The sequence below is a fragment of the Strix uralensis genome, chromosome 16 (genome assembly GCF_047716275.1).
Source record: "Strix uralensis isolate ZFMK-TIS-50842 chromosome 16, bStrUra1, whole genome shotgun sequence".
In the NCBI taxonomy this organism is placed as follows: domain Eukaryota; kingdom Metazoa; phylum Chordata; class Aves; order Strigiformes; family Strigidae; genus Strix; species Strix uralensis.
The window spans coordinates 9,573,579-9,710,000 of record NC_133987.1 but is presented as its reverse complement, the minus strand read 5'-3'; the positions used below and the strand labels follow the sequence as shown (position 1 = coordinate 9,710,000).

Genomic DNA, 136,422 nt, shown 5'->3' with positions numbered 1-136,422 from the left:
ATTTCTAAATCCTATTTGGATACTTTCAATAACTATCAATAATCTCATCTACTCAACAGCCTCCTGCCTCTCAGCTTTATCTGAAAGTTTACAGCATTTCAGGAGAATTTCATAATAAAAAACCCAGCGACGTAGGAAAGCGGTACCTGTCATTCATGTTCGGATTAAAAAAAAATATTAATATGAGAAAAAAGCCCATTGAAAGGTTTGCCGTTTAAGTGCCAGACTAGATGCAAGGGATAGATTGGTTTTGTATTTAAAATCTCACCTGAAGGTTATTTTTATCTATCTAAACAAATTATCCCTGTCTGTTTGTGCAGTAATTACATCAATGAATATTATGAATAAGGTATGCTCCAGCCAAATATTAATTAAAGGTTCAACACACCTCTCTCCCCTTTCTGCTGGGCTCTCTTCAGACCCACGAATTAATGCCAGGTCCTTTTTAATCCCTCACTTATTACAACTTTCTGTTAATTTTATACTGTTTAATATCATTCCAGGGGCTAATTTATTTTGTTTATGCGCGGGGTATCTTTGTAATTGTTACCAGACACCTTCCTGGCCGGAGCACCAGCTCTCCCGGACCCCGGTGCTTTCACTAATCGCTGCTAATTTTCTTCATTAACTTCATTTATTCTTTCCACGCGTTTTTGCGGGGTGAGGTGGGGAAAGGCCCGGGTGGGGATCGTGTTCTGTGATTTCTCCCTTAAAGCTCAATGCATGGGGCAAAGGGGGTGGGGGAGGTACCTCCTCTCCGAGCCCCCCAACTTGGGGCTAAACCGGTGGGGCTGCGCGCCCGCTCCGCGGGGCCCAGGAGGCAAAATTACACCAACTCGGGTGCTAAAAGCGATCAGCAGCGGGCTGAAAAACACAACCCTCTCTTGGGACTTTGCACAAGGCGGCTCCCCCACCCCTTTTCCTCCTCTTCTCCCTTTTTTTTTTTTTTTTTTTTAGCTCTTGCCTAACTCCCTGGACCCAGCCCTGATTTCATTCTGGTTATTAGACAGCTACCAGTGACTGTCTGCACTCCGCGTCTTTCCTGCTAATTATCACCTTATGAAAAGTGTTTCATTAAGAAACTCTGCTTTTGATTAATTATCGACAGAATGCTGACCAGAAAGAAATGAAATTAGTCGCTGACCCCGTCTGAGTAACACTGAAAATTCATCACCTATCCTTTTAATATTGAAACGCACCGTAGAATTTTAATAGAAAATATTGTTTTTTCCAAACCTTTCAGTCTTTATTAATGCCCCTGGGCAAGAAATGATATTGCTGGCAATATAGCAGCCTTTGTTCATTTTATATTTATTAAACATAATGCACTTCATTTTCAAATATTTTACTGTTTCTTTTTAATTTCGCTCACTGTAAGTACAGAATAAACCCTTTTTAAACATTTAAGATGCTGGGGGGGGGGTCCTCCGCCCTCCCCAGGAGGCCGTATGCCATAGAGGCAGGGCCGCCGAGCCCATGGGAAGAGAAGGGGCTGTGATTTCAGCTGGCAGCCCCCGGCCCCTGCGGACCCTCGGGCTGTCCCTGCGGGGCCCGGAGGAGGAGAAGGGGGGGACGGGGCAGCCCAGATCCTTGGGCACCAGGGGCTGAGCCACGTCGGGGCGGGGGGGGGATGCTTTCAGCTAGTCCGGGGGACCCCTCCGCCGTGTCTGCGCTCCCTCCCTGCCCCACATCCCCCCCCCTTCCCCGGGGTCACCTCGACAGCAGGGGCAGGGCCGTCACCCCGCGGCTTCGCGCACGGAGGAGCTCGGCCTCGGAGTGGGGGGTGTCGGAAGGTGCGGGCTCCCCTCCCGCGGGACCCCCGGGCCTCTCCCAGCAGCTGCCGTCCCACCCGGGCCGGCGGCCGGGGCCGCCCTCCCGCCTGTCCCCCTTTCCCAAGGAATCCGAGACCTGCGGTTAATGAGACGTGAAGTGTGAAAAACTTCCTGAGCGGGGCGGCCCTAACGACGTTCCCAGATGTGCGGCGGGGAAGGGGAGGCCCTGGCCGCCGGCCTCCCCCGGGAACGGTCACCCCAGCCCGGACGGGCCGGGGCGCCCCAGGGGGGCCGGGACCCGGCATCCCGCGGGACTCCCGGGCGGCTCCTCCTGTGGCCCTGCACGGGGGAGAGGATCCCCGCTCCCTGTGCACACCCCCCAGTTTCCCTGTGCGCACCCCCGGGGCTCCTGTGCACCCCCTTTGCTCACCCCCGGGACTTCCGAGCGCATCCCCCGGCTCCCCGGTGCGCATCCCCGGAGCGCTCCACCGTGACCCCTCAAACCGGGAGGGGAACCTCGGTCACTGTCGTCCTGACCTGAGCCGCAGAAGTTGCTCCAGAGGGGTCGGCTCCAGGGGATACCCGCCTCGGGGTGCGGGGGGTCCCCGGCCCACGGGCTGACTGCTCTCCCCTTCACTTTCCCCCCTCCCTCAGCAGCGAACACCCCTCCGTCAGCCCCCCTTCAAGCGAGCGACCGCACTCTTTCCCCTCGCATTTCTTCCCCCCAAAATGCAGCGCCACACGCGCAGCCCTATAGATGCTCGGGCAAATAAATAAATAAACGCCAGCCTCCTATTTTTATGAGCCATTTAACTCCAAAATAGACCTCCAGTATCTAGTCCCCGCGCTGGATTTCCATATCCAGTCACTCAGCCCTGCTTATCTTCATGTATGGCTGCCTCATGTTTAACACACAATTACATTTTCTCCCTCCAATTCCATTACAAATGGAATCGGGGAGGCATTGTTTGAAGAAATGTACTGCTTCAGTTCTAGTTATGTCGTACAATGCACGGAACAGTGGAAAAAATCTAGACACCAAAGAGTCAACACACACGCACAGACACAGACAGACGGAGCCCGGCTCGGAGCGGAGCCCGCACCCTTATTTACTGCAAACAAACTGCTGCCCTGCGGTGGGGCCGGCCGGGGAAAGGGGACCCGGGCAGAGATAACCAAGCGATGGGAAGTTAATTAATTGCATTAAACTATTGACTAACTACCTAGCTCGATCGTAATTCATTTAGAGAATATTAAAATCTGAGGAACAATAATAAAATTGATGCCGATTCCCAGCGGAAGGAGATGGCCAGCAAATTGGATACTTTTCTTAATCTGGCGTAAATAATAACATGTCTGTTCCCACTCCCTCTCAGGCCAATTCCCCTATCATTTATTCCAGGCTCAGAAGCCTGCTTCCATAATTGATATCAGTTACTCAATGAGTGCTTCTTGCATTTGTTCTCGTTATCCATTATAATTACAAAGTTCAGCCCGGGCGGCCTGGAGGGGGCCGACCCGGCCCGGGCGGTGCGGCCGGGAGCCCCGGGGGGGGATGCCGAGCCCCGGCCCCTCCCGGGGACACGATCCGGGAGGGGGTGGTGGGGGGAAGGACAGGACAGGACCGTGGCATTGCGCTGCCGGGGGAGAGGCTCCGGGAAGCAGCTCGGAGGAGTGGTTATGGGGCTGAGGATGTGGGGGGCTCCGGGGTGTCTCGCCTCGCCCCCCCCAGGCCCGGCTCCCCGCCGCTCCGCTTCCTCCGGCCGAGCCCCCGCGCCTGGCTCCGCTCGGCGCAGATATTACTATTTCGTTATTTATTCACTTATTTATTCATTTATAAAGTGTTTACTTAGCTCGGTGCAGATGTAACATCTCATTTACAGGTTGGCCCCGGGGCAGAGAAACAATTGGCAACAGAGGAGAGAAAAAAAAAAAAAGGAAAAAAAAAAAAAAAAAGAACTCGGGAGAATAAAGAGGGAGAGAGGAGGGAAGGGGAGCTGCCGTCTGCGGCTGAGGAGCCAGCCCGGCTCCCCCCGGCCCCGCGCTGGGGCGGGGACCGTCGGGGCAGCGCTCCCTCGGGGAAACTGAGGCAGGGGCTGCTTGGGGGTGCGAGGGGTGGCTGTGCCTCCCGGCAGGGCGCAGGGTGTCGGCGGGGGGAAGCCGTGACATCGCTGCCGGCGCCCGTCGAGGATGAGGATGGTCCCCCCCGGGAGGAGCAGCACCACAGCCCCTGCCTTCCTCCCTGTGGCGCGCACGGCCTTGCGGCCTGGGCACCGGCGGAGCGCACGGACGTTGGTTTTCTAGCGGCTTTTGGGGAGAAATTAATGCTCTCGAGGCAGCGGCGGGGGGGGGGTGGGGGGTGGGGGGGGGGGGGGGTGGGAACCACAACGTACCGGAGGCGGGGATCGAACCCTCCACCCCCGGAGGGTCCGTGCCCCCCGGGCGGGGCCCCTGGCAGCCCCGCGCATCCCTTCACACGGGCGCTGACGGGCGGCAGCTGCTGATTGTTTAAACGAGGAGGCAGTTGCTTAGCAACCCATAGGAGGCTCATTACCGAAGCCACAGTGATTAACAAAAAAGGGTATGAAAGTAAAATGGATTAATTATTTAATTAACTAATTGATGATCAACTTCTTTTTAATTATTCACTTAATTAAAGAAGTGTAACTACAACACTGCCCTTATCAAGTGTGTTGATATACTGACAAGATTTCAAAGACAAAAAGAAAAAGAAGAAGGGAAAAAAAAAAAATCTTCCCTGCTACGGGCACCGCAGATCTGAACACAACATCTCGGGACTCGCTGCCCTGGAGTTCAGACGCAACCCCGAAACTTTCCCGTAAGGGGCTGGGGCGAGAGCCTCCCTCACAGAAGGCGCAGCGCCATCGCTACGAGTTATATCTGTTTCCTGCTGCCACGCTGCAGAGCATAAATTCAGCCGGGCTGTGCTCTAAGGAAGAGTTATGGAGGCCTTGCTGCCTCTTAAATCCGGGTTGATCTTTTCCTCTTAACTAGACGATGGTTCAGCTGCATCTGGTCAGACCCAGCGAGAGAGTTATGGATGGCTGCAAACTTCTCTGTGCCTTTTTCCCAGGCCAAAGGGTTTGGCTAGGTCTGGAGTGAAGGATCCTTCCTAGGGGTGACGGAAGTACCCAAAGGGACTGGGGACATCCCAGCCTGGCATCTGTGGTCAGAGGAGAGGGGTGAGCATCAGGGTGTCGGAGCAACCCTGGTGCTTGTGCCTGTGACGGGTGAGAGCCCTGGCTTTCCCAGGCAGTATTTTCCCAGCAGCAGGGACCATGGGGCAGGAGTGGGGGGGAATCCTGCCCAGGGCAGCCCTGGCACCCCATGGAGCTCCCTGCCTGCTCAGGGACCCCTTTTCCCAAGTTGTGCTCGGAGTCAGCAATAACATGTAAGTGATTTTGCTTTCCGAAGGATTTGTCATCTTCTCCGCTCTGCCCAGCAAGTGTCTGGCTCTCCCTGTATTGCACTAATTTTGTTTCTGCTTTTTTCGAAGTAAACAGTGTGGCTTGTCGAAAACGTTCACCTCTCTTGATTAATTTACCCCTAATGACAAAGATGGTTCTGCAATCAGCAGGTAAATGCGGGGAGTGAAATCTGCCTGTTTTTCCCTGTTAGCATGGCTGATGAGGGAGAGGGGGCTGGTGCCGAGCCGAGGGGAGGACGGTGCTGCAGGGACTCAATCGATTCTATTTACCCATCCAAGGTGTGATTGGATTTATTGTCAGTGTGAAGAAGACAAACTGATCACTTCTGCTCGGTGCAGTATTGGCAGGTCCAAGATCTGCTGAAGGAAGGGAAACTTGGAAGAGTTCGGCTTGGGTTTTTAACCCTCTTCTGAAACGTTCCTCCTCTGAACACAGGGGCCCTGGCACTCATCCAAAGAAAACTCTTTCCCCACGGTCACCCACAGGTGATAAAGGCGTTGTCACTCCATGCTAGGAAGGGGGGCTGGAGGTAGTAGGGCACGGCGGGGCGGTACGACCGTGGGGAGCCCTGGGAGTCTCAGCAATGCAAACCAGGAGAGCTCTGTGATCACAAGGATGGGGCCACAGCACCTTCATGATGGCATCAGGCTGGGTGCTGAGGTGGTTTCCCCAGAAGGCACTGGGAAGTCACTGGAGATGTTGGAAGGTAGAAATAAGGAGGAAAAGAGGTCTCCTATCCTCATCAAAGCAGAAAAAGCTCCCTGTGCCAGGCAGGCAGGCAGAAAGGCAGGCAGGTCTGTTTGAGATGAGACAATATAAGGATGGACAAGGGGTCTAACTTCTCCCTCACCAGTTCTCTGTGCTTCCATCAGGTTTTTAAAAACATAAACCAAACCTTCTCCTCCATTTAAATCGTGTACCTAATCCCCTAACTCTCTTAATTAAGCAGAGGGAAGTTTAAATTGTTCTGAGCATCTTTGGGGGGATTATATATTTCAATCATCATTATGGTATGGCTATTTGTGATACCACAAGATAGATAGGTATATCCATTGTATAATCAGGCATACAAATTATAATCCCCCCAAAGACATTTAATAACAATTTAAAATACTGACTGCTGGACGTAGGGCATTGGCAGATTAGAAATTAATGTGAACGGGGGTTTCGTTCAAGGACTCCGGATGCTTTATGGTAGGAGCCTCTGTCCTGCAGTTCTCTCTCCTGCCATTAGGACCAGCACCGGTGAAGAGGAAGGGGCTCCCATCCCTGGGGTCCCTTCCACACGGCAGCATCTTGCGTGGATGCATTGCCCTGTCTGCAGACGGACAGGGTGAGCTGGACGTGCTGAGTCCCAGGAGCGTCTCCATCCTCCTGAACAGTTTCCATCCCTTGGGATGTCGTGAAGGTCTCATTACCTCCACTGGAAGCTGTGGATGCACATCCGAGGGCACGATATGGTCTGATGCTGTCTAATTTTCTTGGAGCTGTACACGGGGGTCCCCACTGACATTAGAGGGAGCTGCTGAAGCATATCGAGAGAAGAAGAGGTGCTGTGAGCGCTTGCTCTTGCAGCAAAACTGCTCAGGGGTGTCTCTGTAACTGTGAAATCAGGCCTTTTGAAAGCATGGATTATTGAGTGAGTAGATCTAGCCAGCTCCTTTAGGGCCCTTAGTCCTCGTATGCACTTGGTTATTTTACACTGAAAACATACAGGGGAGATTATATCATTTTTAGGGTAGGGGGGAGAAGAAGGAGCAATTTTTCTGTTTCTTAGGAGTAAGTGAAAATAACTGCTCGCAACCTACTAAAACAAAAAGAGACATGTCTAAGAAATAAAACCACATTCTGACTTGACAGCAACAGCATTGCAGGTTAAATTCTAACAGTGAATTTTTGTAGGCTGGGTTTGGATGGCAAAGGACTTAAACCCTTATGCCTTAAGTGGAAGTCAGGACACAAAAATCTTTAAATCTATGCCAGGGAAATGTTATGAGTCCAAATAAATGGTCTTGGCAGGCATCATCCTTCGCAGAAAGGCCGGTGCAGCTGAAAAACTGATTTCTTGTTCTGCTTTTAAACAACAACATGGAGATCATGTTTTCCGCATCATCAAAGAAGCAGAAACATTATTGTTATTTGCCTTGTGCCTTTAGTATAGACAGCAAATGCTGTGTGATAGCTGAGGAACCTCTCTTCCTCATTGTATGAGGGGGTGCAGGGCTTCCACCCCCCAGTTGCAACAGGGAGAACCCGGAGAATTTGGGTCTAAGTCAGAACACCTGAAGGTGGCAAAGGGAGCTGGGTGTGGGAAGGGCTGATAGCTTTGCTTGTTAGCAGCAGTACAGAAAACTTACATTCTTGTTCGATAATACTACAGTCAAGCAGAAAACAGCTAAACAGTTGTCTAACACAGCAAGGGATCTCGCTCACAATGAACGTTGCAGGAGAAATCGTTCCCTCAATGCGTCCCCAGTTCCTTATCTAGCTTTCAGAGTTGCAGTTTTTACAAGGTTTTGGTATGGTTTTTCTAACACCTTATTGCAGCGTGAGCCCCTCACCAGCTCCCGGTAGCCTCGTGCTGTTGGCTCCTAAATGCCCTTGACAGGGCAGATGCCCCTGGGGCTCCGGCTGATGGTAGGGCTGGGAGGCTGCTCTGTGTGGTCCTCAGCCCCGGAACGTGGGCTGCCACTGAGGGTTGAAGATGATTCAGTCCTGGGAAATGCTAAAAACAGCAAATAAAGGAGATGATGGCTAAACACACCCCTGGGGTGAATTCAGCAGGCACCTGCAGGTGGGGATTGATAATCTTTATCCAACGTGGCAGTTCAGAGTGTTTTTATAGGGGGTCACCCAGGCTTGGCTTTAATGGGAGGGAAAGGGCCCAGGCTCAGGCTCTTTATTGGGAAGGGAGACCAAATCCAGTCCCTACAGTCGTCCCAAGGATCCCACATTTGTCCTCTCCTTCATGATGATGACTGTGAGCCTGGTCTTTATTTTTCTGGAGGAGGACCTCATGCCAGATCTTTCTGTGAGCAGGATGTTGTGTTTGCCCTGGCGTTAGAGAAATTGCTGTTTTACAGCGCTCCTTGCCCTCAGAGAGAAAACGCCAGGAGTGGAAAAAACCAGGTCAGTGCTTACAAGGGATCAAACGCCCCAGTGATGGGCATGTTACATGCTGACCTTGCCCGCTTGGGAACAATTTGGGGCTTGTTGGTGTCAGCTAAGCTGGCTCAGACGCTGGGTCTCCACTGCAGCCGTGCCCTCTCGCTCTCTGGCTTTAAATCACCTTCAGCTTTCCTATTTCTGCGGGCTCATCTTCCCGCCTTAGGAACCTCTACATCAAAGCTGTGCCAGGGAAAATACACCGCTAACTTCTTTAAATGATCCTAGGCGTTGTGATTACAGGATCCTGCAACTACTTTTCCAGAGCTCGTGAACTTCTTGAAAAATCTCCAGGGAGTTTGTCTCTGGGGGAACTTTATATTTTCTTGCTGATTTTTAAAAGTCTGCTGTTAACACCGCGTGAGAGATTTTTTTTTTAAGCACCAAACTCTTGGTGGATGCTGGGTTTGTAGGAGCTGTAAATGTAAATTGTTTTTCCTCTGGCCACTTGTGTTTTATTTGAAACGTACAAAATCTGAGTGTGTAGTTCCTGAGAGCTGGCCTAGAGAACAGCAGCACTCCCAAGTAGTTTGTCTCCTATCAAATGGCATTAATAATTTAGTCTCTAATTAAAAGTGAGGTCAAACAATGAAAAATGACTGAGCTAAATGGTTACGCTGTGATGTATTAAAGTGACTGGTGGGTTTTAATGGATGGAAGGAGCATTGTTGTTTGTTTATGTACAAAACACTTTCAGTCAAAGGCTGTAGGAGTCCCAAGGAAATGTATTTAACTAAAATCTTTTACAGGTTGCTGAGTCAATCCTTGAACAGACAATTTTTACACACCTTTTATTTCCTTCAGACTGCTCAGCTACCTGTAAAACAGTTTCTCTTAATGACAAGGAGTGAAAAAAAAACCCGCTTTGATGCCTCTCAGGCTTGTTCATCAGTTAATGTTAACACTCAGAGATATCTAAGGGGGTCTGAGACATCATGGGAAAGGTATTTTGAAGGGAGTTTGGTTTATGTTCTGGAGGATGCTCTGGGTGTCTGTTCCCAGCATGCTTGGTGGCTGCTACCACCCTGAGAGATGTTGGGAAGCGCCTGTCGTTAGTGTGATTACTTTATTTGTCAGCAGCCTTTGCCCAGAAGCTAACCCTGTACTGAACACCACAGCGCTGCCCCAGCAGCTGAATTCCTAAAGAAAAATGGGAAAGAGAGCAAGATTGCAGCCCTTGATGTGCAGGGAGGGAACCCAAGAGAAGGAGGACTCTGACTCTTGTGGGAATGAGGTACGGGCAAGTAAGCCGGGATGTTGGACCCTCTGTCATGGCTCTTGCCAAAACCAGGGTGTCCAGAGTCTCCAGCAGGGGCCTCACCCAGCAGAGCAGCCTTCCCACCACACCAGTGGGCTGAACTTGGTGCTGCACTGTTCAAGGCAGATTGTGTCACATCGTGTTAGTGGGACAGACCTGACTTCATGGAAATGGGGGAAAGCGTATCATGAACGTATCCTTTAGTAGGTTCTCTGTGTCATTTAGGTGGAAGACTTGTATTTCCGACCCCTAAGCCAAGTCACTAAGGTCCTTGGATGGCAGGACCATAGCAACGTATGTGATTGTATGTCTGGGATGCTCCACTGAGGACCTGGGCTTCCATTTGCAGGGCTCCAGTGTTAAGGCATTGGCTCTCATATAGACCCACTCTTATGATTATACAGGCGCCTTTACGGGAGGCTTAAGTAGATGGTGACAATTTATCTTGATTATGATAGGCAAAACCAGGACCTTCCATCACAGACCTGGACCCAGAGGTGCTATGTGCTGTCAAGCACAACAGGAGAAAAGCTTCTGCTCATCGAGGTTATAACTGGAAGTAGGAATAAGTACAGACCCAGGAAGCCCACATTTCTTTATACTTCTCTATGCAACCAAAAAAAAGAAAATAGAAGTCCCTACTCCTAAATATTTAGCCTTTATTTATTTACATTTTTAGCTGGCAATCTTTATATAGAAAAGACACCAAGTTGGAGTTTTGCACCTATTTCGTTTAACACCACTTAACTCCTGGCACTGGCCCAATATGTCTCCATTAAGTGGAGACTTTGCAAAAATTGTCCCAATTAAGCAGCAGCATTGCGATTTGCTGTTGTTAGGCTAAACTGGTTCCCTGGGAGATGTCCTAATGAGGTATCCATCTTGATTAAGTGCAGACCCGTGAAGTGCTTCCCAATTAAAGGATAGAGTATGCATGTATATTATCCAAAATTTTTTTTAAAAAAGTAATTTCTGGTATCTCCTCTGGGGGTCAATCCCCTATGGACAATGGCAGTGCTTGCTCTGACATGGGAGGATGCTGACCGGACCCATCACAAGTGGTCATGGACAGCCAGCACCAGCTTTTGTATCTAGGTGTCCACATCCAGAGTAACTGAAGAGGAAGGTCCAGTGGGTGAGAGCCCAGCCAGATGCAGGTGTCATTCCTACATGGCCACACAGTTTTTTTGCTACAGGTTGGTTGTGGGCTTACACTGGGGTCTTGCCAAAACCCCTTGTTCTCTCTGTGTTTCAGGCCACATTTCTGAAACAGGGAGAGAAGCACTGGGGCTGAGGACATAAGTGTATTACTGGTAGGAAGGACTTGGATACCAGTTTTTTTGTATGGGCGAGCTGGGTGTGTGGCCATGGTGGCACATGGGGAGACAGACTGGAAGGGGGAAGATGCACCTTCCCTTCCGCCATCTCCCTGCTGCAGCTACAGACTGAGGTGCCCTCCTTTTGGGCAGGACGTGAGTTGCAGTGGGAGATCCCCACTGGTTTTAAGGAAAAAATGCAAACCCAACCCTTTCCCATGAGAGTGGTGCAGCCCTAAGACAGCATCCCAGAGGGGCTGTGGGGTGTCCATCCTTGTGATTTTGAGAAACCTGGCCTAGGTTTGAAGTTAACGTTGCTTGGGGCAGGAGGTTGGATCAAGGACCTTCCTGCCCACACAGGCCTCTTGGTGAAGCCATGCTTGCAGGGCTGGCATTAACATGGGCTGTGGGGCTCCACCACCAGCCCCAGCCTTCCGAGTCTGCACCAAGTCAGTGCAGAAAACACTGGGTCTGCCTGGGGCAGTCACAGGGCTTGGTGGGGTGTGAATTAGGTGAGGTGGGGGAAAGGGCATTTCTGTAAAACCCTGACTGGGGGTTGGAGAAGAGAGAAACCACATGAGAATGAGTTTCTTCTCTAAGAAATAAGAGCTTGCCTTCTTCCCTTTCAATAACTTTCACTTTAGTTTAAACCAACAAATGTCCATTTGTCAAGTGTTAATATTCACCCAATGTCCAGAGGACATACCTTGAAAGTTATTTATAACAGGATTTTTTTTTTCTTCCAAGGAAACAATGTTCTAATTCCATATTTCTTCTGTGCTACAGAATTACCAATCAACTGTTTTGTAGTAATTTTAAATACAATTATAAAGAATGTGATTAGGACAAATGCAAAAGAAGTTAAACATAATCAATTCCTCAGTGCTGCTTTGTGGTTTACATTTTAGTATCATTTAAGGGGATTTGCGCCAACCTTTTGTAGTAGATTAAAGGCAGATATTTTGTTTGTTACAATCAAACCTATGATTTCGGTTTTATAAATTTTTAAAATATTAATTATAGTTTGAAAAGTACACGGAGGTGAATACATTAACTAGTTTCCTGCTTAGATAGCAACTATTTGGTGTTTGGCATTAGATTAGCAAGGAGCAGGTTGGGAATTTTAATCCACCTTGTTAAGTTATTAAATTTTCTTTATTTACATACAGATCTCACTTTCATTAACATTGTAACAGGTGCTCATTAACAATTTATCATTTGCAAGGCAGAAACAAAAAGAGATTTTGCTACAAAGTTTTATCTTCTGAGTGTCTCAATTATACTATGTAGCAAGGCTCAAACAATTATAAATATTATTTTACAATAACACTCAAAACTTGGGCCCATGTGGAAAAATCAGTAATCTTTGAATATTTCACTGGTTGTAGTTTCACTCTGTGTAGTTACATAAATAAAGCTTCTTTTAATTTTAAAAAGGGGGATATTTTCACTCTAAAATTAAAAGTATTTGGGTTCATGAACGTATGGACCCGTTACTCCATCCCACTTATTCACAACTTAAGTGAAGACTAATAGAATTTTAATATGATCTGTAATCACACTAAAAACTGTAGTTCAAAATTCCTGAGCATCACTTCAGCGCTATTGAATAGCCCTGGATCTAATTAGCATAATCATTTGCAGAGCCCTTGGAGTCCTATTTTCACAACCTTTTTATATTCTGAAAACAGGGGGTTTATAGTTTCTTTTCATTTTTTGGCATAAGAGAAGGACACGGCACAATTTCCTTCTCCTTCCCGACTCCCCGCTCCCTCCTCCTTCCCCTCTGCTCCTCCCAGACTGCTTGTGCAGCACGTACCATCCCCAGCAGGTACCTGCGGACCCACGGTGCAAACCCTGGCTTGGCTGCAACGCCCCAAAGCCTTGGAGACAGCTGGAGGCACTGGAAGCTTTTTCCTTTCTCCTAAAAATAATATGTTTGATATGCCTATCACTTTTTAATGTCGCTTTTTCCTCTTGGAAGGAGGTAAGCCTCCAGCAGCTCGTTCAGCGCAGCCGCCTCTTCCCCATCCCTGTATCTCCAGGAACTGCTCTTCTCTTGGCAGCCAAGGGCTCACTCTCGCAAGGTGGTTTGTTCTGGCAAGGCGTCTGAATAGCTGTGGTCTTGGCACCACTCTATTTTGCAGGATAGAGCCCTCATTTGAGCCTCTGTTATTTTGCAAGACTTCCAGCAATGCTGGTACGTTTGTGATGATCCATAACACATGGGTGATTTAGAAACGTTCCTCAGGCTTCCAGCTCTTGCTACACCCAGGAATTAAAAACCCAGTTTGGGATTACTTTTCCCAGTGTTATTTGAATTGTTATTCGAGGTTGGTGCATAACTCCGGCTGCAAGAAGCTCCTGCAGGATCATATTTTATCCCATGTAAAATAGCTTTGATGTTCCTAGAGCACATAGTGCACTCCAGGATGGCTCTTGCCTTGACTGATGCTGACTCTGTGTGGTGAAACTAACCTTAATGCTCCACTGGATATATTTTTGATCAGTTTAGGTAAGAAAATATTATGGGGCCCTTCCTTACAAGTCTTAAGTAGATCCAGCTACTGATGTTCACTGTCCAGTTCATCACTGTTGCTTAGGCACTCTCCTAAGATGTGGTTAGGGGAGATGTTCCAATACAACTGGTACAGTTCATCTCAGGTTGACAAATCAGCACCTTAACCCCCTTCATTGTCATTTCTACTTCATTTCAAATAGTTTACACCTCAGTAGCCTCATTTTTCCTGCAAAGGCTCCCTTCATGAACCTTATCTGCAAGAACAAGAGGCAAGAAACATCACCCCTGGAAAATCCAGCACCACCACCTTGGTTTGTGAGCAGTCATGTCTAGCCACAAATATGATCGAACTCTTTGGCTTCTCCTTCAAAATACATTTTGTGCGTGTCCGGTGATCTTGGTTTTAATGTTCATTTTGCCACTGTCAGTTTGTCTTTGCTTCTCACTGAAGTCTGGTGACTGGTTTTCAGTGTATTTCTGGACTGTCAGTTTATTCCAAGCTGCAGAGTGATTCTCCCTCTGTAATTTGAGGACTTTGGATTGAACATCAAAGAAGTCTGTGAGTCTTGCTCTGTCTCTCAAGACTGATTCTTGCAATTAAAGTTTTCCTAAATCCTTTTTAATTTATCATTGCTTTCACAAATCCAAGCCACAAAGTGCTGGATTCCTGATCTGTTTTATTTCCTTGCTCTGCACGTCGTGACTGGTGTCAAGGGTTGGGACAGTTGTTTCTGGCTTTAGTGTGGGCTGATTGCTTTCTTCCACATCTGGATTAACATGGTAGTGATTAGAGGAACAAGGTGTGAGAGGTCAGTCTGGGTTAGGTATATCTTGAAGAATATTTGCTTTGAAAGACCTAAACCTGCACCCTGGTTCTGTTTGTCTTCAGGATGCTTATGGGGTAGGTAAGCATTTTAATGCTGCCTCAGCAAATCTTCATGCCTCATCTTCAAAAAAGACCGGACAAATGTGGAGAAAAGCCAAGTCCTGGTGGCTTTTCTTTGATTCCGAGTGGGACTATGTGTAGACAGTGTCCCCAGCCCTGATCTGTGGTGTACGTGAGGCATCCCAGAAGGATCCCCAGATAGCATTGGTGTATGGATGTCACTTGTGCTCTGGCTTGAGGGATTTGTCCTGCTGGCTTTGTTAAGTGTGGTAATGCCATGCTGCAGGCTTAGCCCTCTCCATGCTTCCTCCACACCTTCCTCACCCTCACCTGCCTGCACCTGCAGCACTGGCATCCCTTGCCTGCACATGGATCCTATGCCATGGGACAGTAAATCTGCAAGAGCATTTTGTTTTAATAAACATGGAAAATGAATGCCTAGAAATGACTGTAAAAAAGGATACAGGCAGAATACCTCTCTGCTTCTGCTGCTATTCTCTTCCTACCATCCATTTTGTAGAAGCTTTTGAATTGCTTCATTCTAACAAAAATCTTTCCACAGCAAAGATGTCCTTGATTGTGTTATTTTAAAAAGTAATTTTTCCCACCCCTGAAAGTTTTTATCTACAGCGTTTTATATTTTCTCACTGACTTAAATAGCCTGGTCTCTCTCTTTCTCAAAGTAAAATAGACAGTGCCTTTATTTATCCTGTTGGTGCTTTAAACTACAATAAGATAAATGGGCACAATTATAGATGTGTACCAGAATAGGAACATGTGTTCTAGCATATGTGATACTAACCTAAGCAGACATCTAAATGTACTTCTCAGATAACAAACATTACACACACACATATTTATTAAACTCAGCAACAGCCCTTGCCATCCTTTTTAGCTACTTTTAAACAGCTGGTGAACTGTCAAAACCACGTTAAATATTTTAACAAACAAGTTAAATATTTTTAGTTGTTTCTGTGATGGTAGTAAAAATTCAGGATGGAATAATCTAACTGCTTTTGTAAAATGCTCAAGGAAAAGCAGAGGGTGATTTTATTTGGCTATAAGTTTCAAGGCAACTTTTCTTTTAAAGGAGTAGGCTGAGCTCTGCACCTGGGACCCAGCGAGACACACCGTGCACTGCATCGCCTTCTCCGGCTTCGAGCCCCTGCGATTTGCAGCAGGGAAGACTGCTCAGACTCCCTCCCGCGGGATTTATCGCAGGTTAACACAGTGGATTAGATCATGGAAAGCTGGTAAATGTTTATTTATGGCACCTGGGTGTTTATGATGCTCTTCTGCTCTGCTCCTGTGTTCGCTCTCGATAGACCTGGTCCCGAAAGCCTGGAGAGCGTCACATGCGTGACTTCAGCTGCGCAGACGTGTGTGGCAGCAGGGCCTTTCAGTGCTTCAAGGCAGGCTGGAAGCTCCGAATAGCAATGATTTATATCACTAAAAGTCAGAAAGGATTTGCAAAGCATCCGTTCTATTGCTATTTAAGTGCAACAGAGAAAATCCACGCTGAAAAGGCACAGGGCAAGAGCCTTTTTATTTTTAATATACATAAAAAAGGTGAGTATTATAACATGTGAGCGGGAGATAATGACAGGTGAATAAAAAGAAAGACAGCGACATATCTAGCAAAGTGTCAGATTGATAAATAAATGAACAAAGACAGGAGAATAAAAGGCTGTTATGAAATATATCAAATCTGATGTGATATGGATCGTGTTGCGGGAAGTTCAGTCTTCCTTTGCCGAGACAGGAGTCAAGGACAAACAGTTTGTCTGCGATTACGAGCTGTCCAGGCTAGTGAAATAAATACACCTGGAAGACTGCTCCGTCCTTCCCTCCACCTGGCTTTCAGCACAGCGAGCACCCGGGAAGTTAACGTGACGCAATTTATTTTGGGTGGCATTTCCTATGCAGAATTATTACAAAATGCTTCTGAGTGGATTATAAGCTCTCATGCAAAACTAAGAAATAAAGAAAGCATGGTTCAGGCTGCATCCTCACATCTAGGGTGGGGGAAGTGGAGCTGAAAGCCAAACGAGTGGGATCGTATTTTGCTATATTGGAGGAATGACTGATTAAGCGGAAAGTGGGTGATTTGGGAAGGAGCATGTGGTGTCGGGCTGGAGAGAGAAGGAGAAACAAGCCGTGGAGATGTGATGGGTCTTGAAAATGTATCTCAGCATCACAGAGAAGCTCATTAGAGAGTGGTGGATGCCCAGGAGGTGTGGTCACTGCCAGACAGCAGCACCTGCTTTGTCACGCTGAGCGAAGCCAGCACAGAGACAGCAGGGGTAGGAGAGGGGCAACGGTGTGTTCCCTGGGCAGCAGTGACCCTTGGGGGAAAGCCGCTGATTTGGAGGATGGTGATGGAGGCTATTAACAGGTGAAACACTCCTGCTGCAAACTGGGGAACCAGTTTGGAGAGACCAGGCTCAAGTTCTGAGCTTCCTCCTACGGAGAAAGGAACCATCTCAGGAGGTTAACACGGGTCAGTCCAGGCAGTGGCCAGCTTGGGGCATCTGCTTCCCAGTTGGAACGTAAAACTGGTAGAACTCATCAGAGGGACAACAGCAGAGAAAAATCCAACTGGGGATGTGCAATACTGCAATATTGAAGTGATTGAGGGTTACAGAGCTACGTGGAGAAGCAGGAATGAAGGATATCAAGAGGGACAGGAGAAGAAACAGTCTTTGAGAGCGTCCTCAAGCCAGCCATGGCAGGGGCTGTGCTTGCAGACGAAGACAGGCAGCTGTCCTAGTGGGAATGTTGGTGAGAAAAGCCTCTCCCCAAGGCACTCAGAGGAGAATGGCTGAACAAACAGGAAAACACATTTTTGCTAGTGTGGTTTCTGATGTCAAGATGAATTTTCCCCCAACATTGGGAATAATGAATTTACAGGAAGTTGTCCAGGCAGAACTTGGTGCAAGACTTTTGAAGAACCACCCACAAGACAGCAGCACCCATCTCAGGAGTGATGGAAATGTATCCTAGAAAAACTCAGAAATGCTGTGAGCTTAAAAAGCTTGGCAGGAGCTGTGGGCAAGGAAGTTTTAAATGTTTCAAACCTGGTTTGAAGGAGGATTTTCCTGTGTTGAATCAGACCTGCAGTATCATAAACCAGCATAGCTGTATTAATTGCATTAGTGCTCTATTGATCAGCCTCACTAAAAACTTGACTCTCTTTTTTTTTTCTTTTTTTTTTTAAGGAAAAACTTAAAACAAATGCTGGCAGTGTTACAAACAAGGGTCTGATCTGCTGAGTGCTTCTGACACCAGGATTCCTGTTCACAGCTCACAGTCCCAGGTCCAAGGAGGAGGTTTCCTTAGGAGACCTGGTAGAAAAATGTTTCTTTGTCTCTGTCAGCTCTACTTGCCAGCAATCACCGGGCAAGCAGCCTTCCTTATTAGGATTGCTTTCTGTGTCAAACACCTCATCATTAGAAAGTGAGGCTTGAATGTTATTCTTTAAGCCTTAGATCAACTGTGGAAGCTGAGATGTAATGGAAAAACCTGGCGCTGGAAATTCTTGAGTCGTTATCACAATTTATACTTAAAAGAGCTCCAGTTTTATAGCAAAAAGAAAAAAAAATCCATTCATTTTAATCATTGCAAAGCTTATTAAAAGGTTTCAAATATTATTTATTGCAATTCTGTACCAGTTCTAATTCACTCATTAATTCTATTCATCTTGAAACTAATTTTAAAGTTTCAAAATTTACCATAGCATTTTGAAAAGTTAAAGTAACTTTCAAGATGAATAGAATTAATGTTTTCTTTCCCTCCTTACAAACTGGTTTCACCTTCAAATACAAACCATGACCATACCGTGCTAATAGCTGCAAATGTATTCCCTCTTTAAGGTTTCAAAACCATTACTTGACAGCTGATGTGGAACGTAATTTCACCGATACCAGTCTTGTTTTCCATGAGAGATGGTACAGTCTCCTCCAAGCAGCTGCAGACTTCAGCGCTTACTCCAAATACATTTCTACAGCTGGGGATGTGGAGTGAAGCTTTGTTTTCTTCTTCCTCCTGTGCATTTTCTATATTTGCTCTATTTTACCTCTGACCAAAGACCATTACAGCTCTGTAGATTCTGACATAGCTGTTACAAATTTTGAGCATTTTCTGTGTGTGAAACATCTGGTTCCTAAGAAAACGAAGTGTTATTTTTCTGATGGCTGCAGTAGAATGTCTGGGTTTAATCCACCTGTGAGGGCTGCTTATTTGTTAAACTCCATACCAACACACAGGAGGTGGGTAGTTCCTGGATCCCATGGCATAGCTGTGGCCTCAGCATTGCCAGAACTGGCCTTAATTTCCTTAATTTATAAAAAGTTTCTCTCTTCCTTGCTAAATTTCTACAGGACCTGAAGGAACAGGCATAGTTCTTCCTTTCATTGAGTGATCCCAAATTCCTTCCTGAAACAAGAAAACCTCGACCGAAAAAGAACCCACTGGAAACTTTGTGAACCGAGTGTTTTCGGTTTTGCGTCACTGGGCAGCCTGCTGGGGCAAACTGAGCTGGAGCAGTGCCGTGGTGAAGGTAAATACCTTCTCACTGAAGGCTTGCTGTTCTTTGTGGAGTGATTGCTTTCATCTGAAGATGCTAAAGGTCCTACATATGAACCCAGTTTTCTGATAAACATCACGCTGCCTTTCTTCTGGCAGTGAGATTATTTGCAATAAGAGTTTTTGGAGCTTTGGGTGCTTTATTTTTATGTTCTGAAGTGATGATGTGTCTGTAGCAAAAAGACAGCAAGAGCTTATTTCTGAGCAGCTTCAGGTGTGTACATGAGTGGTCTAAGATGTATCAGTTATTTGGAAAGGTCTGCTGGTGAAACATAACTGAGAAACTGTTCTCATTTTGGATTTTGTAAGGTCATCACTGTGTTCAAGCTTGGCTCTCATCCTTTGCTACAGCTACAGAGTGAAGAGGGGACATATATTGTGAACACAGAACTGGAGAAAGGTCCTTGTGGGTGCATTTATCATTTGAAATCCACCGAGCTGTTTTTTGTTTTTTTTTTTTTTTGAGAGAGAGTTTGAATTCACACAGAACACAGGTTGACAGATACTGCTGGGAAAGTAGTATCCATTCCTTTGGATGGTTTAGGCCAGTTGGAAATGCCAAGGACATCCCTTTGCCATCCATAAACCACAAGGGTCAAGCTAGATTTGGCCAAGCTTCCCCTCACATCCTAGGAAACACCTGTAGTCTTGGTGGGAAGCCAGGAAGAAAACCTGAGAGAAGCAGTGGATAAGAGCGCAACTAGAAAGTCCAGGGAAAACATGGATGGGATTCCCCAACACCCAAATCCTCCGGAAATTTGAGACACAGTGTACCTGCAACTGGAGAGCAAGGTGACCCATCCTGGGCAAGGGTCTGCAACTGGTGAACGAAGAGCTCTCCTGGAAGATCTGCCTCTGTGAAAGGTCCCCTGGGCTCCTTTCACTGTGTAGTAGCCACTTCTGCCATGGGTATAACGTGGGTAGTGTGCTGGTTGAAACCTCTTCCTGAAGGACACAGGGACAAACCCTGTTTCTCCTTGTGGTGCTGGCCTGTTGGAGTGCTTGAAATGCATCGCAGCAAAGCATAACTCTTTTTTATGTTTGTGGTCACCTGCCTTGATTTTCTATGTGGCAAGCCTGGCAGTGTGGGATATAGTGCAGGGGGCCCACGGTTGTGTCAGGGAAGGTGTCTGAGTGAAGCATTTTATGGCTTGGCTGGATTTATTTCCTGGCTGGAACATTTCCACCAACTTCCTTTGGCCGTGTCTGAGGCTCCAGCTTGTGGTTTCCTTATTTTTCTTCCCCTGGAGACTACCTTCTTCACTTGGAGAAAGGCAGGACCGCAGGGAAGGATACTGCTTTTGCACTTTCCGCACATTTGAGATGAAAGTTCCTGCTGTTCCTCTCTGCTCTGCATACGGACCTTTTCCAGGAGAGAACTGGATGGGGCAGATTGACTTTAACACCAAACTTAAGTGGATCCTGCTTGGCAGCTGCCACAAAATTTATTCCCAGGAAAGGAAATACAGGTCTAAAGCAAGCGAGCACACCTGAGCTAACTGAATCTCACTGGCACAGAGGCACGGGCTGGGAAAACGTGGCAGAAGGGCTTCAGCAGGATGGAGACACCAGGTCGGTATCTTGGTTCCCTGGTGGTTTTGCCTCCAGGTGCACCCCATGATCACGATCAGGAATTCAGGTGGAGAATGAACTCTCCATATCTCAGATGGAGCTCAGCCTCAAGTCTGAAAAAGCTGCAACCCAGCTAAGAGGATAAAGACTTATTCACTGTGCCAAAGATTTTTTGTAGCTGATGGTTATGCTGACCTGTCTGGTTTTTCCCTGCCTAGCTGCCTCACACAACACTGCAGCAGACACAGAGGCACAAGGAGGACTGATGTCACCTCTCCTGAATTTTGTAAGTCTAAATCTTGGTGCCATGATCAGAGGTCTGCTTCGACCCTAAAAGTTTTTGTTGCAAAAATGATTTTAAGTGGTGTTTGCAATGGGAGTGCAGGAGCTGGCAGCCTTGGTAGCAGAGACACTGCTGGACTGAGAAACGGGTCTCCAGCTTTATGCCTGATTGGGAACTTTGAAAAAAATATAAAAAGGGATTATGATGTTGTTTGTCAAGCCAAAAACGCAATCAGTAATTCAGACATGAAGAAAGCTGTCATCATGTGTGGCAGCATAAAGAAACTGGCCAGAGAAAGGAAGAGCTGTGTGTTCAAGGTAACCCTGGGAAGAGCCTTAGAGTGACTCTGGAGTATCTGCCAGGTCAAGAAGAGCCACCAACTGACTTCCAGAGGCCTTGGATGGCATCCAGAGTTAAATCAGTGTCTGGTCCCTAAGATGCTGGGTGACTGAGGTGGGCTTTATGGTTTGGGATGGCCTTTGCAGTTTAAAGTGTTGGCATTGAGTGGTAAATGTAGTTTAGCTGGATGATGCATTTCCTATTTCAGATTCTTATTTCAATTACAAACACTGGCTTAATACAACCATTGCCAAACTTAAGCTTTTAAAATTCAAGGGAAAAAAAGTTTCCAAAGGTGAATGAATTGATCTGTCACTCATACAGACTGACTGTCCAACATATCAGTCCTAAGCCAAAAGGGAGAATAACCTGAACCTCCAGATCTGTATCTCTAAATGCACGATAACAACTGTCTAATTCCCTTTAAACAGCAGCAATAGAAAATAAGACTTGACTTTTGATGAGAGGTCAATGGGAGTTACTTGGATTGTACTGCAGGAAAATGGGATTGAGAAGACAGAAACATAAGGTTTGGGAGACAGAGCTGGTAGATAAACTCATATTGGATTTGTGCTTCTTTCTGTTTAAGAAATGTGGCCCTTATCATGCCACTGGTTTTTAAGCAAAGCTCTCCATTGATTTCAGAGGGGTATCCTGCCCAAAAATCAATGGCAGGAGATGACCCCGTGTATTTACCTACTCTGATTTGGTTATTGATTATTAATAACTTTACAGATACTAACAAGGCAAAATGCCAGGACAGTGGTTCTGCAAATTTAAGTCAGGAATTCCCTGGGAAAGCTCACGTGGCACTGCCTAAATACCTCATTTTGCAGTAACCATCCCCCAAAATGCAAATGATTCTGCTCTCCAGGTGATCAGGTACACTTTTTTTTTCCCCCCGAGTGATCATCAGAAAATTGGGAGTGGGAGGGGTGCAGGGCTGCCTGATTCTGCAAAGCTGCCTGCTAAAGCCCCGATTACTGTTATCAAGCAAAGAAGCAGTCCAGTTTAAGCTGCTAAGGTTTCTGACGAGCAACAGGTTATAATGAAGGAAGGCAGAGGAATGTGTGAATGAGCAACTACAGACTCTGGTAAAGAGCGGATTACACTGAAGGTACGTTCCAGGGAAGAGACTGCATATTTCAGAGCAAGGCAGCAAATGGGCTTAAAAATAATCTGAATTTTTTTTTTCTTTTTTCCCTCTCCCTCCCAACCCAACAAAGATAGAGAGTGTAAGATGCTTGTGGATGCACATCAAACAGGCTCTGCTAGCACTGCTGGGAGCAATGAGGGAAGGATCCTTTCTGCTCATGGTGAGTTGGCAAGGCCAAAATATGTACTTTTATTAAGCTGGTCCTGGTGGCGTGAGGGTGTTTGGCTGAGTATCTGCCCAGCATTGCTTCCAGGCACATTGTAATTCACCTGTTCCTTGGCCTCACTGCATTTTCTGGTTGCAGTGGATGATGTCTTAGCAGCCCTCTGGTCATTGCAAGACTCTGAATAAGCCAAAGGAAGATGTTTTGGATACCCTTCTTCTTTTCAGGGTTTGCTGGAAACTTTCCGGGAGGTAAAGCTAAAGCTGAGATTTGTAACATGGTGGCTGCTTGGTGGTAACCACCCATGGGAGGGCTCTTTCCCTGGGGTAAGTGCACAGCTATTTCCCCTGTGGCAGTTGGGTAAGCCACCTTATATCTACAGCAAGGCAAAACTGGGTACATGAGTATGGGATGGGATTACCAAGATTGCAGTGCAAATCCCATTTTAGCTGGAGGTGTCTGTCCTAGCAGCTACAATCTAGGAATTGGTTTGGTTTATGGCACAGAGAAAAGCCTCTGAATGGGTCAAAATCCAGGAGGAAGGCTGATTTTTTTGCTCTTCTTTACACCGTGACAGTGATTGTAGCAATGTCAAGATACACCCTTTACTAGCCAGAGATAAGGCAGTGCCCTTCACTGTCTGAAGATTGTGCAGGACTTGTGTTCTTGTCAAACGGAGGAGGGATGTAGCATCCCTCTCTCTGCCGAGCCTTTGAGCAGGCACTGATACGTTTATAAATGGCATGTGATAAGCTCTAAAAATGCCACTTTGAAATTGAACCCAGAGAAGTGTGAACCATCTCAAACAAAAGAGATTCACCTTGGTCACTCGACAAGTGCTGAAGGAATTTCCGACAACAGGAGGAAAACCGAGGCAACGCCAGCCTGCTGGGCTCCCCAGAAGCTCTGGTGGGGAAGGAGCCCTCCTGGTCCCCTCTGTCGCTGCAGAGCCTCTGCTCCTGCCTTGGCTGTTCCCTTCACTAACAGGGAGGATGGCTCTGAGCAGGTAGCAGGGCTCAGGATGCATCAGAAGTGTCCAGGACAAGGCACAGGATCTGACAGCTGGCTCTGCAGCCACGACTTGCTCGGCTCTGCCGGGTATTGATCTCCCTGCGCCGGGCATCTCTGCTCTGCACACTCCTTGCTTGCTGCAGGTGAGAAGTGCCCTGCTACACAGTCAGAGGCACACTGAAAGAAGCTTCCTCATGAATTGGGCAGAAGTTTCATCTCTGCTGCAACTCCGGTTATCGCTTTATCGCTAGTATTGAGCACAGACTGTTGCAGCCCAGAGAACCGGGGTTTTAATACACTCTATGCATGGTGCTACCCTACTGGAAAGAGGCTCATCAGAACATGGCATGTCAGTTGTCACTTCACTGGGAACAGATGAAACCCTATTATCAGTACACTGTCTACAGGCTTCCGCTGCATCAGAAAACAGCTCGTTGGTGCAGTGTGTACAAAGATGTCACTGGTTTCTGTTGAACTACACACAAGCTGTTACTGCGGCAGGGAGCTGTGTGATTAGTACCAAACATAGGAGCAGAGGGTGAGGGAGCAGCCTGAGGCCAGGCTGGGGCTTTGCTGGGAGCATCTTATGTGCATGGGGGCAGGCAGCAAAAGGTGGAAGGGAACAGGACAATTTCCTAAAGACCAGAATCTGGTTCCCTCTTTAGTGCCAGATCAAGGCTGCTAAGCCCAGACAAACTTCACTGTGGAGGCTGAAGGAGGCCAGAGTCATCTCAATACACTGCTCTGTGGGGTTGTGGTGTTGCTATCAAGAACAGGATTTGGCTTGCGCCACGCAAGGAGGAGAAACATGGTCTGAGGTCCAAGATCTGCTGGGCCATCGCTCCTGCTAACCCCACCAGCAACAGCTCAGTCCAGTGCAGGTACCAAATTCCTTGTTCCAAGAGCAGCAGCCCGGAGTCTGCAGACAGCATCGCTCTGTGTAGTGAAGTCCACCTGATTTCTGCAGCCCACCCTCTGCAGACGTTCTCCTTCCTGTCTGTCCTGCTGCTCCCCCCAAACCACTCAGCTAATTTCTCGAGTGGAATATGCTAATCCTGTATTTGTCTGATAGTTACTTTCCCCAAAGCTGTCTCGGAAACCCAGGTGCCAGCCCCCCTTTTCTTCCCCCAGACCAGGGAAAAGAGATGGCGAACGGCTTTCTCTTGATTGTGTCGATGGGAGATGATTTTCAAGGTGAAATTTCTAGTTCAGTTGAGTCACTTTCATTCAAGGCGATGAGCAAAATGTCACCCCCACACTGAACCACACTCAATGCGCTGTTCTCCTATTGCATTTAAATTTACTCCACTTTTCCTTTCTGACACCTGTTTAAATCAATATCTTCCTCTCCAGGTCGTGGGCAGAATGTGCCTGGTCTCTCCGCACAGCGCTTCTCAAATCCACTAAAATCAACACAATAATTGAAATATTTTCAAGCTGATTACACCGCTGCCTGAGGCTAGGCTGGTTGCTAAGGGTAAGCTCCCTGGTTGCTAGGGGGAGTAAATCATCTTGCATTATTTGATTTTTGTTATAGATATGAAACCGCTACTCCCTCGATTAAATGTCTCTCAGTCTAACACCTATGGGACCTGGGGAAAGAGAAAAGAAAAGCAGCAACCTTGACCCTGTCAAATAAATATCTCTAACTTTTCCTGTCCTCCGGCTTCCAAACCAAACCTGTCTACTGATTTTTTTTTTTGATTTTTTTTTTTTTTAACCTGACTTTAAATAACAAAGCTGTGGGGACAAGCAGATGAAGAGAGGAAGAACTGTCTGTTCCATTAGAGGATCTCTCAGCTTGGCTAAACACTCTCTATTTACTCCAAACACAGCATGATGGGGAGCTACAAGGATCTAACAGCCTTGAAGATGTAGAATTGCACCAATTACAGTTCCTATTCAGCCCACGGCTCACGAGGCACCAGCTGAAATCGCAGGGCCAAATCCTGCTCCTAGGTCTGCAGAGTGTAAATCTGGAGCATCTTCATTGCAGAGAAGGATTTCTCCAAATTTCTCGTGGTTGCACAGGAGCAGAGTCCCATTGGACACCGCAGATGTGAAGTGTTCAGGAGCCTGAATGTGTGTGCAAGGAGCTTTGCTGGTGGAGCAGAAGCTCCTGATCCATTATTAATAGGAAAGCAGTATGTGGGGCAAATCCCTGTGCCATGGACATTTTATAAAACCTCAGCTCCTCCTGGGGTTTCATTATTCTCTTAGTGCAACCAGTTCCTGGGTGAAGGTATTATCACTGTAGAGTCCCCTCCAAAAATGCTTAGAAATTAATATGACCCAGTAAATCTGTTGCAATCCACTGCCAGGGCCAGAGGTACAAGAGCCTCTTCTGCCATTTGGGCTGGAAACAACCAGCCGCCCAGGGTGTATCTGAAGTGAAAGGTTATGGAGGGGAGCTAACTTGGTATGAAGTCTTTTTCCACCCCTAAAACCTCCTATTAATCCTCAGAACTGTGATTGACCTCCTCTGCGCTGCCCAAAATCCTCCCTCTGAGGTGAGAAAACTGAGGTACAAAAATGTAGTTCATCTATTTGCCTGAGGTTGTGCAACCAGTCTAGGTCCCATCCTGACACGTTTTCCCCCCAGAATGCCATGGCATTACCTGGGCAGGAACGTGCGGTAGAGCCCTGGCTCCTTGTTCATTGCAGCAGGCTGTGTTCCTTCCTCACTGAACCTATTTCTCAAAGGGCAGGTGTAATCCACAACAGACAGGAAAAATAGCTATGTAAATGTAAACACTTTAGAGGCAACTGTATGCAACAGCAGTATCTTGTCTGCCATGTTACCTGGTCCCTCAGCTGGAAGTAGGGATGGAAATGCTCTAAAGTAAGTGACGTCAAGAGCTTCAAAAGCTGTTGATGGAGTAGGTGCAAAGAGAGAGGTATTAAAGTCCTCCTTGCAAACCCTGGCAAATGAGAAGCTGGTGGTGAACAACACTGTTAGCACGAATGAGCCTGGCCAGGCTAGGCTCAGCCCAGAACCTGCTACAGAGAGCATCCCTGTGTTAAACAACACACTTGACTGCTGTTCCCTCTGAGCTATGCCAGTCGCAGTGGTACTTTCTGGGGTTATTGGTCAATGCATGTGGAAACATGCAGGGCACAGAGGAGCAGGGTCATCAGGAAAGCCTTGTAAGCCTGGAGGACATGCTTCTTCCAGCCTGGCTTTCTGTTCCTGTCCTTGTTTCCCAAAATTCGTAGGCAGGATTCCTCGGTGGGGCACCCGCACCTGTGCCACACATTTAGTGGGAAATGCCTGTAGCATTAAAAGCATTGCAATCTAAATGATTAATTGTTTAATATATTGCAAGCTGGTTACCCCTCCTGGATGTGCCATGTGACAAATGGAGTCGGCTGAGATCTCACAGTAGCAAGCTCCTCGTTTGATTTTTAGCCAGCGAGTGCTGTTGGTTTGAGCTTATAACTACAGCCTGGTGCTGCCACCACCTCCTCCGGCAGCTGCCTTGCTGGTCCTGCGCTTAATGTGAGACTTGGAAGTGCTGTTGAAGGATGGGAGCAAACTGGTCCTTTAGCCAACAAATGAGAGGAAGAGGTAGGTGCCAGGTGGGGCAGCTCCTACCCACAGCCCCAGGGAGCAGAGAGGGGCTGCCCGGGATACCCCAGGGCAGGGGAAATACAGGTGTGTAACAGGGATCAGGATAGTTACTTAATCAAAGCTGCTACATATTTTTATCAGATGTGCAAGGACTTGAATTAAAGCCAAAAGTATATAACTCAATGGAAATGTTCCATACCTGACATATAACGAACAAACTTAGGAGATACGATGTGGTGTTTCACTTACATGTTTAACTTACTTAAAAATCCATATTAAGTATAATTTCTATTTCAATATTGTACAGGTCACACTTTATGTTAAGGTTCCATTTATAAATAGTTTATAAAGATTAATAGATGTTTTAATCAATAGGTAATCAATAGTTTAGTGACAAGAAAGCCCAGCAGAGGGAATTGCCGCAAGCGTTGCAGGCATTTTGCTCTGGTTTGGTGATGTTTGACCCTTGTTCTGGACTGGGACCCATGACCGGTGCTGTTGATAGCGGTGGGATGCAGCACTTCTCCCATCACTGGTGGTAGGTACCCTATGGTGACAGAGGCTCTGGGCTGGGCTCTGAGTAACCCCCATTGCTACCAGAGGGGGCTCATTGGGGAAGACAGCCCCACTTCTCCCCTGCTAAACTCCTGAGAGGGAGGCAGCTGTCAAGAGCTCAGCAGTGGTATGGGGTCCAGAAACCCTGTGGGTCTGTGGGGCCAAGTGGTCCTTTCTGAGCCTCTCATCAGCCTCTGGAATTTCTGGGAGGGATATGTTTTCTGTACATGGGGAATACATTTTGTTGAAACCTAGTTATGAGTTTTTAAAAAATTCTTCTGAGAAATAATTCTGTATTTTTTTAATACATCTTTTTGTCATACACTTTAAAGACTCATGCCCACATGGGCACTAGAAGGAAAATCTAATTATATTTTAAAAGAATGCAGTCAATTTAAAGGAAGACAAATATTAATGTTATATAAATTGATTGGTCAGAGATTTCTAAAGCAGAGAGGTACGTGCCCACTCCCACTGAATTTCAGGAGCTGGGTGTCTAATTCCTTTACGAGTCAAACTCCTGTAAAAACCCTCCAGAACAGACCCTGTGATTGAATATTTAGTGACTTCATGAGTTCTTCTTTATGTATCATCATCCTGGTAATTCAACTGGTAATGCTCAAATGACAAAACAAACCCCTCAGCTCCTTGACCACCCTGGAAACTCAAGTGAAGCCATTTAGCAAAGCCTGGAGCCAACACTTCTGCTTCTAAAACCTTCTCTGCACATGAGTCTTTGAAGAACTTTTCCATTTTTAATGGCCAGAAATATCTGCCTGCTAAACTTTAACTACAACTGTACCCAAAGCCCGTCTGTCTAGCAGCAGGTGGGCTAGTGAGAGTCACAGTCCTGCTGGGATACAGCCAGCTGTTCCCAGGAATGAATCTCAAGTAAATTAACAAACACCACACAAACCTGTCAATTGAATCATTCTTGATTACTGTAAATGCTGGGCTACACGTTAAGGAGCTTCTCCCTCTGTGCAGAGGGAGTTTCTTTATGTATTGTGTGTGTAACTGGAGCAGTGACACCCCATCCTCTAGATGAAGGGTGCCTTGGTACCCATGGGGGTGGCCAGCTCAGACCAATGAGTTTGAAGTGGTGGAGAGGTCCAAGGTGGTTTCCTCACAATTCTGAAGGTTCTATGGACTTTCAAATGGCCTATGAGATATTTGGGGATAGGTCAGAACACCCATCATCCCATACCAGGCACATCTGCCTGTTTTTTCTTTTGGAGCTTTCTCCTTAGCACCAACATGGCCACCGAGTGGATCAAAATCCCTTAGACCTTCCAGGACATCCCTGCATGCACTAGCCATTTTCCACTTGGCAGGAGGACACTGAGGGGAGAACATCACCTCTGTGGAGATGAGAGCTGCAAACACCTTGTGTTGAAGGCAGAAGAGCTTCTCATACCAGATAACAGCAGTTTACAGAGACATGTAGACATCGTATAATAATCAGGGCACTGGGTGAGAAGCAGAAGGTCTCAACATCTGTCTGTCTGTCTGATGTTTGTTTTTGTGCTTGAGCTTTGATGGTACATCCAAGCCTACTGTGCAAAATTATGGATCTTCTCTCCTGGGTCTAACAACAGGCAAATCCCTGACTGCCAGCAAAGCGATGGCAAAATTCAGCTGGGGTTGTCTGCCTGCATTGCCTGTGGGTGATGGGTGTCCTGGAGTGAGGATGTGGGAGAGCTGGAAATGACCAAACTGTCTGAGCATCAAAGAAATGGGGGTTTAAGGGCCAGTTGAGTGAGAATGGGTGGTGGAGAAACACAGAGAGGAGAGACATGAGAGAACCGGAGGCTGCCGACTGCTGCCAATAACAATGACTTGGAAACAATAGAAGGGAAGACTAAAACACATTAAAGAAGGGAGAAAATGGACTGTCAAGAGATAAGAGACTGAGCAAAACAAGGCTGAGGTCTGGGAAAAGCTGGAGGGGACGTCGCAGGGAGGGAAGGGAATATCTGTGAGCTACTTGAGGGTAGAGGATGGAGGGGATATCAAAAAGACTGTTCTGGACCCAGAGCAAGAGCTGTGGGTCTCACTGTCACCTTCCCCTGGTCGAGCAGTGCCTGACCATCAGCTGATGCTCCCTCTTTGTGCTGTATGAAACATGGTCCATTGCCTGCAGCAATGGTGGGGGTACTGGGGGCAGCAGCTTGGACCTGTGGGGATAAGTATTGGGTGGCTGTGTAAGACATCACTCATACCTTCAGACAGATCTGACTGTTGGCAGTCTTCAAATGAGAAATGGACTTAAAACTGGTTGATCTGCCTTGCTTTGGTGGTGTTTGTTCAACGTCCCTGTTTGTTCTTGTCGTTGGTGATGGAAAAGAGCAAGGAGTAGTACAGCACCGCCTTGATCTCATGCAGCAGAGCCCCCTGGGATAAACCAAGGTCCTTCCCATGGAGGAAACATCCTGCTCTGTGCAGCAATGCAGAGGCCTGGGCAGAGCAGGGAGCCCATGCAGGGCTGGGGGCCACCCTCGCCTCCCCTCCAGAGGACCAGTTTTGCAGGAGGGTTGTTGCATTGTGCATTACAGTGGGGGGACTGGTGACAAAGAGTGACGGCATCGGTGGGACGTGTCTGTGACATGTGGAAAGCCCTTGGTGCCTGTTCCCAGATGGTCTCCAGGCCTGATCCTTTGCCAGGTCTCCGTAGGGAGTTTCGGTGCTGGTGCCGGTTCTTTCAGCTCTGGGTAGCCTGGGAATATGAGCTTGACACATCCCTAATTGACAATTGAACCTCGATTTAATTCAGCAGACTTAGCACTGGGTTTCTGCTTGCATGAGAACACAGTCTGAACCGCACCAGTGTCAAGGACTCGCAACCAGAACAGACCCTGCTGACTTCAGGGAGAGCAGGATTAGTCCCAGGATGGAGGATTTTGCTTGGGAGGGTGCGTGGGAGAGGGAGCGTGGCCGTAACCTTATCAGTGGTAAATCTCTGTCTATCTGGATATTAGCAATGTGTTTCCCCAGCTGCGTCAGTGTATGTGTTTGTGTATACAGACTCAATTTATGTCATTTTGTAAGCAGATAAGTGTTTGTGCCAGACTCTGTGCGATTTTGTGAAAGGCATGCTTACATGTTTGGATAGATTTAATAACAGCATGCATGTGCGTGTGTTTATATTTAGACGGGCTCATGGGAAAGGCTTAGCGTGCAGGGAGGGGCATCAGGATGGCCTGGCTGGGGAGGGTTTCTGGCAGCTTGCAGCTTGGTCTGCCTTTTGTGTGGGTGGCAACTGGGTCTGCCCATGCCCACGTGTGGGGCATTCCTGACCCTGTGTCCCAGCCTTCTTGTGTGGCCGCTGGTGCTCCCACATGGAGGGAGAGGATATATGTGTGTGCGTGGTTTCGGCATTGGATGTGTGACAAGTGCATATGTTGTTTAATTTTGGTGGATGCCTTGGGAAGATGTATTTGCAAGATTTCCAGTGGGCAGATATAGAAGGGTGATCCTTATGGACACATAACAGCATCCCTTCGTATCCTCCAGGATTCAGTATAGCGCGGATGGTGTTGGCATAAGTCCACAGATGAGTGTGTACTACTGATCTATACAGCACCAACATGTGTGTGATTTTTATGCCATTCCTGACTCAGTCCTGCAGCGTGCAGCATGTCCCAGGCACAGGGCACTTCCCAGCACATCCCGATATAGCTGAGGCACAGGATGCTTCCCCGCACATCCCAGCATAACTGAAGCACCACTTCACAGCCAAGCAAAACTCCGCCTCACCAGGAGGTTATCCACAGCAAGTCTGCTGTACACCGAGGCTCATTTGGGGCTCAAGACAGCAGAGGCACTGGCTGTTTAATGCCATGTGTGGTTTCACACACTGTGCCTTTCAGCGGGTAAGTTGCACTCACAGACACACATTTCCAAGAAATATCTTTCTGTGTTTGAAATACCTGCACTCACCTCATGGCTTTTTGCACGTGTTGGCCCAGTGGGGTCGCAAATAGGGTCTGCCATGGGATGGCCTCAGGGTGGGTTTTGCAGGTGGGGTGCTTTGGGGGGACAGGGGTCTTGGTCCCCATTGTGCAGCTGCCAGGGACACAGTCGTCGCGCTCCTGCGCCCAAGCCCTGCTGCCCGCTTTCTTGGCCACCGCCCCGACTTTTGTCCTGCAGTTTGACATCTGTGACTTTTAAGGCGACGCATCCCCAGTGCCGAGCCCTGCTCAGCCCCACCACCCCGGGCTGCCATCCAGCAGCATCTGCCAGCCCTGGCCCCCGTCACCACCACCACCATCACTGCCGGCACCCCCATCCTACCGGCTCCCTGCTGCCTGACGGTCCTCCGTGCTGGCGGGCAGCAAGCAGGATCAATAAGACACCTCCGACTCTTCTATTTACAAACTAGCTGCCTTCAGCAGCCAGGCTGTTTAAGCACTTCATTCCCATTCAGGAGGGCCATCTGCTGCCTTTTGCTGTAAGTCTCTCTGAAAACCTCAGCCTTGACAAGCTCGAGATATGTCAGCGCAGTTATCAGCGGAAAGCAACATCTGCCGTGCCTGACACCCACTATTGTAGGCCATTTAATCTGTCCCCCTCCTCCCTTTAACTGCAGACAACAGCTCCCTATATTATATTTTCCCACTCAATTAGCACTATCATCCTGCTGAAATAGAGGCCAATTTACCTTTAATGACATCATTGTTAGGAGAGTGGCAGCCCTGGCCGGTGGCTGGCGGGAGGCAGCCCGTCTCCCCGGCTCGGCGGGCGCGCGGGCAGCCTATCCGCGCTGCCTTCACCCCGACCGCAGACATTGTTTCCGACAGTTCGCAGAGGCAGTGTGGCGGAAAATTGAGTCCAGATTCATTAGTTTTTTTTTTTTTTTCCTCTCCCCCCCCTCCCCCCTTTTTTTTTTTCCGCTGTGCGCTGCTCAAGTCAGTTAAATTGATACATTTCCTAACAAAATTGAAGTGCTTTGTGCTGCCAGCGGAAAGCCTGGTGACCCTGCGCGGCCCACCGAGCAGCCAAAACGAGTTGATGGATCCATTAGGCCGCGCAGAATGCCTTCCCCCTCTGCCTCCGCTCCTGAGTGACACTGTAAATCTGAACCAATTTCAGTCCCTAATCATCATTACAAACCCCTCCACTGTTCATTTATTACTCTACAATTCTAATACAGCACACGACTGGGTCAGCGCACGGGGAGCCAGCGCAGCTGCGGAGACAGGCTTAAAGAGACCATAATCCTTCCCAGGTTTTATCGGGGAAGCAAACCTGATTTGGCCCTCCCTGATCCCTGCACGTTGCCCCCTGCCTCTTGTCCAGCGATCAGATGATGCCTGCCTGGCCCAGTGATGAGAACAACAGGCTCCAGAGCTGGGATGAGCTGGGGGAAAGAGGGGGAGCACACATCTGTCGGATTCAGCACTCAAAGCACACCATGTGAACCCCACAAGGGATGGGGTACTGCTGGAAGGCTGGCACAGGCACTCTGGCCACTTGGCTATGGGATGCACAGGTGCCTGATGGGTGCTGCAACCCTGCAGCCACACAACACAGCTGTGTAAAGAGGGTGTTTGGGTAGGCAAGGAGCTGGCATGTGCCTGGGAACGACCACGAGGCTGGGGAATGTTGCGAACTAGGGGATTATTGAGGTTCTCCATCAGTTTGGATTAAATAAGGGACATCTTTTTTGGAGTTGAAAAGCCTCAATGGACGTCCCTCCAGGGATGGCCTGCTAGATCAGTAGAGAGGCTGGTGGGACCCAGGCGATGCCAGCTCACAGCTGCTTCCCACCTGGACATCCCCGCTCCCAGAGCCCGGGAGGTGCCACCCCACTCCTGCCGGCTTGGCGAATCCTCACCCTGGCTGCTGGCTTCCAGCATGGAGAGCGGATGCTGATTGAATGCTTGACCTGTTAAGTGTGTTTGCGTGCCTGGATCGAACAATTTTCCAACAGGCTGCTGAAGAATTTATTTATTTGATTTGATGTGGCTGATTTTTTTTTTCCTCCCTTTTTAGCAACATGCCTATCAACATCTCTGTAGGTGCGGAAGCAATCAAAGAATTTAAAAACACACAGAGTAAATAATCAGATTAATGGCATGATCAGACATGACTTGCTGGCACCTGGGATTGCTCTGGGTGAAAACAGCAGTGGCTGGGACACTTGTTGCTGTAGCAGGACAGGTTGTGTGTGGGGACAGGATGCTCCTGTGTGGGAGATAGGCTGGAGGACCAGGGTAAAAGGGGATGAGTAGGGTGCAGGCCCCAAGAGTCCCAAGTCTAATCAGAGGCTGAGCAGGAGGGTACACAACTAAGAAATTTGTGGCTGAAGTGTCCACTCTCTTCCCAGGTGGGTTTTACCTGTGAGGGGGTTTCTAAGGAGGGTTATGTCCTTGTTTGATGGGACAAGGGGGAAAGAACAATAGTCTTGCAAAGGACTGTGATGATCATACCCCTGTTCACAACTTTCTGCTTCAACAAAAGCCTGGGTAGAAAATCTGGACCTCATAGGAAAGACCAGTGCCTTCATTGGAATTCCAGAACCTGAGCTCCTGACCATGGATCTGCCTGCACGATCCAGGAGGATGTCAGACTCCAGAAAGTGTCAGTTTTTCTGCCGGTGACAACCAAAGTGGGGCTTTTTCTACAGCTCATGTGCCAGACATGCATTTAGCTTCCTGCTACAGGGTCCCAGGCTCAAGGTCAGCCTCATCTGGCAGGGAGATGTGACAGCTGCCGAACCGCGCTGGGGCCAGCCGGCAACCCCTGTCAGCCCCGGCTGGCGCGGTCGCCTCAGCTGCCTCTCATGTTCACAGCAAAACTTCCCAAAGTTTTCTCTGCCCGAGGTCCTCATTAAGAGCAGTGGCAGAGTTCGTCATAAAAATGAAACAGCATTAAAAAATACATATTTGAAAGAGGAGCTCTGAAGCCAAGGGAGGTTGGTCGCGGCATTTCCTGGGGGGATTTGGCCAGGATGAACAACTCTGCTTCAGAAATGGTCTTGGTGGCCTCCATTTCCTGTCTTAGCCCCAGATCAGCTCTGGGGTAGGATCAGTTCATTTCCAAGACAGAGAGGAGAGCAGCACCTCAGCAACGATGGCACTGCTCCCTATGGGCAGTGGCCATGTATTTTTGGAAGGTCTCCATTCAAGTCCTTACTAGGTCAACCAGTGGTTGAATCGCCCTCTCCCCATCACCCCCACATACAGATATTTCTGTAGACCTGAACCAAGTGCTGGTTCTCTGACGCAGCTCCCGTACGTCAATGTATTGGCCCTTAGCGCTTCCCCTCTGTTTACAGCCCATCGGATGCCTCTCAATCCACACTGTTGTTAATGCTCATATCTAAGGCAGACTGGATTAGTTTCTCAAGTAGCATTTTGTGAGGATCAATATCAAACGCTTTGCTGAAGTCTAGATGCATTACATCTTCTGTAAGGCCTTTCATCCACTAATTTTGTAATTTGATCCAAAAAAAAAAGCTATCAAGTTGGTCTGGCATGACTTGTTCTTTATAAACCAATGTTGTTTATTGCTTGTGATGTGGTTATCCTCTAGGTGCTTTCAAACACGCGCCGAACAGCCTATTAATGCCTTCTGTGACACTCTGGGTTTGACGAAACCCAGCCGAACCTGCTGCTCACACAACTGGGTTCAAGCACAGCTCGCCGGCAGCTGCTGGGACATATGTTCACTGTGCACACCAAGGGCCTGATTCATCTCTCACACCGATGTAAAGCAGGAGTAAGTCAGCTCAGCAGTAGGCTCGAGCATCCAGAGGCAGGTTTGATGCAGCAGATGTTGTGTTGCTGTTGCAGGCAGTATTCCTGAGCTTGCTTTTACCTGCTGTTTCCCACCATGACCCACAGGATCAGATGTAAGGGTTTCTCTTGGGGCAGCGGGGTGGAAATTGCTGGCTACATAATCGGTGTTTTATGTCACTCAACTGGATGGTTCAAACCTTTGGGTGACTGATTCAAATTTTAGTGTAGAGGCATTCGGTCTGTGTCCAAATCAGTCCTGGTAGAGTGCCTGTTACAGAAAATGTGAGGATAAATACTTTGCTGGAGTGTGTTAGCTTTTTTGTCTGCTCTGATCACAAAAGCATAGCTCTGGTCCAGACCCCCTTCCTCTTCTGGGAGGGGACTCATTCACCTGATGATGATGATGATGATGATGCACTGTGCTGTGCTGTGCTGCTGTTATCTCAGGGACTCTCTGAACAGAGTCTTTGGATCATATTTTGGCATTGCCAAGACCAAGGGCACCCTTCCCTCCCTGATTTCAGCTGAGCAAAGATCACAGCCAAGATGCTGAAAGAGCCCAAGAGGTACTGCAACCTCTGTGTTGCATTAGCTACGTTTCCATTGCCTTCGGAGCTCTGCTGCTGTATAAATAATGGAGCTGACACAGCACCTTCTGGGATATGTTTTCTACAGTTTCATAAGACCTTCAGTAACTGCCCGATGGTGCCTCGGCACAGCCAGCCTCCCCGTGATCTATAACGCTGACAGCTCAGGAGGCTTTTGAGGGATACAGCATACAAGAGCGAATTTCCAAAGTATTGCATGGGCTTGGGGTTGTATTGCTCCCTGCTGACTCCCCAGGCTCGCACAGTGCTGCAATACTCTGAAAATTAACTCCTTTACGGCATGATGCTCAAATCACACAGCCCAGGGGAGCACGGGACGGATCCAGCCCAGTGGCATTGGTTGCAGCACACGCTGTTGGTATAGCCTGATGGCCAAGCAGCCTTGATCCGGCTGACGGTCCAGCTCTGGCACAGCTCTCCAAAGCCTGCTATGGCTCACAGTTAAGCCAAGGAAAAGATTAATGGGACTTGTGTAATCTCTTCCGGCATCCCAAGAGATTAAAATAGTTTGTTTCACTCCTGGAGCATAATCTTGAGAAGGGGAGAGTTAGCCTAAGGAGGATCACGGTGAAGGGTCCTTAACAGTGTGATTTAGAAAGTTCATCTGACCCAGAGTGCTGATGATCCTACTCTAGTTGAAAATACACTATGAACCAAACCACTTATTCCTCTTCCCCCCCTGCAGCTGGGACTTTGGATGGATTTCAAGGAAACAAAACCCATCCATGGGCATGAGGAGTCTGTAAAAATGGAGACACCTCTGCAAAGCTCAGAAACAGATGACTTTTCTATGCATTTTCCCTCAGACCTGCATTTTCTCCTTAGGAAGAAGGCTTCCCTGGGTTCAAGCCAAGCTCATCCAGAAAGACTGGGAGCCTTTCAGAGACCATGAATTTCTGGAAGGGAAAATCTTTTGCATTTATGGACACCAGGACATCCAAGTGTTGCATGACAATGGCAAGCAATAACCAGTGTTTCGCCCTATAAAACAGATGTGAGGGAATGATAATATGGCCTTCATTCATCGTTAACAGCATTTATCATGCGTTAACCCCAAAATGGTCTCTTAAGGTCATGATTTTCCCAGTGGAAGGTCTGGCTTGTTGTTTTAGGAAGCAATGTTTTGGGGTGGGCATGGAGCTTTGGTGTGGGCTGTTGCAACACCCTGATCTCAAAGCTGTTTGTGTGGATGGAGCTCTCAATGGGTGGTGGGAGAAATGCAGCAGGTGACGGAGGGTGCTTGCACAGCGATCACGGGGATCTCCCTCGGAGCAAGAGTGTGAGTGCGGAGCCCAGGAGGGAGCTGCAGAGCGTTTACACAACCAAATTAACCCCTGTGGACAGGCAAACACTTGTTTACAGAGCAGAGAAAATCAGAGATGGAAATTTATGGTGTCACTAAAAGAACTTCTCACCTGGAGTACAGAGAAGAGGAAAGAGATAGCAATATTTCCCACTGAAAGGAAGAAGAAAAGCTCTTAACAAATCAATACCCTCATTTAGTCAATAAACCCACAAAACAACCCCTCCATGGGATAAACATGGAGAAAATTCACAGCTTGCAAATAGGCAGGCTCCAATTCTGGTCTTTGACAAGACAGTCACGGTAAATGTGCTCCTGTCTCTTGGTTGCAGGGAGTTCAGCGTGGGGCTAGTCCTTTGGGAGTGTGTGGGGCTGGGGGAGGCTTCAGGCTGAAGCTGCACACCTGGGAGTGCAGGTGAAGAGGTGAAGGGTCTCCAGGGCACCCCGTGGTGAGGACGACTGAGTTAACTCGGGTTAACATCTCCTCTCTGCATGGTGCATCGAGCACCGCTGGCTTTGGTGCTGTGATGCTGGGGAATGGAAAGGAGGAGCCGGATCTGGACAAGGATGCTGCAGAGAGGCTGGGAGCATTCCTGGGGCAAACCTTGTCAAGAATGCATGAAGCTGCTCTCAGCAGTGGCTCAGCAATATCAGCAACATGTCCAGCAGAAATGCAGAGGCACCTTAGCTTATAGAGAAGTTTGCAGGCTGCAAAACTCCAGCAGACAACAGCTGGAGTCAGAAACTCATGACATGGCCCTATGATGTGTGAGATGTTAAGAAATTAATTTGAAATGTTTTCTTTTTTTTTTTTTCCCCCCCCCATAAATATATATATTTATTTTTGCTTAGCCTGCAGGCTTTATATCTTCAAGTTTTTCTCTGTAACCATGAACTAGAAATTTGCTTGGAAGAAATCCAAATTGTTCTCTTATTCACAAGATTTCAAGAGTCAGAGCTTCGGGAAAAACCATCTCTGTCATTACAGGGCTCATGATAGAGTCCCAGGAGTTGCAACACCAGAAACACAGTGGAGCAGCACCACGGCACGGACTCCCGGCACCTTGCAGAGGAATCCACCACTCTTCAGTATCATGAGCACTGGATATCGGTTATCCCAAAACAAGAAAATGAAGGCTTTGTAGCAGTTTTGTTCCATCAGAAATGAGCCTTTGGCCCTTTTGAATTCATTGTTTCTTTCTTTCCTTAGCCCAGGTCCCTGCAAACCCAGCTGTCAGTGGTAGACCTGGGGGAAGACACTGACCACAGGAGCCAGCAGGCACTTCCTGGTGAATCAGCAGGGAACAAACATAAGTAAGTCCTGTATATTTTGGGCTGTACATTAGACTGATATTGTCTGAGATACATAGACAGATGCGTTATTCCTTGATCAGACACCACAGACGCAGATCAGCATTAACCCTGCCTTGGTTAACTCACCTTTACCTTCTATAAGAGATGTCCCAACTATAGAGAAGAAGAGGGGATTGCAAACCACTGAGAAGGGGTAGCTCTGCTATCACATTGCACAGGCCCCTGTGGCTTAGAGATGACAAATTCTGTCTCTCAGCTGAGCTTTTCTGGGACCAGTAGCTGCGTGGAAGACAAACACTGTCCTGGCGCTGTACTCCTGAGATGCTCGGCCATGCTGACACCCGAGGGTGATGCCTCCATCCATTGAATGGATCAGACTGTGGGACTGCATGCTGGCTCTGCTGGCCATGCAGCGTCTTTCCTTTCTACCGAGAATGTGCAGGTGAAATAGAAACTTTGGGCCAGACTTTGCAGGCAGCATTTTGGGTGGAAAACTGGAGGAATACAAACAAAGCCAATGGCTTTCCATAGTGGTATCCAAGACCTCCATGACCTGATGGAGCAGAGAATTATTTCCTTCTGGGTCTATGATTTTCTCTACAACACGGTTGCAGACTGTAACGTGTATTAAAAGGGAGACATCCTCAGTCAGGGCTCACCAATGTCGCTCCACTGAACTGTGAGATACTCAGATTTATTCCAGCCAAGTCCTGGCCCAATATATATGTTTCATGTTATATTTCATTTTTTTCTTCTCTTTCCTCTGATGCTGTTCACTACCCAGAGCATCTGTCAAGAAATGAAGCACTTATTAGTATACAATAGCACCTGTCCTCTTGTGTTTTTGAGAAAGCTCATGCTTGAAATTCAACCAGAGGTTGAGTTATATGCAATACCTGACTGTTATAGTTCAAACTGGCTCCTAATTATGTTTTGGAGCTGGACATTCACAGTTGGAAAAGCTCCTGCCTAATCTTATTTATACTCTAATAAAATGCATGAGTCCCAGTATATATTAGTACTTTCTATTCTGGCTCCTTCCAGAGACTGGGAAGGTTTTGGACTCGGTTGGATAAAGTTCAACAGACCTATATCTAGTTTAGAAAGGGGGGGACACAGGCATGGAAAGTATGTGGGAGAATTTACATCTGAACCTGTCTGTCTGCTTTGGGTACCTGGGTTTGCATCATGAAGCTGCCAAGAAAAGTCACCAAGAACTGATGTAGGCTTTCTGCATTTGGAGAAGAGTTCAGAAATTCAGGCAGGGACAAGCAATTTAATAAGTATGTAACAGGCTGCTACTTTGGTGTAAAAGTGAGGAACACCTTCGTATCTGGGCTCTCTCAAGAAACCCAAATGTCTCCAAAATGAGTATCTGGTCCCAGTCATCTGGCTCCAAATCCCTGTCAGACCTTGGATATAGGGGCCAGACCCCAATCTCAGCTCTGATGGTAAATTCAGAGCATTTCTATCAAAATGCCAAGATTTACACCAGCATAACTAAGATTGCATCCAGGCCCCTACCGGCTAATGCTCTAGTAATTGGATACAAATGTGCTGGGGTAGGCAAGGTAAGGGGGGGGGTCAGGAAGATAAAGGCACCTCAAATATGCTATATAGACAATCTGTGTTTCCTGAGAGACATCTGTATCTCTAAATTTAGAAACGATACTTTCTTTCCAGTGGGTAATAAACCAGCAAGCGCGGTACATATTTTTTTCTATTTTGAATTCTGTTAACTGACAATTTAACCTAAAATCCCTCGTATTTTCTACTTGTTCAGCTGTAAATAGAGACTGACAGTTTATTTTCAAACAACCTGGTTAAAAAAAAAACAACCCACAACCCACCAACATTTGAAATAAATACTTATGGGTCCATGACAGACTACAGACGTGCAGTCAATGCTCCGCAGCAATCTCTTGGAGCTGTCACACTCCGTGATCGGTCTTTTACAAACACAAACACTGTTGATTTCTTATCAAATGTAAAACCTCCGCAGCTCTTTCGTAAATGGTTACCGTGAGCATGAAATCGACATTGTGAATCACATGTGACACTGCCTTGTCTGCTTGTAATTGAGCTGCGCGGGGAAGGCGCTGGCGCCACACCAGCCTCGCACACGCCCCACTCCCCGGCACCCTGTGAGGAGGGAGGATGAGCTTGGGCTGGCTGGGTCCTGGGGGGTTTGCTTCTTTATTTAGTGCAATAAATACTTCATCCTGCCTGGGTGGTGGTTTCAGTTTCTGTGGGGTTGTTGTGGATGGGGTGCAGTTGGCTGTGAGGGGGATGTGTTTCTTTACAAGGGAGGGTTTGGGATGGGCGACTGCGTGGAAAAGGGGTTTTGGGTGCTGCCTGTGCCATCCTGAGAGTAGAAGGAGGGAAAGTGAGACTGGCATGTCAGCAGGATCCCTTTCTGCCTGGGTACCCAAAAGGCCATCTGGAAACCAGGAGTCTGTTGGGGTGTTGCCAGCAAACACCCCAGCTGAAGCCTGTGGGTCCCAGTCCCAGGAGTAGACTTGCTGGTGAGTCAGGATCGCCTCTCCAACAACACCCAGGGTTTCTCTCTCAATTTCTGACCATGCAGTGGGGACCATGGCATGTCCCAGCTGCTCAGTGCCTGCTCAGCTTGGACAGACAGAAGCCCTCATCCTTTCCCTATTTTTCAGGTAGCCCAAGTAAGTAATTCCCTGGGTCTCCCTCCAAGATCCAGCTTTAGTCCTTACTCTCCTGCACCCACATGGGGTGGATCTGTTCTCTGAGCCTCCCCGACTTTGGGTCCTACTGGACAACCCCAAAATACTCTCCTCTTTGCACAGACATATTACCTATCTCGGATCAGTACAATTGGGTTGACCCATTAAAATAAAACAGAGACATACTACAGAGTTATGAAACATTTACATAGAAACATTTCTTGCATCTCTATCTATAAATAAAACTATGTCCTATTATCCAGGAGGTGGAAGATGAGTAGAAATAGAGTGGTCTATCTATTTATATAATGATATAATCTATCTAAATAAAACTAATCTATTTTTTCATGCCATCTATTTCTCTAATCTAAAATATACTCGTTACCATGGAGCAATGATGTCACTAAAATGAATGACACCCATAAATGCAGACGAGCTGTAGTTATTCTGATGATCCAGGACTTCTCTCTTTGCTCATTTGCTTAATTTTACACATGTGAGGAGTAGCTTGAAGCTAAATAGGATCACACCAGCAGCAAGCCGAGCAATGTTCCTGCTGACTGCAGACTCAGGGCCTTGCTCCACGATATATCACGCTCCGTGTGATTTTGTGTGCACGTGTGTGCCATGGAGGTGCCTGTGCACATCCACCAAGAGAAGTGCAAACTGACTGTCTTTCACAATTCATTGCCAGCATTTTCTCAGTTCTGGATAATTGCTGTTTTATTTATCAGTGTTCAGGAACAGCACAGGGTTGGGTGCTGTGTGTGTTCTCCACTGCGAGAAGTTTAACTTAATGCAATGTTGCATATAATTTATGGAATGCAGCCCGTTGCTATGGCATTGAGCACATAAAAAAACAATCAATAAATAAGTGAAATTGGTGTCAATGGGAATTTTGTACAAAGATGAGCAGTAGAGTATGACTCTTCATTTAGAAAGGCAAAGACACAATTTCTTTCACCCTTTCTGGATGTAGTTTAACCTCCCCCTCTTTGGAGAGGTGCATTTCCTGACCAAGAGTTATGTCTGTTTTGATTTTACTCAAGAATAATAAAAAATGTTTTCCTTTTGCTGGATTTATTGAGGCCTTTGGCATTCTAGGACAGGATTTTCATATTCAAGACTGGAACTTACAGTCTAGAGCATCCAAAGGAAATGAAGTTGTGTATCAGTGTGACATATGCATTTGTGGGAAAGTCCTTCGAAATGCAAATAGTGATTATTAGGTGAGTCAGGCAGGCTGAAGTAAATAGGAATTCTCCAGTATATAGGATCCACATACAGGATTGAAAAAACAATCCGTCATCTGATCAAAAATGCCAAGGTCTTGTGTCCTGTTGGTGTGGCTTGTCTACATGGGGTTGTCCTCAAGGTCACTTCTCCTACACAATGTCTTCTTAAAACAGATGCTAATTCAGCAACGTTGCATTGGGTTTTGTCTGTGTAAAAATCAGAGGAAAAATCTAAGTATGAAAAGAAAATATCTCCAAAAAACCTCTAAATCAATTTTTTTTTTCAATATCATCAGTCAGACAATTTAAACACAGGCTCAAGTTAAAAATGGTGTTCTGTAAATTGCGTTGGGAAGTGAATATACAGCTGTGGCCATATTAGCTGCCAAAGTGTTGCTGCATTTGGGTCTGGAGGGACACAATCCTATAGGAAGAGTGGATAAATGGGGAAGCAAGACCTTACGCTCAGACCTTTTAAATAGAACCAGAACTACAGAAATCCCCATAACTATCCAAGATCACCATTTCTTGCCTTCTGGCAGCAGCCTCACCAGCTTTTAATGAATTATCTAAGCGGGACAAACCTTTGCACTTCTCTTCCCTTTGCTATAGAGCTGCAGGAGAATTTGGGCAGGTGATTCCCAAGAGGTGGGTGAAGATGCAACGTCCCTGATGAGACTGGGAGGATGAAGCTGGGGGTGGAAGCAGCCCAAACCCAAGATATTAATCTATGTTGTGCTATCAAAATAACCCCTAGGCTCACCAGCCAGGCCCTAGCACCTGGAGGCCAACTAGAGAGGATTTGCCACTGAGCTCCATATTTAAGGTTTCCTGCATCCTTTATAGCTGCCATCCTTTTGGTTCTTCATCTTTCCTTTCCTCCCTCTGTGGAGGCTGAAGCTGTGACAGATGCATTTGTTGGCTTGATTCAGAGCCCACTGGTGCCAGCAGAAAACCTCCTCTAGACTTCAGCAGATTTTGGGATGGACTCCTGGCACTTGACTTGGATGTGGTCCCTAGGACAGCCTCCATTGTGCTGACCCACATTCAGTCCTATGCATTTCCCATCTGGGAAAGCCCTGGAAGCTCCCAGGGATGACTTATTTCAGAGGACTGGCTTCTTGAAAGCTGCTGAGGATGGCAGAGGGCTCAGATGCAGAGTTTCCCCATCCTCCGAGGGTCTCCTGGCTGCTCCCTGTGCCCAGGAACCTCTCTAGGGGTGAGGATGGAGGGAAGTAGCCCAGAATCACCCACCCTGTGGAAGAGTTGAGCTCACCAGAGACTGACAAGCCCCTGGCCAGCCCTGGCTCTCCCTGAATGAGAGGGGAGGGAAAAAAAAATCAAAACTTTAAGGTATATGAACTGTGAAATTAAATCGAAATACTCAAATAAAGAATCACATAACAACATAAGCAGAGATGTTTACCAGGGCTTGAAGTTAAATACAGATTTTTTCATAAACCCTAACACCAAATGCAGTACAGTTCTCTGGAATGTTAAATATAATTTACAAGGGAAAAAATGTGCCCTGCTGCCATAAACCGTCTTGTGCGATGTCCTTTTCCAGGGATCAGTCCAGGAGCAGAAGGAAACATGCACTGTGATACCTTGCTCAGGATTTCCCTATCCAAAGTAATCACTGCCACACTCGGTGAGCGAGCAGCCCTTTCTCAATCCGCTACGCAGCCAACAAACGGGAGCTAATTAATCTGCGTTGCAGCTCCAGCGAAGAGGCTGCCCGGAGTGGGAGCGTCGGGTCGGGCTGCTCACCGGTGTGGGGTCCCAGCTGCCCCGGTATGGGGTCCCAGGCAGGCAGGAGCACAGCCCAGCGCTTTTCATCACCCATCTGGATTTTGCAGTGCCTGCACTGAAGCTGGAGAGTTCGGTCCAGGGAAAATCACAGTCTCGCAGGACGCTTATTCCTTGACTATTGCCCTTCTCGCTCCCCTGGCGTATCTGACATTAACATCCCGAACTGACAGCACAAAGGCGGCATCTGGATAGCATAGCCTGTGGCTCTGGAGTCACGGCTGGTGGACTTGTGGTGTATCCAGATATATTCATTAAAACACTAATCAAGCAGAAGCTCATTTGTGGAATTGTCTTTGAATTTAAAAGGGAAAAAAGATGGTCGAACTACAAAGCCACTGCAGTCCAGAAGTGCTCTTCCCATAAAAGACATTCGACGGCCCAGGCCAGTTAATGCCAGACCCACTTCTGGATGGGTTTGCCTGGTCTTGTCGAAATGCCAGGGAATGACAAACTAGTCATGGTGGTAGCAAGCTGGGGATGAAGAGCTCCTCTGACATGTTGTGAGCCGCTCTCACGCATCTACACACAGAGGCAGGTCTGTGTGTATGTCTACATGTGTACACCTTCTCCTGAGGTCATACTGGCATGTGGCAATTATTGGAGGAAAAAATAGAAATATATAAAATAAAGAACACGCACACAGAGTATTTCACTGTCATCCCTCTCTCCTGTGATGGGGTGCAAGACTTTATCTCTTCCTTCTTACCATCAAAACTCCGAGGCTGTGAATTGCTCCCCAAAGTGAACCTCCTTCCCTGCCATGTGTAATCTTGATGGGACTTTTAAAATTTCTAGATGCAAGAAATAGTCCGTCTCATGTTCCCAGCGTCCACATCAGCTTTAGTAACAGTCACCATTTCCTGGGAGCAGAACCAGCACATACCAGTCTCTGTTCTCTTCATGATACAGGCAACAAAGAGGGAGGGATGATACTTGCATGGGACTCAGAACCCAGACTTGACATATTTTGTCCTGGACTAGTGGCAGTTTGGAGGTTTTGCACCTGGAGCTAGGATAGACCCTCCTCCAAGGGAGGGGAGGTAGACATGAATTGCTGGAAATGAACATTTATGCTCAAGGGAATTTTCCCCTCTAGAGACAGGTCAGTGGGTCTTGTTCCTACTGCAACTGGGGACAAAACTCCATCTTGACTCCAGGAGGGTCTGAGGTCTGTTTGGGAGCTGAGAGAGTAGAATAGGTACTCTGGCAGCTGGAGAGGATCAGTGGTGGGGTCCAGAGCTTTGGGACAACCAGACTTAACCAAGAAAACCCCAATCTCTGTAAAAAAACCCCAGAAGCCAAAACCCAAATCCCCCAAACTGAACAGGAGAGAAAGTGCTCTCAAGACTATCTCCCCACTAGCAACTTGGTTGGACAAGGAGATATATATGTGCTAAAACTAAACTAATTTTCAGCTTCTTGGAGGAAACAAAATGACTGTTGCTATCATGGTGTAGCATGAAAGCCTGGGTCACGGGGGGACGGGAGACAATCCTTTGTTCCAGGAGTCCCAGGTGCATCATGTACTGGGCAGAACTTTAGCTTACAATTTGGGATTAAAGTAAATCCTAGTATTTTTCTGCATGCCTGCCCGCTCCCTGGCTCCCAGAGACTGCTGGGTAACTGCCTATTATCCCGTGGTTCCACTTCAGTGCCCTCCCCAATAAAACTTTTCATATCCTTATAAACGAACTAGATTGCCGTGTTATAAACATTTACACTGTGCTAACAGATCATCTCCGCACATCAGAATTGGCTAAATTCCCTTTTCCAGATGAATATATTGAAGGAGATTAGAGATATGATAGCTTTTCAGATTGCTGAACCCAGAGAAATTAGTTTAGTGAGCATTTACAGAGGCTAAATTGGAACCATTAAATAGTGGATTAAATTGATGGTACTTTCATTGTCTGTCCTTCGGTACTGCTGTAAAATCAATTAGCCGTCACTATTCCATTCTCCATATAGTGAGATTGTCAGCCTGGCTAGGAGCTGCAGAGCCTCACAGCAGTAGCAAGCAGTGTGAAAATACACCTATTAGGTGATGTGGCATGAAATAACATCATAGGGCAGAATGTCCCAGTGAGATTTATCCCAGCCTTATCTCTACTTTAACAGAGAGGGGACAGACAATAGACTCTGGTGACACTCTTATCCTCCGAACATGTGCACCGGGATGCTCTCTGGACTGACAATTATTACATTGCCTCTCGACTGTCCTGAATTTTGCATCGGAAATCCCCGCTTTTCCCCCCTCTTAAACTGGCAGTGTCCCACATTAAGAGCAGAGGATTTGAGCAGAGTAGGTTTGCATCTGATTTGGGAAAAAAAAAAAGATACCAACTTTCTCCTGCTTGCTTTTGTTACAGCAGCTCTAAGTCCTGTTAGCTGGCTGATTTATTAGCACATCTCCAGCCCATTTCGGGGGCCAGCACATCTTTGCCATGGCCAAAGAAACTGAGGCACAGACATGAGTGTCCCAACACCTCCCTGAGACATCAGGCATGACACAGTCCAGAGTACTGCTGACGAGGACCATGCCAAGTACTTGCCAACCCTTTTCAGCTGCAGTTACTTGTTTTGCAATCTTTCTTACATGGGAGAAAAACCAGAAAAGGGTATATAACTTGCTCCCAGGTCATGGGGTGAGTTGGAACAGATGAGGTCTCTTCATCTCCAACCCACTGATTTCCCACCACCACTCTGCCGGGAAGAGAGAGAAACACTGGAGCACTGCTTGCACCCGCTGCATGCAACTACCTCCTAAGAGGGAAAATGGAAATATTCCCCAAATTTGTGCTATTAAACTCTTCTCTTAAAATGTGAAATTTAAAAGTAATGAAGAAAACAAGTCTCCTAAATTTAGTTTAACCTTTGACCTTGCTTCTGTCATTTTCCCTCCCAGGGGAGGTCTCAGCCCTGGTTTGAAAAGCTATCGTGCCCATTGTCAGCCGTGGGGTGAACTGGAGGAGATTTTCCATCCCCAGAGAGCTTTCCTTTCAATCTTTAAGTTTTCTATTGAACGCTGAAGTGAAAAAAAACCCCACATTTCCAATAAAACTGCATCCAGTTCCAATTTCTTGCATCGACATGGCAAAGTTTTTAAATCCCTTGTCAACGTCTTAGTTATGCTTCACGAAGGAACCATCTGGAGCTGCTGCCCTTCGTATTAAATGTTTGCTAGGCTTGTAGTATGGACACTCTGTCTTCTGTTCTCAATAATGTTTTTCTTTGCAGGGGTAAGATGGGACCCCAAGTGCTCCTCACTTAGTTTAGTGTCCTGAACTTGGAAGATGTTCAAACTTCCCCTTATCCTGAGCAGCATGTGGGGTGAAGTGGTGATTTCAGTGCAGTTGTGTTTTAAGCAGCGCTCTTCTGCCTGATCTAAGCTTTTCTCTTTTCTGGCTGAAGTGAATGGAGAGCTGTACTCCCACTGAGATCTGTAAAACACTGTGGACACTCACTGCACGTGCTTGTTCCCCAAATCTTCATCTCTTGAGTTGAAAAAGACGTCCCCTCTGTGGAGACCACACAGTGTCTATGGGCTAATGCTCTCACATGTTCTCAGCTCATGGAAGTAGGGAGAGATGTGGAGGGTGACAGGTAATGTCAACCCAACACTTTTGCCCCTGATTTGGCCATGTTTACAGAGACACCCTCCACTACTCCCCTAATCGGGTCTTGCTCTCCTCCATCTGAGGCAGCAATCAGTGCTTCGTTATCACTGGAATCTCATTGCTAATTGAGGTCTGAGAGCCTCTATTTCCTGGACATCTCATGCATGGTGAGGGCACCACCTTTCACAAATAAATCATGTCACCATCTGTTTGGGATGGCTCCCCTTTGCAGAGGGCTGGGGATCACAATAAAAATACTTGTTTCCTCAAAACCATCATTAGGGCTTTGCCCCCTCATACCACTTGGCCCTCTGCAACTACCCTGGAGTTTCCCGCACCTCCCTGTAGACAAACCCTCCACAGTGGATCTCCGTTGTCAGTCCCGGAGTGAGTTTGCTGTATCTGCGTACATGCAACAGCAATTTCCCTATCTAAATCCATTTATAGCCAGCAGCAATTTTTAATGCATGGCAGCTTCTGCTGTGCCTCCTTTTGTAATTTTTACAACTCTGTTTCTGCAGAAAACGCCTCTTCTAGAACTTTGCTTCTCCAACTTTTCAGGGGTGCCTGTCTGTAACTGCTGTAGGGACAGATTTAGTGAGTGTAGGTCAGCTTCAGAATGATGCAACACGTGCTGGTGCAAATCACAAGTTTTCATCTTTTTGTAGTCCACACTTCCCTTCCAGAGAAGGAAGAACTGATGTGACCTTGACAAAGTCATGCTGCTCAGCTGAGCCTCAGTGTCCCATCTACTGGGACTCAAACCAGCTACATCAGAGTAACCTCTCTCCTGCATGTAAACTTTCTTCTTCTCGTCTTCCTCTGAAGTTAAACCTTTGCTTCTCCTATATTTTTTATTGCATGTGACATCCTCTAAGACTCTCTGTCTTAGTTCACATTATTTCTTATCTACCTTAAAATTTCCACTCTGTGGCTTTGTCAGACCCTTTGTCCTCCCAGCCCAGCTGCATCACTGTCCTACTTCAGCCTTGCCCATGATGCTCACCCTAACATGCAAAGCAGGTGCAGCAGAGCAACAACTTTACCTTGGAAAAGTACAGTTTGGCAACATACTTTCTTAAAATTGCTCATCCTGGTGACCATAGTCCTTGATGGCTCGTTGTGGATCCCATAGCAGATTGTAGCAAGTCATACCTTCTGGCTCCTGAGTTCACCCCTTGTTGCTGATGGAGGGTGCAGCTCCTCAATCAACAGAGAGCTTCGGCAATCAGCCCTCAAGATAGATCTAACTGCTTCTGCCATTGTCCCATTTATCTTCATTTCCATTTTTGCGTTGATGGGTATCATACACCACAAAGAGCCAGCCCAGCCGTGAAATGACACCGGACTGGCAACCTCATAATTATCTGGACTCACGTATCAATTCTCTTCAATCCCTTCGTGACACTCCATTGCTTCCTCATAACTTCCTCATCTGACAGATCAGCACTGTGCACCCGAACCGCCTGAGAGCCCACGGGTAATAGCCTCAGGGACAAAGTTAGCCCTGGCAGAAGTGGGCAAAGATGCTTGTTGGCTTCAGTGGGAGTTTTGCTCACTTTGTGCCAAACCTGAATTTTGTCCAGCCTCTCTTCCATGCACACAAAATCCTCAGGTCCTTTAGCTGCTGTACGAATAAAGTCTTGGGGGGGGTACTGTAGTCTACAGGAACATCCCTGGCTCATGCAGAAACTTGGAGATGATTCTTCCTCCATGTTTACTGCGATGTAGCCTGTCTTAAAGTATTTCTGTCTCTAGGCACATTCACATTTTTCCTCCATATTTTGCACTAAGACAACATCAAAATGTCACCTGGGGCAAGATGGCGTTGGTGCTGGCACGGTGCATACCAGCTTATTGATTAAGTGGAGAAAGCCTGAGCTCCACTCTCTGCACCCACCTTCTCTGCATGAGGTCCTTAGCAGATCGTGAAAGCCATGGTAATGGAGAGGAGGGCTGTCAGCCTTGGAGAGCACAGGCCACCAACGCCCAGGCTGGAGCAGCACCTGGACCTTGGCCCAAGGCTCATCTGAGAGCTGCTGTGCATCCATGTGGTTTTCATACTGTTAATGCTCAGTGAGAAGCCAGCAACCAGTGGGTTTTATACCTGCCTGTGGTCCTCGTGGCTCTGTCTGGTCCTCACTGACTCAGACCTGGCATCAGGGGATGCTCCCCCAGGTTTGAGGTGCAGCACTGCAAGGATCCCCCCTGCTCCTGAGTTGTAAGAACCCCTGCTCACTCAGTGAGCCCCAGGGATGGTTCAGCCTGATCTTCTTCCTTTCCTTGGGATACACTTAAAACTCCTCTGGCCATTCAAAGTGATTGTACCATGGATTAGGATACGACATAAGGATGTCAGGGGAACAAGTGTGGGAAACACTGGTTTCAAGTTTCTTCCCTCACACAGCCTTGCTGTTTCTCCCAGAGCATCTCCCCTCTTTTGGGGAACAGCAGTTGCAGGATGATCCACAACCATGGGAACACTGGGATGAGCTCTGTGAGAGTGTGAGGGGACCTGCCCTGTCCTGTTCAAACTGTGATTCCCAGCAGAAAACCCTCAGCCCCAAAACCCCCTCAGACATGCTCCCTCTCCTCAGCACCCAGGCAAAATGCAACCCATGGGCAGGTACCTTCCACGAGCCGGAGGAGAAGGGATGCTGGACAGAAAGCTGGCAGCAAATCCTTGGAGAATGGGGGACTTTTATTCCTGCTGCTGCTTGCATCCTGGGAACAGGCAGGTGAGGAGTCCTCGCTGGCTTCCCCGGTGCTGGCAGAGCCACACAGGCAAGCTGGGCAGTGGGTGTTGGGCTGCCCGAGCCCCTGCTGCTCAAGGCAACTGCCTTCCTCATCCACGTCCTGGGCCCCTTCTGCCTGTCAGATAGGCACAGCGTGTGTCCCTGGCAAGGAGGGGGGAGGCTAAATCCTGCCGTTGGGGGAAGAGGGTGGCTCGTGTGAGGCTGTGCTCAGCCTGGTGCAGAGCTGCTGAAGTCAGGGAGAGACTCACCACTGGTTTTTAATTTGCTTTGGATTGTGGCCATTATCATTAGAATAATCTCAAGCAGGTGATAGGCAGGAGTAAATTAATTCTAAATAAAAGCATTCGGCGGTGGGTGCCAAGGAAAGGCAGGGGTGGACATTGGGTATTGCCTTCGTGGGTGTGTCAGAGAGGACGTTTGGTGACAGTGTGGACTTGGACTCCCCTTGGAAGGAGCATATTTCCCCTCAGATGTTACATTTGTTTCTGCTAAAGATCCCCAGATCCAAAATGCACAAGCCAGTGTTTAACAACAGATGCGGAGGGTGGTGGGAGAGGGGTTATTTATGCGATTTTATTTTTAATTCGCCTTGTCCACTGAAATCATGTGCATGAAAACAATTGAAAATAAATTATCTCCCATCTCCAGAAAGAACCTTTCACTGTTGTTCCTGGAAGCCACCCGGACACAAGAACAATTAATCCTCGACTCCAGACCCAAGTGACTCAACCAATAAAACAGCTGTCAGCTGCCGGTCCTGGGGAGGTGCTGCCTAATATCCCAGGAGAGGATAATTATTCTTATCTGATTTGGCTCTGGAATGAAATCATAAAAAGCCTCGTCCCATTCTGTAAATTCAGTTCTTCTTAGCAGGTTAAGCAGAGCCCAAATGACTAACATTTCTGTCAGCACCGACTCTGGCTAAGGGCTAATATACCATGAAGAATAACCCAATAATAAATCTTATTATAGGGAAGGAAGGGAAAAAAAAAGAGAAAGCATGCAAGAGTGTGAAACCTCAGAGATGACCTAGGAGGGTGCGAGGCAATTTCAGTGGCTGACAACAGTGGTTTCAGATTGCCATTCAGAGGGAAATTTATGAGTAATTTTATTAAAAATTCCCCAGAATATTGACCCAAACCTGAATGTTTTGGATGTTTCTCATTGTTACAAGCGATGCCTTTTGGTATGCTATGAGCAGATATTGTAAAGATATCCCCCCACCATGGAGAGAGACACTTCTCTGAAAACATGACAGTGATTTGGGAACACTGACACCCAACAAGCCTTCAGTGCTCTCTGGAATGAAAAATTCCCCTGGAGCCCAGAGGTGGAGAAAACTGATGCCGCATGCCACATTTCCCTGCCTTTGAGGTAGCAGGTAGACCCAGGTCCCTTGAGTTTTCCTGTGCCTAAGATGTGTCTAGCACACCCCATCCAAGCTTTTCAGACCCATTCCTGTGCCCTGCTGTACTGCGGGGACAGCCCTGTGCAGGGCCAGGTCTGGGTCACCCAACGTCTTGTAGTGGCAAAGAAGCTGGAGGTGGAGGCTGAGCTGGGTAGGAGCTTCAAAACCAAACATTTGGGTCTCTCCCTTGGATGAAAGCAGGCTCAGATGCTAAAGTCAATGTCTGGGAAGGATCTGCTCTTTGGAAATAGTAAGCTCTCCCTCATCGCGGCAAGATTTACTGCCTGGGTGGAAAGTGCTTTAGTGGGGGGATGGGGCACGGTGTTGAGTTTAAAGTTCAGGATGACCTTTGTTGTTGCCTTTCATACCACCAATCAAGAGGGTCCTGAAATAATGACCGTGCAACTCAAACTCATGTCCCTGTGTCTCTATTTCCACTGGTCACCCTGGCAGGCAGTTTCCCAGGCAAGCAAGTTGGATGCTGTCTGAAGCACTGTACGACGAGACCCCAGCAGGGCATGGGGACGACTGGGGAGAGAGCTCGAGGGTTGCGCAGGGGGTCTTGAGTTTGGGAAACTGCCGAGAGGTCTGGTGAGAAGGAGCTCTGCAGAAGATTGATGGCAGAGCTCTGGTGCCACCAAAGTGTTTCTCCAGCACCTGGGAAGGACGTTAAGGAAGACTGGGGATCTGGTGGCCAACACAGGCTGGAGCAGAGCCTCAGACCTCATCAAGGAAATCCCAGTCACAGCCATGCATATTGTGTGCACTTTCGCCTTTGGTTTGTTGCTCCATCCCAAGGAACCAGCATTGGGTGGACACCTGGATGACTGCAGGGACAGGGACAATGGATGGGGAGGGGGATAAGGAGATGCCCCAAGTGCTACTGGACTTGGGGCCCATCTCAGCTTCCCAGGGCTACCTGGGGTGGTTGCACCATGACATTGCCATTGCAAAGCATGCGATTCTCCCACGCTTTGCTGGAGGGGCAGCCAGATACAATTTCAAGGAGAGGCAAAACCAGGGCCGGGGGTACCAGCAGGTCAGCGATGCTGTCTCTGGGCCGAGGAGGAGGAGCGAGGAAGAGCACCAGGGTAAAACTGTGCTGGGGAGGGTGGTGCACACCCAAGGCAAGAGGGGCTGCAGCGAGGTTTCTCATGAACTGCCATGACCTGGGTGTCCCTTCAGCACAAGGTGTTTTGGCAAGGAGCAGGGCAGCTGTGCTGATGAACGGCAGGTATTTAGAGCAAGAGGGACAGAGTCCACAGCTGTCACCCAGATGCGAGGTCATCTTCCATCCCTCCTGGGCAGACACATCAGCTTTTATGGCTCTTTCCTCTTTGGAGCTGCCTATAACCATTGCACAGGGATCAAGGGCGCAGTGAAAGGCAATATAAATACCACACATCACCGCTTGCGTCCAGAGCGCCTCCGAGTCAGGCAAACCAAATCTCTAAAAAGGTGGATAAATATTTGCTGAGAAAGGCTCTTCCAGGTCTGGCTCGGGTTCAGGCTGATGGCTGCATTGTAATATAATCTGGAGAGGCAAGGCCTGAGATCTCGATTTTTTAAAAGAGAGATTTATCTGTTTATGGAAGAAATGATAGGAGTGATAGAAAGTGCTATAATCTCTCAGAAATTAAGATAAATCTAGGATGGAAACATAGTATATAAATTTCTATAAATCACATTTTTTACTACAATCTGGGTACAATTAGATAAAACTGCACTAATAAAGCTTTATACATTTCATTTTCATGCTTAAAGCCCTCTGAAATTCTGTTTCTGGAATAACTTTGTTTATGCCTCATTGTCCTTTTCAGTGATTGTATCTCCATCTGGTGGGAGTGAAGGACTGGTAAGACTGACCAGCACAGACCAGCTAAAAGCCACATGGGAACAACAGTTTCAGCTGGAGTTGAGCTTTACTGTTTACTATATGAAGATCTAAAGAGAGACAACTGGTGATACCACCCTGAGACAATAAATTAAGCCACCTCAGAGATGGAAAATAGAAAAAATTAAAAAAAAGAGTGACCACATCAGGGATCTGGTCCCTATCAGAGAGAAGCAGAGAGTGGTCCAGTAGTGCTGGTAAAATCAAAGATCCCTTGGAAACAGAAGCGTCTATGATGAGGAAGTTGCCATGGTTCAGGAACAGGCTCAGGTGGCCGAAAGGCGACTGTGGGTTGCTCTGGTCCAATGGACGGAGAGGGTGGCAAAGGATGGGAAAGGCTCAGTGAGCCCTGAAGAGATTGGAAGGGCCCGTCTGGATGTGCAGTTCAAGACAAAGAAATGAGGCCAGGGAAAGTGATGATCCAGTAGTCGCATGGGTAGCAGGACAGCAAAAATTGCCTCCACTGCGAGTTACAATGCAAGGCAAATACCTTTTTCAGCTGAATACCTAACTTGATGATCATGTGTAGCTGGTGTTTGGAATGATATTCCAACTTCTCCTTTCTGCAAAGGCAGACATTTGCATGTACATTGATTAAATTTACCCATGAGAGATCTTGGTCCTGTGTAGCTTTGAAAGTGTTCAGACCTGATTACCTTATTAAGTCCAATGCTCATTTTTAAGCCACTATCTGTAGAAGACATCATGCTCCAAATTGTACCTGGCTTAGCTTTTATCTCAGATGCCTGCTTACCATAAAAGCCTGGAAAGGCAGTACAGCAACTTCTTCCAATAAAAAAATTAAAAGCTGAGATTTCTCTGGCCAAGGGAAGCAATCAGTCAGTGATATTGAAAGATCCGTCATCAAAGTATAAGGCAAGGAATGAATAGACTTCTAAATCAGTCAAACATTTTAAACATCCCTTTTGTAATTGACAATTTTGTAATATTTATTCACAACAGATCTGATTGCTGGATTCCCACTGGCTCCCCTCAGGAGGGTTTGCGTGAAATCAGTTTGAAATGGTGTGTCAATTTTTTTCTGAAGTCACCATCTGGCTGATAGACTTGAGTCTGTTCTAATACACTGACCCAGTGAATCGCTGCTAAACAATTCCCAAGGGTCTCCACTCCTCTCGCAGGCAATCCGGGAGAACGCTGCCGGGAGAGAGCGGGTGAGACAGGCATATTTTAATGCGTTATGTTGAAGGATTGTAAAAGAATTTGATTTATGTAAAGAAACAGAAATCTTGGGAGGGTCTCATTCACTCTTGTGCCCTCGTGCTGGTTTCAAATGTGAGGGGAGGTTCAGGACCAGCATCAGTGATTTGAAACTACCTGAAATTGTGCTGGGGGGAAAAAACCCCAACAAATAAAAACACACAGAAAGCCCCCTTCCCTGATCAACATCATCAAGGAACAGAAACGTTTGATAGCAGCAACCCCCACAGCCCAGCTGGCAAAAATAAATATTGGATCAAATACATCGCACATCTATTTCAAATATGTGACAGTATATAGATGACACTGGAGTCCTGCAAAATCAGCCCCATTCCGTATCACCAGAAATCCCTGGGATGAAATATGGTCAAACTGCCCGTGCTTAAAAATAGATTGGTTTAACTTACAGTGTGAAATGAGGCCTCAGCATACGTGTTTTGTATGTTCTCCTACATACCACCAATGAGTTCATATGGCACATGTTGATAATTAAATGCTTCCTCTCATCATCCCTCTGCAAACTATTGCTGCCACCTTTGTGAATTATATTTTCTACCGTGCAAAACACTCTTTGTCATTGTGTTCCCCAGCCCCAGAGCATGTGCCGTCACAGATGCAACATTGCATATGTACCTATACACGTGTGTTTGTGTACATATCCACATATACACATAAGCTTGGCATAATTCTAGGATGACTAATTTTTTTTGACAGGCGAGTAAATCATCATTATAGCATTTGTTTTTTTCCATTACCATCAATCACTATTGTATGTGTGATCAAGTAGAATTTGTCTTTCGCTGCTTAAAATTTTCCTGATTGTTTTTCAAGGCTAAATATCATCTCTAGATAAATAACACTTGCTGTAATAATGTGCATGCTAAAGAGCTGATCCAAACCCCACTGAAATCACGTGAAGGGTATTGGCTCAATGGACATTGATTTAAGTCCTAAAGGATCATTTGTTTCTCAATAGAACCCCAGTAAGAGACTGAACGTGGAGAATGTTTTATAGGGTTTGATTAATTCCTTCTTCTACCAATGGAGTAAGGCTATAGCACGTAACTACTGATCAAGGCAGAAGAATAAGTGGATATCTAAAGCCTGTGAAAATATCCAGAATATCACAAGCTGGTGAAACATGTAGAAGAGTTTTCTCGTATCTAATAAATTTTTAAATTAATTTGCTTCTGGGGTCCATTCTGCAGGTCTGTCTGATGGGAACTTATAGAAAAGAAGTGTTTGGGAAGATGGGCAAGAAACAGTAGGAGCAAAGGTTAAATGGAGACCAGGAGAAAACTGAAGTGCTCATCCACACCCATAGACCAAGGAACCAAGAATAGGGAAACAAGTGTAAACTGGGTCGGGACACATCCAGGATATCTTGTCTTTTGCCATGTTTGAAGGACCTTTCCTGGGGGCATCCTGGGATGCTCTCAGACATCTTGGTATCTCTACACCCAGCACCCATCAGGGGCTTCTATCATCAGAGGGCATAAAGCTCCCCCTAAAATACATCAAAAAAACATGCAGGGAATCAGAGCTTGCCAGGAGTGGATGGAGAGTGCTCTCTGCAAGCATTGTAATTAACAGTAAGAGTAATTAAACTTTTAACACTGGCTAAGCTCAATATCTAAGATCCTGGGGTTAATGTAGCAGTTTTCAAAAGGACAGGAAAATAAAGTAGTAATAAAATAAAATGAATGTTGCAAGGACTCTGAGGCATGCTCATCCTCTGCACAATCCAGTGACGAACTTGTCCTGGGTTTTTTTGGTTGCAGGAAGCCCTCAGTGCTCCCTGCCTTCTGGTTAATTATTTTGTTACCATTGAGCTGTGCAAGTTTGGTCACTGTGTGGATCACAGACCACCAACAACTTGGAGGACAGGAAGACAAGCTCTGAAGCAGCTGCAGAAAAGTGTTTGAATCCCACTTTCTCTCCCCATTTCTGGGCTTGCAAATCAGGGAGAAACAGATGGGAGGGAAATAAAATTGACAGATGAACATTCAAAGTTTATCCTCATTTTTAGTGGGTCGTAGTAGAGACCATTGTGGCAATGCTGTGCAAGATGTTCTTGGGAATTTTTTTCTCCTTCTTCCAAGAAAGTTTGGTGGTTCTTGGGTTATAAAAAGGGATGAGAACAGAAGTAAAAATGTCCTGTGAGTCTTGGGCAGGTTTGGGGGTGATTGACCCTTGCCAAGCTTGTGAGACTGATATGGAGGAGCCCTGTGCAGGGATGCTGCTGGACAGGAGCAGGGACAGGAGCAACCAGCTGGGGTGCCTCCCTCTCGGCACTCCAAGTGTCAACAGGTTTAGGAGGTCATCCCTTCCTGGGCTTTCTCCTCCTGTCCCTGTGGTGAGCTGCCCTGGCCAGTGTTGGTAATTCTCAGTGCAAGCTCACATAGGTAAGGGACACGTGTCTGTCTAGTCTTTGTCATGGTCAGGTCACTTTGCCTGTTGTTTTTCCAGTTTTTCCTAGGTTGGATCTTAAGAGAAAAACATTTTTCTCAGGAATAGGCTTTTTGTCCTTGAAGGATTCTGCTGTTGTCTCCTTACTTCTCTTAATTGTATAACCCCAAGGTATGCCTCAGATTTACACAGCCTAAATCCAGCCTTATTTGACTATATTTGTCATTATTCCAATTAATTGTGCATCAACTAATTGTATAACATGGCTATTTGCATGTCAAACTGGAGTCCTCACGCTGTTCTTTGCAGTGTAATTGCTCTGGCTAAGTGAATACCAGGAATATTCCTGAGGTTTCATCCATTAATCAAGGTCTGTTGAAAGGAATATTAGCACCCCGGGAAATAAAAAAAGAAAAAAAAAAGATGCAAAATATCAATGAGATTTTTTTAAATTAAAAGGAAGCCTTAAATGCAACAACAAGATGAGTATAAAGGCCAAGGAAGGTCTGGCCAAATTTACAAAGGCCAAGTCCTCTTGAGGTCTGGAGGGTTGGGAGATGATTACTGACAAATGAAGGGGCAATGGTTGGGTCTTCTTTTCATGGTGCCCATTTTGGGGGTGTTTGGGCAATGCTGCTGAGCAATCAGTGATAGGACTCTAACCACATACAGGAGCAGGGAGCCCAGATGTCAGTGGGAGGGTCTTTTTAGAGTTGGATGTCTTGAGGAAGTAAAGTAGTAGGCTGTCTGGGACAATCTCATGAAAGCGGGGAAATAGTTGGCTCTTCTGGATGTGGAAAGATGAGGTACTGCTGCAGGGGAAGAGGCTGGGGTGGGGGGATGGACCCTGCCACTGCGGGGAGTGTGGTGGGGGTTGTTCACCATGTGACAGTGGCTGGTACCTGTGCAGGGACATCCTGGTGAGCAATTCCATCCTGGGCTGGAAAAGTTGCTCCCTGAACTCTTCACTCATTGCCCTGGCTGGAGAAGACCCCAGAGGGTTGGAGCTCCCACTAAAGCTCTCCAGGTAACCAGTGCTGAGACAAATCCAGGCCTGGGATGGCTCTCCTTAAAACATCCTCAGGAATATTTTGTAAGGAATGAGAGAGATCAACCATGGCCTGATTCCAACCACCCATGTGTGTCCCCAGAACAGCAGAGGCACCCAGTGATGAATGGTCCCTTCCCTTTGGAGAAGGATGGATTTTTATTGTCAACAGAGTTTGCCTTGGTGATGTATATAAGGTTGATGTGGGAGGAACCAACTGAAGGCTGCAATGATGGAAAAGACTATTAATATCCTTGATGAACTATTGTTAACTTAGTCAATGAGTTAGTGACAGATCTGGTGCTTAAACTCAACCACTCCTGGGTCCCAGTGGCAACTGGTCCATTGCATTTTGATGCCCTAAATTATATAGCTTAGGTGTTTCAGAAAAAAAATGTTTAGGAGAGCATCAAAGATGTAATAAAAGATTATCAAGGATAATCAGGAGCCTCAAGGATGTAATCAGGATTGTCTTGCCCATTCACAAGGAGGCTTGCAAGGTGTGGAGCTGCAGTGATGGCATGCTTTTGGCCATGTTTCAACACCTTTCCCAAGCTGGCGGGGATGCTTGCGAATGCCTGTGGGTCCCGCGCTCAGCTTATTTAACCTGGGCTCCTCGGGGGATCAGGTCTCTCCCAACTCAGCTGTTTCCCATCCCTCATGCTGCTGGATGGCCTGCGGCTCTAGTTTCTGAGGCTCTTCCCACTGCTGAGGATAAAGTGAAAGCAAAGCTGGCCCTGGGCTGCTGTTTGCAAATAGAGATGAAGACAAACAGATGAGTTCAAGCTGCTGGAAGGAAAACAACCCTGGCGGCTCCTCTGCTTAATGGTGGGAACCTGGAAGTGTAAACAAAACCCTGGGCAGGTCCTCTTCATTCCCACCGGCTCTTGGAGTCCATTGGTGTTTTTCAATCTTTACGTACTAGAACCAATCAATTTTGTGCCAGCCTGTAACTTTTTACTGATGTTGTGGCTGTTTCAGTTAAAGACAACCAGGTGCTGCATCCCTTCCCCCCTGCCCAGCACTGGGACCTCTCCTGCCCCCATTCTCTCAAACCCAGAGGGGTCCCCGACTGCTTTTTCATCACTGGGTCTGCAACTGTCCTGCAATCTCAGGTCTATGCCCCAGTGGATGTGGCCAAGAAAGATGCACGGGGAGAGTTTTATTATCCTCCTGTTTCAGCACTGAGTTCCTGACACCTTTTGTCTTCCACCATGAGATCATCCACTCCCTTTAAAACTCAGAGAAAGGCAACTTTACTTCAAAATCTTCCTAGGTTTCTGAGTAGCGAGCAACAGGGCAAGGAGGTGCGAGCCCCTCAAGGCATATGCTCCTCAAGCCCCAGCAGCACCTCCCCATTGGCAGCATTGCAGTTACAGGGACATTTTTTGTCTGAGTGTTCACTGTTCAGCCACAACCCCAGAGCCACATGTGGCAAAGCCCAGGGACAGGCAAACAGCAGGCAAATTAATTTGGGCAGAGAAATAGAGATGCATCTGGGCGCAGAGCAAAGTCCAATGGTGCTTTTGTGAAAAGCACCATCAGGAAGCGCTGTGGAGCAGACCCGATGTTCTTATCAGGAACAACTCCCCTGGAATTGTGGGAGGTTTGACTCGGCAGGCTGCTGCATTTTTCCTTGTGTGTCAAGTCAAAGAAGTGAATGCAGTATCTCAATTTTCTTGTTTCTGACAGTCCCTTAATTAGCATGAGATTTCACAAAATTCACCAAGGCAGTCATCCATCTGTTTTGCTGACTTTCAGTAACAATATTTATCATTGCAGAAGTGTCAAAACAATAAAACCAGATGACGTTTATGCAAAGGGCTCCTAACTACTTTAAGAAAGGCCCAAACCTTGAAAGCCTCCTGCAGTATTTTTCTGGGAAATGTTTGCAGACACAAAGCTGAGAGTAATTCCTTCTGTATCCGCATAAATATTTTAAATAAGCTGTAGAAGAATTTTTCAAGGGAGGTGCAAGGATGGCATATGTTTTTCTGTAGCAACTTTATTCCAAGTGAACAGACAAGAAAAAAAGAAATCTCTCACCCTACCTGATGCCTTTTCCTGGTTTCACCCCAAAAATATTAATTTTGGTGAATACTTTTCACATTTCAAAAGAGTGCTATATAAATTAGTTCATGCCAGTGACTCTTCTTAAGAATTTTAACCTGATCTGCCATGCAGTAAGAAGGGGGAATTAAAAAAAAAAAAATCTGCTTATTTGACTTTACGGTATTTAAACAAATATATAAATGAGAATTAATAAATCTGCATTTCCTATTGTCAGCACTAGTTGATTACAGCACTGTGGAGCCCTATCAAAGGGTGCATACGGCACACTAAGTTCTGCAGTGTATTTAAATTATCCATAATAAATTTACCTAACAAATTCAAGTGTAGCTGCATTTTCCCCTTGTCAGAGGTTCTCTGGCTGGGAGCACTCAGAGTTATACTCTGACTTAACGGATCCCCGTGCACATGAGAGAGGACGAGCCCCTGTAACCCTGGTTTTGATGGCTTTTTGCAGGGAATGTGGCTTTGTTCAGCTAAGCGATACCCTCAACTCAATCTCTGATTGAACACTGTTCCCCACTCTATCTGATCTCTGGCAATGTGAGGTTTTAAAGCCATTTTGTGCTTGCAGTGTAATTTCCTGAGATTTTTCTCCTGCAGCTCTTGGATGCTTGGCGTTAAGGGTTGTGGAAGGATTTGCAGGGGCCCACACCAAAATGGAGTGGGATGCTGGGGCAAGGCGCTGCAGCATGGATAGGTACCCCTACCCGATCTGGGTTTGTGCAAGAGCATCCCAGCGAAGGGTGAGCAAAGGCATGGGGTAGATCTGCTCCTGGAGGAACTTCCCAGGCACCGGGTCTGGAGCAAGTCAGTGCTTTCTTCCTCAAGCCAGGAACAGGGAGCGTGGACCCTGCAGAGCTGGGCTGAGCTCCACGCTGATTACACGCATCTGTCTTCTCCTGACAGCTCTGCCTGTTAGTGGAGTGAGTCTGCTGTTTAATTTACCTGACTTGTTAACAGCTCCCTGTTTTGAAGTTGTAGGAAGTAGCTGATTTCACGTTTACAGTCGAAGCATTGAATTCCCATTGGACGGCTAAAATTCACAAATAATCTGGTAATTTGTCCGTTGTCTTGGGAGCCCATGGGGATGCTGCTCAGTGTATATCACAGTGTATATCACCACGTTTTGGTGAAAAGATTGATGAGCAAAGAGGAGCATGGAGCTGACTGGCCATGTGCCAGGAGGAGCTATTGAAACCAAAAGGCTCAAGGAAATCTCTGCCAAAGAAAGCAGAGATGGGGGGTTGCACAGCCCCCCTTGCAGAGGGGCTGCAGAGGAGCACAGTGTGGGGGGGGCTTTAGGGACTCACTGCTTGCAAGGAGCCACATCCCGTTGTTGCTGGTGGTGTCCAGAGTGAACCAGAGCATGGAAATGGGGTGAGTGGGTTTGCCTTGGCATATTGCAGCCTTGGTTTCCCAAAATGTCTTGGGTATTGGCTCAGTCCATACAACATAGGGGCAAGAGAGAGCCAGCGCAGACCTGAGCTCAGCTGCAGATCATGCCTGATCTCCATGACACAGATCTCTTGGAGGGAGATTTGGCTCTCAGGAGCACCACTGCAGACACATATCACACCCGATAGCTGCAAGTGGAACAACAAATCTTTGGAGTCTCTCATCATTAATTGCTCACCCTCTCCATCATTCAACATATCAATAACTGGCAGCCCCAGGATCTGAAGGAGAGGAAAACACCACATGTGCAGCCTGGGGCATCTCAAGACCACATGAAGGTGGATTTTGACAGTCAAACCCTCACTGAGCATGTCACCATCCCTTGCACAATCCATTGAGAATCATGCAGGGAGCCCTGGGAAGGGGCAGACCCTCTGCTACACCCAAATCCTTTCCCCAGCTGCTATAACAAGTAGAGAGTGAGCAACCTTCAAACTCAGGCTCTGACTCTGTCTTCTCCTGGAGTGCAGACCACCGTGTGCCTGCACTAAGAAAAGTGCTGCAGGTCTCCCTGAAATCAGGCATGCTGGGTTTGTAAATGAGTTTGGAGTTAGGGAAGGCAGGCTGCAGACATCCCAGCAGAGCAGCAGGTAATCAGTAGGCTGTCCTCTATGGGGAAGGTGTTAAATCCTTCTTGGAGTGCTGACAAAAAGAGTTACAGCCCATATGCTTATTGCCAGAAAAATAATAGAAGAGTATTAGTTTAACCAAGTCTAATGGCCATCAGAAGGTTTAGACATGTGCTCTTGCCCTGGAGAGTCGATATGCAGAGGCAGAGGGAATGTTTTACCCCAACCTTGCCATCAAATGATCAAAGCCAAACCAACAACAGCCACCAGCCCAAACTCCCAGTGATCCCAACAGAAGGATGTGATGGTAAAACTGAACATGTGGAAATCCCCCCTTCAAACCCTGACAGCTCGTGAGCTCCCTCCCAGGAGGTAGCCGGCTCTGCCTTCCTCTGGTGGTGCTCCTGCTGGCACCTCTATCCCTGGCTGTCACCTGCTGCGGGCAAGTCCCTGCACTGAGATGCTGCTGTGGGGCTGGTGATGCTGCAAGGTTTCTGCCAGCTGGGCCCTGCATCATGTCATTTTGTTAAGTTCTCCTGGCGCTTTGGGGCAGCAGTTAGGTGCAAATGGGTGGAAAATTTTACTATTCAAGATGGCCACACTTGTCCCTTGAAGTCTGGGCATGATGAGATGGGAAGACCCATCTTAAAACTGAAGATTGTTAGACTTAAGAGAACTCTCTGACCAAAAGAATAGAAAGGACCTTGTCAAAAAGCCAATGAGTGCATGAAATCAGAGCAGAGGGGAGGAAAACCAAACTGAGAAGTGGCCCAGGTGATGCCGCTCAGCCAGGCTGGTGGCACGGGGCACCCAGTGCTGGGGCTTGGCTGTGGCATGTTCTCGTTTGCATTAACTAATGCTGCTCGGCATCATGTAATGTGTTATTGTTTTTATTGTTCTTGTTGTAAATACACCTAGAGGCATCTTATAAATAGAATTAATTATAGTTGTTTAATTCATTAGTTAAGTACATAGCACATTCTGCTCGCTGGAGAGGCATGGATGGCTGAAGTCAGGGCACACAACGTACAAATCAATGTATGGTCACGTTCATTGTGTCTGGGCCTGCAGCACCAGCTCTCCAGATCCACTGATCTCATGTTTCCTGCTTCACTCTCAATACTGCCCTTTTCTCAAACCTCATGCCAAAATTAAGTAGTTGCAAGGAAAGTCTGGAAAGATTCATCTACAGAGGACAGCACAAAGGGAGGAGCAGGACAGCAAATTTGGGTGAAAAGCAGTTGAAACCTTTTCAGGGTTGAAAGGTCCAGGGGTGAGACTCTGTCCATCCTGGGGATGAGTCTGGCTGGAGGCGAGAAATCAAGGATGCTCCTGAACAGGGTGGTAGCTGATGACAGGTGTCACACTGTCCTGTCTCTGTCTGAGTCCAGCAAGGCCAGTTTGACAAAGCAAATACTCTGTGCCAGGGCAGTCAGAGACTCTGGGAGGAGGAATCTGGGTGCTGAGGCTGTTTTCTGAGAGAAGGGAATGCATAGGGCTTCTCGTGGGAGAAAAGGGACATTCATGCACATGTGCACAGGAGGACTCATGGTTGATGTCTCACAGCTCCTATCTTTGAGCAGACAACTGCAGGGGAGGGAGCACACAGGGGGATGCCTGTGCATGTGCAGCAACCCTGTGAAAAGACACTTTGCAGGGAGCAGATGAGTTTCCCAGTGTAGGGGCAAGTCAGGCAGCAGTGTTTGAGTGAGGATATTCCCATCAGCCTCTGTCCTGCCTCTCCTCCAGCCCAGACTGGGGGCAAACCCACCCCTTGAGAAGCACTGGAGAGAGAAGGGGCTTGCAACCAGATCACCGGCTTCTCTGTGACTTGTGCCAGTTCAACCTGTCAGTGATGAAAACCAGCTCCACACTTCTCCTGCGCCATGGAGTCTTTCTCCCTCTCCTTCCACCTATCATGGCTCGCAGCAGAGTTTTACAAGCTCACCCTGCCTAGGCTACCCCAGTTCAGTGCTGCTTCACTCACAGGAACAGAGCTGTTTTTCTCCAAACCATAACACAACTGAAAAAACACAGTGAGTCAATACATCACAGGGCACACACTTGAAAGGGAAGAGGCATAAAACTCATGTCATTGATGCAGGGCAAACCCTGCTCCATTTCCCCTGATGCTTGGGACATCCCTAGGGCTGGGAACTTTCCTGACCTGAGGATGCTAATGGAAGCTCAAACACTTGTTAAAGCATGGAGAGAGCTGAAGGAAAAGCTGCTGAATAACCCTATGCAGAGCAATGATTATCACCACTGGACTCAGGAGGAGCTGGGGTCTGGTGTTGGCTCTGCCACTGATTCACCTCATGAATTACACTGCATGTGATGTCCCCATGGGCTGCAGCATCCCCATCATCCCCCCCAAGAGCAGAGATGTTGCTGTCAGGCCCAAAGCCCAAGCCAGGACCTGAGCACCTTGCAAACAGGCAAGGAGAAGTTTGTCTCTGGTAATATAGCAGTGTGGTGGAGATTCAATCTCCAGCAGGAAGAAGTTCAAGTCCATTTTTGGTCACCAGGCCTTGTTCTGCATTAATCTCATCTGAAGGGAGTGGAGATGCTGAAAACCTGGGTCATGTAACTCAGACAGCATTGACATGTCTGTGACCAGAGTAGTTGTTTAAAACATCCCACATTCCACCTGCACTGAGGCCATCATGAGCATCTTTGAAAGGTGTTGTTGTGTCCTTCTGCAGGCGACTGCCTTTGATTAGTGAAGAATTGGGAGACATTCACAACAAGATGGAGAAAAATAATAATCAAAGAAAACCCAGTGAAGCCCCATGTGATAATAAAGGCTGACTCTAACTAACAGTTGTTGTTCAGACATTGTTAATGATATTATAAGCACTACCATGTGCTAGGCAAGCTGTGACACGCACCCCAGTGGACATATGGATAATAAGATCGCATGTTTATTTCAATCAAATCCATAAGTACGAACTTGATCTGAATCGGAAGAAAGCCCAAGCTAGCTGTAGCTGGGGATGTGCTTTAGGAAAGCAAGCTCCCACAGTTAAGAAAATAAATAAAAGGGAGAATCATAGGCTGTGATGCCAGAGCACCCTTACTGTGTATGAGACAGCCCTGACCAAGTGCGTTCGGCACCTCTCAGCATCCCAGGGACAGAGCCTGGCCCCGAGCACCCACAGTGAGGGGCTTCCAGTTCCAGGGCATCGCTGCCCCCTCAAGAGCTAAATGCACCCAGAACCATCTCCAGCAGCATTTTTCCTCTATGCTGGCACTCTGGAGTGTTGGCCTAGCTCAGGGGCAAGACTTTTTACCAGAACTGCTAAGGATAGAGGTGCTTGAGATGTTTTACCTTGGTTCGCCTCCTCCATATAGCCAGTTACACACTGCAGTGCAGTGCAGAGATGCACACAGCTCCCCCCAGCCCACACCTGAGCACAGCCAGTCAAGTCACAGGCAGCTCACTGTCATTAGAAACACCGAACATAATCACCAAATTTAATGCCTTTATCATTGCTCAATGGATCAGTGAACAGAGGAGCTAAAAGAAAGACAATTAGGAGCGTCAGTCTATGCTAAAATTTTTTCCGTTGCCTTGCTTTTGTCTAAAGAGTTATTCATTCCCTAATTGTGAAATGTAATTTTGTTTGGAGGCTTTTGTAATATTTGTTTTGCCGTGTGGCTAATGCAGTTATTTGCCTCACACAGCCTCTTTTCTCCCGCTCAGCCCGTTTAATGGAATTCTTTGGCAGCTTTGATTTAAAACCATTTTGGTTTAGTGACCAGGACATTTCTGGAAGGAGGAATCAGATTGTTTCCTGGATTTCTGAGTCATATTTTGCTCAGCAAGATTCACTTCTTTAAATGCATGTTTTCATGAAGGCCTTTAATCCAGTATTTTTGGCTCCAGTGGAGACAAATCTCATCAAGAAACAATGTCTCCCTCCCAAACTCCCCATCCTGGGTTGAGAGACAGAGGGGCCCACACCCAAACCCTCCTCCTACACTTTTTATGAGAAAACCCCAAGAAGTGGCCCGCTCTGTGCCCTTTCTCCCCCTCACACACATTCCCACTAATAGCTGCAAAATCTTAGACCATCCCAGACTTCTCTTTCCCATGAAGGATATCCAAACAAGATCCAGTGACAGTTCAGCCCCGCTGAATCTCTGGGTGCTCTGGCCACTTTTTTCCCTCTTGGAAATGGCTCTGTACCGGGCAGACCCACAGGATCTGTTTTCAGTACGTCATAAACCACACCTGAAAGTTGTTTTTTCCACTCTAAGTGTTTAACTAGAAGGCCTCCCACAGCTCCAGAGCCCTGCTGAGCCTGGATGGCAATGCAGGGAGTGAGTAAATTGCCCTTTTAGCACGTTTTCTCCGACAAGAGGATTTTCAGTCCTAGCCCCCCTCCACGTGAAATCCAGAGCGAAGGAAGACTGATTTAAAAACAATCACTAGCACTTACACACAGCCCCTTATTCGAGCATCCCAAGCTTTGTCTTAGACTATTGAATCAATCCTGTCTGCACTGTCGCCTTTCCTAAATAACAAACCAAATCAGATGATGGCACGGTCTTCTCTAATTGACTGAGCTGCACAAGTGTATCCATGTCTCAGGATGTGGGCATCAGCCATGCTACGCCGGGGGAGACAAAGAGTGCGAAGATATCAATATATCCCAGGATGAAGGAGGGAGGAAGCAGAACCAGACCCAAGCATCAAGGTCCAGCACTCACAGGGTTGGGGACCTTTATAGGTGGAGTATAACTTGTCAGGGGCACGCAGGTTCAGGTGTGTGAAAGTTGGGTGTCTCCTTCATGCCAAGATCATGCATGGTTTGTGGAGAAATGATCCATCAGAGCCTGACTCAACCCGTGTGGATTTGAGACCACGTGCGGGATAGGTCACCCTGTCTTTTGGAGGTATCTGTTTCACTGAAAACATTGTGATTCATCTGGTTTTAAAAGACACAGCACAAAGTTTTCATTATTTTTCTGCTGAATGAAATTTCCAAACCAATTCTGTTGAGCTCACTGAAAACACCTCCAACCTCTGTCTGTCCCACTTCGGGTACACACCCATTTCTCCCCAGAGTCTGCACACCAGATCCCTGTAGTCATATTATTTCCAAGGAGGACAAACCAGGGACATTTCCACACCAGGTTCATCCTGGGCTCCAGCGGTGCACTCACTGAGGGACCCTGCTCACCTCTCTGCTCCCCACCACTTACGCAGGTGACGTGGAGATCAGTAATTTTGCTGGTCACCTCTCCCATCCTTACCCATTCCCGTGGCCGGGGAGGTGAGACCTGCAGTGCCTGTGGTTGGAAGCTGACATATGGGATGGGGCATTTCACCAGCAAGTGCCAGTGGTCTCTCTGGCTTCACCAAGCCACCTGCATGGTTTCCTCCAAGATTTGGCCCCAGAAGACTGAGGACTCTCAGTTCTGCTTTTGAACAGAACATCATTAACAGCCCAACAAAAGCCACGGTTCCTTGCATCCTTATCTCCTGCACAGCTCTCCCACTGTCGTCCCCATGCCCCAGCTCCCTCTTGACCCTTCCCTTTCATCTTTTGAGGATGGGCTTTCAAGCTCCTGAAGATGTGTTGAAGTCATGCCTATTAATAAGTATCTTCAGAAAGAAGAGAAGAGAGGACAAGGGGGAGAAAAGTGAGGAGGGAGGAGTAGAAACAAAACAGAGCAGGCATCCTTATAAATTAATTTCCCTGGCAGAGCCTGAATTATGCAGCAATTGCTGTGGTCACGAAACGCAGGGGCAGACAGGCCCCTATTTCCCGGTGTCCCTTGGAGGGAGCCGTGTTGCGTGGGGCCGGCGTGGAGGAGCGCCGTGGGGCTGCCCATCACCATGCTGTGGGGCTGGGCAGAGCCCGGGGCTGGGGCTGTGCATGGTCTGGCTTCTGGTGAAGGGCAGGGGACCAAGGTGCGAGTATACCTGTGTCAGGAGACACGGGAATCACAGTTCAAAGAAGATTTACCCCGCGGGGCTGAGTAAGGGGCTTTAAACCTTGTGGGGTTGTGCTCTTTGGAGGTGAGAGATGCTTGCCTGTCTGCTAGGAGGGCTAATAATGCCCTCCAAGGGGCAATGCTGGGAGCCTGGGCTACTGCCAGGGGTAAAATACTCCCTGTTTGGCCCTTGATAAACTTTTCCCCTTTCTGCAAAGGTGAGGGCATCACTGCCAGTTCTTGCCCTGACTTGGGTGGAGCTCATCACAATGATGCCCTGGCAAGGAAAAATCCCAACCCCACCAGGAACCACAAGCTTCAAACCAAGCCTGGCTCCATAATGCCCTTACAAACCAAGCCCTGCTGCCCCAGTTAGGCTGCCTGCCCGCTCAGCCCGTGCCATCCTCAGAGGGGGACCGCCCAGGCCTGGCAGGCGGCACTGGGGTGATTTAAAGTCTTGGCTCCTCGAGGCGCCGCTGGAGAAGTGGAATCACTGACTCGTGCGGCCGGGCCGGGAACAGGTGTGTGAAAATCAGCACCCAGGCACCCGCTCAAACAACGTTGTTTTTTCCTTGCTTGCCATAAATCAGCGCACTAATCTTTCACTGTCCAGCGAGATCTCTCACTGGGAGGGTGATAAATTGCCCTCCAGCCCCTGACAGCTGCTGGGAAATCACTCACAGCCCGAGACAAACCTCTAAATCTGACATTATAGAGTGTTGAAAGGAAGAATGTCTGTTTTTATAACCTACCTCAGTTATAATAAATATTTAAAATCCACATTAACATCCTCTTATAGTTACAATCTGCCCTCTATGGAACAGTGTCCAACTTAGATTTAATTAGCAACTGAACCTTTCCAGTCCAAGCTCCTATTTAGGCTGAAGATCCAAATCTCCAGTGAAATGCCTCTGTTTTCTTAAACTACCTGCACTGTAATAAATATTAGCCATGTCGCCAGGCAGCCCTGTTGGAGACAGTGCTCTTTTTGTCTTCTCAAATGCTAACATTTAATTTAAATGATAGGGTCTTTCCAGACTCCGGGGGGAATTTCTTTCATGCTCTCCAGAAACTTTGCCATACTTCACCTCCAAGTGCTGGTGTATTCCTTTGGCACCAGGAGGTCACAGGAATGGAAACACCGTGGTGCAGGTATGGGACTGGAGTGACGAAAATAAAATCCAGGCACAGCAGTTCTGGCTTTTGGTCATAGACCCGTGCTAGCAACACAGAACAGAGACCCCCCTTCTGTCAAACTGTGGAGAATCTGGGAGCTGGATCCCAAACTCCTGCAGTTGGATACTCTTGGAGAGAGGGAAGAAAAAATACCTGTCCAGAAGTTTTTACGTGTTCACTCTGTTCCCACCTGCTTTTGCAGGTTGCCTTGTTTTCTTCTTTATCATTTTACAATTGTTTTCCAGAAGGCAGTATGCATACTTTCTTCTCCCCTCTGTCCTGACTTCATCAGGGTTTTTTCAAAAATATCACAGGAATAAACACAGGCAGAGGTGTTAAAAAGAACAAAGTTTCCTTCATCTCCCTTAACTACAAATTCGACACCTTTCCATTTTGAATTTTGGTGGTTTCCTCTCTGTCCTGCCTATCTGTTGCTGCACTACGATGCTGTCAACCCATGGCAGAGGGAGGAGGAGCGTTACAGTCAGAAATCAGCCTGACTCACGTGTCCGCAACCCCCCGGCTCCAGAGGTGCCCTGGAACTGCTCCACCAGCCCATCTGGATGCCCTCCTCTGGGCGGGCTCAGCAGCCGTCAGAGAGCGGCTGCGGTGGGGGTCCGGGGCTAAGGCTGGGGGGGAGATTTGCTAAAAAGCCTGGAGGTGGCAGCCACCCTGCCAGCACCCTGCTTTGGGGCTGTGGTTAATAGGAGAGGGGTCAGGAGGCTTCAGGCGGGAAGGGGAGGCAGGACAGCTGTGGTCTGTTCACATGCTTCCCCTTGGTTTCATATTTGGGCGCCCTGCATCCAGCCCAGCTGCCGCTTGAATCAATAGCAGTGTATCAATCAAGGCATCCCAGAGGAAACCCGCTGCTCACACAGAAATAAACAGACATTTTCCTTCTGCATGTCACAGAAAGCTGCGGACGTCTCCTGGCATTGTCTGAAATAAGGGTAAAAGGGACACTGCATCTTTGGCTGCACCATCAGAGAGTAGGTTATGGAAACCGGAGTGTATATTATGTACATTGGATATAAATAAATATGCAGACACAGCTTGGCCAGTGTTAAACAGACAGACATGGACTTCTGTTTCATTTCCAACTCTCCAAATGATGGCAGACGCCCAAAAGAGTATGCAGCTTTTAAAAGAGCATCCTCCTGTGTACATCTTGCACTGGGAGCTTAATCCAGATGACTCCAACGAACGCAGTCTTTGTGAAAGCAGAACCGTGGGCATCCTGGTGGCACTTGGGTGGTTTAATGCCCTGATTGGGAGCTTCTTATCTCTGCTTTTGCAAAGTGCACTGGGTTTCCCTTTTCCTTTCCAGTTTGTTTCTGGCTCTATCAAAAGAAAGTTCTTGAGAACGGACATGGCAGATCCTGAGCAGCCAGCTTGAGTGAGTCTGAGCTCGGGTTGGGGGCTGCTAAGCCTTTGCTAAGTCATTACAGTCCTGTCACCCTCCAAGGATGGCAGGAAATGAAAGGGTGTCTCATCAGCTCCTCACCCTCCACCCCAGGAAAAAGCAGAATCGACTTGTACCTCTCCTCACCCCAAACCACTCCTGCTCTGGTATCTGTTCACATAAGCCGCCTGCTGTGAATCTTGCTTGGGTTTTTAGAGACAGAGTCACCCCCCTTGGGAAACAGCCAGTGCATTTTACCAGGAAACCTGCTGTTTTACAAAGGGTTTACGACCAGTGGGTCCTACCTCTGAGAAAAGTTACATTCTCGGGCATTCAAGGTTTGTTTTTTTGATTATGTGGGAAGTGGTGTGAATGGAAGTCACAGAGTCCTCGAGGGAGAAAGGTAACATGAATCCTCAGTAGCTTTCTTAACCTTTACTTTTGCAGATGTTTTTGGCTTTGTACAAGGAGCTCCCAGGAAGCCTCAGATGTAGAGCAGATGGGAAGAAAGATGCTGAGTGAAAAAGGCTTCACTCAGTGTCTGCACTGTGCTGAGATGGCAAAGATGTTAGGGTCTTCCTCCTCTGCCCACCCGAAGGGGCGAAGAAGGGATGCACAGCACTTCTGGGATGAGCAGGGAAACGGGTCTGGAGGAAACTGCTCTCAAGTCTACAGTCTTACCCTACTGGAAGAGAGGGGTTTTCCAGCTCTTCCTAGACACCAAATTACTGTTTCATACAAAATTGGTGTCTGAAGACATGTACCACAGCATAATCCCAGTCCTCCCTGTCCAGTGCCAGAGAGCAAGCAGAAAGCAGCAGCCTCCCACAGCAATAGCACAGCGTGGTGCATAGACCTTCATCACGCACATACCGGTGGGTGGGAGGGAAAACAGATGACTCCTGGAGAGGGTAAAGAAGACTGAAGGACCACATCCAGGCAGCCTCAGCTCCAACTAAGCTGCTGTGCTGAGCATTTGTCATGTCCAACTCAGAGACCCCAAGAAGGATGCTTGGAGCCACATGTCAGACATGCTCACCATTGTCCACTGAGGAGGGATGAGGTTTTAGGTGGCACTCAAGTCCCCAGGCCATGTTTAGATTTCCTTAGGATGTCAGATGCGAACAGTTAGATCCCCCCAAAAGAATCAGGTTCTTCAACCTCCCCTCTACCTCCTTGCCCACCTTTCTGCTCCTGCAGTTGGTATTTTGCAGAAAGATGGACTAGAACAACTCATGGTCTCTTCTAGCCTCAGCCATCAACTGTGGAAGCCCATGGAGGAGCTGAAATAACAAAGAAAAGAAGGAAAATCAGCTTTCCTGGCAGAAGCACTGTTCCAGATTCCTAAGAGCCAGTGCACTGCTTGGTCCAAACTCAGACCCAGCTTGAAAAGAGGTTGGTCCCCAAGGAGGAGGATGTCCAGGGAGTCTGTCTGGAGGCTGAAGCCAAAATGCCAGGTGACAACAGGCAAGCAGGTGACAAGAGCAGGCAGAGACGAGGTGTAGCTTTGAAACTGCTACAAGCTGCTTGCCAATTTTATGTCTGAAAGCCTCTTATGGACAGTCAGCGGCTGGCTTATTGTGAACACTGGCGCTCAGTTCCTTTATATACAGCTATTCCCCGCAGATTGCATCAACCGAGCTGCTTGCCAGCAGGACGTAGCTGTGTACCATCATTAATCAACGTCATGCTTCAAGAGAAATGCTGAGTTCATTCTCATGTGTCTCCTCAGACCTCTGGGGACTGAGTTGTCTCTAGCTGAGGCTGGTAGTCACCTGGAACAGTTTTCCAACCCCCCTAAGCAGCAGGAGTGTCCATTAACTACCACGGATCGGTGGGGATGGTTTGTAAACTCCGGATACATGCGGAGGGGCCCGGGTGCTTATTGGCTGGTGCTTTCCGCTCTCAGAAATGGGTCATTTAAACAGAAAACTGTAAAGTGTTCATGCCTCTGAATGCAGAGAAACTATCAAAACAAGCTCCCGTCTCCGTGCCACAGACCCGGCATTCAAACAGAGACTTGGGGCGTGTTGTATGGGAACGAACCAAGTGCTCCCAGCAGATTCCTTTCCTTTTTCTGATGCTTCACACAATAAACATTTCAACTCTCCGGCGCGAGAGCAGACCTACCCCAATTACCAGGACAGCTTGTTTTGTTTGGAGTAATAGTTAAGGGTCCCATCCTACATCCCTGGAGCCCGTGAGAAAACTCTCCTTGCCTCCAGTGGGCCTGAATCCAAGAGAGCCCCATGGTACATTAGAGACACCACTGTTACTGGGAGGGTATTTTTGCCTTTCCTTATGGAAGCAAAACCAAATCAAGCAAGTTCTGCTACAGCTCCACCTACACAAAGGTGGAGACATTGTGGCTTCCCAATGAAATGCAAGGCAGAAGCTATCATCACCAAACGATGCTGCTATAGGCTGATCTGTGATGGCAGGCCACCACGGTTTCACCGTGTTCTACAGCTGATTGTCAGCCAATGACCTTTTTGCCATGTACCTTGGACATCTGCAAGCCAGAGATCAGTACCACAGTCCCTAGGGCCTTGGAAATCTCAGCTCTGCAGGGCTACATCTCAGAAAGATGGAGAGTGGAGGTATCAGAAAGAGGCTGGAAAACTTTAAGATTTGGAAAGTAATGCACAGAGAAAAAAAAAAAAAAAGATTTAGTAAATGTGACCTGAGTAAAACCAGCTCATCAGTAACTGTTATGTTCAGAATAGGCATTCCACAAAGTTGGGGTTCTTTTCCCAGTGTGGTGAGTGGTGTACATCTGAGAAATTCAATGACATGGAGGAGAAGTGAGCTGGAAAACCATCAGAGAACAAGACAGCAGTGGTCAGGATGCTCATCCAGGAGCCGCTATCAGCTGCCTGAACAGACAGCCCAGAGGAAGGAGGTTGTGGAGGGAATTGAATGGTGAGACAGGAGCCTAGCAATGAAACATGTCTTGGTGAATCATTATCCAGCCCTCCTGGGACACATGGTAATAGCAGGGCTATTTCTGAAGGACCACAATGTCAAAGAGGTCATTGGAGGGCTTGGAAAGAGGAAAGAGGCAGCTATATCTGCCCTGAACCCAGGTGTGCCATCTGAGCAGGTACAGTGAGAGCCCTTCTGTGAATAACCTCTAGGTCATTCAAACTCCAGGGCTATGCAAACTCCATCTCTGCCTTGTCTGAAGGCTCCAGTGAAGCCCATCAGCTCACTCATTTACCTTGTTAAATGCCATCTGTGTGTTATCAACCGCGTGTCACATCCAGTTATTCCTACCAGCCCCATCACTGCACTCAGCAAAGGTACACCTATATCTGAATATTCACGAGCAAGATGAAGTCCATCTGCCCATACTACCAATATACAGCTTGTCAAGGTGGCTTCTGTAGTATCCCACCTTCTTGGGACTGATTTTACCATCTGAAATATTTGGTATTACCCCCAGGCAATCTGATCCACCTTGTTATGGTCTTTAGAAGGCAGCACCACTTCAAGATGAGCAGGACTGAAAGAGAGTAGATAGGTCTATGCTGTTGGAGTGTCTCAGTGCAGAGAGACTTCAGGATTTTTCTCCAGTTCTTTAAGCTCTGAGAATATACCAAAAGTACACAAAATGTACCCCTTGCAAGATCCCACCTAGCCAGGCAGAGAACCCAGTGGCTGTGATGTGGAAATAATCTAACATTGAGCATCTCTCAGATCTTGTTCTGATTTCAGATTTGCATCTGGATGGACAGACAAGTATCACAAAGACCTGACTCATCTAAAAATTGACAGATGTCTTCAAAACCTCCTAAAAAGAGTATGGCTGGTGGTTTCTTGAGCCTCCAAGCAGGTTCATCACTACCACAGGGTTGACCCTGAATCAGGCAGGAGCACAGCTCTCGTGCAGTCTTCAAATTCTCCAAAAATCTGTCTTCAAAAATGGAGACACAAGCATATTTTCAAAAGGGAAAACGTGTAGCAAAATAATTAAAAATTAATAAAAATATTTCCACCTTTTCCAAATGTTTTCAACTTTTTTCCAGGCAAGAATTATTTGTCAAATTTGCCCCAAAGATTTGAGTGTTTCTGAATACCCCCTAACAACATTCTTTCCTGAGTCCATTATTTCTAGGAAAATACATGTCTCTGCAGAGGTTAGTACATAGCAAGACCTGGCTGGTTCCTACCATCAGTGCTGAGCAGGCAAGTGGGGACCCTGGCATGAAATGCCTCTGCTGGGCCTTACCTGGAGGGCACCACGCTGCTTCGCTTTGTCACATGAGTTTTGGGTTTAACATAAAACTCCTTTGTATCAGTGGCCTGAGCAAATGCCAGATGTGGGATTTAATCTATGCATGGCCTCCACCCTCTGGCCCTTGGCAAGATCTTGAGCTGGTCACCAGCATTGGTCCTAAAAATCTCCAAAAGGATGAAACCATGGTATCCTAAACTGGCATAAACCCTACTGCATGCATACTTTGGGGCTATTTCTGCTTACTCTGCATTGCAAAGCAATTCTGCCAGTGGTCTGGTTTGCAGCTCTCTGCTGTCTCCTTTCACCATGTGTGTTTTTGCATGCGGTGGGAACTGCTGGGTGCTCGAGCACCCCTGGGGTGAGCACCCTCTCTGGCACCTCCCTGTGGGTGATGGTGTGTTGGTGAGTGCTAGCTCTGGTGATCACAGGTGAGCAGGAAAGGGGCAGGGAGTGATGGCTTGGATGTGTCCTGAAGCCCATTGCCTGCCTGGGCAGGGCAAACCTAGTGGCTCTGTACCCTTCCATGCTGTTGGCACTGGCAAAGCGAAGGGTCCGAGGGCTGCACTCCTCTGTGCGAGCTGTCAGTCTTTCTGTCTGCCCCGATCCGTCTGCCTTTGTGCACCTTTCCTTGCAAGCAGCAATTTCTGACAGCTAATATTTCACAGAAACCGGAGCCAGCTCTCTCCCTCCCTCTTTTTTTTCTCTCTCTCTCTCTTCTGTTTATGAAGCTGAGGGTAAGTGTTTAATTAGTTGCCTAATTGCCTGGGTAATTGGTAGACATACTCAGCTCTCCAAGTAATCAGTCTGAACAGGCCTTGAAAATATCTGGCCCAATATTCATTAGTGCAGTTAAATCGTTAAACAGTTACTGTGTTTGGTTCCCGACAAAGCCCCGCCAACGGCTGCGTTAGCTGCACGGCGGCTCTCGCGGTGGGGGACAAACCGGGGAGAACCCATGTCCCGTGAAAACGGCTCCAGCAGTGCACGCTGCCGGAGGGGCTGGGGAGGGGGCGAGGGGCTGATGGAGGGGAAATAACCCAACAAATACAAAGGGTGGTGAGAGCGGGAGGTCTGTCCCCTTTGCAGGGGATGTTGGCGACAGGAGGAGATGCCTCCTTTCCCTGCTCATCCTCTTGCTCCAGCCTCACCTTTCCCCCACTGTGCTCAGGCGGCCACTCCTCTCCCTCCCTTGGCTGCTTCAGGTTTGGAAGCTGGTTTTGCCATTAGCCCGAGCATCAGTGTGAATACTGTCTCAGTGGGCTGCCCTGATGAGAATAGCTCATTAAAAGGGCCTCTGCCAGTCCTGTTCCAAGTCAGTACAAAAGCATCATTCTGCCAAGCACTGCCAACCCCACTGCCTGCCTGCCCGTCTGTCTGTCCATCCTGCCTCCCTCCCCATGGAGGAGGTCGGCGCTGGTAAGGAGCCCGAGCCTCAAAGGCGGTCTCCAAAGGGCTCCTCTTCCCCACAGTTGAGCTTTGGTCAGGGTCTAATGGCAACTTCAGCCTCATAGGAAATTCCAGGTGCAAATTCCTGCACAGCTGTCCGAGAAGCCACGCTGCAGCAAGGGGAAGGCATTGATGTAGCTGGCTTTTGGGCCAAAAGAGCTGAGACTTGAGCAAAGCAAGAGGAGGAGCCAGCTTCCCTCTACCTGCTGCCTCGATTCCTATAGTCGATATTTTGGACAGCATAAGGTGCCACAGAAGATGCAATTAAAAACAAGTGAAATGCAGTTATAGCACGGTGTAGCTGTACAGGACTGCTGTCCAGGGAGCTGCTCAGTGTGCTCCCATATGGCTCCAAAACATGTGAAATAGTGGAGCCCCTAAACACTATGCCTAGCTCAGCAGGTGGTTGGCCAGGATATATGACCTCAGAGTTTTTTCTAGCAGTGATTCAAGGAAAATGCACATGTTAGGAATCGGACTCTCATTAAAAGGTTGCTTGGCTGCAGATCCTTGTGCAATTAAGTGCAGAGGGGACAGGAGCCGGTGCTGTTGCCTTCCCAGTCAAACCTCTCCAGCCAACACACCCCTCCTTCCCCTTGGTGCTGCCAGAAGACTGTGTCCAGCAGCTCCATGCACTTAATTTTCCACTGAGCTGGCTCATCTCTCTTGCCAGTGCTATTTTGAGTTCACCTGCTTGGGGTGTGAGTCCATGAGCTTATTGCTCCTTACCAGCTCCTGAAGCTCCCCTGAAACCCTCCATAGGACAACCCAAAGAAGGGACCAAGGTCCTGGGCAATGGCAAAAGGGGAGATGACAGCATCCAGGCAAGTAAATGCCTAATCAGATCTCACACTTTGTTTTTTGCCAAACAAACAGTTGGGTTCCTGGCAGACAGGACATCGACCTGAAAATGAGGACAGGACATGCTCCGCCAGACCCTGGGGCAGCTGGGTGGCCCTGTGCTGAGACTGCCAAGTACCAGCCTCCCCACGCAGAAGGCAGGGCGGGATTTGGGGCAGGGCAAGAGGGAAATTGAAGGAAGTCACAGAAAAGGTCCAGAAAGGGAAAGGGGAAAAGAAAGTGAACAGGAAAGAAGGCAGAATTTGGGTGTCAGCTTTGACCCAGGGGTGAAGAGGAAACTGGAGATGGTGAGTTAAAAAAGGGAAAGAATGCTGAAGAGATCAGAGAAGATTTTTGTTCCTGTGCAGGACATATTGGCAACTGAAGGAGAAAACTTGAGATGGTAATATAAAAATTTAGGGGAAGGTGAAACACCCTCATGTGTAGGAAAGCCAGGAGCTATGCATGTACAGCAGGGTGGCATGAGTGCTACTTGACCCTGAAAACCCCCGAGAGCTGGCAAGAAGCACCCTAGGGTGGCTATACCTGTTGGAGCAGCCAGCCCAACAGGCAGGAGCTGCATGCTTCACTGGCACGCAGGGTCACCCTCCTCCCATGGTCTTCCTCCTTCATTCATGTGGCTTTTGGGATTTCTAGGAGAATATCCCATCCCTTTTGGGGAGGATGTAGGACAGTTTCTTGAGACTCCCTCTGCTAGGAATGGGGATGAGTCCCTGCCCAGGGGAAGGTCTTTGGGCACCTGGGTGCACCAGGCAGGCCCAAATGAGCCTCCTGGGGAAGAGGGAGAGCATGCAGGGGGAGGAATGTCAGAGGTGACTAAGAAATAGGTCTCCATCCATTACTCTGCTGGGCGGTCCTTTCGAGTCACTGGCTGGCTTTGTTCTCGCCAACATCTGTAAGAGATTACGGATGCCTTCCTAGCCGAGGACATGGACGGGATCTATAAATACCATGAGCCAGGGGTTGCTGCTGTCAGAGGAGAGTCCTGCCTGGGTGGCCTGGGGGCCAGCCGCAGACAACGGGCCCCAGGAACGCAGGCTGTGTCCCTAGACGGGCACCCTGGGGAGATGTGACTAGCAAAAGGTGGTGACACCACAGACGGGTTGGAAATGTGGCTGGGCAATGGGAGCACAGGGCTGGGGGGCTCTTCAGCATCGGCCCCAGCGCTGGTACCCGCTCCTCACTGGCCTTGAGCAGCTCATATCATTTTTCACCTAAAACTGGACTGACCCCTGCAAGGGGACAAGGGTTATTCAGGACTTTTTTTTTTTTTTTTGGCAAGGACCTCAAATAGCCTTCCCTGTAAAGCTGAGATAATACATGCCTAGACAGCATGGCGATGGGCAATATTTAAAGAACACAAACAGAGCAGAGCCATTAACGCTCAATCCTCCGACTTCCCTGTGTCAACAGCACTCCCCTGAGACCATCCTCTAATTCCTGACTCCATCCCAGGCTCTTGCTCCAAATGTCGCGAGACTTTGTGCGGTTTACGCAACGCTAATGCTGTCCGGCAGGAACTGAATTCTCCAGTGACTAATTGCTTGAGCGTGTCTTTTTTTGCTCAGCTTTTCCCACCAAAAAAAGGATCCTTATTTTATAAGCTGTTAGAAGCCTGAAGATCCAGCACTACACTAACACATTGTTAGCCACAATTATCCCCTTTCTGACAAAGGATTCCTGATTAGGGCTGTTGCATATTCATCCATAGACTGTGCCAAGCCTGGCTTTGTTTTTCAAGGTCGAGGACTGCATTTCTTTGGATTCAATTCCCATCCTAGATGTAGATTACAAGGCAGGAGAGGAGGAGGCAGCTGAGGTTGCTGGAAGCGTTGAATCCTCCTGGTATTGCTCAAAACATCCACCAGACGCGTGCCAGATGTGCCATGCAAACCAGCCATCCTCACAGCCTTTGTGGTCTTGGTTAGGTGAGATGGACAGCCTCAGAACTGACCCTGGTTTCAGGTATGACATGCTGAGATCAAGGAGTGGGGAACCCCTACGTGTTCCTGGTGCAGCAGGGTGGGTGCTGGGCAGGGATCTCAATCCAAAACACAATTCCAGCAGTCGAGGCTTCATGAACTCCTGTTTCATGTCCTCCCTAGGGGCCCTGTCCCATTTGCCACCGTGGAAGAAGGGACAAAAGGGAGACTTAGCCAGGAGGGAATATTTCACAGAGGAACTTTAGCTGCTCTCCCCTGCTGATTCCTCCACTTAAAAAAAAAAAAGGAAGAAAAGGAAAAAATAATTACTTCTCAGCCTCTAACCTTTCCAGCAAGTGACTTTGTAATAAATAATCCACATGTCTCTCCAGTGCAATCCATCAGCAGGAGCGCCTAATTACTTTAGACTCACTTTGAAAACCCTTCCAGTGCCACTTTCAGATAAATAAAAAATTAACGTGGAACTAAAGCAGTAACCCAGAGAAAGTTTCCCCACTCTCCCTCAGTTCTCTCCAAGTCTGGGCTGATGCCTGGAAGCATGTCATGCTGAAAGCGAGTTTGGGTTGCAGTTCGTGGCACAGGGAAATCAGCCATGGATTGTCCGTGGGGACACCCTCATCCAGACGTGCAGATACTTGAAGAAATAGTTGGAGACAGACCCTGTGTATGAAGACATTTGGCTTTTCTGAAACCCTTTCCTTGGGAAGCTTCTGTTATTTGTTTCTAAGAGTGCATTTTGGAGGCAAGGAGGCTCTGGTTTCCTTCTTGGAGTTGTTCATTGCTCCCCAGTTGTGCTCTTCTATATCACCCCTTTCTCTCTCATTCCCAAGATTACAGCTGTGAGAAAGGCACCTAAAGGCTTACCTAAAGGCTGGCTGAGATGACTTCCCCTCCTTGTGTACCCCACACCACCCCCACCAGGGCACCTGCTATGCAATTTCTGCAGTGACAGATGCCCCAAGCAGCGTGCTCCTGCTCAGCATGCTGGGCGTGCTGCAGCACGAAGACTGCGACAGAAGAGACAGGGGTCACTTGAGAAATTATTTCTGTAATGGATCTGTCCTCTAGCAAAGACAGGAGGAATTCCCAGTCTTCCTTGCCTGTTTCTAGCTGCTGCATCTACATCGGTTACGGTGTGGAGGGATGAATTAGTGCACGAACACAAATGCAGTGTTCATTGCTAGAGTGCAACGAGGTGCCGCATCCAGAAATGTTCACAGTAGAGCTGGACACCAACGGGCAGCACTTCTAGGGAGATTCTTTGGAAGTGAGTAGAATAACACTGAGCAAGCCAGTGACACGCTCATGTTAAGGATGGTGGGCACAGAAGACAGCAAGAGCACCGTCTCCAGAGCAACCCTTGGTATCCCCCGCCTCGCAGGGATGTGCTTTAATGGAGCTATTACCAAAGCAAATGGGGTCTTGTTGTAGGACTATTAGAATAGGGATCGTTAGTCAGATGAATTTCATTGCACTGGAAGTGAACTTGTTCTAGTGAAAGACCAAGCTGCCCACCAAAAAGGATGTTCAAGTCATTGTTGTTGCAGTTATCCTTAAGGGAACTGATAGTGAGAGGAGGGAAGATGCTCAAGTGTGTGGTTGCATGAAGAGGTTCAGGAGCTGTGGGTGCTGACAGTGCCCAGAGACACAGGGGCTCTCCCCTACCCCCTGGAGAGGGTCACAAGGAAGAAAAGGATGGACTTGGGAGTACTGGAGTGTACAGGGGATGCCATTATGGGTACCAGGGCTGAGTCCCTGCATGTTCTGGATTTGCTGGTGCTTTTACTTGAAAACTGCACTTATTTGTCACAAAAGCCACTAATCCACATGCAGGTAATCAAGACCATGGTGGGACAGCTGCTTCCAATGACAGCCCAGATTGCTATCAGGCCCCATTAGTCTCTACAAGGAGTTTTTGTGAAGAAATAAGAAAGATACTGATTTCTTGATATTTTCAGCAATAAAATTAATATAACAAACCTGTGCCTGAGTTTCATTTTGCAAAGACTAAGAGCACCTCATGCCTTTGACAGCTGAAGGTTGGAACCTTCTAAGAAGACTTTGTCCACCTCTTCTTCCTCATATTTGCACCCCACTTCTGCATTCCCTTCTTTCTCTTCTCCTCTTGTCTCTGGGCTTAGGGCCCTGGGCAATACCTGACAAGCATTCAGAAACTAAAAAACAAAAAAATGAAGCAAAATTAAATATCTGAGAAAAGCGGGCCCAGAACCAATAAGGTCTGATTTCACTGTAGGTTACCACAGCCGAGGCAGCAGTGTGTCAGGGGAGGAAGATGCTTGAAAAACCTCCACAGGAGAATTAATTAAATGAATTTCACTCTGCCAATTGTTTGTTATTTTTGCTGACCTCACCAAGTGGATTAATATTTAATTAGCCTTTAGGAGAAGTGGAAAGCACTTATTAACCTGTTATGTCAATCTGTCAGGCCTGGGGTCTCAGGACAGGCACTGTTACCATGAAACAATAGAAATATCAAGGTCTGTTTCTCTCAGTCCCAGCTGTTATCCCTGTTGGAAGGTGGCTTTTTGGGGGGGTGGGGGGGTGGGAGGGAGGGGACCCACTACACCTAACTGAGGGGTGTTTAAAAGTGAGTGCTGCAAACTTAGATGTCTTTTAGAGGCCAGAGCAAGAGCTGAGTAAGCCATATGTGATGTCCCAGGTGCAGGTGGGAAGCACATATGGATATATGATCCCCTTGGAGGTATTTTAGAGCTCAGGCTAGATCTTGTCTGGTGTGATGCTGGTGACTAGGGAAAGGCTTGGGCTTTCCTTCATTTTTCTTGTTTAAAACCACTGCTTCATTTATATTGTGTTTACAGTTACCATAGTTCAAGAAGTGCTAAACTTGGTGTCACCATATCCTCATCAGTAGGCACAAGCAATAGGGCCCTGCAAGACACAGAGGTCCCGGGTGAGTCTCCATTAAAGAAAAGCTCGAAAACAGAAAACAGGATGAACACAGATGGCAGAACATGAAACCTGTCCCTGCCGGTAACAAAGACCAGAAGGTCCCCACCAGCATCCGAGCTCACGTAAAGCTGGTGAGTCTCTCCCCAGGATAACAACCATGCTTGCTTGCCACAGGGCTGGGTCTGGCCCAAAAGAAATAAAACCTCAAACACAATTGAACCCTTAGGAAACATCCTCAGCAAAACAGTGAGGTGAATTTTGTGTGCAAGTTAGCGAGACTGGGAGGAGCATGGAAAGAGATAGTGGCTAAAGTGCTAAAGTGGATGAATATCTTCTTTGGTGGAAAATCTCCCAGATGCTGGGCACAGCCACTAGCTGCCATCTTAACTTACTGCTCAGAGAATAGACAAAGCAAAGTGTCTTCTCCAAACCTCCATAAATCCTGATGGCCCTGAGCATCACACACAGCCAGGGATCTGCACTTTAACTTCAGCTTAGTGAGTCAAAACTGAACCTCAGGTTAAAATAACCCACTGGGTCTCTCTTGGGGTATTCAAAATCCCACCAACAAACCCAACCAGCATCCACACCCCAGTCTGGCCATCTAACAAGGTCACCAGAGAGATGCCAACCACCACAAAAGCCAATCTCCCATCACAGGCAGAAAGCTTCAGCAGATGGCAAAAATGACAAACCATATTCAGGAAAATACGGGGCTGTTGGCAGCAGGCATGGACTTGTGAGTCCCTTTCAATCTCTGCACGCAAAAGGCAAAATGAGCAAGAGGAGGCAGGAGCAGGAGTACTCGGAGGTGAGCCCCAAGTGTGGGGCTTTGTGCTGGCTGCCAAGGCAGGTCACGCTCCCCTCCCTGCAATCTGTGCCGGCTCTCGCAGGCTCTGCCCGAGCATGGCCACCTCCTGCTGCCTTGTCCCTGCAGGGCAGGGATGCTGCCCACAATGTTGTCCTGCCTGGACCGGGTGCCATTACTGCCGCTCTGTGACAGGCCATATCATTTATTATTTTTTTTTTTTAAATTAAAATCCTCCTGAGCTTTATTAAATAGGGATGCTGATAGGTAATTAAATCGCAACTTAATTAAATCTGTCTGCTCAATCCAACCGCGGCACGCTGGCTACTCTGCAATCCCTGTGAGAGGTGCTGTCGGTGGAGAACGGCAACACGAATTAAAGAGCATCACGCTTGGCACTGCCACCTCCACACCAGGCACAACTAGGAATGGGACCGATGGGTTTCTCCACCCATACAGCAACCCATAGCAATAGGAGGAGCTGGGGAGACCCCACAGGAGACCAGAACTGACTTTGTAAGAGCTTTTTGGGTAGGGCCTGAGTCCATCCAGCATGGCAGGACCAAACCAAGCTGCTGGAGAGAGGTTGGAGGGTTTATGACTAGCTGCTTTGACATAACATGATAATGCTGGGCATGAAATGGTGGTCAGGTAAGGAAGGACTTCTCCTTCCATTGGTCTGCAGCACCTCTGTGAGGTGGAGGCCATGGTGATGGTCTGGGATTGCAGAGAGCTTGCAAGGACAGGAATTTGGATGGGAGAAGGACTCTGGCTGGAACACTGTTCCCCTGGGCTGGTTGCTCCCTCTGCGCCTTAGGATGGAGCAAAAGGTGCTGTAGGATGCTGCCCACACTGACATTGAGCCTGGTGGGTGCTAGGTCCCAGGGTCAGAGGAGAAAAAATCCCATGGAGGAGGTTCCTGTGGTCCCTTGCTCTTTCTGGTGGGTTTGCAGACACAAGCTTGCACTGGTGAATACCAGCCCCCAGTCTTGGCTCTTGGCTGCTTTCCCATCTCTCCAGTTCAGCTGCTTTGAACAAGGGGACATGTGGAAACATAACCAGGCAGTCTTGCTAAATCATCAGTCTGCTTGTCCCAAGGAAAACAGATCTTTTAATTTCAACGCTGGCTCAGCTCACTGCTTTCCCAAACCTCAGATGCTGTGGTTGCCTTTGCCCAGACCTGGCAGGCAGCAGCAAGGGCCAAGCAGCCCCGAGGATGGACGTTTTTGCTCCCCACACCATAGACTCCCATTTGAGGAGACACCACCTCACCTAACAGCAGTCCCAGGCCTCTGCTCTCTCATTTGGTGTTTTTTTTTTTTTTAACATTGCAAATGGGAACACGAGAAAACCTTCCTCTCCTCTCCGCATTGCACCCACTGCCTGTTCCTTGTCACAGGATGGGACACAGCACATGGCCCAGGAGGACCTTCTCCTTTAGACGAAGCATCTTCCATCCACTAAGCAATTTCTAGAGAGATGCATCTTCTCAGCAAAGCCCCTAAAAGCAGACATCTCTCCTTGATCAAACAAGAGACTAACCCAGGTAGGGGATCCTGTCAGATAACAATGCTAGGACATGGTTTTGTCACCAGCTGCCTAATACTAGGTGTCTTTTATTTATTTTCTAAAAATGTTCAGCTCCTAGAGTCTGTAGGAAGGAAACATTTTTGTGGGGAAGAGGATTTAAGCCTCTTAAGAGGGTGAAGTCTTCAAACTTTTGAAACAAAAGCAAAGAAACCTGGTGTGTCTCTACAAAACCCTTCTGCAATTACTAGAAGATTTAAGTTGTGATCTGAGAGCGTGGGGCTGCTGCAGCAGGTCAGCAAGAGCAGAGTCCCCATGGGACAACCAATCACACTGGCATAGCGATACCCAGAGCAGAAAGGAGAACAGAGAAAGTCCTTCTTTCCCACCTGGAAGGTAGGTCCTTCCAGAGATAAATGGCAGAGCAGATACCCAGAGTCTGCATCCTCATGGCTACAGAGCTGAGAGAAGACTTTGCCCTCCATGCCACCTTGATACCACCCACTCTCCTTCGCCAGATCTGTCCCCGTGCCCACATCAGATGAGCCCTTTTATACCATGCTGGTGGTTATTCCTTCACCCTGCACACAAAGTATGATAGCCAATACTGCATGCAGCATTTTTTTCCTCTCCTGCAACTATAGCCTCCTCACAGTCCCAGAAAGACCCTCTGGCCATGAAGCCCCACAGTGTAGGCACCATTCTTTTGAGGGAGGTCTCACAACCACTGAGGTTCCCCCAAATTTGCAGCCTGGGATCCAGGTACTTGAGCACCCTCCAGGTCCCCCTGCCATCCCCCAGGAGGTGAAAGAAGAAAACCTAAAAAAAAAACCCAAAACAACCCAAAGGGCAGCAGCATTGCATGTAATGAAAGGCAAGACCCCAAAGAGAGACAAGCTACAGGAAGCCTATTCAAGGGCGACTTTCACACAGTAATCTTGGGAGATCAAATTCCTAATCTCTTTCCACCTCAGAGATGGAGGAGTGAAAGTCCTACCGGGATTAATGTTTAATGCTTGAGTTGGCAGGTGACGCCCTGCGTCGGGATACTTGGGTTCCCTGCTCTGCAGCTGAAAGAGGCTGGTACGCAAGTTCAGCCAGCATTCATCCCGGATATTGGGGATGACCCTACTCTCAGGCAAAGGTCAAGGAGAGGTTGCCAAGTTCAGGATTCCCCACATCATTACAAAGTGTTGTGCACTGGGGCTGCAATAACAGATGAGTTGTCCTGTCTGTATCTGCTGGGGCGTGTGAAACTTCAAACCTCCTAATTGTTTTAGAGCCACTGAGGTGAGCTGCTGGAACACAGCATTGGGGAGGGCAGCTGAGAGAAAAGGAAGCTCATGCCCACTGCTGGGTTTGCATTTCTGCTCCTGGTGAGGACACATGTGGCAGGGAACTGCTCTGCTGGAAGCCCACACATGGCAGCCTCAGCTCCTGTGCTCCCCACCAGGAAGAGACAGGGATGGAAGGAGAGATGGGTCAGCTGCAGAGGGACAGAGGGGGACACAGCCTGGGAGATGAGAAAAGACTTTAATGAAGATAAAGACATAAGCAGACCCCAGGACACACAGACAAGCAGTTATAAACCCTGAATAACTCTCAGAAACAAAGGTCATGTTAACAGTGCCGCCTGTGGAGAAGGCTTTATTTTCTCTTCTCCTCTACTACCACAAGACTTTCTCCATTGGGAGTATAAGGCCTTAATTTTGAGGTTCTGCTTTGAGGGCCAGACAATGGCACAGAGACTGACTGGGACAGGAACACCTATGACTAGGAAATGCTTTTTGCTCTCAGAAAAGGGGGAAAAAAATGAATTGATCATGCCCTGGGACTCATTCATGCATGCTGCGGCATCATCTTAGCAAGCACTTGCAAATGTATTTTTTGTGCTTACTCTTGAAAGAGGTCTGTTGTGACTGAAATGATGCAACCATGGGTGGTCACTCACATTTACACTAGATCTCTTCTATTGCACACCTACCTCCTTCTCATCTAAGTTTCCCAGACCTCTTGCTGCTCTCTGGAAGTGGCCTGTCCAATGCTGTTTTTTGGATTTCCCTAGACAGCTCTGTAAAAGCTACCCAGGCTTCCAGGCATCTACAGAATATGGCCAGGTTTCCAAAAATATTTTACATAGTTTCCCAAACTCTTGACTCCGAGGAAACTACTCACCTTCAAGTAATGAATGGCCAACAGGTTCTCAGCAGAAGTTTTATTAGCAGCTACATGTGACCTTGTTTTAGTTTCTCCAAGAAAGCACTGGGAAGTACAAGAAGGTCTGCTCTGAGTAGGTGTCCTACTGTGCTCTGAAGCTCTGGGAGATACTAATGATGAACCTTCTTTTTCTATCTCTTGAGAACAGATGTGTGCAGACCTCTAAGTGGTAAGACAGAGAAGTTAGTTAATAGGCAATAAACGTTTGCTGAACTTCACAGACAAAGGCTTCTTGAAAACGGAGTGCCCAAGTCACACTTTTGCAATAAGAAAGTTCTGATCTGTATCTAAATGTCACCACTGCCCTATCACAAGAGGGCAAATCTATTAAATCCTGACCCAAGGGTCTGGACAATTAGAGTTTAGGTCCAGAGAAGAATCTACATTCTGCAGTGCAGCCCTTCTCTTCTTTGACAGATTGTTTGTTTTGTATTGTTTCATGTGTCCCAGGTGGTGCTGGGACATGTCAGACCACAGGGCAGCCTGAAGTTATGGGACAAACTGTAGGTAATTTGGCAGGAGAACATTAAAAAGCAAGAGGAGGAAACTATAAATTCAGAGTGTAACCACCATAAAGTATTCTCTTAATTCCCAGCCAACCTCTTAAAAGCACAGAAAGCTCTTCCCCCTGCCCACAGGATGCCTTTCCCTCCCCATAGGGTGTCGTGTTATGGCTCAGACAGCAGAACACCATGGGAACGGTGACCCTGATGGATTTCACATGTGTTGCAAGACCTGGTGGAGGCTCTGTCCTTTCACATGCTGGACTTCTCTTCTATGCAATATCAAAGGTTTGGCATCTCATGGCCCTGTTTCATTTCTCCCTGTCTGTTGACGGGCTTCATCTCATCCCTCCTCTTCCCTTCTCATTGGTGGAGATGAGGCATTTGCCTTTAGAGGTGGGAATGAACTATAACCCTGAGTCCTAAATTGACTGTATCTCCCATCCAAGAACATTTATGAGGCTCCTTTCTGGGAAAATAACACAGATGAACCATCAAAACCTTTCCTCATCTCCTTCTTGTGCCCTCCCAGGATTACAAACCCTGGAGAAGCTGCATGTGAGGCTGAGATCTGCTTTCCACTAAGTCATGACTGGCAAAGTGTCCTAACTTTCCTTTCTTCTACTACAAGTAGTTCATGGAATTGCTACATTTCTGTGTTTCTTCCTCTTAACCAGAAATTAATTTCTTGCACCTAAAGAGCACTGAAGTGCCTAAATCACATTTTCAAGAGTCACAAGCATTTATGAAGCCAAATCCTTCCAAAATGTTACCCTAACAATGCCCTTTTCTCCCAGCTTCTCATTTGCACTTTCTCTCCATTTACCCCCTTTCTGGTTATCTTTTAACCAAAGATCATTGCCCAATTCTCATTCTCGGTCATGCTTTAAGGGCCAGCATTTGCTCTGTGGGGAGGAACAGGAAACACTCAGACCTCGTCCCCATTTAGTTGGTCACTGCCCTGTCCCCTGCTGAGACAAACCAGTGCTCTCCTGTCTTGCAGGCACATCTGCCCGCTCCTGTGACCATGCAGTCAAGTGTACAGCAAGCAGCAGTTAGGAAATTAGGCATATTTCTTGTGAACTTCAGAGTATGAAAGAGAAAATGGGTTTCTGAGGGAAATTGCTCATGGAAATCTGTTTCTAGTTTTGCTTCAGAAAGAAATGATGAGTGGTAACTTAAAAATGACACAAAAGAAACTGCAGTGGAATTAATTTTAAAAAGGCCATTTTTTAGGGAAATTCAACAGATTTTTGCAAGAAATCAGTCCACTGATCTGGCCCTCTTATCTCACTTACTGAATACTCCTGGTGAGCCTCCCATTTCTGCTTCAGAGCCTATTTATCTATCTCTACCGCTGCCCTTAAAGGCAAGCATCACTGATGAGGGTTTAGTTCTAGTGTACAGACTGTGGGAGTGGAAAACACACATTCAAAGTTTTCTTTTAAATATATAGGTGTTTTAAACCTAGTCATATAGCTGAGGGCAAGTTTTCTGATATCAAATATTAGCTAGCATTACAGAATTGAGCATTTACACAGGAAACACCAGAAGAATGAACAAAGTCAGGGAAAAACAAACCAAAGGGGACTTTTTGAAAGCCAGAAACAGCTGGAGCCAAGCACAAAAGAGCAGAAAGATACTAGTGCAAGGAAAATAGAGCACGATCTGAGAAATGATGATGGAAAATCAAAAAGGTGACCTGGCTGACTAAGGGGAGGGTAAAGACAGAGTAAAAGAGAGTGAGAGTGAATGGATAAAGTAGCCAGAAACAAGTAAACAAAGAATATAAATGTGGTCTTGGTTATCTTTGGATAACAACAAAAAATTTGCTTTCTGCAAAGCTATTTTTGAAAGTGGACATGTTGCAGAAGACCGTAAGAGAAGACAGATGTCTGAGTACCACCAGTAAAGTGATGGAGTGGTAGATGAATGTGGTCTGCCTAGGAGTTGCGAGATTTTGAGGTCCCAAAGTGTGCTGGGACCTCGTAGCTCCCCTTAGCTGGTGTTAACTGTTGCCATCAATGATTTTGGTGTTGCTGAGCCTCTGAACCAGCTGCTGGTACAGAGACTGCCATGCTTGTAGAGCACAATGTCCCACAAACCTTGAAAAAATGCAGAGACCTTCTAGCTGCCCATGTGCATGAAGCATGCTCCTTCTCCAACACCGATCCCAAGGGAAACAGCCAAGGGAGCTCCGGAAGGTCAAAATGCAATTAAAACCAATGAGATTTTCTGCTACTTAATGGGTGCAAAGGAAAGAGAGTCTGCCTCTTGGGTCATGCTTCTCCCACCCACACTGACCACCCCAGACTCTCTCCTCAGTCTCCTCTCCTTCCCTGTTGCACCTCTTGTGGCCCTTCTCATTCACAGCATCAGCCCCTCTGATGTCCAGATCCAGCAACTGGGGGGACAATTAGGTAAATGTGTAAGTTTGGAGGGGATTTACACCTCCTGTTGCCCTTGCAATGAATTACCAGGGCTGTTAATGGGCTGATGCTCCGGTGCCTCGTAAATTGTGTGACTGAGGCCGAACGGTGACGGGTGGCTTTGATCTGGACACGCTGCCCTACCATGAACAGGAAAAGGAAGAGGTGATTTTTCATGGGTTACTACTCACTCCAGCCTCCAAGTTTTCCACTCTGCTGAAACTTTGACAGTGCCTAATAATCCATCAGTGAGGCTTTCCTTGCTCTGCTTCCACTCCATTACCACCTTCGTGTTCCCGTTTAGCTTCTTTCACACGGACCCTGGAAAGGTTGACTGTCTCCCACCCTTCCAAAGCAGGTTGGAGGATGGGAGCAAGGGCTGGGGTCACTCCACACACTTCCTCTGAGAAGAGGAGTCAAAAAGTGGATGCTGAGATAAAGGGAAAGAGCTAGCTCATGTCTACAAAGCTGGGAAGGAACTTTCCGATAGGATCTAACGCCCCATTACCTGTAGGCATAAAGGCACCACCTTCAACTCCTGAACTAGGCTGATTCTTCACCAGGTGCCATTTTCCCAGTCCTTAACAACATGCCCTTCACACCAGTAGCTCTTTGGACAGAGACTGTCTTTTCCCCATGTATAGCTCTGTCCCCTTTGTTCATGGTGTCGGACTGACTTTGTGTTGCCAAGAGGAAGGGGCACCATGAGGGTTGGCCCCCTGGGATCCTCTGACAGCTGCATGGACAGACCCAGAGGGCTTCGCATCTCCATCTCCCATCTCCACCATCTGCAGCATTCCACTCCTGAGCAACAGTGCCCTGCAGCCCTGGGTGTCACCTATTCTCTTGAAAAAGCCCTCCTCTCCTCTGGGATCTTGCCACTTTGGAAATACCATTAGCTTCAATTAAAAAAAAAACCAGCCTGTCCTCCCAGAAACCCTTTCACAGCAGAAATATTAGAATGTAGGTGGGGAACAACACAGGAAAAAAACCCACTTTACTGATTCACTGAATGATCACAGATGTGTCTCTAAATCCACATGCTTAATGGAGAGCAGTAAGGCTCACACCTACTGGAGATGGACTACCTGGGTTGTCAAAGGGATTGGTGTTGGTGAAACCTTGAAGTGCCTCAGAGGAAAAGCAAATAAGAGGTTGAGATGTCACCTGATGTGAGAGGGTTCGGATGCTTAAGGTCCATTTGAGATGCTCTAGAGTATCTGCCATGCTGGAAGAACATGGGTTTTCTATGGGTCTCTTGTCACGTCTTCCAGCCATGCCTGGTGTCTTGGATACTTTAGGATATCTCAAGTAGTGCAATACATTTGGGTACCTGAGCAGAGTCTTTTGTCACCACGTTTTTTCACTAGGGGCTGCTACTTAGATTTATTCTCCAGGGTCATCATTTCTCTTGACTGGTTCTTCCTTGTATCTCCCATATACTAGACCGATACACTGCATGCGTTCAATTTTGCACATTCTGTTTTCTGAATGGAACCAAATCCTTGGAACTGCACTGTTTTCTTAGACTAATGAATTCTCTGAGAGGGGTAAAAACTACCTCAGTAATAAATCCAGACTGTGAAGGCTTGATGTATCTGTTTTTCTGTTCGCCTCCACTGCTGCTAGACAGAATTAGCCCTCACCTAATACAGAGTGCAGACTTGATACAACCTTGTTTAGCACAATTGGTTTGAATCCATTATATTGACAATATCAATTTGTGTAATTCCTGCATTAGGATTTTGTACTAAACTGTATTTGAAAGGAGCTGTTGACCTTGATTAGCTCTTTAATTGTGGTTAAAATCCAAAGTAATTCAGATACCAGCCTTGACTGTGGAAGGAAAGGGCCATGCCATGTGACAGTGCAGTCAATAACTGCCACATTCCCCACGGACACAGCTCCCATGTTTTATAGGCTCTGGGTCTCCCCACTGCCTTAGTGCATCCATTTGCCTTCACTTTGACCATACCCTTGGGGCTTCACCTCACAGGGTGTATTGTAAGAGGAGGCACTCAAGGTACAGTCTCCTGGACTCATTCCAGCTGAGTTATCCTTCTGGCTCACACCATCTCTGTTTTTGCATGTAGGTGGGATTTTTTTTCTTTGCTTTCCATCCTAAGCAGAGCTGTAACAGTGCTGGGTACTGCCCAAGGACTGCTCAGAAAGGGATAGGAAGGAGCCTGTCTACAAAGCTAAATTTCAGTTGCAAATGTTGCCTTACTCACTTTGTGGTCTCTTAGCAGCAAAAAGAAAAGAGTGTTATTAGAGCACATTAAGAAGCCCACATCTGCCTGCCAGTGCCCAGATGTCTGCAGGGGATGCGTAATAGCATTATGGGCACTCTGGAAAAAGGATGGACAGACTTCCTGGCATTTCTGCAGGCACTTACCGCTCTTACCGAAACTCAGCAGGAGCTGGGTGCCTAATTCTCCCAGGTCTGCAGGAAAAAATCAGCTGTGTGCCTTGGGGTCTGCGCTTCTGCAAGTGTTCTGGGTGAAAAATGCCAGGCAGGAGGAAAGGCCATTTCCAGGACTCCCATGTGCTGAAGGGGAAAATGGATGGTATGAAGCCTGGAGGGGGTGGGGGGAACCCTTTTAAGTCAATAAGGAATTCTGCCAGAAAACAGCAGAAGGAGCAGTTCAGCAGGAATTACAGAGAAGAAAAAAAAATCTGGCAAGAGATACAGCCTGAAAGATGGAGCACTTCATTTTGGGCAAACTGAATGTTTCAATTAAAAATGACAGAGCTGCGATCCTTTAAGAGCAGTCAGATTTTAATAAATTTTTCATGAATGGAAGCAGCCCGTATCCTGAAGACCTGACAAACTCTCTGCTCTTTGGAGATCATGTGTTCTCCTGGATCTATGTCTTCCTGGCATCAGATGGGATTGTCAGCCACGGATCAAAGAGAGAAAGCACAAAAAGGCCTGCCAGGCATCTTGTGCTACATATGTGTGCAGAATATAATGTGCAGAGAGAAGACGGATGCCTAGTGCTACAGCAGGGAAGGAGAGGGTTCATGGGAAGGAAGAGTAAACCAACAGTGGAGAAGAGGACACAGAAACGAAAGAACAGGCTGTGAAGAAAACTAATATCAAGGAGAGGAGTTTGTGAAAGACAACAGTAGAGCAGTGGAAATGGAGACAGGGAGGGAGGGAGGGAGGGAGAGGGGGAGGGAGACACGTACCCTCTGCGCCTGGGAAAAAGACAATAAAAGCTGCGGACTCCTGTCACGCAGGACAAGCCCAGCACTATTTACTGTTTGCTCATTTAACCTGGTTAATTTTTAATAATGTTGAAATTTTCATTTTAATAATTTAGGTAAATTATTTATTAAACCACAGGATAAAGGGATCATAGCAATTATGAATTGACAGTGTTACCTGAGGCTCATGAAAGGTAAGGGGTTTTGCAAAGTCTTTGTTATTGGATAAACATTAAATTAGTAACAACTTCACATCCAATTCAAATTACCTTCTTCTAAGCCTAAGATTGCTCTCTCTCAGTCTCTCCTGGGAAAGAGCACCGTGGGCAAAGAGGGTTGTGGGGAGCCATGGTTGTTCTCTGCAGGGCTGGGGACGTTTCTCCTAGATGTCCCCAAGGCAGGGAGGAAGCAGTCTTTCCATCAGAGGATGGCAACAAGGTGACATTCACTGCTCTGAATGTAGAAAACCCCAATATGTTAATAGGAGAAGGCGACTGGATGGGTCTTGTCTGACTATCAGATTGGTGTTGGATTTTCTGGTACAAAAAATGTCAACAGAAGTGTGCTGGTACTTCTTACCTATTGTAGGGCTCCTTATTATATTTGGGTGATGAAGACTCCCAAACCACCTCACTGACCACAGGAACCAACTGTCTGATGCCAACTGCCTTGAGAAGGGTTCTTGAAGAAATGCAGACCTGTTCCTGGAAGATCCCAAGGATGTTCTGGAGAAGTTTGTGTAGAAATCTGCAGGCTACCACTTGAGAAAAGCAACCTTTGTTGAGCAGAAATTGGTGCCCTACAGAGAGACACAACTCTTCACTTAAAGTAACTGTGTGAGGATTGCAAAATAAAGCCTTAAATATTTGAAAGGGTGAAAGTGATGAACTTTAAAAACACCTAGGGAATGTAGCATCCAGATACTCTCTGAAAGAGCAGGAAGTTTTCCTTTAGAGTGAAAATCTAAATGGAGGATGGTGAGAGATGGAAAAGGGGAGAATAAGGAGAGATCTGGAACCTGGTGGCCTTGGTCAGTGAAGTATTGCAACATTCGCCCAAATTTCAGCATTGATGTAGACCCACAGAATTCAAACCAACCATCTACAATTTGATGGCAATCCCAGGTTTTAAGTGTTGCAGTGAATCAGAGCCAAGTTTGCATTTTCATATTTTGTGATGTTTAATTCTCAAGCATTTTGTTTTAATTACCAGTTTCCAATCATTTTTATGTTAGCTCTGAGTGTCTTTCCTACATTTTCTTCTCAATAATTAAAACTTTTTAATAACATTACTTTCAATCAAAGAATTTCAATTTATCTTCTCTTCTAACTTAGTTCTATCCTAATAAGTTTCTGCGTTTTTTTTCCCTGGGAATTTCCTAACTTTCAGTAAAGGACATAAGGATTTCTAAAGAGATGGTTTTTTTCTTTCTAATATATTGAAAGCTCAGTTGTCTTGCAAAAGATCTTTGGAAAAGCATCAAGACACATTCAGAGTCCTAAATATTTGTACACAAGATGGCTCAGATACAAATCTGTTCTTCTTTTTGGTTTAAATAGCAATAGCCACTCACCAGTGTGTGAAACAAGTTGATAAACAAACACGTCCTGTAGACTTGAAAAAACACCCTCTTAGTTTTGAAATTTGCTCTACATTTTTGTATCATGCCTAACAGGTGAGAAAATACAACCTATTAACTGAGAAAATAATGTTGAACAAAGTATACAATAGTGAGCAAATGCTTACTCCAACTGTAAGGACTGTCTGGTTTATAATGAAATAAGCCAGCCTCATTACAACAAACTGAAAACAAGTGAAAATACAATTCTTCAGAGTCTCTAAGCCCCACATGAATCTAAACTTGCCCATCTCCAGGGTTCATAAATTGCCAGAGTCTCTAAACTCTGGAGAGCTTAGCAAAGTCTCTCTGAGGGATGCCTATACTTTACAAAAGAAGTCACAGAGAAACCTTAGGAACTTACAGGTAGAGAAGACATAGGAAATAAATATGAATCACTGAGATCTCACTAATATGCTAAGGCACTAGTTGGTATTGTGGACAGTCCATTATGCCTGGATCAGCACATTCCTGAGAATATCATATTAACTAAAAACAAACAAAATCACCAAAGCACCTCTTGCGGGCATCTCAGCTCTCCTTCCTTTGCCCTCGATCTTCTCTTAAATTCTTCTATCAGGAGATCAAGTGATAAATTTCAAGTGTAAAAACATTTTGTTACTCTGAGTCAATGACAAAGAAAAGATACCAGAGCTGAGCAGCTTTTCACCAGAAAATGATAATTCCACAAAGACATGGAGTTTGCTAGGAATCCAACAGTGTGCTGAATGTTTCAATGAAAACTGATCAGAATCCTTCATTCTGGTAAGGTCCAAGTGTATGTTTCAAACTAAGCAATTGCTTTTCATTTTTTTTAGTGCATAAGGACACTAATGCACAGGCTATTTTAAACCTCTTCCAAGATCATGATATTACAAGATATATTAAGTCTGTTCCTTTCATAGTCAGTTTTTAAATTTTGGCTTTTCATTCCAATATTGAAACTTCCTACAGAAAGTCTGAGCTTCTCCTACTTCAAAACCCAAGTTCCCAACAGGAACAGCATTACAAGCTGCCATGGAGCTCCAGCCTCTGGAAGCAACTCATGATCCAATGAGCACCCAACAACTGACCCTCTGAAACCACAACTGATTTGGTCTAGGTTATTTACAGCCTCTTTAACTTCCTTTCTACAAAACTTCTCTTCAATCTAAATTAAGACAATTTGGCACTTTCAGGTGTTCCCCAGCGTCTGGGCGACTAACGAGCTGGGGTGGAACGAGGTGCCCTTTGTGTGGAGGCACCCATTGGAGGATGGAGGAGCTCCACTTCCCCCAAAGCACTGCTGTCTCACGTGTTTTTTTCACAGGGAGTGTTTTCCTTGCATGGTGTCTGTACCCAGAAGAAGATTTTGCAGGCTCGCAGCTCTGACTGAATACGTTGTATTATCTGACATCTTTTCTGCTGCCGAGCAGAGACTATCAGCTGTTTGGTGGAGCCCACACTAGGATGAACGTGCCAGGACAGGAAGCAATTAATAACAACATCTGATTACTTAGAGCAGGTCTTCCCAAACTCCTCCTTGGTTAGCAACAACAAAGGCCTCTGCCTGTGCTCTTCCATCTCCTGTCACTGCTGCCATCGCTCCCAGATACCCAAGTTAACATTATTTTTCAGGGATGAGTTCTGATCCAACACCCAATTGAAGACGAGGGGAAGCCTTCACTGGACACCATTTAGCTTTGGATCAGTCCCGTGGGCAGGAGCAAGGACACACAGAGAAATTCAAATGCATGGAGCCCACATTCAGGAACAGCACACCCAGGGGTTGCAACAAGCCCATGCCTTTGCTGCAAGGGCAGCCGTGGAGCTGCTGAAAAACCCAGAGTGACCAATGCTGCTGTCCCCTGATGCAAAGACCCTGTTGTCTCCCACCCTACATGCTCTGTATTGCAGCCCTATCTTCCATCATCCCTCCCATCCCTTGCTCAGGCAGGCCAGCAGAGCCAGGCAGGGACACTGCACACATTTGTCTTTATTTTAAGTTACCAACTGCTTCCCCCGCCCCTTTTTTTGTTGTTGTTATTAAAATTTTTCAAAAAGGAAAAAAATAATCCCTCCTCCTTCCCTGTCCCTCCCTGCCACGTTCCCAAGGTGCCAACTAATCTCCAATGCCCAGCTTGTACACAGCCACCTCTAATTGCTCCTGCATTTTCATCTGGTGTAAGTTCAGCCATCGCTACAGCTGCCCCTCCTCCCCCCGGGAATTCACACCTTCATTATCACTCTTTACTGCAGAGCCGTCCGCAGGCTCCCGGCTCTGAACAGCAGCTCCGATAAAAAATAGAGCAGCTTTTCAGTGGTTTCAATTTTAATTACCAGCATCAAGGCAGCTCGCATTCTCACCAGGCTGTTTCGCACTAATTAAAGTGAGGAGGAGTTTATGGAAGGGACACCAACTCCACTTCACTCCCTCATCTATTATTTACAGACAGTAATACAAATAATTTCCAATTTAAACAGTCTGAGCTGGCCAGCAAAGAGGAGGGAGAGGTGGGGAGAACACTAAGCAAGGAGAAACTCAAATATAAGAGCAACAACTAAGAGGAAGGGATGGAAAATCGACTCCCAGTGCCCTCTAGTGGGATGATTTCCAGAGGGGTCACAAGGTTGGAGGTGTGAAAATGCCCAGGAGGCTCAGCAAGGTGTCAGACACTGGTTTCTCCTTGCCTGGCCTCACTGGTGACCTTCAAGATGTGATCAAGCAGCAGCAAAAGTCTGTTTTGGACAAAGGTTCGGTGTGCTCCAGCTCTGCAGTGGTGCACCAGCTTTGGTCCCATGCTGCTCATCGCCGGTGGTGCTTCTTCTTTTCCATGGGCATGGCAAGGTGCTGGTGGAAGCGGGCTCTGAAAAGCCAGCCTGGGTGGGCTCTGAGCTGGCAGGCATCCCAGTGTTGGGTGCTCAGTCTGACCTGAAGGCACCGGTCCTGGTGAGGTGTGAACCTGGGGTAATGTTGAGCTGCAGTTCATGAATGGGGTTTTCTGGGCGTTGTGGGAAGATCCCCCCATCTAGACAACGGGCTGTCCATATGGATGACCAACTCCATCTGTCAACAGATATGGTTCCCCAAGGACAGGGCTGTTTCCCTGCCCCATCCCTCTCCCTGGATGGGAAATGTTCTTCATCCCTCAGACTGACTCCAATTAATTTCTCCCAGTGCAGCACGTGCCAAGCCTGGAAGTTTTATGGATTTGGAGGAGACACCCTGAGGATGGGCCTACAAAGAGGTAAGTGGTTCCTACCCTCACAAAAACAATTCCTATAAACAAAGAATGTTGAAGACCACGCTCTACAATAGATTTTGCCATGTCAAGGAATTAAAACACAATAGTGTCTCAGCCACATTGCTTTGTTTGTTCTCATCGGCGTAGATGAGGCGATCAATACCAGTGAACTTATGTTATAGCTCTGATCTTTACAGGGCCCTGAAATGATGTCATCTGTGGGTCACATTCGGATTTCATTTAAACCAGTACTGATCAGGAATAACTCCAATAAGAACAGGGTTACCCTGGATTTACACCAGTCTAAGGCAGATAAGCCTGAAGATCAGTGACTGAAGGAGAAGAAGTTTCAGCATAAATGATATTACTACAGAAAAGTAGCTTGATTGAAGCACAGGTGTTGAATGTTAATCACTGTAGGCTTGATCCAGCATCTGTGTAAGTCAAAAGCAATATCCCATTTACTGCAGCATCTCAGGATTAGATCAACGGTAGGTAAATACTCAGAGACTAAATCATCTTTCTCTTGTACCACCTCTAGAGTGTGTGAAGTGCCTGGGACTTCAGTGAAGGCACTCCTGATTTACGCCAGGGTGCAAAAGAGAATCAGGCCTTACCTTCTGCTTTTTAGGTGCTATCAGGGGATAATGAAGGCATTTGGAGCAATTTTACTTTGAGGTCATTGATTCAGACCTGGGCCAGGTCGGCTGCCAACAAAAATCATTACCAAAGGACAGCCTCTGAAATGAGTGGAGATCTTGGGTATGATAAACATTTCCACTGGTACAAGAACAGCAGATATTTTGCAGAGCCTCTTAACAAAAACAAATTACAGGTTCCAGCTCAGGGTACACTGATGTCTCCCCTTTGGTAAAGATGAGACTTGGGACTTAAGTTTGGCTTTTGTTAGAAATGTGTGAGCTCAGTCCTGGTGAAGTCTCCCTCTCCTTCTAGGGTTGGTACTGAGGAGGCGGTAGCTGCAGTTACAGGCAGGGGCTCTGGCCAGGAATCAATTTTTCCCAAACTTTGCAGTTCCTTTGTGTTGACTTACAGTATCTTTGCTGTTGGCCTCGACTGACAGTCTCACTTGACGCATGAGGGAGCTGAGGTGTGTACCCACACAGAGATAAAACCTCTTCCACTCTGAGGGGTGGTTTCCAGGGGCTGGGCTGGGCCATACTGATGGAGAGGAACCAGAGCCTGTGCTGAACCTAAGAGGAGTTTACCTTCCAGACCCATCACCCTCTTCAGGACTAGTATCCATTAAAGATTTTGGATAATCTACATGACTTTTCACCATGAGCATAGTGCGAGCACACTGAGCTTTGTGTTGGACACTGACTCCAGCCAACATCACTTCTTTGCTGATCTGCACTCCTGCACTGGCACAAAAGCACCCAGTATGGACCAGAACTGGACCTTACCACCCGCCCCCGTGATATGCAGGTGTCTTGGATCCTAGTCCCTTGAGCACCTCAGAGCATCTTAGACCAGGTAACACGTATGGCAAAAAGAAGCAGCCAAGAAGCTCAGTCCTTGTTCATGTGGGTGGGTTATTAATGGAACAGCCACAGGACTGAGACCCCATTGCATTCTCCCTGAGTGGCTTTCGTGCTAGCTGGGGCTCTCGTGGTTGGGTGGGTGGGTGTTCCTGGGGCTGCAGGGTGGTTGGGTCAGTCTCCATCTACCTTTTGCTCCATGTCTGAGTGTGCCTGTCTGAAGAGAGGGGAATGGGCTTGCGAATGTGCCGTAAGTGGATCAGACCCTACATGATGCTCACTCCACGCATGCTGGCAGAGCCCAGCTCAGCTCTGGCACCTGCCAAATGCAGCTGGAAGCACAAATCATTTCATAACTGCTGGTGTTTGTATGTCTGCGCCTGGGTACTCCTGTGGCCAGGCCTGTACATCTTTGTTACGAGTAACTATTTACACTTAAAAAAAAATATACAATGTCATATTTGCTCTCATCTGGATTCATGAGATGGATTTTGTTACATTCTCTGTGGTGAAAACTGGTCATTCGTGCCTGCAGATAAACACTGCCATTTTGGCCTCAACCAGCTCATCTCCTACAGCATTAGTTAATTGTACTTTAAAATCCATTTTTCTGTCCTAAAATGTGCTTTCTGATCATCCTCTCAGTGCAAATATGGTAAATAACTAACCAATACGAACAGCCACAAAGCCATAAACATTTTACAGCTGTTAAGCCAACATCCGTGAATGCAGACAAAAATCCCTCCTCCGTTCCCAAACTCCAGCCCCGTGGAATGAGCCTGGCCTGGCTCGGAGGGGAGCATGTAGCCGAGTAGGTGGGTGCACCATAAATGTGCCTGGTTAGTAAGAAAGGGCTTTTCACCACAGATCACAGGGAGCCCCTTCGTGGAGCTGAAATGCCTTTGCACCAGGTCTCTCACTCCCAGCCAGAAAGTATCTCTCTCTCCGATGAGAAAAGGGGTTTTTCTAATTTATTGCTTTTATGGGATTGTTCCTCCACAGAGGCACAAATAGCAGCATATCAATAAAGCCAGTCGTTTGAAGTTGGATATTTCCACCTCTGTCACAGCAAAATAATTAAAAAAGGATTCACAAGATCATAAATTGCATGTCACCAAGGACACAGCCTCCTTAACCCTTTAAAAGCCAGGCTGTGCCCACCCATGGCCCATGTTACTCGAGGCATGAAGACACATTTGTTATTTTTAGCATCTCAACCACAAGGGTTTTCTTGTCTGGAAAGAGATACACTAAGGACCTGTCTACACAGGGAATGAACTAGCTGGCTGGCAGGATCATAGCCTAGCTCCAGTATGCAAATGCACATATAGATTTGATTTTCAGCCAGGCAAACGAGAAGCTGTGCTGCAGGCCTGCAAGAGCCGAGCATTTAGTCACATTGAAGTTAAAACATGTTACAAACACATCAGGCATTGGGGAAAACACTTTCAAACATATTTGAAGAGTGGCAGAATGGAGAGGGACTAAAACCATTTGTTCTCAGTTAAAAGCTCTTCTGGCTCCAGCTAGATAATAGAAAAGGATGGACCCCATCTGGGTCAGAAACTCCTGTTATCCTGCTGATCCCTCCCCAGCACAGACACAGACAGGACATATCCTGACTCATTGGAAAAAAAACCGTTACTGCAAGAGAAGAAAATGCATGTTATTTTCTAGGCAGGTTGCAACTTAGCTCCTGATACAACAGCCAGCTTGTGCTCCAGCCTAATTTGATCACAGTCAAGGTTAACAACCATTGTTAAACTCTGCAGGTCAAATCCTGCCCTCTTATAAATCCAGGAGAACTCTGTGGAAAGGCCTGGGGGTGTAAATCTCCAGGTCCAGGTCCTGACGGCAAGTGGGAGGTGGACTCCCCGGTGCGGCAGGGCTCGGTGGAGAGGCACGAGAGTGAATAGTGTGTGCTGGTCTGTGGGCAGAGGGATGAACCAGGGCCACAAGTGCCTGTTTCTGGGGGGGGAATCCAACCCCCAGACAGGTGGCAGGTTGCAGGTTTGGTTTTGCTTTCAAAAAGACCACTCTCCGAAGCACGCAGTGGTCTGCAGCGTTAGGAAAAGTCCCGCTGGAGGTGGATTAGTGGGGAGAATGGAGCTGAGGTAAGTGTGGTTTATCACAGGGCGGTGTATTATATTACATATATCCCATGGCTACATCCACTATAACCAGCATGCGAGGGAGGCATGTGTGTTTGCCTCTTATGCCCTCCTGACCCAAGACAAAATCCCTGGAAAAGAGTGCTTTTTCCTTTTTGTTACCCCAGGAAGAGGATGGTGGATAGGGTGAAGGATGTATGCATTTTGGCCAGCCTGAGATCTTGTGTAAGCTCCTTAGAGAAAAAACTATAGAAAATAGACATTCTGGTATTCCCTTTTGGTAACACAACCTAAGAGTTTACTTGGGAAGGACACTTTTGGAAGAGTGAGATTTGGGACATGTTATTCCATTATAAGAAGCTTAGGCAGAAGTGACACTCAGCACCCAAAGTGGCACCCAGCACCCAAGTGGCACCAGCAGCACTCCTCACCAAGGAGCCTGTGTACAGCTCTGCAGTGAGCTGTGCAGCCTCCAAATCTCCCAGTCCTGAGGCAGTGATAACTGCTGCCATAAACAGCTGTAAAAATGGAGGGAGAGGGGTGATTCCCCTTTGCCGTGCTCTGCATCAGCACAAGCAATAGCAAGGCTGGGTTCAGAGAGCAGGAAAGGGAATAAGTATTGTGTTGAAGAGCCAAACACATCCAAATGTTCTCCTTAGACACAACGAGGCTTTAGCAGCCACAGGAGATAAAAAAATATATAGTATGTAGGATAATACATGGTGCAGAGGGTCTAAAGTTAATTTTTTCTGAGTACAGGGTTACATGCCCTAATACAGACGCAGAAAGTCAGGGGAGCTCAAAGTCTTTATGCCAAAACAGCATCAGTTTAGTAATGACCAGCAACAAGCACAATAAAATTAAAACCTGAAGCCTGGATGTCAGAAGGAGGAAAGCAGATGTAGAGTAACAACAGCACGGCTGGTGGGTGCTTGGTTTCAACTAATACCCTTTCCCAGCCTTTTCTCACCTCTGCAGTGAGGACTGGAGGGGAAGGGGCTCATTAGTGAGCTCACCCTTTGTGTGGGTGTAAAATCAGGAGCAGATCCCAACCCTTGGGAGCCCTGCCTTGTGTCCCGGTTCTCGCTCAACATGACACCAAATTAGGACCCTTCAGTGGCAGAGCCACAAACCAGGCAGACAGGTCTAAATGGCCCCTGGGTGCAGGATTACCAGGGCTTTGCTGGAGGATGGGGCAGCGTGGGGAATTGCAGCTCCCTTCCCATCACAGTCAGGCAGAAGGCACCCGAGGAAGAGGGAGTGCATATGGAGAAGGGCAGCAGCTGAGCCTAGGCTGGAGATCCCTGGGGACATGCCAGAGAGGGGTGGGAAAAACAGAGGCTGAACAGCAGCGCCCAAAGCAGGACCGATAAATGGATGTGTGTCAGGGAGGGAGAAGGTGCCTGGCATGCAGCTTTGGTTAAACAGGAGAAATAAAGGAGACAGAAAAGATGACTTCTCTTAGGACTGACACCAAATGTCTACAGGAACAGCTATTTTTGCTGATTCTGTCTGATGCCACCATGGGGAGAGCCGTTAGTGAAACCCTATGGGCTTTTTAAGGCATTAGGAGTCCTACAGAGACACCAAACCCATTTTCTTCTCCTGTCCTTGTGGCCTTCAGACTCCCATGGGCTGTGAACAGTGATCTGCAGAAGGCCATGAAATAAAGTAAGATCTTTTATGCTCCAGAGCAACACACAAAAAGATCTGTGCCTCTGCTGGAAAACTTCATTTAGGATTCCACAAACTGGAATAAGTTAAAATCAGAGATTTATTCCTAAACGGTAGGAGTAAATCACTGCCCTTCTAGATAATTGTTTCTATTATCTATCCAAAATAGAGCATATAGATAAATAGTGAGATCTTACAGTACCTATCAGACTAGCTATAATAAGCATTTTGAGCAGGATGAAATACTGTCTTATCAGGAGAGCTGAAGGTGTGAAGTTTGCCACCAGCTCCAAAGTGTAGAGATGCTCATACGACATCAGTCTCTTAATATTCGTTAGCAAACTGACGGCTAATGTAACAGGGACCTTCACATTATCACTAATCCATCAATAGTACTCATGTGGCTCCTATCACCATAACACGCGAGTGCCTCTAGCATCCCTGCAGTGTGCCTGTGAGGAGCAGCAAGATGATTATTCACAGAGAACTCGAATAATCCATACCTGAGCCTCTGAACGAGTGGTGAGGAGGTCTGAGGGAGGGGAAAATCCTTCTTTTCCATGCTGGGGGAGGAGTCTTGATGGGAACAGTTGGTCTGAGTGCTTGGAGACCTTTAAGTTGGATTCCAGTCCCACTGAAAGTGGTTGTCACAGGGGAAGGTTATCTGTGCTTGTGCTGCAACATCAACAGCCAGGTTGTGTTGGGACAGAGCGGTCTGAGAAAACCTGTGGGGAGATAAATTAAAAGAAAATGGAGGGAATGTGTCTCTCCCCCAGCTTTGTCCCAGAGTGGTCCTGTTTGGCCTTGGGATGAACTGGGGATGAGGGAGTTTTGCTTTGGCCTTTCCATCACCAGCCTTGAGATGGCCACTGGTTACTGCCTTGTGGCACATGGAAACCCCAGAGAGGTTAGATCAGAACTGGAGGTGCCATAACATCTACCCTACACACCAGCGATGGAACCAGAGGGCTGAAACCTCAGCTGTGATTTTGAGAGCTGTGAACTCCCTGGGTGGGATTTCTGTGGGCTGGCAGGGACCCTGCTAGCAGGCATGGTGATGTTTGCAGCAAACCAGAGAGGTCAGGAGATGTGAAGTGGGATTCAGACAGGGCCAGGAGACCCTGTCATCCTTGCCTGGCCACCAGAGGTGACAGCCCCTTCTTCCCCTCCAAGCACACTACAAGCACACATGACAGTCTCCCTTTTAATTCAAAAACTAGCAAATCCTGTTGTGCTGCAGCAAATATCAACCAGTCTCTTCCAGCCATCTGCCCTCAGGAGCAAAGAGGGGGTGATGCAGAAAAGCTTTAAAGAATAACTCCAACCCCCGCCTAGCCCACAGAGAACACCCTTTCCATAATGTCAACCTCGGCACCCAAGGGAGACAGCACCGGGTCCCTGAAGGAGCCCACAGCAGAGCTCCTCCTGCCTCACTGAGCCCCAGGAGGAGGCAGTGAAATATAATTTTCTCTCTCCAACCCTTTGAACTATGATCCTGAGTAGAGAGGAGACAAAGGAAAAGAAAAGGGGGGAATTAATTCCAAGCAGTTGAGTGTGTTCCCTGCTCTAGCTCAGTTTGGAGTAGGTACACATAATAATAACTTTTTAATAATAATTTAATTTATAATGCGCCCCCCTGCCAAGGCACTCAAGGCACTACACAAACAATTAAAATATGATTACAATAAATAAACAACAATAATTAAAACATCATAAACCAGACAATATTAGAGCCAAACCAAATGCTAAAAAGCAAAACAAAGCAGCATCTTTGGAGGAAGGAGATCCTTGCACAATTCATCTTCCAAATCTCCTGTTGATGTTAGATTGAAATTCTCCTGCGAAGCTGTTTCTGCATCTGCAAAGATTTTGGCAGTGTCACAGTCATTAAAAAAAATGGATTTTATACCACCATAAATTAACTGGAGTTTTGCAAGGCTGTAATAACGCAACATTCACTTTCATTTGAATAAATTCAAAACTCAGTTTACTCAGGAAACTCAGTTTATAGCGCTGAGTTTGTGTTGACTGCCCTGAGTTTGGGAAAAACACTCATTCATTTTGTTCTCAGTTCATAAAACGTGCCTCATTATGGAAACCAGAATGCTTCTATAGACACAAGGATGGTGTTTTAAAGATTTAAAACCAACCCCCCAAACTGAATAGCAGACCAGCCTTGTCCTGGCCATCAGCTCCTTGGAGCCAATGGGATTGCCTTGTCCCGGTTTACACAACTGGAACCAAAAGACCTAAACTAACAAAAGAAGAAATCTTCCTCCAAAACAAATGAAATTCCAACTTGTGCCAGGCAAAAGCCGTGCACTGAACTCTAATGATTAAAGGAGACAGGCTCTGTCAAAGCAGAGGTGGAACTGAAACGCAGCCAATCAGACCCTCTTCTGAAAAAACCTGGCCACCAGCCCTCAGACAATTACATCTAGGATCCCTTCACTTGAGTGCCTCAGCTGATCTCAGTTGTTGTGGCAGCGCATGAAGGGAAAATCCTTCTCGCAAACCCAAACCACACAGGGATTTCTGCATACTAGGAAAAAAACCCAAAACAAACCAAAATGCAGTAGGAAGATGAAGCTGGTGGTTTTCTTCCAGCACTGGGAATGAGGAGGATGATTTCCATCTGATTCCCGGAGGTTTTGTTCTCACGGGTTTTACTTTGAGCTTCAAATCCAAGCGAATCTTAAAAATCAAGGGAACGGCAAATGAGACCATGTGGTTCTCACACACAAAGCTATCCTTGGGCCTGAGTTCATTCAAAAAGAGCCTTCAAAAGGGTTCATGAACCTTAGAGTATCACGTCACAATTTCAAACTTTTCAAAGCAGGTCAGATGTCTGCAGCTGGAGAAACCACGACAGATTTTGGGCACAGAGAGGGTAATTTAATTTGTTTCTATATTATCCTATCAGGACTCTCACTTAAAAATGAAATGAACCACAGACTCCTGCTTCCCTGCATAGCCACCTCCAGGAACATCCCCAAACTTTGCTCCAAGTATGTGCTGGAATGGAACCTCTTTGTGTCTGGAGAGGAAAAAGTGCTTTCAAGGACCGGGGGTCACATAACCGGGATTGGAATTTGATTGTTTTTTACCTCCATTGAATGCAACTTCCTTCCTCTCCAGATCTCATCTGCATTAAGGCTCTACTGCCTTTCACAGAGCTGGTCCTTCTTGGATGCTCTCCTCTTGCAAAGGACTTTCCAAGGGTAAGGGAGCCTCATCACGGACTCATGTTCTGGCAGCTCCCTGTGTCTGGGCAGCAGGGCTCATTTGTAAATCAGGATTCCTATTGTTTTCCTAAATCCTCCACCCTGCATAAAAGTTGTTGAGCAAATCTCAGATTTCCACTCCATGGAGGCAACTGGAAATTCATGCTTCCGGGGCTGCTCAATGGATGTGGTAGGTCCACCTTCTCCAGGAGACATACCAACAGACAACAGCATTTGGACTCCAACTCTGCATAAATATTTTCTGTTTTCCTTGGAGATGGAGTGCACAGAAACACAGAGAATCTCATCCAAGTCTTCTGCTCTCCCTCATGCTGGGCCACCTTTCAGCTAAAAGATTCACATTCTGGGATGAATCACAGAAAATTTGCATTCAGTTTTCTGTATCACCTTTCTCCAAGTGTCCTGTGTGACCTTGAACAGGTGAATCAGACCCAGACTGTCAAAAATGTCAGATGCCTCCTTTCCATTGGTTTCAAAGAGAGCCAAGCATCTAAACACCTTGGAGGATCTGGATTAGAGCTGTATGCCTCAGTTTCCCCATGTGCTTTCCTACCTTCCAGGACAGATTTGACATTGGTACATCAGCAGTTTTTCTCCTCAGCTTCCTCATTCACTTAGTCATCAGCATTTTTAACTGGGATTTGGGCAGTCATGTGATGATGATTCTGCCCATGTCAACATTATATCATAGTAAAAAAACCTGGCTGCAAGTTCACCCTGAATTTATACTCAGGGTCTTCTTTCCAGATGTTGCTCAGGGTACTGATTAATTTGGAAAGGTCCTTCTGCAACTGAGGTCACTTCCAATGGCTCCCCAGATCCTCCAAGGTTGGGGTAGATCCAGCACAGGGGCTTAGAAAGCGTCAGGAACCACTGCAGGAGAGCACACACTGACACTTGCGAGCAGAAATGAGAAGATAGAGGTGACAGAATTTATTTTATGACAAATCCTAAAAGGAAATTATGCAAAGTAATAAAATAAAGAAGAATTATAAATGAGGACAAGAAATGGGTGAAATATAGAATAAATTATGGGAAGACAGGAAGGTATAGAAGGAGAATTGAAGGCAGAAGTGTTGAGTTAAAAGATAATTATTAGAAACTGACTGGTAGACTGAAGGGAAGAGGGCATTTGGGTAGGGGGATTGGTAAAAAAGCAAGTTGCATGATTTTGTGCACGGTGACATTAGCAAAGCATCTCCATTAGATGCACCCTGGCAATGGCATGGGGCAGCAACCACCATTTGTTATTCTGGTGCAAGCCTGTAAATCTGGGGACAAGGTTGCTCCTGCTTTGACCTACAGTCAAGATAAGCTCAAACCCAGGAATAACTGTGACTGGGTGATCACAGCCCAGACAGCATCGCATCCTGCGGGAGCTGCTGGCATGGCCTCGGCCATGCTCCTCTCCTCGCAGCCCAGCCTCCTTCCCTTCTCATTAGCCTCCCCCAGCCCTGCAGCACCCACTGGGGAGGGGGCTGGACCGGAGATGCCCTCCCGCAAAGCCCCCGCCGGAGGTTACCCAGAGAGGGCCGGAGGGGGACGGGAGGAGCCGGGCTGCTCCTGGTTTTGTCTGGGGAATCCTTTGGAGAGTTGGTGAGGCTCAGGTGCAGGGAGGGGAGCGAGGGAAGCCCTTGCTCCGGCCAGGGACCCTCTCTGGGTGCAGCCGATGGCAGGAGGAGCTGGTCCCAGGCCCACGGCCCCAGCTGTCAGTCTGAGCGATGAATTACATGCTATAAGAAGGTGTTGACAGGAGCAGCTGGACATCAGAGAGTGATGAAAAGGGAACAAAATTCATTCCGAGTTCAGACAGACTGGCTCGTTAGGGGCACCGGCGGCAGAGGCCACAGAAACACTGCTCCATCTCCTGGACATCCACTGAACCGGCTCCCGAAAATGCCGAGAGCCCCCAAAGCCCCTTCACTGTGCGGGTGCAGCCTCCCTGGCCCCATCCCGGGGGACTCCAGGGGAGGGACCACAGGTCCCCCCCTGAGCCCAGCACAGCCCGGGTCAAAACCCGCTTCGCCCAGCCAGGGCTGAGGTGTCCCCAGCCACAGCACGGGATTCAATTTGGGTATCTTCAAAAGAAACCAAATGAAGGGACTTTTTGTCCCTCTTGTTTAAGGATGTAATTTGTATAAATTGTATGAAGAGGAATGGGAGGGCGGGGGGGAGGGGGGGGATGGGGAGGGACGGGACCATTTGGCATCAAAACAATTATCTCCATTTTAATGCAAACTAAACGACATGCTAAAGGGGAATTGTTTTGTACATATGTACAGCAAGTGAACATTAAACCATACGGCTAATAATTAACTGGCTCAACATTACCCTTGCTGTGTTAAATACAAGGGTGTCCCCTTACATTTAATGTACGGAGAAGTTTGAGGACATGGAGGTCCCGTATGAGATTATTCCTAAAGCTGTGAAAATAACAAAGAGATTTTTTTTTTTCTGAGCCAAGCTACTTCTTGGCATTCAGAGAAGTTGGCAGAGAGAAAAAAGTGTCGGTCCTTCTCCCCTCCCTTTCCTCACTCTCTCTCTCCCTCCCTCCGACTCTCCTCCTTTTCCCGACTTCCACTTCTTTCTGCCGCTGGAGAAAAAGAATAGCAAATTCAGAGAAAATTTCATTGAGGTTATTCAAAGAGTTTTTCATGGACTATTTACACAAGTGCTGTTCAAACAGCCTTTGTCTGAACATCCCTTGAAATCTGCACCCAGTCCTTTCAGATTCAAAGCAATAGCTCAGGGGAGACAAAGGGGAGCGGCTGACATGGGTTTCCTCTGCAAGTGAATGAGAGGTCTGGCTAAACACAGAAGGGCTTTGGGATCACAAGCTTCCTTTCAGGCTGGAAAATAAACACTAATCTGAAGCTGGGCAGCTGTACCTCTGACCAGGCTGCCCTCTCCACCGCCGTCCAAGGAGCAGGGCACACACCTGGCTGCTCACCGGAGGGGTGGCATGGCGCCCCTGTCCCACACCCCGACCCGCAGCACCCTGCCCTGTGCCCTGCTGTGCCCCAGGGACCCTGCCTGCATGATGGGGACAGGGAGACCCAGTGTCCTGAGCCTCCTCATGCCCAGACCACCAGCCAAGGGTCTCATCGAAGCCCTGGTTAGCCTCCTGGCCCTGATGGTGGCAGAGCTAATCCTGAATGAGAGTGGAGTGGGCTCCCTCAAAGGCCATGAATATAAAGAAACAGATTCTCTAAGCAGAGAAAAGAAAGAGGGATAGTGGATGGAAAGGGAGGGTGAACCGAAGCAGGCAAAGCAGCTGTAGAAATATTACAAGGTGTACCCATGTTCAACACATCAAGTCACAGCCCTCTCTGCATCCCAAAGCTTATGCACAGACAACATACCTTTCCCCTCAGCTCTCCGGCAGAGGAACAGTGCTCATCTCCCTCTGACCTGACAAACCAGGCACCACAGGCAGATGAAATGGTTCAAATACACACAATGGCATCAATTAAAATCAAGGGAGTAAGTGAAATATGTAAGAAAAACCAAATTCTTCTTTCAAGTACACCTCTGTCAATGACTAGCCACGAGATGGGGGAGGCAGGATGGTGCCTGCTGCTGAGCAGTGAAGTCCCTGCTCCTGCCACACCTGTCTGTCCTCTGCTCTCAAAGGAAACACCCCAGAAGGTACGTCCTCTTCAAGTTTTCACAACTTTTTGTTCTCACCTCTTTTAGACTAAAATGTGAAAAACAGCCTACACGCATAGTTTGGTCAGGCCCTCTAAGTGCTCTGTACACCTCTCCTTTGCTTACATAAAATTTTTCTTCAACTTATTGACTGCCTCCCTTCTTCACAGCTCATATCTGCCTGTTTCTGATTTCCTAGTTCACCCACCATCCCAGGATCAAACACAAATTTACTCTAATCAAAATAATCAATTTTTTTCTGCTTTGTTTGATATATTGCAAAAGACTTGCCCCAAGTAACTGGATTTCAGTGGGACGTTCTCATTTGCTAGAACTAGCCTCTGAAAACCTCCCACTGCCTGTAGAAATAAATCCTTCTTCCTTCTCTACCTGTTTCTCGTTTCTTTCAGATCTTCCCCTTCCTCCCCTCTGGTTTTCCTACTGCCACCATAAGACCAGTCTTTTCCTTCCCTGACTTACTCTTTTCCTTTCTCACCTCCATCTCTTTCACTGTATTCTGGATGTCTCCACAGAAGTATGTGACTGGAAACACACCACTCGAGTGCAAACTCTGGACACAACAGCCCCATTTCCAGGTGCCCCAGAGGTCTCAGGCTCCATCTCAGCTCCACCACTGGAGGCAGCAGAAGCTGGTGCAAGAAACCGTGTTTTGGGAGTAGCTGCCACAGGGAGTTTCTTCCTAACTTTGATGGTTAGCTGAGTCCTGGTGCAGGCACCCAGAGATACTCTCCAGACCCCTTCACAGAGTGTTATTATTTTGTTTGATTTATATATTTTTAAAAATAATAATTCCTACCACTCTGAATACAGTTATCCATAAAAATACTGAACCTCCTTTTGAACTCTGTTCAGCTTTCAGCCATCATGGCATTGTGGGGCAGCGATCTCCAGCCTACCTGGGTGTTCATGAAGACATGATCATGTTTTATTTTTCAGCAGCTCTGAATTGATCAGGTTTTCCAGTTTCATTCATCACTAAGAGACAGAGGAAGGAGAGCCCCCTGCAAGGCTGTTTTATCCCTCTTTGAGTCCCACACAATCCTTGAGTCTTATCGAATTATCACTTTTAACTTTCCCAGAGTGATGCTGCTTGTGAGTCACCTTTAGTGCTGAAGAAGTAGCCTCTCCTAGCAAGAAGATTAAAAACCTATTACTTGTTATTCATGTGTTATTTAATGATATTTTTTCCATTATGTATTTATTTATTTTTAAGTTGCTTGCTTTGAATCTTGAGTTGGTGTTTTTAATATTAAGTGTAGTTCCTAGTTTGTTTTTCTAATTGGAATGAAATAAAAATAGAATGGAATTTTTTAGTGGGTATTTTTATATTTATTAAAGGAATGACAAAAGCAAACCCCAACAACTGATGACCACACCCCAATGCCAGTAGTGCAGCTGCACAGGATAAGGGCAAAAAGGGAGCCCCTTTACTGCCAGAAGCAGAGCAAATGACATTAAAGACAGTCCTGCAGTGCAACAAAAAGCCCTCAAACTCCAAAATGTCCCTTGCAGGAGTCCATTACCTCTCTTGTAGTGATTTGACATCCAAGTGGTGACCATATAAACTCTCTCTTGAGGACAAGCTCCTCTTCTTACACGGGTATCTCTCCATCCACGGGGAAGGTGGGATGAAAGGAGACTTGTATGTTCCGTAAGTTTTCTGGGGATGGCATCTTCACTTTGGGGGGGGACATATCTTCTTGATGATTGGACAGCTCAGAAGATGCAATGCCATGACCTCATCCAACACAGATCTTGCCCCAGCAAGAAGATTCCTCTAAGACAACCATTTCAGGGCCTGAAAGGAAACCTGAGGAAAATGGCTCTTTTTGGTGAGATGAAAAGCCAAATGGAAGATGGAGGAAAGGCAAAGAAAGATGGAAGAGGAAGAGAGGAAAGAAGAATTCTCCAGAAGGAAAATAAGTAATTCAGATAGATAGCCATAAAGGTGGATCCAGGCAGAGATAGAGAAGCCGGAGGGAGTCAAATGGGACATCAGAAAGGAAACTGCTGCAGAAAAGAGAAGACATGGTCAGGAGAGGGAGGAGAAGAGTGATAAGGAGGGAGTAGCAGGAGGGATGGATAGGGTGGGAAAAGACTTGGAGAGACGAAGGAAGCAGGGAGGGGAGAGAGAAGAGCAAAACTTTCCCCAGACTGCAGTGCAGCACTTCTCCTGCATCTCTTGGATGCATTTAACAGGGGTCTGGAAGAATCTTCATTTATCAGGAATTCAATTAAGTGGAATAGTCATTATTAATTTTATAGGAATTATTTGTACAGGAGAGCCTGGAGCGAGGAAAGACCTCCTGGAGCCATTTCTCCTGTCAACGCCCCGGGTCAGGTAGGTATTGGCAGTGCAGTCTCACCAGTTGAGATATTAATGAGATGCCTCTAGGTGCAAATGATAGTTTAATAGGTGTTACTTAACGGGAGCGCACCTCGCCTGCGCACGCCAGCGCGTGCAGCTCCTGACGAGGCTGCCTCCTTGTTAGAATAAGTAATTAGAATGTAGGAACACTCACTTTGACACTTTAATAAAGTGTCAGCCATCATCAATTTAGTATTTAATAAAAATAAAATTAAATATTTACTACATTTTTATAACATCATATTTAAAATATATATTCCTCAAATTTGGGGGATTTAAAATGAGGTCCTGCGAGGACACTGGTCCCAAAAAATAATGCCCACAATTTCTTCTTTTTTTTTTTTTCCATGGGGACGAGGGACTTTGTTATGGACGCCAAAACCCAGCAGCACATGGAGGAAAGTGTTCTTGTAGGGGGTGGAGAGGAGGTTTTCTCCTCCATCTTCTGAACCTCCCTGTGCTGTCTGGAGACTAGGGATGAATTAAACAAGTCTACTGCAGACTGCCGACAGCAGACAGCCACTGCCAAGGAGTGGGAGAAAACACAACTTTTTACCTATTTCATTGGTACAAAACCAGATGTTGGAAAGAGAACAGAAGAAAATGCTGACAATTAAAGCATATTTTAAGCTTGGAGGGAATCTGAAAGCTAAAACAGCTTAAGTGAGTTTATTCCCCTCCTGTCTCACCATCCCAAGTTTGCCCTTCCTCAAGGTGCCCACCTGTCCAAGGGAAGCCCAACACTGATCTGCTGTGCTGGGACCTCAGGATGCAGCTGACATCCTGGTGACAAAGCCGTACAGACTGACCTGCAAGATGCTCGGTGGTCCGGCAAAACAGCCTCTCCCCCCATCTTTGTTAAAACAAAGAGCAAAGACATGAGAGCCCGGCCACCGTGGCAGAGCAGAGCCCTTTTGGGGTGCAAACAGGACATCACCTCTGCACATGCACCCTCTCTGTGCCTGCAGAGTTGAGATGCATAGATGGGCTCTGCTGACCTGGGGTGAGTGTTTTGGAAAACAAAAGGAGAGAGGAACAAGCAGAAGGAGGTGCAGAAATCCCTCTGGTCGAGGTGCCTTGGCAACACGGGGAGGGGGGGTGTTCCCCAGATAGCCCCCTGCTAACAAGGGATCCTGTCTCTGAGACAAATGAGTCACTGCTGAAACCCTGGCAACAATTATTTAAATTGAAGCTGCAACCCTCTTTCTCTGGGAGCTGGGAGAGGAGTGCTGATGTCTGTCTTTTGGGGGGGTCCTGGCAGGGCTGCCTGCAGGCTGTTTGCACCCAGGGCATTGCTCGGGGGGGACTGCAAGTATTGTTGCACCCATCTTAAAGTACCAGGAGACTTGTCCAGTGTCACCAGCCACCTTGAGTCAAAGCCAAGCTCTGGTCCTTGGATTTTTCTAGGCTAAGAAAGCTCTTCCTCCTGGACATAATGCGTATTTTACCCTTGAGACCAAGCAGAGGGTCTGGGGTAAAATATAAGATTTTCTTGAGAGGTAGCTGGGTAGCTCTTACCTCTGGGGTGGTTTCGTTGCATTCTCATCTCCTGATCCCTCAGCTGTCACATCTGGGTCCTCATCCAGATTAGGGCCACATCCACCCTGGAAAAAGTAGATTACATCCCCCACAACCAAGGCAAACCAACAATACCTCCAATTCACATCCAAACAGTTTCCCCAGGATTGAAAATGAAGATTTTACTCCCCTGGAAACCATTTCCTGGCTGGTCTATCCACAAAAACATTCATGGTGTATAGGTGCACCTATCCTGCCATACACTCTGAGCAGCTGTAAAGCATCCTCTGAACACTTTCCTGAGGCTGAGCCCTGGGATGGCTCAGGTGGCTACAGGTCTCTGAGCTGAGATGCTCAGTGAAGCCCCAACTCTGGGTCAGAGGGTTGGCAGCCAGGGTGGCCGGAGTGGGGTGCACAGGGAGGCAAGTGGGGCTGGGAGAGCACTGGGGTGCCTGTGGCTGCCAGCGAGGTCAGGGATGGGGTCGGGCGTGGGAATAAGCTCCCACGGGCGCCAGGCACAGTGCTCTGGAAAAGAGTGCCACGCTGCGTCTGCGTGGGGCCTTACAGCGCGCAGCTCCTCGGGGAAACAGCCGCTGGCTCCAGCCATCCCCCATGCCTGTGGCTTCCTCGGCACCCGTGTATTTCCTGCACTATCAATAACCGTGCCAGAAATGGACAGGAGCAGCGTCCCACTGAGAAAACAACCGTGCTGTAATCAAAGCCAGGGGAGATCTTCCTGTGCTGCCAGCCAGAGCAAGGCAACTGACAGTGATCCCTGCAGCTGTAGCAAGATTCCTGCGCTGCTGCCTGAGCCTTTCCCCGGCCAGCACCATGGGAGAGCCCGGCGAGTGGCAGATGCTCATGGCAGTGAGGCAGCAGTGACCCGCACTTGCATCAAGTGCTCTGCCACATATTGAGGACATGGACCTTAGCAGTGATCCACTTGCTTCCTCCTCCTCTGAAATTTGAAGACAAGAATGGCACAAGGTCTAGCAGAAATGATGTTCTCATTAAGGCTCTGGAAAGAGAACTTCAAATCGTTGCTGGGAAAGTTGAGCATGACACAAATCCAGCATGGAAACAAGTGCAGTTGGGATCTCTTGGCTGCTGGGACTTGTCCCAGGAAAAGACATTAATATGGCCAAGAGTAGGTCATGTATGTCAGGAGGAAGATCACAGTGACCTAAAGCACAGAGGGATGCACCTGGAAAAGGGACAGCCCTAGAGGGACCAGGAGCTGCCGTGAACAAGGAGCTCAGCACCAGCTCCCAGTGTGCTGTTCTAGCCAAAGAATAAACAGGATCCCTGGATGTAGGAACACTGGATGTATGAACACAGGTTGTATGTAAACCACCATCTTTCTGCTCAAAGATATAAGCAATAAAATGAACAATGAAATAGAATAAAGAAGGGTGGATGTGGATCAACAATAAACCCTCCTGTTATCTCATTCTTCCCGATATGGACAGGTTCAAGCTGACATCCACTTTCACTGGGCCTCTCTTGAGGCTCCCCAAATCATATTTTTTTCAACTTGCCTGGCTAGTGCCAACTGCGCAGGCACTTATATGAGCTACTTCCTTATTATCCCATCACAGAGGGGCTACCTGTGGCTTCCTTAGGTCCTAATGACAACAGCCTGCCCCTACCCAAATTAAAAAAAAACCATTCTTGTTAGGGACTTACCAATCCCTGTTCCACCAGCAACATCTGTCACCCGACAGCAGATAAGACCACTCTGCTGCCTCAAACACCTTCAGTGAAGTTCAATGAAAAGTCTGCCTGGTAGAGGAGAAGCAATTAGGGAATAGCTTGGAGCCGAATCTGATTTTGTACTCCACCAAAGCCTCAGAGCAGGTAGCAACTCCCAGAGCCTCTAAGGAAACTGGGCCTGCAAACAAGCCCTTACGGGACACCCTCATTCCCCACTAGCAAAGTAAGACCCATAGTGCTGCCATTTTGCAGTACCCAGCCTTCTCCAGAGCTCCCCAGACAAAATATAACTCGCTGCACCATCTACAAGGTGTCACTATGATGCAGAAGCAAAGGGAGGTCTGAAGAAGCCTGGTGTGATGGCGGAGGAGGGCAGGAGGGCTGTGGGTTTACACCAACTGTGGGCAGATGATCGTGAGCGCTCCTCTCCTAGCCCCACGCAGGGGAGAGGTGTTACCTCAGAGAGGAGCTCTGCGCCAAAACAGTTCAGCAGCTGCCCACACTTGATTCGCAAACTAACACCGCGTCATTTGTCACCGAGAAAAGCACCCGGTTTTTGAATGGGTAATGCTGGCAGCCTCTCATCAATGTTTTCACAGGCAAATTCATACACTGACCTCCGCGGTGAAACACACAGCAAATGCCTGGAGTCTGGTTTACATCTGCCATGGGATCCTGTTACATTCAGAACAACCCTTGTCAACGCTGAATCTGTAACAGTCAATAAAGAGAAAGGGTTTATTTGTTCGTTTTTTTTTGTTTTGGTTTGGTTTTTTTTAATGTTTTCTCATTCTTAATTGTGTTATTTTGCTACTCCAAGTTTTGCAAGTTTTGCGTTTGCCTCCCCCCTCCCTTTCTTGTTTTCTTTCAGGACAAGCTGTCATCTTTTCACATCTTTTCACCAGGCCATTGCAAATGTAAAACTGTAAATTGCAGGATTGTGCAAATAGCACTAATAGCATTTGCATAAAAATTGGTTGCAAAGAGCAATTAGCACTTCATTAATAATCAATGAAGGGCCAATTTACACATTGCCCAAAAGCAAATTGTAAATTCAATTTTGTCTATAATTGAGCATTTGGTGCTGGGCGACTATACAATGATGCCAGAAGAGACTGGCACAGCAGTTTTGGAGCAAAATCTCCAGTGAGTTCAGGTTTCAAGTGAATCCCAACATGGCTCTTTTGGAGGCCAAGACAGCACCTCCTTCACAATGGAAGGAAACTCCAGGAGGTAGATTTGCTCCAGAGAAAACACACAAATGTCTGCCTGCTACCAGACTTGCTTGGATACAAACCTATTGCCAAGAACTTGGATACTGCTTATAGGGCAGAGGTCTTTGTGCTGCCCAAATCTACCTTGTAGCCATGCTGTGAAAAAAGGGAGATGTGCAAAGTACATCAGAGAAGAGATATCATCATCTCGGTACTTAGACCTTCCATCCTTCCATTGCAGTATCAGCTAATGCTCTACAAGTGACACCGGAGCTCTTCCCTTTGCCTCTAGATAAAGGTCTAACATAAGCCTTGGGGGTTAAGTGTTCCTACTAAGCCAGTTTATTCAATCTTGCCTTTGTCACCTCCATCCACGCATGACCTTTCTGGGATATCCCAAACTTGTATGCAGTCATTAGCGTCATAAAAAACAAACAACCCTGCTTTATCACTTTGATTTCAGTGTCACTGAAGGGTTCCTGGGTCCTGATTTGGACATGAGTCAATGTATCCCCCAGGCTTCCCCTCTAGATGAACAGTGGCATCCAGTAAACCAGGACATCTTAACCACACCAACAACTTTCCAAGCTCCAAATTCTTCACTGTCTCATCCTCCACTTAAAAGGCACAGCCAGCTCTGTTTCATGAGCAGTCTGACTCTAAACCACTTGACATCTGAGGTTTTCTTATCACATTTTGTGTGGATCTCATGAATCTTGTGAAAAGCTAGACGATCATTTAGCAGGGATTGGTCGCTTTATCTATTTTCCATAATAATTTGAATATTATTACAATGGCACCTTTCATCTGGGGATATACATGCACTTTACATATGTTACATTAATTTCACTGATGAGCTGGGGAAGCACTCTTTATCCCTATTGTGCAGATGAGGAAATGGAAGCACAGAGATGATATACCGCTTGCCCAGTATCACACAGGAAGTCTCTGACAGAGCCAGGAATAGAAATCACATCTCCCATGTCTTATGCAGAAGAATATCTTTATGTCCCTGCCCAGTAACTGAGCCCTTAATCCAGACTAAGACACCCACACAGGACCCACTTTGCTAAGACACAGACACCCAGCAACAGCAGTGCCTTGCTCTGGGAGGAGACAACTGATCCAAAATTTCCCCCACCATGAAGGTTGGAAGTGCCCTCTGCAAGCAGCAGCTTATGGGGCTCAAGGGGAGGGAGGCCGGCTCCATGAGTGTTTCCATCTGAAGTGGATGTTATTAGTTGGTGTAAGCAGATGCTCGACATGGGATGCCCAGGACTTCTCAGCTTTCACCCAGCAACGTCCCTGCTCTCTTTTTCCTGCCTGTTCAATCCACCTTTACCAAGAGATTGAATTTACAATGGACTCGAACACATTTAAATCCATTTATTGCAAAATTACTTTTCAATAATTACATCACTGTGCTGGCTGTGTTGCATAATGAAATTAGCATGAGAGATATTAGAAAGAATATAAAATTATAAGAAATATTGAAATACCTCTTTCCCCGTCTGCCTTAGCACAGACCATAGCTTAACTGGAAAACGAGCACTGCTCCTGGATGGGATTTAAATGCATCAAGTGTAATTTTATAATGTCTTTTATATAAATTAATTATAATGGTTATTGCTGCTTTACATTATTAGATTGAAATTTGCCTCCACTTCAGTGCATTAAAAGAAAGCTGCACCCATTTTGCTCAGCAATGCCCTGAAAGTTCTCGTGGCATGGAGCCATCCTCCCCATGTTGACATCACCAGTACGTCTGAAGTTAAAAGCTTTGGGCTCATGTTGGCATTGCAGTGCCCACCACAGATCCCAAAAACGCAACTCACACAACACACAACCAAAACCACAACCTCAGGGGCAGGCACTGGGACCCCCATGGAGATCTTTGGCTGGGGTGGGACATTGCACCCCTTCCAAAGCCTGTTTTTGTGCTTCATCTCTGCAGCAACAATAGGGATGCCTGGGTTGGTTTAAGCAATCCCACCCAAATTTTGTGTCTTCAGAGAATTAGAGGTGATAAAATGAGTTGCAAAATCCATGCAATGACACAGGTGAAGTATTTAACTGGGAGCAAGTACAGCCCATTAGCTAACCATGGGCTGCTGTCAACTGAGCACTGCTGGGTGTTTGCAGGAGCAACTGTAGAAGAGCTGGGGCCGTCCTCCTGCAAAGCTCTCCTTTAAAAAAGAGTGTGGACACTCTGCAGTGCTAACAGGGAGGTTCATTTTGTGTAGCCCCACTTTTACATGCACAGTTCTTGTTTTTCCCTTCTAATAGCTGGGCTATTACATAAAAAACCAGTACAGGAAAGAAGGCGGCGAGCTATCGGGTAGTTAACTAACCACTTGCTACGCTGGACAAACGACAGTTGTGCAAAGCAAAATGAAGACACAGTGATATGCTTTTACTGCCGCTTAATCCTCAATAGAAGTCTACTAATATTCAATTTGTGACATTATTTGCACATTGAATTAATCCAGAAACTAAAGGGCTAATGAGTTATGGAAAGTAGCACATAGCTTAATTGTAACAACAAGGGCCTGCCGGCCTCCATTTGGTCAGGAGAGCCTGCTTAAAAATAAAATTTTGCATGCACCAATACACACCAGATGGGCAGGGGAGCAGCAAACTAAACAATGCAAACTATCTGAAAGACTGTTCTTTCAAGTGCCCTAGGTTTTCCTTTTTTTCACCCACGTTCCTCATGAAACACCACAACGTTCATTAAGCATAGCACAGAAAAGGCAGGATGACCAAAGGAAAAAAAAAAAGTATTACCTCCAGAATTATTTTCCATGAAATTAATTGTGCAATTTCCTTAGAGAAAGCCAACTGGTCTTCAACGGGAGTTGGTGAAAACAGGCAAAGACTTTAGAAGAACTTAAAGAATGAAAAGGACAGTAGATATTTTCAGCGTATGATGCCACCAGCCCTTGGCAAGAGCTGCTATTTTGCTCAGTGTGCTCAACCCTCTGCACAGCACTTATCCTGCAGCAGGACCCCAGCCTTGGTCCAATCCTATATGAGTAACAACTAGGACTTAAAAGTCTGGCTACAAAAATTAAAACAATTGTAAAACTTTCCTCCTCCTCAAGCCTTCTTCTCAACCAGCTCTCCACCATTTCACATCTTTCTGATACCCAGGAACACCTGTATGTCCCAGAGCAGTCCCATCTTCCAGCCAGAAACACTGAGCATCATCACGTTTCTGTCTGTGCACACACCTGGTTTTGGGCCAAATAATCTGAAGGAAGAGGCTGCAACCAGCAATGAAGCTGATGGAAAATATGAGGAGGGAAAAGAGAGGACCAGCCCTTCATCTCACCCCACCAGTTCCCGGTGAGGTGACTGCTCCCTGCCTGCTTGGTTGCCATTTCAGACGCCCAAAGCCTTTTACTGGGAAGAAAAGCCAGGGAGAGCCTCATCTTCTGCACAGTCTTGTAGATCCTGCCCTTCCTCAAATCCCTGTGTGGCAGAAACTCAATCATTTCTGTTATGTTCATGGTGTTGAAAGCTGGCCTTCTCTAAGATCTCCTCCAAATCTGACCTAGGCAGGAAAACCAAACACATAAAGTGGCATATCCAGCAAACCCAGCCCAAATTCCTCCTCTGCCTTGCCTGAGCTCTGCTAACAATCAGTCCAGGCAGGCAGCTCCTGCCTTTCTTTCCCACTGCTGCTTTTCCCAGGTCCTAAAACAAAAGCAAGATGGAGCTGCCACCCCCTCATCTCAGAGCCAGGCTGGGATCAGGAGCTCAAAAGTTTGCACCATTTAATAGGAAAAGTGAATAAATCTAAACAGCACTTAATTTATTGATGAAGTAAGAAAGGCTGTTTAATGTGGAAAACATAAGCAAGATCAATAGCAGAGAGCACAAATTGCTAAAGCTATTGACACATAAGTATTTTAAGCCTCATTGTGGGCATATGCACTTTCTAAGGGTATCTCACCTTCTAATAGCACCCTTGAGATTATGGGGTTAATTGATGCAGCTGTTTACTCCTGGCTCATGTGGTCCAGATTGGGATTCCCTGGAGGATGCTATTAAACTAAAGTGTTTAATGAAGTGCTAAAGCGTGGAGTTTCTAATATTCTTCTCTTCAATGAAATTTAATAGAAATTTGAGCAAACTTCTCTTCCCCAGGTGGAAACTGCAGCTTAGTGTTGGAGTAAATCACCCTGTGCTCCTCACAGGGAGAGCCTTGTGATACAGGGGAGAAAGATCTGCTTGGGTTTATTTTTTAGATTGAGAATGTGGGGATACTCTTGTGGTTTTTTTCCTCCTGAATGACGGGTAGGAGAAGACACCTACGAACGTGCTCCATTTTAGCACTGCTGTTGGCTAAGGAATCCCAGGAAACCAATGCAATTCACTCCTGTGGCTTTTCAGATTGACTGTGCATTCAGTATGATACTGGCTTCTGTCTTTTGGGATGGGCTGAAAGGAGGATTTGATCTCCATTTGGGAAGGAGAACAGATAACAGCACCAGTGGTGTCACCAGCCCAGTCATTTCAGCTTAATGGCAGTGAAGCAAACCAAGACTGCCAGAAAAGAGGCTCTTAAAACTAGTCTTCTTTTATAATTTGGCCCCAGTCTGGTCTGGTACCTTTGAAAACCAGGTAGATGCCTACATATGACACCTGTGTCCAAGACTAACAACCCTGGACAAAGTGCACAGCCTCCCTGTTCCCATCCTATGGTGCACAACCTAAAGCTCAATTACCTTTATCTCTGTAATGGGAAGGTCTTGGCTCTCCTTCACCTTCATCCACCACCACAAGCTTCTCCCGAGTGAGGTCTGAGGAATGCAAAGAAAGTAATGACAGAGATTTCATCTCTGCAACCCCTCACCACCACTTAGACCCTGCCTGGAGGGACCTTGGACTCTCCTCCCCATGATCCAGCCCTCTCCCACGATCCCCCCTGCAATCTCCCCCAGCCTCTTGCTCTCAGCAAGGCTTGTAATTGCTGTGAGGAAGAAATTGCTTTCTTCATTTAGCTTTTCCAGTTGGAGAGGGCACACAGACAACGAATCTGATGAGGACAGGGATGTCCCTGGAGCAAGGGGAACGGGGCTGGCCTGCCCATGTTGAGCGAGCGGGGAAGTGCACTGATCTCAGAGCCTTCAAGGTCTACCCATGGAATCAGATGCAATGCATAGACCCTTTAAAATCATCCTCTCCCTCCACAATGGCCTTCCTACTGCAATTTGAGATTTTCTTCTTTTAAAATCAATTAGTTTGAAGTGATTTTACAAAACCCTTTCTGCAGAATAACTATTCCCAGTGAAAATGCTCCTTCTATTGCCTCCATCCACACTGTATCTCCCTTGAGAAGGGCAGAGGGATAGTGGGAAAGAAACATTATGTTTGTAGCCCAGATAATGTTACTAACTCCACTGAAAATGCTTCCAGAAACAAGCATGCTGGTTCATGCATCCAGTACGCGGTTGGGAGTGTGCTGAGTTAACTAGATTGGTGGTTTCAATGTGTTGCCTATAGACTCCGGAGGGACCCATCAGGGGTTGTGGAAGGTAACTGAGAAAAGGTGGTTTGCTGTCAGTCAGCACAAATTTTAAGTATATGGAGGGGTCTGCACATGCACCATCAAAACCTGGGGGCTCTGTGAATCCAAAAGGCTAAAATCATGGGTGAAGTGGGTTTTGGGGCTGTTTCTCCTGTCTCTGTCCCACTTGTCACAGGGAATGTGGAACAGAAAGAGGTTGTGTTTTTGGCAGTTGGATGGGGGTTATCTACAGGGGAAAACCATAATCAACTTCAAAACACACCTGTGTCTGCTCCCTCCTCCCCTCATGTCTGGGACCTCTGTGGTTTTGGGAAGATGTGTCTGGAGCTGGAGGAGGGGAGATCTTCCTGCTACAGCAGCATGGCCATGCTCAGACTCCCAGCTCCCAGCTCTGCACTGTGCTGACCAGGCACTTCTGGGCAAATCTGACGGAAACAGGGAAATAATATGAGAACAGTGAAAACCCAAAAGCCTGGAGAGCTCAGTTGTGTGCTGAGGGATGTGCTTGCAGGCTCAGCGCTTTGCAGAGGTGGACGTTGGGGGGGCTAAAGAGAAAAGAAAGGATCCATGTCCAGTGATCTGCTCCTCAAGTGTTGCTTTGCCTTTTAGTAAGTACCAGCACTTCCCCAGTTCTCACATCTCACACAAGAACCTCTCTGTGCCTTTCTGATTTTATACTGCCTGTGATATTTCTGCCCTCTGTGCAAACCCTCCACCCCCCACACCCCACCTTGTGTGCCTTTAGCCAGCTGTGCCCCCCAACCCCTTCCCTTGCACATCAACCCTCCAAATTTGGATCCTGGAGCCAGAAAAGCAGCTCTTCTGGGTCATTTTAAATATGTGCTGCATCCTTATCAACCTGTGTCATGGAGCAAGGTCAGTGTCGACTCTTCTTCTTCTCCCTGCTCTCTTGCAGCCCACCTAACTCCAACCGCTGCCAAGGGACAGTCTCTGAGCCCTGCCACCACTCAGACTCAGAACATCTTCAAGGCTGCATCCAAAAATGGACTCTGAGTTCATGCTCTGGACAAGGGCACCAACCCTTGCCTGGGGAAAGGTGTTATTTTCTTCCTTGCTGCCAGCCTCATTTTGCTGTGTTTGCTCACACTTGCTCCCATGCAGATGATTTCCCAGGGTCTAGCAGTGTTCTAGGCTCCCAGTTCAATCTCACCGGCGAATGCCACAAAAGGTGTTTCTACATCCTCGCAGAGCCAGGTGGAGGGTGAGCTGCCCTGGGTGCCCCACAGCCACCTCTGCCCTGGGTCTCCTGCCCACATACAATACCAGCAGCAACCGGGAAGGCACATGGTCTTGCTGTGACTTTCCACCCAATCCAGCGAGCCACAGCTGCCCCTCCAAACCCGTAAGACATCTCTCTTCCATTAGCTACAACCACCGTGAAGGCAGGCTTAAGCTAAGCTGTTTTATTTCACAAATGCAGCCAGGCCGGCATACAGCCAGATACTGAGGCTCTGCTGATATGTGCTAACTCATTAAATGACTGTAATTTAATTGCTTGCAATTGTCCGTCCGTCCTCTGAACTCCGCACTCACCGCAGCACGGGGCACGGATGGTCTCCCATCCCCGCAGCCTTCCCCAGTCCCCGTCAGAGCAGGACCCACAGCAGCAGGAGGGGCATCGCACAGCCCCCAAGCCCAATCAGTCCACCAAAGCCCCCAGCACTGGTATTACAGAATCATTTGTGGTGCGGAAAAAAATGAAAACAGCCAAAAGGCCGCAATGGAAAACCAGGGAGAGAGGACAATTAACTAAAATATGCAGCCTTGATGTCCATTTGCTAAAGAATATTTATTGTCCTCTCACACATCTTGCTTGCTCTCCTAACAAATATAATATTTTTGAAAGAACTAGTCTCCCTTTACCATTGCTGTCTCTCTCATGCCCTTTCTCTGTCTCGCTAGCTCTGTCTCTGCCTCTCTGATACCAACTCTGACAAACCGTGCGATTCTGATGGAAAATTCATTAGTCGTCCCTTTTTTTTTTCCCTTCCCCATTTTCCCAGTCAGCTTCGCGCCTGATCTGTCAGCCTCTTCCATCCTGATTATCTGGAGACGCCAATTTCAAAGAGACATCTTAATAGTGATGTCAACGAATTAATTAGATGTGTTAATGAGCTAAAAGCAACCCAAATTAAATTAATGCAGTAATAAGCACAGACAGCAAAATTAGCTCCAATTTCTGTAAATGATTCTGAACTGTACACAACATCTCATCCTGCTAGAACATTACCATCCCCCAAAGCTAATCAAGAACTCCAGTGCAATTAACTGCTTAATTACAAAACACACACACAGCTCATAGATCCAGCAGCAGGAGGGGTGCGCCGGGCTGCGGAGCGAGCGGGGAAATTCTCTGCAACAAACACCGCGCATCGGCCCCGCAAGAGAGGCTGCACCCCCAACCAAAAGGCTTCTAAAATGGGGTGATCCAGAGAGAGGGCCGGAGCAGGGACAGGAGGAGGGCATGTGGGAGAGCTCTCTGGGAGCACCCCACATGCCAGGTCCTGCCGTGGGTCAACCAGTGTGGCCAGGGATGATTGCCGGCTGTGCCAGCGCAGTCCCACCAGCGACAGAGATGTGCCCATCGCCCCACGTTCATCAGACTGGGGGCTGCATGGAAAAGCCTAATTGTCCAGCTCTGCTCACCTCCCCCAGGGATGAGCGGGAAGACACTAATAGCTTTGCAAAGCTGCTCAGGTATCTGATTAGCTCTAATTGCAGCTGGGAAGACAGAGGGAAGGAACAGGATAGCACTGCGGATGGAGGGAAGGGGAAGAGGATGGTGGAAACGGGAAGAAAGAAAAGGCTGGGGGGGATGGATGGAAATCCCTGGGTCAGGGTGAAGGCACGCATGAAGAAGGAAGGAGGAAGGAAAGGCCAACAGAAGAATGATGGATGCAAACAACAAAAAAAAGGAAAAACCAGGCAAACAAAGAACTGGAGCCAGAAACAAAGGGAAGGAAGGAAAGACAAAGAGGGCTGCATGCTGCCAGGCCCCGCAGAGCAGCCGGGGCAGGAGGGCTGATGGAGACGAGAGTGGGTCCCAGCCAGGCCCAGTCCCAGCCCTTCAGAGCCAGGATGTGCTGGAGATAGTGGGAAACGCAGCTGCCTCATCACGGGATGACACTACCGGTTTGGAGGTTGTAGAATCATTAGTCTGCCTAGTAAACGAGGAATATTTGCAATAAAGATGAGGAGAGAGATTCACTGTGACAAATAGCATCTCTGTGTTTCTCTTTTTTTTTCCGCCTTTTATTGCAATTAGTTCAGTCTGTTAATAAGCAAAGGATATTTTTAGTTAATTTCAGTTCCAGTTAATTGATTAAAAAGCGAAACGCAGCAACAGAGTTAATTGATCCATGTGTCTTATGTTGTAGCAGTGAGGTACTCTCTAGGCAGCTGCCATTGCTGGGACTCATCACAGTACGGGAAGGGTGGAGAGCAGGGGGACAGCAGAGCCCCCTGCCCCGAGGACGGGGGGTGATCACCACCACCAGCAGCTGTGCCACTTGCCCCTCGATGCAGAATAAGCCGCAGGGCGACGGATGGCCTTTTCACGCCTGGCGTGGGAAAGTGTGCCAGCCCCTGTGCAAGCTGGTGTTTGCACACTGCAACAGAAACGCTCATGCCAGAAAACTCAGTGAACGGGATGCCCTGGCTGGCTTTGTCCAGCGGGATGTCCAGCCTGACACGCTGTCTCCGATGGGCACAGCGCCAGATGATGTTGAAGGAGAGTGTGCTACCCAGGTGAACTTCCACCCCCTTGCACTCCCCGGCTCCCTGAGCTCTCTTGGCAGGAATGCTGGAGGGTGCATCCCTGCCCAGGGTTTTTAGCTGCCGCTTATAAAGCTGTTTCCATGAGTTTGTCTAATCCCCTTTTCCTCCCATGGCAGCAAGTTCCCAAAGTTCACTACCTGCTGTGTCCAGAAGTGCTTTCTTTTATCTATCTCAAACTTAACCTCTTACTGTTTTCAATTGAGTGCCCCTCATTCTTCTGTTCCAGGATTTGGTGAACGATGATTCTGTGTCCAGCTTATCCACTGCCTTCAGAATTTCCTAACCCTCAGCCAAATCCCCCCTCAGCCTTTTCCACCTCTGCGTGGCAGGCAGCACCATTCCCTACCAGTGTTGTTTGTCTGCATCTTGTCACAAGGGGCTGGTCCATCTTTTTCACTGGAAGACTGGATCTCCTTACCTGTTGATTTAACACAAGAGTCTCCTGTCCCTGTGCTGCTGGTGTTCTCCAGCTCATGGTGCTCACAGTCATGAATAGCCAACACTTAGCAGCTTTTTGATTCATAGACTCAGAATCATTTAGTTTGGAAAGGACCTTTAAGATCATGGAGTCCAACTGTTAACCTAACACTGCCAAGTCCACCACTAAACCATGTCCCTAGGCACCACATTTATATGTCTTTTAAATATCTCCAGGGATGGTGACTCCACCACTTCCCTGGGCAGCCTGTTCCAATGCTTGACAACCTCTTTGGTGAAGACATTTTTTGTAACATCCAATCTAAACCTCCCCTGGTGCAACTTGAACCCATTTTCTCTTGTCCTATGACTTGTTACTTGGGAGAAGAGACTGACACCCACCTTGCTTCAACCTCCTTTCACGTAGTTCCAGAGAGTGATAACATCTCCACTGAGCCTCCTTTTTTCCAGGCTAAACACCCCCAGTTCCCTCAGCCACTCCTCATAAGACTTGTGCGCCAGACCCTTCACCAGCTTCATTGCCCTTCTCTGGACACGCTCCAGCACCTCAATGTCTGTCTTGTAGTGAGGGACCCAAAATGGAATGCAGTATTTGAGGTGCAGCCTCACCAGTGCTGAGTACAGGGGGACAATCGCTTCCCCAGTTCTGCTGGCCACGCTATTTCTGATACAAGCCAGGACGATATTGGCCTTCTTGGCCACGTGGACACACTGCCAGCTCATATTCAGCCAGCTGTTGACCAACACCCCAGGCCCTTTTTCACCAGGCAGCTTTCCAGCCACTCTGCCCCAATTCAGTATTACGTAGTCTGCCCTGCACCTGACTTGCTTTTTGGGAATTTTGGTTTCATCACTACAGGCAGAGGCAGCCTCCACCTCTGATCCCACAAGCCTGCACACCCAGGACCTTGCAGCCAAGGTTTGCACAGACCAAGCAGGCCATGGGCTGCTTGGCCACATGGCCACCATGGGCATGTGTACACACTTGGATCATACGTGACTTTATCATCTGGGTTAAAGTCCAGTGGCAACCAAGCTGATCGCATTGCAAGTTGTTTCCTCTAGCAAGGACTGAGAATATCTCCCCTAATGCCTTTCTGAAATACCTGTTGATACAAGTCTCCTGTGTTTTCTACAGACCATTAACATTCTTCTTGCCTATTCCTCCTGATAGCTTCTCATGTCAATTCACAACCACCTCATAATTTCCAGGGGAAAAACAAAACTCCTGGGACAAATAAACCAGAACTGTCAAACACTTGAAGAGTGCAAGCCATAAATTGGATCTCACTGTAACAGGCACAATGCAAACAGAACACCTGGGCTGTGATCTACAAAACCAGGTTTGAAACAAGACGTAAACTGAGACAGTGGCAAATGAAGAGGTTCTTGGCTTTCTCTGCACTGTCTTGGGGACCAAAGAGCAAGTCTACAGGATCAGACCATAATCAGCATGCAGTTCAGCATCTCTTGAAGTACGCAAAGGCCATCCCATGTACACGTGCACCACAACAACTCACTTTAAGTAGGCAGCATTTCCTGGAAGCTCCATGGCTTCAGAAAGGCATCAAAAGCAACCCATCTCGAAGGCTACAACAGAGGTTTTCTAAATTTGAATTGCTTAAGGCACAGAGAAACATGGTCAGTAAGGTACAAGCAAACAGCAAAAGCATGCTCTTGAAGCAGCTCTGCTCCTGAGCCATGCACCAGCCCCCTCCAGCTTGCACCACTCCTGCTCAGTGGCCCAAAGTGACCATTAACTGAGTGTCTCCATGGAGCAGGGACACCTCTCTGCTCTTCTCATGGCTCTGCCTCCACACCATTCTCTAATTACCCCTCCAAAGCAATGGTGGGATGTGTCATCCACACCTTGGTTTGGCACAATATACATTCAGCTCTCTGAGAAGAAACTCAAAAGTTGTTTTTCCTGTTGAGGAGAGCTGAAGTCGGGCTAAAAATTGAACATGCTCTGCCAATTTTGTGCCTGGCCACTTCTTTACTGCTCTCACTTTGATTTTAATAATAGGAGTTACATTTTAAGACAAATAATGCACTTTCATGGGGACATGAATGATGTTATTTCAGTCTCTGGAGGCTACATACCACGGCAATGAGAACTAGTGATAGACAGACAGACAAATTTCTTGGTTTCTGCACCTGCAGTATAACTAAGGACCTACTTAATGAAAGAGCATAACAAAAATAAGCTTTTTCAGAAAGTGCATGCTTAAATGATCTTCTGGAATAGGGCCTAATAGTGAGCCCTTTGTGCCAGGAATACGTAGATCATTACGATGCAGCTTCCTTTCTTCCCCATTTTTTAAATGGGATTTTACGATGCACTATCCACATAGAAAAATCAATAGATGTAAAGTTGGGCAAGACGCTGAGCTTCTTCAATGTGGTTGGTTTTGAGAGCACTCAGCATCTCTCAGGACCAAGGTGCAGGTCCCAGCAGCTCAGCAGCATTTGGATGAGGATAATCCTTCCCTTGACAGAAATGACAGGGACAGTTTGCTTTTTGTGCTTGTGGGGAAAAGTTGAAGGGAGAGGGTGCTCTTCAATAATGCTGCAAATTACCCACACTTTAAAATGCTAGTCCTTGATTTGTCAGCATATTTTTGAATAATTTACAGTGGATTTGGCAGGTTGCTGTGATATATAGCGTAATATGCAGGTGGAACACTTTTGAAACAGAAGTTAATACTTTCCAGGAGAAAAAGGAGATAATTGTGTCAAAACAAGCCTTAACCACTGAGGTTTACCTGTGTCTCAATACACAGGAGTTTGCAAACATGACTCCCATTAAAGCAAATGAGAAACACACATATGAGTCTGTGTGCCTTGAGAAGAAAATATTCTTCACAAGTGCCTTTCTTGGTGTTGTATGATCAATCCACCATCTGCTTTTATTTATTCATGATTTCTCAGACTGCTACAACAATATTGACATTAAATACAGCTTTGGCTTATTAATTTTTTTCATTCATATGTATTTTAAGTCAATTTTATTGACTTCCCCTTGGCTTGTTCTTTTAGCTGTTTGCTTGTTTTCCTGGCCTGTTACTTTGGGCCTACACTTACATCCATTTCCCATGTTGCTTCTGTTTTAGGTAGCCACCAGCTAGTAATTTTCTGTTCCAGGGGCTGTGGATAAGTTGAATTAAGATCCCATGGTCCGGACTGAAAATTTTCTTAGCTCAGGCTGCAGGTTTGGACAGTTCTGCTTGTCCCAGGATCACTGAGGCTCCACAAAGCTGCTCCCAGACCCAGTAGCTATTTCATGGTGATGGGGACAGGACATCTACATCCCAAGGAGACCATCAATCTCCCTCACACCAGGCATATGCAGATATATCACTTGTTCTCAGTAGCATTTGTGAAACGCAGGACAGACAATTGTTAACTATATTTGTCCCCTTTCCCATCTTACTGCCCTGCAAGATCCCAGGCTTGGCTAGGACTGCGCGTCTTCTGACAACCCACCTCTGGCTTTGACCTGTCACTTCACGACTCTTCCAGCTCATCTCCACATGCCCTTCACATCTTTCCTGCCTCATCACAGTTTCAAGGAACAGAGACCACATCAAATGGCTAAGCAACAAAAGCCTCTCAGCTAAGGACCAAGTCTCCATTCAGACTTTAGCTGTTAATTGCAAGGAAGATTTTGCCTACACATTTTCAAGTTTTGGATCTTGCTCTTAATATGCCATCCCTATGAAAGAGAACAAGTCTTATCCTACTCCACAGCAGCAATTCACAACTCTATACCCCCAAAAAGCTCTGTGTCCATTTTAGGGGGTATTGCCATAGAGTGTGTCACTGTTTTCTGTAAGGTGTTTTTCCTGCCTCTCTAGTAATCTTCCTTTTCCTCTGTTTCTGCAGCTTTATCTTCCACATATCCCTCACGAGTCCGTACTCGTTCCTCTTTGTGCTCCACTCTCTGATCACTGCTTCCCCCTCTTGTCATATTGTTCACTTGTGGAGTAACAACCTGTCACATTCATAACCTCTTTGCACCAAAAATGTTCTTTGATCTGTGTAAACTACATTTGATGCTGAAATCCTTGATATTAATATCTTTTGTTTGTGTGTCAATGTTCTCTAGAATCTAATTAAGCAATGTTTTGAGAGCATTATATATGTTTGAACAATTTGGCAGAGCAGACAATATGAGCTATTGACCTGCAAGGATAAATTGTGCTTGCAGATTCTAGGAATTCACACGTGCATGCTTCTTTATGCTATTTCTTCTGAAATATGTGCATTTGGAAAGAGGCCTTGCTTTGTAATAATCTCTGCAAGGCTTAATCAAGTATCTGCTCATACTTTTTACTGTAATTGCAGTGGCAGTTACAGTAGGGCAAAACAGAAGCAGGTTTAAGCTAACCAACAAAAATAATAATAAAATAAAACAGAGCAAAATCTATCCAAATGCTAATAACAGACATTATTCAATCAATAGCCTCTTGTTATGAATGAATAGGATAAATTGCCTTTGAATGATGTAAAGATTGACAAGGCATAGGTCAGCCTAATATAACTACTTACCCTAATTTGACTTCAGCAATTTGAAAGGCGGCATTGGATGGCAGCAGGGTCAAGGCAGCCGTGTGCGGGGGGCGGCTGGGCGCAGCGGCGATGCTGAGCACATCCTCAGAGAGTCCGCAGGGGCTCGGCAGGAGATGGCGATGCTCAGGACCTGGCGGCAAACGCTGCATACCTCTGCTGGATTGGACCTTGAGAAGGTTTTTAGAAGAGGGAGGGAGGAAAAAGAGCAATGGCAAATTGTAGGAAGGCAAGGCAGAGAGACAGCACCGCAGGGTGTGGAGCTGTGCTGTGCAATCACTGCTGGCCCCACTTGCTAGAAAAGGTCTTGCAGCTTAAGGCAAGAAAATCGGGCCATGTTTCTGAGTTTCCCCCACCTTGACAGCTAAGCCTGTTCAGATGTAGCTACCAGGTAAGAGCAGCTCCCAGTGCTCGGTTTGGAGCCCAGCGAACAGTATTTGCTGTTGAATGGAGAATGTGATACCATTACAGGAGGGAGAAAAGATCTCAGGGCATGCAAGCTTGTTAAAGAACTGGAAACAAGGGAGACCACCACATCAGTGATGACAGTAATACCCACCAGGTAGAACTGGGAACACTGGAGAGGAAGCTCCACAGGACTTTGCAATACTGGACTGGAAAGGAGTTAGAGTTTCAACTCAGAAAACAGGCACGTTTTGAGTGGTGGGGTTAACTCACCCCAAACCACCCACAAAACCCTGCTACGAGGCACAAACCTACGGTTCGAGCTGTGAAGGTGTGTCTCTGCTCCAGACCAGCAAGTGCAAACCTGTGGACATGTAAAATGAAGGGCACTCTTGCACACGGGAGGCTTGATGAAAAGAACAGGCAGGGTTATATTGCTGGGAACCACCCCCAGCATCACCCCACCCCTCACCTCTGCTCCACCGATCCCAAGCAGCAGGAGCACCCGGGGCTAAAGTCAAACTCCAGATGAGGGCCACTGGCCAACCCAGCCACGCTCCCATGGAGCCCTGCGCCTCCTGCCAAAATAATCAGCTCCCCACCGTTGATTTCCTCAGCCAGGCACTGGCACAGCACCTGGGGGGTCCGATCTGTCCGTGTCTGCCACAGAGGGTGCATGGAGAAAAATGTTCCTGATGGGAATTTAAGCTTTTCTAACATTTGCCCGGTTTGCAGGATGGTTTTCATTCTTTTTCCTGTTAACAGATAACGTCCCGAGGTTGTGTACAAACATATCCACTTTGCATTGTGCCTTTGGCCAAAGCAGCAGCAGCTCAGGATGAAGGAAGGGCCACGGGGAGATTTTGCCTCTGCCTTTGCACGAGGAGAAACTTCCCTGAAGTGCAATGCTTTTTCAGAATTCGGGCATCCCGTGTGTGGCCTCCAGCAAGGCTGGGCTCCTCCAGAAACAGCACAGTGCCATCTGTTGGCTTCCTCACCGGCCATGGAGCAAAACCCTCGAAAGTCCTGGGAAACAGGAGAAAACTGGGGAAAAAAAATGTTATGTGCACCCCGAATTTCCCCAAGCTCCTGCCTGCCCTCCTCTCTAACTTCTGCAGACAGAGATGATGGCTCTGGCAGCGTAAGCACTTCGCTTTTCCATCTGATGCCTGGCGTTGCGTGTGAGCGGGACCGTGGCGCTGCCCTCCTCATGGCTCTGCTTCTCCAGCGTTAACGGTGACGGTGACAGCTCAGTCCCGCCGGGATACTGGATAATTAACTACCACCGCCACACGCCGTGTCTCTTCCAACGCACCTTCCTGGAATTTTTCTCCAGGTGGAAAAGGGGATTTTTTCAGGGGTACGCAGATGTTGCAGGACCCTGCTGGAACTGCCAATGTCCAGAAACACTGGATGGATGGACAGCACAGGCAAAATACATCCGGGGCTCAAGTACCTGCACAGTAACTCCTACACATCTGCCTCTGGCACAGCAAACTAAGCAGAAACGGGCATCTTCTGAAAAGGCTGCAGTTCACTGTGCTCTTGGGTAAAGGAACAAATGCCCTCACCCTGCCCCACCTGTGTCTGGGCTGTCTCGTGGTTCTAACTGGAAGTGCCTACGTCAAGGTGGTGGGTGGATTTATCGCCATGCGTTGCTTGTGTGTCAGCTTCAGTGCTCAGGGATGATTCAGGTTGAATGGCTCTGAACAAATGCAGATTATATTACTGCTGTACAGGATTAAGGAACATGGCTCTGCTCTGAACATTTTTCATTGCATTAAAGAAATAAAGAAAAAATGGCAAAAAAAGTCATAAAATTCCTAATAGAGGAAATTTTTTTTTTTCCTGATTTTTTTTTTTTAACCCACTTTTCTTACTGGAGGTGAACATTTTGCAAGTGAACCCAGAGATGGTGGGCCACAGTGAGGCACTGAAGGATGCTGCCTGAGGCTGGGCAGGAAGTCCAGGCTCCAGTCCTGATCCTGCCCTACCTCCTCTCCTGCCTTGAATTTTCCACCTGCAAATGCAGATAACGCTGCTGTGCCCCTCCATCTCATGGGAGTGGCCCAAGGCTTCATTAGTTAATATGTGCAAATGGACTTGGAAGATGTAAAGTGCTCCCTAAATGTTAAATATTATTATTCTTGCTAGAAAGCCAGAAGTGAAAAGAGACAGGGATAAAGTTCAGCCAAAGAGCTCTCTCATTACAGATAAAATAGTGTCTTGAATGATGTATGGATAGAAAGTTTACACCACTTCCACAGAAGAATGCAATTTCCACCTGGAGTAGTTTTACTCTCTAAATTACAGTAAGTTCACGTGTCCAGAACAACCACGTTTAGTTTGGATGTGGCCTAAGCAGCAGAGAGGGGGAGAGAGGGTGATGTTGAGGTGTTCCCATCCATGTCCGACTGCCCCAGGAGCCGGGCTAAGGGCTCTCCCCCCATCTCCAGCACACGGTGCATTTTCAGCAGTAGGTCTTTGTTGTCTCTACCCAGAAATGGCATTTTCCACTCTTGAAAGTGGGACTGGGGAGATCCCTGTGAAATGGCACCACGTTATTTAATAAGCCAAGCTGGTGAGTTAAGGAAGGGCATCCCGTGGATCTCAGCCCTGGCACTGTTGCAGCTGAGGACGGGTCCTGCTTTTCGCATCCAGGCGGTTGCCCTTCACGATCCAGACAGTGGTCTTAGGGGCACAGGCCAGGCACTGGGGAGCAGGTCTGGGGGAAATCAAAGGCTTTTAAGATTTTCTACTTCCCTTACATTAAAACTAAGTGAAGGAAAAGTTCAAGTTGCTATTTCCGAGCTGAGATGTTGCGCTTGTTGCTGTGGTCTTCCAGGGAATGAGCTGGAGCATGGGGGGACAACCTGCACATCAGCTCTAGCCCCCACAGCATGGCAAGGGTTATTTCTTTCTGGAGTTTTCTTAACAATTTTTTGAACCCAAGTAGACCCAGATTTTAAGGACAATAATTTCCTGATCTGCTCCTTCATCACTACTAAACCCTCAAATATTTTAGAAATACACAAAGGACAGCAGCATCCAGTGGCCCAGGCTGTTGTATTTTGGGAGTGAGGATGCTGCACGCCAGGGTGAGTCTAAGCAAGGCAGTGGGCAAATCTGTGCCTCAGTTTCCTTTCCTGTGAGATGCAGCTAACGCCTATTGACCCATGTGCAAAATGCTTTCTAAACCACGCATGAAAGGCCTTACACAAGTAGTTATTAATATTAATAATAATAATTGTTGTTGTTACTAAGCCAACTATAAAAATAATTTTTCAGAGAAACAAAGTGCCCTGTCTCCCGGTGATAGATTACAGCGATGCTAGAAATTACTCACAGTATGAAGCTGGTTTCCAGTCTGGTTCCTTTCAATAAATTATAGACCCAAGCCCCGAGTGTGTACAGTTTACCAAAGTAAATTCAAAGTAGGCAAAAAGTATATTCTCCCATCAATTTTGCTCATGATCATTTGTGGTTTGCTCCTGAGAACGAGAAGTTAAATATCCCCCAGCAGTTTCCCAGCACCTTTTGCTGGGGCTGGTGGGGATGTGGCAGGGCAGCTGGCCCTGGGCTATGCAGAGGGAAAGGGGGATCCTGGTGCAAATGGGGGGGTCCCTGTGCAAAGGGGATTGTGTCTCGGCCACCCTGTGCCCATGCACCGCCACCCCGGGTGCCACTCAGCCCTTGCCCACTCCATCCCACGACCTTACCGGGGTGGTTGCGTCTCCCCCTGCGCCATCTTCTTTTTTTTGATTCTTTCATTTTCGGGTTTCGCCGCCCTTGTTTATCTGCTAAATTCCTTCCAGATGGGGCTGCCGCTTTTCCTCCTTCCTTCACGCCGGCGCCACGCGAGCGGTGCACGGAGGCTGCCCATCGGCAGGTGTAGGGCAGAGCGCAGCATATGCCGCGGGTTTGGCAGCGCCGGCTGCGGTGGCAGCTTCTGTGCGCGTCTCGCCGGGCAGCGCTCAGCTGGGACCTGGCGCCGCTCGCAAACACCATCTGGCCTTGGCAGGCCTGCCGCCCGAGGAGCCGTTCCCCGCGCCGGCAGCCCGGACGGATGGACGGACGGTGCCAGCCACACTCGGTGTGGCCGAGGTGCCACAACGCCGCTGGGGACAGGGCTCGGAGAAGGGACTGAGGGCGTAAGAGGGGTTTCTTGCTGGAAGCCTGACTCCATGCAAAGAGGAGCCTTTGGCAACTGTCAGCTGCATTCAAACAGCTCAAGCATCTTCCCCATGGATCCCCAGGAGCCTCCCAGCCCCTCCAGCATCAGGCAGTGGGAAGATGGCACCAGGAGGCTCCTCAGCACCACAGGGAACCCTCCTCCTGCGCAACGCGTGGGGCTTCAACAACACATCGTGGCAAGGCAGCAGTCTCTGCTTCCAGCGCCTGAACCAACTCAATGCAGGCAGGA

The 136,422-nt window shown here is 47.3% G+C and overlaps 2 long non-coding RNA genes across 4 annotated transcripts in view; both read right to left on the bottom strand.

Moving 5' to 3' along the window:
* LOC141950910 (uncharacterized) overlaps window positions 1–1,871 on the bottom strand; it is a 3,095-nt gene extending 1,224 nt beyond the window's left edge. The window contains exon 1 of the long non-coding RNA XR_012631200.1: window positions 1,715–1,871. This is a non-coding gene — a long non-coding RNA (uncharacterized LOC141950910). The remainder of the gene's footprint in view (window positions 1–1,714) is intronic.
* A 40,747-nt stretch (window positions 1,872–42,618) lies between these two features.
* LOC141950761 (uncharacterized) lies at window positions 42,619–136,124 on the bottom strand. 3 transcript variants are annotated; one of them, XR_012631150.1, is made up of 6 exons: window positions 135,719–136,124; window positions 131,577–131,764; window positions 123,052–123,214; window positions 111,964–112,250; window positions 104,030–104,251; window positions 42,619–42,706 (listed from the first exon to the last, which is right to left on the bottom strand). It is a non-coding gene; the product is annotated as an uncharacterized LOC141950761 (long non-coding RNA). The 3 variants fall into 3 exon arrangements; XR_012631151.1 differs by lacking the exons at window positions 123,052–123,214; window positions 131,577–131,764; window positions 135,719–136,124 and adding exons at window positions 114,327–114,412; window positions 116,013–116,108; window positions 116,657–116,963; XR_012631152.1 differs by lacking the exons at window positions 123,052–123,214; window positions 131,577–131,764; window positions 135,719–136,124 and adding exons at window positions 114,327–114,412; window positions 116,013–116,104; window positions 116,657–116,963.
* Window positions 136,125–136,422: the final 298 nt, after the last annotated feature.